This window comes from Drosophila tropicalis, unplaced genomic scaffold, assembly GCF_018151085.1.
Source record: "Drosophila tropicalis isolate 14030-0801.00 unplaced genomic scaffold, ASM1815108v1 contig_859, whole genome shotgun sequence".
Lineage (NCBI taxonomy): Eukaryota > Metazoa > Arthropoda > Insecta > Diptera > Drosophilidae > Drosophila > Drosophila tropicalis.
This window is the reverse complement of record NW_027173353.1, coordinates 12411629-12535594: the sequence shown is the minus strand read 5'-3', so window position 1 is coordinate 12535594 and position 123966 is coordinate 12411629. Positions and strand designations below refer to the sequence as shown.

The 123966-nt window shown below is 41.1% G+C and overlaps 6 protein-coding genes and 1 long non-coding RNA gene across 16 annotated transcripts; 4 read left to right on the top strand and 3 right to left on the bottom strand.

Annotated features, from left to right (window-relative positions):
- Positions 1 to 2505: 2505 nt before the first annotated feature.
- Positions 2506 to 44446, bottom strand: Sox102F (transcription factor Sox102F). Of its 3 annotated transcripts, XM_068298144.1 has the most exons (6): positions 43577 to 44446; positions 27786 to 28164; positions 27176 to 27708; positions 26344 to 26458; positions 4445 to 5398; positions 2506 to 3900 (listed from the first exon to the last, which is right to left on the bottom strand). In XM_068298144.1, exons 2-6 carry the CDS (start codon positions 28161 to 28163, stop codon positions 3037 to 3039), a joined length of 2844 nt encoding a protein of 947 aa, XP_068154245.1. In that variant the 5' UTR covers position 28164; positions 43577 to 44446; the 3' UTR covers positions 2506 to 3036. The 3 variants fall into 3 exon arrangements, with proteins under 3 accessions (XP_068154245.1, XP_068154247.1, XP_068154246.1); XM_068298146.1 differs by lacking the exons at positions 26344 to 26458; positions 27176 to 27708; positions 27786 to 28164; positions 43577 to 44446 and adding an exon at positions 7329 to 7352; XM_068298145.1 differs by lacking the exons at positions 26344 to 26458; positions 27176 to 27708; positions 27786 to 28164; positions 43577 to 44446 and adding an exon at positions 6946 to 7256.
- Positions 44447 to 51831: 7385 nt separating this feature from the next.
- On the top strand, positions 51832 to 58353 carry Cals (calsyntenin-1). 2 transcript variants are annotated; one of them, XM_068298140.1, is made up of 11 exons: positions 51832 to 52010; positions 52601 to 52805; positions 52996 to 53138; positions 53210 to 53710; positions 53800 to 53907; positions 53964 to 55107; positions 55694 to 56236; positions 56316 to 56399; positions 56474 to 56604; positions 56657 to 56780; positions 56860 to 58353. In XM_068298140.1, exons 2-11 carry the CDS (start codon positions 52649 to 52651, stop codon positions 56931 to 56933), a joined length of 3009 nt encoding a protein of 1002 aa, XP_068154241.1. In that variant the 5' UTR covers positions 51832 to 52010; positions 52601 to 52648; the 3' UTR covers positions 56934 to 58353. The 2 variants fall into 2 exon arrangements, with proteins under 2 accessions (XP_068154241.1, XP_068154240.1); XM_068298139.1 differs by lacking the exon at positions 51832 to 52010 and adding an exon at positions 52036 to 52181.
- Positions 58354 to 58408: 55 nt separating this feature from the next.
- Positions 58409 to 82039, bottom strand: sv (shaven). Of its 4 annotated transcripts, XM_068298147.1 has the most exons (13): positions 81466 to 82039; positions 76950 to 77321; positions 75930 to 76094; positions 75819 to 75857; positions 70200 to 70365; positions 66831 to 67028; positions 62928 to 63433; positions 61309 to 61394; positions 60990 to 61236; positions 60743 to 60838; positions 60025 to 60585; positions 59480 to 59587; positions 58409 to 59407 (listed from the first exon to the last, which is right to left on the bottom strand). In XM_068298147.1, the coding sequence occupies exons 2-13, from the start codon at positions 77311 to 77313 to the stop codon at positions 59247 to 59249; spliced, it is 2697 nt and encodes an 898-aa protein (XP_068154248.1). In that variant the 5' UTR covers positions 77314 to 77321; positions 81466 to 82039; the 3' UTR covers positions 58409 to 59246. The 4 variants fall into 4 exon arrangements, with proteins under 4 accessions (XP_068154248.1, XP_068154251.1, XP_068154249.1 ...); XM_068298150.1 differs by lacking the exons at positions 60025 to 60585; positions 60743 to 60838; XM_068298148.1 differs by lacking the exons at positions 75819 to 75857; positions 75930 to 76094; positions 76950 to 77321; positions 81466 to 82039 and adding an exon at positions 71925 to 72393.
- Positions 63640 to 76153, top strand: LOC137583218 (uncharacterized). 3 transcript variants are annotated; one of them, XR_011033383.1, is made up of 6 exons: positions 63640 to 64021; positions 64105 to 64355; positions 73795 to 74179; positions 74267 to 74426; positions 74481 to 75053; positions 75133 to 76153. It is a non-coding gene; the product is annotated as an uncharacterized lncRNA (long non-coding RNA). The 3 variants fall into 3 exon arrangements; XR_011033382.1 differs by having other exon boundaries at positions 73792 to 74179; XR_011033384.1 differs by having other exon boundaries at positions 73788 to 74179.
- Positions 82040 to 91418: 9379 nt separating the features above from the next.
- Positions 91419 to 100077, top strand: Actbeta (Activin-beta). Of its 2 annotated transcripts, none has more exons than XM_068298153.1 (5): positions 91419 to 91745; positions 94117 to 95169; positions 96003 to 96878; positions 98043 to 98308; positions 98378 to 100077. In XM_068298153.1, exons 2-5 carry the CDS (start codon positions 94263 to 94265, stop codon positions 99017 to 99019), a joined length of 2691 nt encoding a protein of 896 aa, XP_068154254.1. In that variant the 5' UTR covers positions 91419 to 91745; positions 94117 to 94262; the 3' UTR covers positions 99020 to 100077. The 2 variants fall into 2 exon arrangements, with proteins under 2 accessions (XP_068154254.1, XP_068154253.1); XM_068298152.1 differs by having other exon boundaries at positions 91419 to 91754.
- A 2452-nt stretch (positions 100078 to 102529) lies between these two features.
- apolpp (apolipophorin) lies at positions 102530 to 114457 on the top strand. Its single transcript, XM_068298136.1, has 9 exons — positions 102530 to 102657; positions 102872 to 102969; positions 103882 to 103911; positions 103984 to 108924; positions 109062 to 111304; positions 111372 to 111592; positions 111649 to 113767; positions 113831 to 113951; positions 114016 to 114457. Exons 2-9 carry the CDS (start codon positions 102894 to 102896, stop codon positions 114336 to 114338), a joined length of 10074 nt encoding a protein of 3357 aa, XP_068154237.1. The 5' UTR covers positions 102530 to 102657; positions 102872 to 102893; the 3' UTR covers positions 114339 to 114457.
- Positions 114458 to 115065: 608 nt separating this feature from the next.
- Positions 115066 to 116806, bottom strand: ND-49 (NADH dehydrogenase (ubiquinone) 49 kDa subunit). Its single transcript, XM_068298134.1, has 4 exons — positions 116630 to 116806; positions 116440 to 116561; positions 116064 to 116375; positions 115066 to 116005 (listed from the first exon to the last, which is right to left on the bottom strand). Exons 1-4 carry the CDS (start codon positions 116725 to 116727, stop codon positions 115128 to 115130), a joined length of 1410 nt encoding a protein of 469 aa, XP_068154235.1. The 5' UTR covers positions 116728 to 116806; the 3' UTR covers positions 115066 to 115127.
- Between the last annotated feature and the right edge of the window lie 7160 nt (positions 116807 to 123966).

Below are 123966 nucleotides of genomic sequence, written 5' to 3'. Positions count from 1 at the left end.
TAGAATCCTGCTATAACGACTCCCCTTACAACGTCCGTCCGGCTTAGAGACTAAAGCTCGTTAACTTGGTTGGTCCCCATACAAACTTATATGAAAGGGCCTTCAGTTAGTACGTCTCCGCTTATAGCGTCGCGACGCTTCGAATTATTTTTTGTTGTGATTAAAAATATACCTAATTTGTGTTATTTCGAAATCTATTCAAACATCGCAATCCTAAAAAACACAAAAAAAAAATAAAATTATTTTTACTGCTTACTACCTACGACGAAATCGTAGGTTCCTAGACCGTCTTTATGACCGGATTCTACTGTATGTATGTATGTAAGTCAAAATTGTTTCATTTCACATAACAAATATGCTAAATTATGCAACATTTATTTAGTGTTTATTTTAATTTTTCTTTCTTTTTTGTTTTTGGAAAATAACGATAAAAAAGCCAGTTGGCATCCTTTGTTGACATCATTGGCTAGAGTTGGCATCCTTTGCTCGATCTCCGATTACAGAGCACCTGGAATTCAAATTAGGGCGGTCAGCAAGGGTGTATCAAAATTGTTTATAATACATTTTGATTTGAAATCCTACTAAATTTAACGCTAAAGGGCTGCTGCCTTCTCCTGCCAGTAACTGGCTACGCCCTTGGTAGGATTCGAATCTGGTATTACCGAACAAATTGGCAGCCTCTTTCAAAATCTTTATCCCTTCAATCTGTGAAAATTTACTTTATTTTTATATTTCACATTTATGAAAATGTACTAATAAATCAGCTATTTAACATTTTCAAATGGTATCAGGACATTAAAATATTCCGATATATGAGTATTTACCAATGAGTATTATCGGCAAATTAAATCATTGATAATTAAGATTTTATAATCGAAATTTCCTTTGTTTTTCATTTGCCGAAATGTTAGGTTAAAGAATTTGGTGGCTATTTCAAGGCAATTTGCGATTTAATTTTACTAGTTTTTGATAATCCTCCAATTATTTTTCCATAACTAGATAAGCTGCATTTTGGATTCAGGTGTTTCCGGCATTTCTTTTATTTTGACTTACATACGTGTTCCAGCAATCCAGCGCCAGCAATCTTTGCTGATCTAGACATTGACTTTCAACCTTATGCACCATCCCCCAAACAGAAGGTTGATGGCCCGGTCGCCCTTAAGATCGATCCCCTTTACAAATCATTGAAACTTGGCGCCTTTTTAAATGTCTTTCGAAAGGGTCAACAAATATGATGACCAGGAATTAACATTTTTTGAATAGTCGAAAGGGTTAGATTACGGAATCATCAGAGCTAATCATCAATATTTGAAAACTTTCCAGGCTCGAGGTCGAGAAGTCAATCTCTGTACATGAGTACAGAATAGTCCAAAATCGAACAGCAAGTGAACAAAGCAAACTTCGTTTTGTTTTAGTAATAATTGTCAAAAACTTAAATATTTCTTTGTTTGATGTAGTGATTAACATCTTTGATTTTTTTTTTTCAATATCGGATGATCATACAAACTTACCATAAATTGCATGCTATGTATTTGATTGGCGAAATCTAGTCCTGTTAGTTCGGCAATCTGGCCAGAAAAGAATTTGCCCGTAACAGGACTCTTTTCTAAAATATGTTATCCGACAGAAATATGCACACTGCATCTATATAAAAATATGTACATATATTTTTGTTCAATATTTAATATATTTAATCTGTTTAGTTATGCAATTGATTCAATTTTCCAAATTTTCCGAAAAGTCTCGATGGTTTGAGAAGTTTTATTTGTTTTTATTATCCACGAATGTACATTTTGGGTACATATCAAAACTGAAATGTAAAAAGTTATTGCACTTTACGTTTACGTAAAATCTAATTCTATGCATGTGTATGGTTTGCTTGTATATACGTACATGTGTATATATTTTGTAGACCTACACCTACAAGAACATTCGCCTCTTTGCCTATTAACCAACCTATCCATTGAAAGAAAGCTAGGGGAGCTGTCCAACAAACCCATTAATAATGTACGTATGTGACCGCGAATGAGGGTATAAAATATGTGTGTATGTGTGTGTGTTTGTGTGTGTATATGTGTAAAACAACCGTGGCCGAGATTTTGCTTGTGTTCAACTTTAATTTCTGGGGTAGAGTATTTGGTCTCCTCTACTGAGGATCATGGGGTTGTCGACTCTCACAATCAGGAAGGAAAGAGGAAAAGGATCTTGAGTATAGACAGAATTTGTGATTGCCAAATTTGAAAAAATTGACTAAATGAATGCCGAGTCTTCGCTTCGATTGGTAATTCTCTAAATATAATTAAGTACATTCAAAAAAATTTCAAAGTCAACAAATACAAAAACAATTTGTGTTATCCTTTTGGATACCCTTCAAAAATTATACAAAAGACTGATCAAGTTTCGACAATTTCGGCAAGATGGATCGAAGTGACCGACAACCCCAATCACCTTCCATAACCAATCAGCTATCACCTGCAACCCCCACCCCACCCACTCCCCGCCCCCAGTAACCGACCTATCCCTATCCAATCTAGCTTATTCGACTAAAACTTAGTGTGTGCTTGTCTCTAATTCGAATATGAGTATGAGTACAGTTCGAGTATGCATACAAATGTCGGTATGTGCATATGATGTACGAAGTTACTAACTACCTACGAGTAAATTGGGATATTTGCTATTTCTATGGCTAACGCTATGGCATGAATGGCACAAAATTGCAATTATTATTTTTTTGTTTTTTGTTTTCTTTGTGGAAACTAAATGTGTATGTGTGTGTGCGTGTGTGTGTGTGTGTGTGAGTGTGTTTGTATATAATTTGTAAATGATTATGCTTGTATGTATGTATGTATGTATGTAATGGCACTTGAAACTGAAACTTATGGGACTATACACAGATATTATTTTAACTTGTTCTATTTACAAAGCCGATGAGCGTTGCATTGCTGTCCACATGCCAGTCTTCCTTGTCCTTGACAGGATTGGGAACCGAATCGGGACTGGGATGATTGCTATGGCACATTACCTATGACAGATTCTTCAGTCATCGATGTCACGCTGCGATGACATTTCCATGTCCTCCGATGAGAAGCCCGATGGCGATAAGCTCTCTGGAGGATAATAAAAGTTGCCGCCACCCACAGTAGATCCCGAACAGGCGGCACCGTCAGGTCCCTGGCCCATATCCTGCAAATGATAGGCGGCTGCAGCAGCGGCCACAACTGCCTGCACTGTGGAGCCATCTTGACCCGCAGGACATTCGCCAGAGACAGAACCGGGTCCACCCCCATTACCGCCGGCCCGACACCAAAGCTGCCTCATCTCAGCTCGCCGGTTGCGCATCAGTACTTTGTACTCCGAGATGCGCATCTTTTTTCCATCTACGATGCAGGTGCGTTTGGGGCGGGGCCTATAACGATAGTCCGGATGCTGTTCCATGTGAAGTTTCGAGAGTCGAGATTGCTCCTCGTAGTAGGGCTGCTTATCCGCATTGGACATTGCCTTCCAGCGGGCACCCAAGATTTTCGATATGTTGGAATTGTGCATATCGGGGCAGGCCTTCAATATCTTTCGGCGCTCGTCCTTCGCCCACACCATGAACGCGTTCATCGGCCGCTTGATGTGTGGCTTGCTGTGACCATGACCATGTCCATGACCATGACTGTGGCCATTGCCATGCCTCTGGGGATGCGTCGACGGCGGAGCTGGCTGAACTTGGGTATGGCATTCTGGGTCCAGAGCGGCTGCCGATCGTTCGGAGCTGGTGCCACAGCTGTTTATAGAGTCGCGACTTATGCGAGCTGCCCGTGTTCCACCCACACCAAGACTGTTCGTGGACAGAGTGGGGCAGGACTCGCTGTTTGTCGTCGCCCCTTGACCACCAGCGGAGTTCCATATTCGGCCCTGTGAATATACATCATAGATGCAGAATTAAAGCAAATTAAATTGTACAATTTATAAAATAAACCCAAAAAGGCCATTGCGATAAAAGCTCATTAAGAAAAATACGTAATCACTCGAAAGCACCGACCTCGACATACCCTGTAGCAATAAAAATATAATTGATAATTGATTAATAACAGGCAGAAGTAACCTTTCCGACCACAAAAAGTATATAAATTCCTGATCAGCATCAATAGCCGAGTGGATCTGGCCATGTCCGTCTGTCCGTCCGTATAAGCACCTATTTCTCGGAAACTATAAGAGATAGACCCATCAAATTTGTTATGTAGACTCGTGTTATATATACAGTGATCGAAAATTAACTAAATCCGATCTTCTCAAAGACTATACTAACTAGAAACACCAAATTTAATACGTGTACTGGCTTAGTCCGAACGCAGATAATGTTTGTTGGAAAATTTTTCCATTTGGTGACACTTTCTTTTATGAAAAACATATCTTTAGTAAATTGGCAGTTGGCAGTTACGGATTTATTTGGACTTACACGAGTCTTCAACAGTGTTGCCTCCATGTCGACAAACTGATGCTGGTGTTGGGCCACTGCGGACGTTGACTGCCAATTTAAGGGGGGACTAGCGACAACTGCGGGAGTCAGGCGTTCTCTCGGTCCGGAGGAGCTTATCGGAGAAGATCCGGGCGAGTTCTTCGGCTTGGTAAGATTAAGCGGGGCATCCATTTCCGTATCGTGGGGATCCGACTGACTCGCTATGCTGTGGTGTTGATCCGTCGGCGAGGAAGGAACAAACATTGATCCCTCCGACTCGGCATTGCCGATCTGACCCTGCACCTGGGCTGCAGCCGCGCTCCCCGTTCTGGGCCCGTGAGGCGAATCGGGCGGTGTATTGTGGCAATAGGCGTGGCCGTAGACTGGTGATTCCGACCTTGCATCGCCACCACCACCAGCTGCCACGGCACATATCCCACTGCCCGCTGCCGCTCCCGCTCCCGCTACAGCGTCCAACGGAGGAGCACTTTCGCCACTCAATTGCTTATTGACCATGGGCGACAACGACGACGACATCAAATTGTTGTTGTTGTTACAGCTGTTATTGTTATTGGTTGCAGCTACCGCAGCAGCCAGAGCCTGGATATGGGCGGCAGCGACCGCAGTCGGCCACATGGGTCTGTGACCATGACTATGTCCGGAGTGCTGTGACTGGTGGCCAACGTGGCCGGGAATCAGGTGCATCAGTTGCTGTGCACTGGGCACTGGTGGGCGCAGGAAGGCTGGGAGGAATGGTACCAAGTTTCCGGAGCTGGTTTGGTGCTGCTGCTGGTGATGATGATGCTGTGGTCCTGGGAAACGATTCGCCGAAAACTGAGCACTAAGCTGTTGGTGGAGCTCCTGCAGGCAGCTCTCCTGCTGCAATCGTTGGACATTGTGCAGTTGCTGCTGCTGAATGCTGGCCTCAATGTCAGTCATGCTCTCAAACTGCGTCTGCAATGAGTTAAATAATAAAATATATAATTCTGAAATATTCAATAACTTATTTCACAAATAATAACTGTCTAAAGTTGCTAAAAGATTTAAAACGTAATTAGATTCACCAAATGGTATATCCGCCCATCAAGTTTCTTTAAAATTTTAGACTATCCTAATTATATCACAGATCCACACTTTGGCTGCTCTGAAGTTCATATATCCTTGCAGAGCAAGGCATTTTAAGGCCGTTACTTCGTTCCTCAAAAATTTTTTATATTATTCAGTAGAGGGTGTTATGTAAAGCAGAGAAGGAGTCGTTTTCGACGTATTAAAGTACAGTAGAATCCGGTTATAACGACTACGCTTTTAATCTCCGTCTGGTTATAGCGACTAAATTTCGATGAGTGATTGGTTCGTCCCAATACAAACTTGCATATACATATGAAAGGGCCTCCGGTTGGTACGTCTTCCGGATATAACGACTAAAATCATCCGTCCCTTGAGCATCGTTATAACCGGATTCTACTGTATATATGTATGTGCATTTGTATGTATGTATATTCTTAATTATCGTAAGAAACCCAGTAGATATTTTTGGATTAGGAAGCAACTTTTTGACTAATTAAGATCAACTTTATCAATTCTTCTGATCGAAACCTCTTTGTTTGTCGTGTTTATTTCATGGGTACTTCTCATCAATAATATTTCCATCTATCGTTTCTGTGGTCTGACCTGACCAATTGTCACACACTCCCTTAATTATGCAATCAAAAGTGTTATTACCAAGTTTTATCCCCATCACTTTTAAATTGTAATCTTGAAGTTGATTTTCACAGACGGACATATGTAGGATATAGACTTGAGTCAAGAATAAATATACTTTGTAGGGTTGAAAAAATGTCCTTTCTTAATACACTGTTATTTCTGTTCAACAACCGCCGCGGCATTGGAAAAAAAAATATTCGTGACATAAAAGTTTTACCACTAAAGAACTAAAAGGGAGTAGTTGGCCGATAAAGGCGCCCGAGGAGTGTGTGCTCAAATTCACTAGTTAGTTTGAATCACTTCCAGATAGTTTATTAAAATGAACACAAGACACTATTATCCCTTTATCAGAAATTTTATGCTTTCCTTCATCAGTCAAAACCCAATTGAATTGAGGTGACACAATGTCATGCAAATCTTTAATCTGCATACCAAAATTATATTAAGTTCCAAGTTATCGCTAAAAACGGATATTTTTAATACTAATTACACAACGAGACGAGATCATATAGTTGATATAGCAAGTATATCTTTGGAAGTTTTTAATCACATTTTAGAAAATTTATTTCTACAAAAATTATTCAAAATTAATTTGGGATTTTTGGTAGTTCCTTTTTTTTTTTTTTTAGTCACAAATCGGCGTTTTCTTTAAATGCTCACAGGTTTTGCCAATTATTAACGGCAATTGCCAGACAATTGAACTTTCCGGTTGATATGTTGTCTATGCGTATGTGCATATGTATGTACATATATCACTGTCACTTGCTTAAATGTATTTTCGCGACACTAGCTCTCACCTCCAGCATCGTTAGCAACCGTGCCATCACAAATTCCGTCAATGCGAATTCAGTCAGGAGTAGGAACACTGGCCAGGACGTGGCCCTATATCTGAATGAGAGGCCGACACCGACACCGAGACCGAAGCCGTAACCGAATTTCCACTTGTCGTGTCACTTGGACTGGGTTTGGCACTGGGCTGCTCTGCGCGTGATTGGCCAAGCCATGCAGTACCTTCTACTATTTGTGTTGCTGTTCTGTTGGAGCTTTTGTCTTGCTCAACACAATAGCAAATCGCAATGAGAGATGGTCTGGAACCCCAAACGCCAGAACCCCAAGCCCCAACCCCCGATCTCAAGGTGCTTCCCTCCTACTCGTTGTCCGTTTCAGGCTCTTTTGTTACCGCTACTGTTTCTGCTTCTGGCAGCCGTTTCCGCGCTCACTGCTTCTGCTCCTGTTCGAGTCGAAGCATCGCGAAACACTAATACTAATGCTAACCCGTATGGTGCTGATGCTGGGGCCATTAGAGCCGAGTGCTGCGCATTGCAAGAAGAGAACAACAGACGGTGGCCCCCGCGTCGGTCTTGCGTTCTCTTAAATACAAACGCTCTCGCCCTCTCTGAAATCTCTCTCTCTCTCTCTCTGTCTCTCTGTTCTCCACCCACTCTCCTTTTCCACTCTCGGCCCGCTCTTATTCTTCGCTCTCCATCCCTCTTCGTTACAAGCATCGAGGTCATGAAATCAGCACAACGAGATGGAACTGAGCGGTTGGTTGTGAAGTGGATGTGGGCGTGCATTCAATTGTTCGTTCCAAGCACACACACACACGCACACAGATACACACATTGTTGCACGAATTACGGTTATTGTCTTTCTCGTTCTCGCTATCGTTCTCTTTCTTTCGCTGTCTCTCTTTCTCTCTCTTTCGCATGCTACCACTGGCACAAAGCTCCCCTTCTCTTTCTCTTTTCGGGCACTCGCACTCACACTGTGTAGGGGAGGGGGCGTACGTACGACGAGAAGAAGCTTTTGGCCGAGTATATAAACGCTTAAAAACAAAAACCTTTCTGTTTCAGCTCAAAAATCGATGGGCGGACAAACAAAGAGACAGACAGACAAACATTGTGCAATACAATACGAGAACGAGGGCTGAATCTCAAGTCGTGGCTCCTCCCTCTTATGCTCTAGCGGTGGTTAATGTTAATGCACGCTGCCTTGTTTCAGCCAATTGTTTCGTCAATTATTTGCCATTGTGTGCCCCATTGCGTTTCAGTTGGCGGACGGGTATCGTCATCTTCGTCTGTCCTCCCATCCTCTTATGTGTCGTGTGCACGTATATACTCACATATACATATGTACAATGTACCTACACATATGTACGTACATACATACATATATGCCACTTGGTTCTTGGTAAATACACACACAATACATTTCCTATGTGAACATATACATACATATATACAAGTACATACTACAAATACATGTACATACATATATACCTAGTAGGTACCTACACAGCAAGGAATATGGCCAAAAGGATTCAACTCTGATTATAGACAACGAAAATCGAATATAATACTACATATGTATATGCAATTGGTACGTACATTCTGTCAGTCAAAGGTTAGAAAGGCAAAAGGATACACGCATTTCACATGTAGATACATACATGTGTACATAATTATACTTGCAGACTTCTGCTGATTCTGTTTTACAACAAAAGATGTAACCATTATTAACTGTACACAAAAGTATTTACCTTTTTATTAAACAAACTTATTTCGACCAAAGAGAGAAAAATGTCGTTTATTTCTGTCTATCTATCTAAATAGTTTTTTAAGAACGTTCTAGACATGACCATAAATCCTTACATTTTTTCTTGAAGTAGACTCAAACACATTTCTGCATTGAATAAAAGACTAATAACTTTGTCAGATTTATTCATCTTGACAAAAGAGCAATCCTATTTCGAAATATGTCTAGACTCTAAAGTATTCGAACGAATACTTTTGAGAAGAGTCCTTCTGGACGATCTTAACATCCTACCCAAACTACAGTCACCATCGCTCAAGCAATTGTAAACTCATTTGAATGCAAAAAATATTGAGCAAAAGTGTTCTTAGATGTCAAACAGGATTTCGACAAAGTGTGGCATGCAGGGCTAGAAGATCAAGATCAAGAATTGGTTGCCAGCATCTTACCTCATTATCATATCGTCAACTATGTATATACAGTCTTGTAAAACTGTACTTAAACCAGTATGGACCTATGCATTGCAGCTTTGGGGAACAGCTAGAAACTTTAAAGCCGAAATTTTACAAGTGCAGCAGTCTATGACTCCAATAACCATAACAGGCACTCCTTGGTACATGACCAATTATAGATTATAGGCCATAAGACCGCAGTTGGCCAGACGGGGAAGGCGACTTACTTACTTCATATTCAAATGATCAGAGTTAAAGACTTAAATATAGTTGTACCAAATTCGAACGAGTAGATATGACGACAGCATTCAAATAAATAGAGTCTTGCTGTAATTGTCACCTACTTTGTAATTAACGACCTGACATAAATATATTTTGAGGAGCTTTAACTAATATAAGCTTTAAATTCGGTCGGGTTTTGAAGATCTGGGAACAGAAATCATATTTTTATGAGGCGAAGATATCATGCAACGTTGTCCCCGACCTAAAGAGCCGAAAAGGCTGTTAGATATCCATCCATGACTTCGGACTTGACCAAGTTTGTATACCCTTGCAACGGATACATATACGATCTAGTTCTTTGGTTTTGATTAACATTTCCTCAATTATGGATTATATGCATCAGTTAAGAGGCAGACAAGTTGTTCTATCCAAATTTATATTTTCGGCCCTTCGTTCTGATGGGATATAGTTCTATGACAGTTATGTGATATAGTCGACCGATTCGCCTCAATAAACGCAGGAGAAGTGTGCTTTAAACGAGAAGGACGAACGGAATTAAAAAAAAATTAATGTATACTTTGCATGGTCAAAGATGCTTCGTTTAAAAGGATTCTCGATCTGTTCGACAATTCGCATATTTCTATGGGAATATATTTATACCCTTGCAAAACGGGTATATTAATTTTGGTCAGAAGTGTGCAACGCATAGAACGAAGCATCTCCGGCCATACAAAGTATATATATTCTTGATCAGCACGACGAGACGAGTTCAAATAGCCATGTCCGTCCGTCCGTCCGTCTGGATTAACGCAAACTCCTACTAGACCGTAACAGCTACATAGCTGAAATTTTGCACGTAGGCTTGTATATACTGCAGGGGTTGTATATCTCGGATTCAGCCGGATCGGACCACTATATAAACCCCAAAGTCACGAAAAGTGACTTTTCTCAATAACTTAGTTAATTTCTGTGCTATTATCGTGAAAATATGAATAATATTAGAGAGTTTATTACGCCTATAAACGACTGTGCCAAATTTGATCAAGATCGGATGACTATATCATATAGCTCCCATAGGAACGATCGGTGGAAAATAGTGACTTTTGTAAATAACTTCGTTACTTTTAACGCGATTGCTTTCAAATTAAACATTTCTTAATTTAATATATATGTTAATGACTGTGCCGAATTTGATAAAGATCGGGTGACTATATCATATAGCTCGCATAGGAACGATCGGTGGAAAACAGTGACTATGATCAATATCTTCGTTATTTCCTATGATTGTAGGCCATTCTTTCGCAAACATAAGCCTTTTTTAGATAAAACGTTCTTCCACGTAGATGGCTAATAAGTAAGGAAAGAGTTACCAAAAAAGTTGCAAGGGTATACAAACTTTGACGCGGTCGAAGTTAGCCCCGGCCCTCTGGTTTTATTTACACTTATGAAAAATTTAGTACATATTTTTGCCAACTGTGTTTTATACATATTCGCTGACTAGATTACATATTTTAAATTAATCAAGTCAAAATAAGTTAAACCAGAGGGCGGGGGCCAACTTCGACCGCGTCGAAGTTTGTATACCCTTGCGAGTTTTTTATTACTCTTTCCTTACCTATGGTCCAAAGTGGAAAAACGTTTTAAAGGGTTTCTTTAAAGTCTAATATTTGCGAAACGGGTTACGTAGGAAAAAACGAAGTTATTAATCAGAGGCACTGTTTTTCACCGATTGTTCCTATGGGAGCTATATTATATAGTCACCCGATCTTGATCAAATTTGGCAGAGTCGTTTATAAGTGTAAAAGCTTACTAATATTAATATATTAATATTTCACGACAATAGCTCTGAAAATAACGAAGTTATTAAGAAAAGTCACTGTTCGTGACTTTGCCGATTGTATAGGAGCTACATATATGAGGGCCTACGAGGAGTTCGCGTTGATACAGACGGACGGACGGACATGGCTATATGAACGCGTCTCGTCTCTGGTCAAGAATATATATACTTTATATGGTCGGAAATGCTTCCTTCTATGCGTTGCACACTTCTGACCAAAATTAATATACCCTTTTTGCAAGGGTATAAAAAGTTATTTTAGCATTAACAAAAATAAATAAAAAAGAATTCGCGCTTAATGATTATAATGGGATTGTCCTGGTGACAGAAGCAAAGTTTCCGAGTAATATTAGGTGGTTTCTATACTTTTGAGACATAACAGACCAGGAAATAACAATTACATCCCAAGGACTGAGCAATTTTTTTTTGAAATGTGTCAATCTGAATACATTAGTGAAAAGATGGAAATATAGAATACAATTATATATTTCACCATTAAAAATAGACTAAAACTTGTTAGTTAATCGGACTAAAAACGGAAACCGTTTGGATATTTGCAGAACAAAATGTTTAATATCTAAAACGACAATTTTTGTTTCGATTTCCTTCAAGTTTCGTTATTATCTTTCATTGTTTCCTCATATGATTTATGCGTCAAGGATTGATAACAGTAATTTGGTCAATGTGGCAAATATATCGACCAAACGAAGAGTCTCTCCCTTCGTCAGAACAATCTGCAGATAGTGCTTTCAGCAGGTGTCCTTACATGGAAAGTTCCAACGCACCTTGAACCCCACAGTCGTATTTTTAGCCAGAAGAGACTCTTGGCCTCCTTTTGATTCGCATTATTTCTGGTGTATGCACAGATTTAATTATGCACCGCGCGGGGATATTACATGGGAAAGTGACACTTCCGGAGCAAACAGAATTCTAGAAAGACTGATTAAGAATGGAGGATATTGGAGAAGGCCCCCCCTCCCCACAAGTTTTATGATCAAGGACACCGAAGAACAATAGTTGAAACTGAATGGTCAAGGGGATTTAACACTCGAATCCTTACGATATTGATGGCTTAAGGCCACTATTTATTCCAATTATACCTATATTTATACATATACATATATGTATTTATTTTCCACTATTTGATAGAAATTTAAAAAATTTTCTTTATTTATTTATGTTTAATATTTAATGCAAATATCGTTTAACATCCTGAGATGTGTGTCCTATATTTGTAATTGTGAGTTCTTGAGCCAATTGTTAGATCCTTGTGAACTCCCAGTGTAGAAGGAATCATTATCTCATTGGCATAATTGAACTTTGCTTTTGTTTTGGGGGACTGATTAAACGCGTGTTTATCTTTCGAGAGGCCGCGCGAACCGAAATAGCAAATTACGTAGATAAATTTTATGTGATTTTATTTTGTTTTATTTACTTAACTTGTTATTTCGGTTATGGCATCAAAAGCAACAGGAGCGGGCACGGGGGCGGGGACAGCAAGTAGAAAATTACGCTGACATGGTTGGTTGGCAGTTTTCGTTTCTGGATGGGATGGGATGGAATGGGATGGGTTGGGGGAGCGAGGTTTGGGAATCATGACGAAAAAGATCAAAGGACAATTTCCTGATTGTTTTATTCCGTTATTTTATTTTGTTTGCGCTCCGTTGTTGTTGTTCTTGTTGTTGTTGTTGCAGTTTTTGTTGATTTTAGGGCGTATGTTGTCTTTGCTTATTTATTCCTTCTCGTTTACTCCCCCATAACACCCACCGCACACCCCGAGCCCGAGCCCGCCACACCACCCACCCACCCACAGCCACCACCCAAAAGTCTGGTCAGACTTATTTGTTTGTTTGTTTTCATTATTAAATTGTACTTCATTTGTTTATTCCGTTTTGTTTCATCCCGTTTCACGGTAGTATGAGATAAATGGGCGGACGAAGGCTCACCAGATCCGGTGAATCACAAGATCCCCAAGCGCCGATCTATGTAGGTATGTATATACATACATATATACCCATATGCAGATCCAATTCGGATTAAAACATGGATAGGACGGCATCAAAGAAGATTTGTTAATTGATTAAGTGCTCTCTCCAACACAAAGAGGATGACCCCGCTTCTGTTCCCGCAGGTATAAATTCAAAATTACGGCCAGATGTCACCATCCGCAATACGCAATCCATCAGCCCCGAGTCCCGGGGGTGGGTCACGGAAAAGGTGTAAGATAGGTTAAGACAAAATATGCCAAAGCAATTTTGGCTCAATTACCATACGAGTGCGAGCAAGTTGCAATTCCTTGGCTTGGCTCGTCCCGCTGATATAACTGGGTCCAAGCTAACAAGCTCGGGGGTGGCGATTGACAGGACCGAGAAGGAAGGGCAGTGCATCTCATTAACGCCACGAAATGCGACACGACACAATGACAAGATTTCAAGTGGACACTCAAAAGCCGCACATTAGGTGGGGGTGGGTGGCTCAAACTGGATGGAGGCTTTGTTGTAGCAGTGCTTTGTTCAGGTCTGACGGATAAATAAATGCCGTGAACCCATGGATACTATATTTATATTGCGCCCTGAGACACTCGTTTCATATTCATTTACGAGCGGCCCAGGACTGGATCTTGGGATGCAGTAAGTCAGCTGCAAATTGCTGCCGAAGCTGAATGATGAACCCAAGGATAGGTTGCCTCGCTCCATGCAACAACCACTCGTACAATAGCTGGCAAACTGCCACATTTATTTATGTATGTACATACATACATCCGAATACATGTCGAGATAATACGACGGATATGTATACTAAAGGAACACACTGACACACACACATATCCGTCGAGTACAGTACATCCTCGCCGACGACTACGGAACACCTTCAATAAAACTACTGAAGTTTACTTAATCAAGTATAATTTATATAGCCAGTTATTATTTCCAAAAATGTCGAATAATTGGTCATTTTCCATTTTGTTCCTGCCCGGATACTTGACTTTATACCCTTGTGAAGCCCAAAATAACATTTGTCAGTAACCGTCTGTCTGTGGGTAAACATTTCTAAGTCTCAGTTTTTAAACTCTTGAAAAATATTGAATATAGATTGGATATTGGACGTATTAGGGACCATCCATAAAATCGTTTTATAAAAGTGGATATTTGGCGTACATATATCGTGTAAACACTGTAGTTGCCTTTGCAGAAAACTGTACCTACAATTTCCCCACTCTCAGGCCCCACAGTACCCCGCCGCTCCCTTGACAAACATTCAACCACATTCATATGAACTGTATCTGTATGTATACGAGCGTATGTACTTAAAGGCCATCGTGCATCGTGAATCATGCATGGAGAGCAGGGTTGTTACTTTCCCGGCGAGAAGGAGTTATCGCTGGCGCGGACACTTTTTTAAGACCTATGTGTTAGATCTGCGTTTCGTTGCTGCAATTCTCCTTATTTTTATTATTTTTATTATTATTGACGCGTCATAAGAGAGCGACCGCCGACCCCAGGAGAGGAAGTTTTGTGTTTTTTTCGTCCTATGTTAATCTTATCTTATCTCGTGCCACAGGCATAACAAAGATGTCCTCACATCAATCCAATTCAGGTCGATCTGCTGGATTAAGGAATGCCATGTCTGGGTACTGTCTGTTCTGCGTGCGGGGTTATTGTCAGTGCTCGACTCCAGAGCATTTGAATGTAACATGTGTATCTAGGCTCGAAAAACGCTTCCGCAACTTCGCGCCAGTTGAGTGCTGTTCAGGACCTCGACTTCAAAGAAGTACCCACGAAATGGGAATGCCTCACCGACTTCATAATCGAGCGAGTAGCGATACTTACCGACAAAACCAACGCTCTCAGCCATCCAACCACCCACACAACCCATCCATCTGCTCACTGTACACTGTGGCATAGCTATGTATCTACCTACATATATGAGGACGATTATTTATTTATATGTATGTATGTATACATGTGCTTATGTGTATTTATGTAGTAACACTCATGTCCTCGTTTATTGATGCACCCGCACCCTAATAGTAATTACACAGGCCGACATTTTTGAGGTCATGAAAAAGTGTTTGAAGTTCAATAGGTCTCCTATAGTAATTGGGGGCTGCTAATCACGGCCCTGTACTTAGTTTTTCTCCATCACGTCAGGATTTCGAAAAAAATGCGTTCAAATTATTCAAAATGACCTAATTTGCAATATATTTTTCCATGATATAAGCATAATATTGTACTAAAAACATTATTATTTTATCCTATTAATATATTAGGCTTGATTAAAAAGGAATTTACAAAATATCAAAGAGTTATTTCTTTGTTATAATGGATAATATCTTACACTCCGGATATAGTTCTATAATGAGTAAAATTTCAACCAAAAAGTATGCTATAGGGATTTCAAACATTGTCTGCTTTTAAATTTTAAAGAATTGTGGGAATTTGCTGCGTCTTACAAATTGTATATTAGTTATATGTGCAAACAAGAACTAATTTTCTTACACAAAATATTCTAAAATCCGTAAAAAAAGTTGAAAATTTTTGTTTCAAACTTTCTATAGTATACTTTTGGGTGCCTTTTTTTCAACCCCAGATCTCCAGATTTCACAAAATCTAGACGTGATGGACAAAAACCAAGTATGCAGTTAGAATCAGCGTACCCGAATTAGTTAAGAACACCTCTCAAGTTAACGTCAGCAAAAATCATGTCGGCCTGTGTTATCCATCAGTCGAGTCGTGTAATGCGATAAATGCATAGTAAGTCTTCGATACACCGTGAGAAATCATAGTTCGGACGAAATGAATTCACTCAATATGGAAAGCATAAAGGATATTACAAATTAGCCGAGCTCAAAAGACCGAATCCCCCATCCCCCACCATGTACACATTTTCGTACGGAAGAGGGTGCAACTTTTGCTGTCAATATCGCGAAATCGGTCACCGCAATGAGCAATAACATTTTGGTCAGAAGGAGGGGTTCCGTCTTGTCTCTAGGATTTTGATTCTGATTTCGATTGAGATTGCGATTTGCCATTAAAATTCAGTGACACGCTCGGCCGTGCTGTCTCGCAAAGGCAGCAAACTAGGCCAAATCAGATAAGAATGTTGAGATAAGGATATAAGGAAACCGCACCAACCGCTGCCTGTCACCAACCACTGTGTGGCAAGTCAGCTTAAGGAGTAAGTAGCGACTCTACGCTGCCTGATGCGTTGACTTGTTCGATTCCCCAACGGAGCTGTAGCTGTCGCTGTCGCCGAAAGCGGTAACAAAAACCGTTAATATCGCAACAACAGCAGCAATCCCTAAGGTACAAGTAAACGTAAATCCATTGAATACTGTCTAAGGGGGCTGGCACAGCCTCGAACTTTGGGCTGAGTCTCTAACTCTCCGGCTCTGAACCTGGGGCTGTGGCTGCGGCTGCAAATTACATCGATGACACGCTGTGTCATCGCTTCATTGACTTGCTCGAGTGGCCACGCCGCCTGATGGACGAAGATGAGAAGAATGAATGAATGAATGAAGGGGGTGTGGAACCGTTGATGACTTTGCCAAAAAAAAAGTTTTACTTCTCGCATTCGTTTCGCAGCAAGTTTCTTTCAATTTCATTCAATAATTTGCCATTGTTATGCTTAGCCCTAGTCTTTGTTGTCACAACCTAAACCTGTGTTTCCGCCGAAAGTGGAAGGAGTGAGTGGAGTGAGTGGAATGAGTGGAACGAGTAGGGCGAGGGATGGGCGAAAGCTGCCCTTTTTATTTTCTCGTTACCAAAAAATCAATTACGCAAAGACTTTGCTTCACTGTTTGTGTTTGAATTTAAGTACAGCTGAGATCTGTCGCTCAGATAAGAGTGAACAAAACAAAATTTAAATAAAAATCTCAAAGATTCGTTTGAGGTACGACAGCATCGACATTGAAATATCCTTTTTTGCATGTTGTATTAAAAATCATCCTGTCCTGAAAAAATCAAAATCTTTCGAAAGTATGTATGTAAAACATATCTTTCCAAATCTCCTGTATTTGCTAAGCAACTCTCTGATTGCAGGGTATTAAAACTGATAAGTTGGAACAGAATGTATTCACAATAGGCCGTATGTCCATTGATAATTTGTTACTTCTGTCGTATATGGTAATCGTACTTAATCCAAAACAAAAATAAATCAAGTTTGCACATTTTTCATATCCTTTGTTGTATACGAATCCGGTGCGAGAAGTGTCCTCTCCCTGTGTCCATTTCCATTTTGAATCCAACCTGCAATTCCAACTCCAACGCGAAAACAGACTCCCATTCCTATGGCAATGTTGGAAAAAATGCCCTCCAACGAAATGAAATAATGAAAAATGTATGGAAAAACTGATTATTCACATTCTTATTTTCATTCAGACTCAAAGTGGCGTGAAATTCAAATGAGTTCAACTCAATTATAATAATAAACTGCTCGTTTTATGTTTCTGTTGTTGGTAATTTAATTTTGCAGCTAAATAAATATACGCGGAACTCGAAATCTAAAGGACAAAAGGGCACAATGCCCGTTCCTTTTGAGTCTCTTTAAAGGAAGGAGTCCACAGGCAAACAGTAGCCGAATCGATGCTAAATCCGATCAATTATCTTCCCTCGTGTCCTGAATCCAATCCTATCAATTTATAAATACGATCTGTATGAATTAAATATGATACTAAAGATTATTCTATTTTACATGGAGTTTAATTTAATTTTCTTTTTTTTGTTTTTCTATCAAATGCAAAAAGCGCAAACAAATACATATATAGATCTGAATCCAAGAGATTCTCTCGAAAGTCTAAAGGCTTTCGAGGAGCAACAGCCGGGTAGAAAGCCTGAGAATGAGCCTGCTCTCTGCCACTTTGGCTGGTGCTGCACGTGCAGACCATTGAGTGTCCATTGCCAGGATTAGGGTTAGGTTTGTGGGGATTATTGCAAACCGTTGTTGTTTTTGTTTTTTAAGAGCGGAATGAAACAAGCAAAACTGGATCGCGTCAGCGACTCTGCCACTCGAGTCTGCTTTTATTGTAATTACGAGGCCATGACTCCGGCCCGGCTCTGGCTCCGGCTGCGGCTCGGGCAGAAGCCCAGCCCACTCCAGGCCCACCCGCACGGCCAATGTCAAGTGCAAAGGTCTTGAGCTGAGGCAAAAAGTCGCGACATGTGACGATGGTTGAGGTCTGAGGTTCATTGCTACTGGACCGCCCAGTGTGCGCAAGGTAATTGTTTTTCTTTCTTTGCTTGGCTTTTCGTAGCTTTCCCCCAATACCTTCTGCATGCTGCATCCTGCGTCCGCTTTGGCGTCGGCGTCGGCGTCAATTCAATTACAAGTTATTTCACGTTCGCACTGACGCTGACGATGAGATGAAGTTGAGGGGGTCGGGTGAAGTAGCAAGACCAGGCCAGGACTTGGACCAACAACGGGAGACATACGACATTTCCACATGTCGTCGCTTCCGCTGCCGCCTGGGCCTCCCCCTAAAACAGTTCAGGAAATTCAGTCACAAATTGGGGAAATTGAAATTTGAATTGAAAACATGATTTGTGCAAATTATAACGGGGTACGGAGAAAAGGCAGAGCCAACACCATATCTTAAGAATAAAACAAAGAAGGAAAACATGGCCAACACATTGATCGATTCGTAAGAGTCCTTCGATCACATTCATACTAGGCCGACCCACCCTCTCGGAATCCGCCCGCAATAAAGGGAAAAGCGAAACAGAAGCTGTTCATTCATATTTGAAAACAATGGCAGCTCTAATGATGGGAAAAGTGCCATGCAGGCCAAGGAAAGCCCCAACCCACCCCAACCCACACCCAACTCGTCGTCGTAGTCCTAACAGCGGGCTCGGCAACTCGGCCTCAAACTAGAAGGAGATGATTAAATCTGCGACAACAAAGGACAAAATAGCATTCAAATTAGAAGCTCATTGTCGATGTTTTGTTGCCAAAGCAGCGCCAATGCTGCATTCAGGCAGTCGCTTTGTTCCTCTAGACAATGGGGTCACAAATGAAGAGCAGAGCCATGGCAGTGTTCGAGTGCGAGCACGAATCCGTAGCTGAATCCGTAGCGGAATCCCAATTCCAGTGTAAGCACTGGCAACGACAAGGGGCAACCGCCTGTCACTGTCAATATGTATGGCTAGCACGTCAATGATATGGATATGGATAATAACGATCATCAATCGCCATCATCCATCTTCATCCATTACCACTACGCACAACAATAAATGTCTAATAATTCCTACATGGGACAGCACTATGAGCAACTGCCTCCGGGACAGCACCAAAAACTTTGCTGGCAAAGCAAATTTAGACACCATTGAGCAAAGCAGCCCCTGTGCCTGTGCTTGCCTTTTCTCCCTCCCAGACTCCAGTTTACTCACCCTGACCCTCGTACACTGGCTGGCTTGGCCTGGTTGCCTCATTCCCTGCCTCCTGGGGGAGGAATATTTCAAAGGAGTGGACAACAGGTGCGCCCTCACAATTATTCCCACTGTTGTTCACAAAAAATAATATAATATATCGCAATTAGTGCTACTTCCGAACGTGTCATAGCACAATAGTTTCGAACTGGACAGATCGGACATGGGATGGCAACACTGTCAGCGCCGTTCCATAGTCCCCCGCGTCCCCATCAGAATGTCATAATGCATTGCCACCAAGTCGTTATTGATTTCCCTATAATCTATGAGCTCCCCTCCCGAAATAAATCCACGTTTTTAAATTGTAATCTGTCAGCTCTGCCGAATTATGGGACTGGAACATGAGGGGTATTCCTCCATTGGTTCAGGGTGGACGTAAATAAGTCAAGTGTGACACAGATTTTTGGAAATCTCGCTTTTCCATCGGTCCAAAGACTGTGTACTACCGGCTCTCGTGTCACGAAGCACACAAAGGCACGGGGACACCTTTAATGCTAATGACAATTTCGATTTTGTGTTCCATGCGCGCACTCTGCCTCAGAATGTGTCGCTATAAATTTTGTTCATGTCTAAATATAACATTTATGATTCCCCCAAGAAATAATTTATAAAAAGTCAAAATTTTTTTGACAAAACATCTCATCTGTGTGGAGCGGATCGGAGCGGAGCGGAGGAGTGAACAAAAACAGAAGAGAAGAGAAAAACAAAAGAACGAATGATGACTGAGGAAGAGCGCGCATTGAGTCGATTATGTCCCGTGCCCCATGTCCCGTTCCCCATGCCCCATGCCTCTTGCATGGAGCAGTTCTAATTTTGGTCGTCGAATTTTAGCCAGGAAAACAGGAAGCAACACAACAAAATTCGAATCACGATCTCTAATGATACACACAAAATAATGTAGCCACACTCAAAAGCCTCGATTCACCTCAATTCACCCAATTGCCGGGCCAAGAATGTGACTAGCCACCCCCCTTTAGGTAGACAGGTAGGTGCGATGGCTATCTCGTTTCCACATTGTTCAGCCTATTTGTGGTCGATGGACACTTGGGCACTTTACCACAGATTTATTTACCATTTTAGGAGTCATTAACTACGGAGAGCATGGCACATCTACAACCACTCTTGACACTCTCCCCTTCTCTACTGCGCCCAATGGCAAATTTCCGGCAGTGCCTCAGGCCGTCTGTGGTTCGGGGTAATCGCCATTGAACGGTGATGGTGGTGGAGTGGTGACTAATTAACTAGCCGCTGTCGCTGCCACTGACATGGACCGTGCGCCGTAATCCTTATTCTTGTCCTGTTTATGGCGACGGTCGGCAAAGTCATCAAAACTTTACTCATTGCATCGGCGGGTCGGTCAGCTAATCAAGTTATTATCCCAGGGCTTTAGAAACCATTTCGCTAATAATTGCTTATGTCGGCCAAGCGTCGGCGGACGTGCTTTCTCTGAGAGTTCAGTCCATTCGATTATTTGACAGCACTAAGGATTCGACACAGTGCGATGATGCCCTCAGCTCTATAGTTAGTCGAAATATTTCCATATTCTTCAATTGTTTCTGATGCAAAGACAAACTTCAATTCTGTTGGCATTTGTTCATGTGGGTGAGATTGAGCATTGATTTTTTTTTTTTTGGATGCCTTTGCCCCTTTGGCGGCTGATGGTAGGCGAATAATACGTCACTTGGGACATGGACACACTTGGTGGCTCGTGCCACTTAGTGGTACTACTCATAGTTGGAGTGGCGAAATGCACTGGTTCTAAGAATAGGCTACCACGGCGACCTCTGCGTCTCCTCCTCGCCAGTGCTTTTGTGTCGCTCTCCTTTCTCACACCTTCAGTTATTCCCTTCTTCTCTCTGCCACGCTGATAGGATCGTCATCGACATAAAAGTGGCGAACGGGTGTGAATGCATCTGAATGAGAATGGATGTGGATGTGCCTGTGACTGTGCTGGCGGCACTTATTCTCATTCTCATTCTAATACTGATTCGGGGGCACTATGAAAACATTTCTCACTTCATTAAGACGCCTTATAAATATCAAGTGCCTGCCTCTTCCACTACCCATTCCACGGAACCTCTGCTCGAATGTTTTATTGTTTTCGGCAGAAGGGTGAAGTGAGGTAGGAGGCGGTGAAGGGGAGCAGAGGACGGGAGGATGATGGCAATAGGTGTGTGGATGTTGATATGATAAGTTTGCGTCGCATGACGGCTCGTGCGCGGCTCGTGTGTGCCGCTCAACTTGATGGCCGGGAACGGATGGTGGAGTGGAGTCGAGTGGAGTGCGAAGGGTTAATGCAAAGACGCTAATGCTAATAGAGGACCGGAGTCTTCCACCCGTGCATCGTCACTCACGAAAAGATTTGTGCGCCAGCATCAATAGCCAGATGAGGAGGTGGCCTGTGTAAAATTAAAAACTCACTCGACTGATTCATAATTGTGACTGACAATCTTAGTCGGAGAAATCTTATCTATGTGTACAAATGTTCCCGATGGGAATTTTCCATGAATTCCAGCCAGGTTGAAAGCCTCTTGGAAAACCTCTTCCAAAAATCTCAACTATCACCAACGCCCTTGCCTTGTGTTGCATTTATCCGAAGCGTTCTCCTTAAAATCTTCATTGCTTAAAAATAAATCACCTCGAATTAGCCATTTTGCGTTTGTTTTCCCATTTTATTTTACTTTTTTTTTGCCACATTCAACCGCTGGCACCACCAACCGCCTTCGCCTTCGCCTTTGCCAGCATCACCACTACAACAGCAGCAACTACAACTACAACTACAGCTGCTGCTCCTAATGCATTTTGGGCTTCCCTTGCTTTGATTTTGAAAGGCTTCTGACAGTTTCTAATTTTAAAATAATATCTTCTCGACATATTCCGCCCATAATCCCACACACCATCCATCCGCATCCCAATCCCTGGTAGAAAGACATACAGTGGCTCGTGTGCTCATTTTGATAAGCATGGAGTTTGGTTATTAGATATTGAATATTTCGAATTAAATCTCGATCTCATTCCGAATTCGGAATTCGAACTTTCGAATTCTGTGACAATTACTTGAACTTCCTAGATGACTTTCTAGATGACGCCCACTAAGTTCAAGTTATATTTTATGGCTTCTAATATCCCAAGATTCAGATAGACAATGAACATTTTACAGCGATATTTATGAATTTTATGACATTTATGGATGTGTTGAGCATTCGCTGTTGTCGTGGGTATAAAATATGAACTGGGCGATCAATTTAAATGAGAGATGTTCGGCATTTCTCCGTGGTACACCCACACCATGGATACGCAAGAACCAAGTGGACGGATCATAAATTTTTTATACGCGCATATGCATGGTGTATAAAATACGAAATACGAAATATTTCGACAATATAGTGTATTGTATGTATTCTATATTTATGATATATATTTTTCTGTTATAAGCATTCCCCTCCATACATACATACGTCTATATAGAAATAGACTTTTTATAGAAATCTATCCATTTATACAAAAACACATTTGCCGACAGAATACGAATATTTATTGTTTCGATTTCAAGAAACAAAAATCGATACATAACCTCAATAGAGATCACGATCTAACTCTCTCTCTCTCTCTCTCACTCCATCTTTCAATTCCTTTCCCTCGATTTGATATGATCTTCAATTGTAAAGGATAAAAACCAAAACTTTGATGACTTTTATACCAACCTCGAGTCAATGTAGCGCCAGCATCCTAACCCAGCCTCCCGTACCCGTACTTTCCCGTACCCGTACTTTCCCGCCCGTTCCATTGCATCGAATCGCGTTGTTGTGTGCCGCTGTTTTCCGCTTTCGTATTAATTTCTGTTTTCATTCATAAATTTTGCTTTTTAAAAATAGAACATCTTCTTAGCAACGATTGCATCCTCCACTTCGCACTCCCCACAATCCCCGCCCAACCCCCTGCATTTCCCATTCACAACTTCAATTCCCATTCCCATGCCAAGAAAGTTGACGCAAGGCAAGGTTAGCACAATTTGATTAATATTAGAATATTTGTGGGCAAATTTTTAAATGCATTTCCGGTGTGATTTGCAACTGCATATGGAACGAACGGCCCAACTAAATATATCAAAAAACTTATATACCATAATCTTGACTTGACTGACAAAACTACATATGTATGTGTATGCTCTGAAAGACCTTACCAACAACTTGTAACCTTTTTGTAAGCTCAAATTAAGGCTCAGCCCCAACCTTTGGAACTACATCTCATACAGAATCGTCTATGTATACATATATTTATGTAACTTGATATGTACATCCCCACATATATACATACAAATGTATATGTATGTATCAATGGAGCAGAAGAACAAGGCGGATTTGAGTGAGATAGCGCAATTTATTTGTTTCCTATTGGCAGACATGGAGCAAAGAGAATGCTCTTCAAAAACGCCCATACAGTGGACTTTTGTGTACATATACCAGCCGATGGGTCGATGGGTTGAGAGGTCATGTGGACATACATACGTCTGCACCTGTTTACATTCATGCGCAGGTGAGTGGGAGTTGGCCAGAGTGGAAATGGTCTGCCACACATAGAAAGTATTTCCCACTCGTTCTCTATCACTACCAATTGTTACTGAAGTGCAAGAAAACATATGTAAGTATGTATAGCAAATCCGAAAGAATCTGTGGAAATTCCCTTTATAAATGATTCTTCTGATTTTCCAAATATTTCGGAAACCTTCAGTATTCCCTTACTGAAAAATTGGAAGTTTGGCCACTTTTCCATTGAGGAAAAAGAGTGACAGCTGAAACAAGTTCTGTCATCAGGTATGAATCTCTGGGACCGGAGGACATCCAGCATCTAATTAACATAAAATCCGTCCCGGTCCGTGTCCATGTGTGTTAATGCGTTTTTAATGAGGACGACCTTTGAACTACAACTACTTAGCACCGAGATATCATCTTATTGACGCTATCAATTGCGGCAGCTACGCGGTTCAGTTCTCGTTTTACCAAGACCCCGTACAACCCCCGGGCAAATGCAGATTTCGTTAGATTCTTGGGGCAATCCTCCCTCGTCCTCATCCCTTTTGTTTCGCAAATCTTGCTGATAAACATCACATTAGCGTGATTTCAAGCCGATTAGCTGAGCAGGCGAATGTTGCGCTGTCATCGCCCCGTTGTAACAGTGTCACAGGACGAAGTGCTGCCTCATCCTCATATACAAATGGGCAGACCGTGGTCGGGGCCCAAGGAACAGAAGGTCATTGATTTAAACGGAACTTTCTAACTGGAAAATCAAGCTTATTCTGAATTCAGGATCGAGACCTGGATAGAGACTCGAGGCTTGAGCAATTTCATTCGCATTTTAAGAATCCACTGAAAGAACCAGCGGTGTACCTCATTTATTTGCAGACGGAAGGCCCGAACAAAGGATCATATTTATGCATATATGTAACTAGTTAGTTTGTCCATTTATGCCCACATCATCCCTATAAATACATACAGAACTATTGAGAAAGCATGAGAGGGGCGTGGGCGTTCCTAAAAAGTTGGACGGGCATCTATGTCCACATCTATGTATATGGCCATGTGGGTGGCCATCACCAAAGAGCAAAGAGAATGGCGAAATTGTGGGGGATGGGCAATGGGTGGGTGGAGACGTGGACGGAGAGGAGAAGGTGAAAGCTGAAAGAAAAGCTTATTGTTCGAAGCTTGAATGCCAAACACAGTACAAAGGCGATTCAAAAGGAGATTTAAGCATGGCACAGAAAAGCTGAAAGAGAGTACCGAGAGTACAGGTAGAATGGAATAGAATGTTCACAGGATAGAATTTATACAATGGAGCAAAGCGGAGAATAAAGGAATAAGGAAGAATAATACAACTTTGTGGGCAGAACGAAGAGGAGCAGGGGAAGCAACAGAACCAGAAGCACAAGTACAAGTAGAAAGCAGAAAGCCGGGCAAATGCAAAATGAATGAAATGAATAGAAAACAGTAGAATGAAATATGTAATAAAAAGTACAGAGAAAAGGGATTTGCGCACTCATACGAACAAAGTATTCACATTCACATACACACGAAGACAATATCCCGAATTTAAAGCTTTAGGCCCCGGGCACGGACCCGAACCCAGACACGGACCCGGATCGAAAATTGTACATTTCCATAAGGCAGCGAATCATTAGGAAAACTATTTTCTACCATTTTCCTATAAGGCGGAGTTCCAGAATAAAGGAAGATGAATTTGTTGTACTTGGGATTTTCTTATTATATTTTGAATGTTTTCCTGTTAAATCTTTGTCAGCTTGTAATTTTTATTGTTTACGTGCTCACTGTGTACTTTGAGGATACTAATTTCTCAATTTGCAGTTGAAAGCCATGTGGGGCTCTGTCTTTGAATGTCTGCTACGTGACTCACTCTCACTTCGAGATCCGAATGCTTGGGCACGACCTTTTAAGGTGTTCAAATCCATTGCCAAAAGCCAAAATTAAGTGGAGTTCAATTCAATTTACATATTATCCTTATGCCTTGGCATTCCTGTCCATTATCGAACCAACCACTTCCTGCCCCGACTATGCGGGAGCACTTTGACAATTGTTGCGCAACGCCCAATTCACATGAATAATAAATGTCGTTTGTTTTGCCCCCAAATTTGGGTCGACCTTCCATAATTTGGCTAACAAAGCAGGGAGGAAGCCAAACTCGAGGTTGGAACACCATTTGGGCAAAGAAGCTTACCTGATTAAGAAGTCGACTGCGTATCATCTGCAGCTGCCGAATCATCTCGGTTACCGTGCGATCCTTTTCGTATGCCCGCTCCTCAGAGATGCCTCCTGACAGGATTCCAGATTCCCTGTAAATAGATATATTCGAACATGAGTACAAATACACCCACCAAAAAAGATTTGTGCAAACTATGGCCGCACCAACCAGTTCCGGTAGCCACCAGCCACCAGACACCGCTCTCGCCCTCACCCACTAGGAAAAGCTAATTTAAAATAGCCAAGAAAATTACCAAAACATTTGGACAGACACTCAAACCAGAGAGGGACCGAGCTGGTTGGAGGGGATATTGATATTGGTGCTGGTCGCTGGATGCTGGATGCTCTGTGGTCGTATTCGTAATTTGCCATTGCTAACTATATTCGCCATTTCCGTTCGTGGTATTCAATTATTCAGCAACAATCTAAAAGCGTAAACTGAAATTTGAGCAGCAAATCAAGCGGGTTGGCGTTTCGATAGACACAGGCTTCTGCCTGCAGAAGGATACCGGACGGACGTGCCGTCGCGACGACGATGCCGACGAGGACACCGCCTTTTTACCAGAAGCCGTTTGCTAGTTTTGGTGTGCATTTTTAATGGGATTAGATTCAGCAATTTTCAAAAAGGAAGCCCTTGTAATCCGACAACGGGACAGGGATGCGCATAGGTTGGGATGACTTTGCGTTTAGCTAATATCCTTCATATCGGGGGAGGTGGGCAAACGTTCTATATGCTTATCGGCAGCTGCTTTTTAATTGTCCAACTACATACATACATATGAACATATGTATATGGAAATGAGACTTACCTCAGTGAAATACTTGGCTTTAGCATGGTGGAGTATTCCGTTGTGTTGGGACTGACGTAGCTGGAAAAAAGCTGATGCGGAGGTCCTCCAGCGGATGGTGAAATTCGCTGTTCTGGACTGGGTATACACTTCTCTTCGATTTCTGCTTGCAGTGGAGAAGTGCGACAAGGTTTCCCGAATTCAATGTCCGTCCCAATTACTTCCTTGTGTTGGTGCGATCGCAGCTGAGCTTCATCTGGGCCTCCTCCTTCTATATCAGCGAGATCCTCTATGCGCATTGATGCTTTTTGACTCCCTTCCATATCAGCCAACGAGCTCTGCTTTAAATCCTGAATTTCCACTACCTCGGAGTCATCATCGCCTTCCGCCCTCGGTAGCCTCCAGTTTTCTTCAGCGTCTCGGCCATTAGAGACACTCACATGGGTCTGGTTCACCGGCGATGAAATAAAATTTGACTTGCCACCGCCATTGCTGAGGCGCGATTTCGCGCCCGTCTTCTTAATGCGTCTTTTAGCTGCAGAGTACCGCGTCGACTGCAAAGATAAAAGGGTTATCCATCCAACGAGGATGTAGGGCCAAGCAAGTTCAAAGTTTAAGACGTTAAACCTACCTGGGCAACATTGTCCGTGTCCGATTCGTTGTTAGAGCTAAGTCCGGGGCTGACACTTCGTGTATCTGTGTCCAGATCTGTATCACTAGCTGATACCATACCCAGGCCGAGGCCAAGGCCGACGCCCAACCCCAAGCCCAGGCACATATCCATATTCTCATTGGCCATAGCCGCACCTGCAGCTCCGCTACTCACAGTGCATCCCCCCTCTTCATTCTTATTATTATTGAAGAATTGTTGCTGCATCTTGTCGCTATCACCGATAACACCTGCCGCCTGAGACTCTCGGCTTTCAGTTTCCAACAGCTCTAATCTCTGTAAGCTGCTCTTTGAATCGGCGTCGACTTTACTGGGCGGTGATTTCCGTTTTCCCGACATACTGTAAATGTGAAGTAGACAAAATTTACATTTTCAAATGTTGAAATAGTCTAAAGTATATAAAATATAAATTTTTAAGCCAATTTTACGTGAATATCATATATTATCATAAATATCATCAAACCATCTGCATTTAAAGAATCAATGCAGTTTAATCGATATTACAAATTAATAACTTTTTATTGGCTTCCACAAAAAGGTTTCACAAAAAAATATCATTGTAAAGACACTTTTAACCTCATCTGTGCCTTTAGCCCTAAGAAAATCTTACTCCATCATATAGTGGGCTTTGTTTATTTTTAGTTTTGGAGATATCAGTTTATATTTCAACTTCTCAAATCTTAAATCAAACCTTGCCGGTTCGAGGCAAATCTCACATTGGTGGCGTTGGGCCTAGGAGTATACCCAAAAGGGTGGATTTTGTCATTGTAAGTTTTGTCAATCTTTTTGGTCTTACTTAGTCTCAACTCCCAACTTGTTTTACCGTTGATGACATGGTATGGACATTGCAGTTTCGGAGTTCTTTGGAAAAAACTGCTACTGATAGAATTTGTGGTTCTTAAAAGAGCTAAAAAATCCTCTTTTGAAGATTTTGGGGACTTATCCTAAATACATATCCTGCATATTGAATGTGAACATTTTTGTTTTGACTTGATTTATTCAACATTAGAGATATGCTTCTTCATTCAGATTCTTCGTTTTATGCTGAATCAAGGTAAGTAAGGTTAGAAAGATTAGCTGATATAATTATGTCCTCCTGCGTGTCCTTGCATATGACCTGGATCCTCTAGAGATTGATACTCGAGAGTACATACCAAATTTAATAGCGCTTTCTGTCGTACTCTTTGAGACAGAGTCAAAACGGAAATGAATAGTTGTTGCTGATCAAGAATATATATACATTTCACTATTTAGCCTAATCAGTATATACTGATATATATCCAACTGAATGAAATTGAAATTGACAGATTACCCAATAAATTGGTTTGATCTGATCAAAAACATATTTCCTGCCAATCCCTAACAATCGGTTAAAAATCTCCAGCATTATACATTTAACATCCAGTTAAGATCCCTCGCTATGAAATTTCATACATACATACATACATACAGATGTACATACATATATTGCGTGTGAGTCTATGCATAACTTTTATTGTGGCGCTAATCGGAAGGCATCAGCAGTGGTTTCATCTGTGTTATTTATATTTAGCGGAACAGTCGTCCTCTCGACGCACTTCCGGCTGTGCTGCACTACTTGCAATTGGCAAAAAAATAAAGAAACACGCGTACATACATACATATGTATGTATGTACATACATCCATTCATGTATTGTACATATCTATATATATTTTTTGCATTTTTATTTTGAGTGACAAATTGGTAGCAACGAAGCCACGCGGGAAAAACCGCGCTCTCTGCAATTGCGTGCACCTTTGAAAACGGAAACTGCAATTTGTTTAGATGCAATCAGTACATACACACACACACATTCACAATATTTGTACTCATATACATATATTAGACAGACATACATATACATATGTATATGTATGTATGTATGTACATATTTATATGGTAAGTGCATCCCCATGAGATAAGATAGTGTGCGCGCCACCCAAGCAATTCACGGAGTGTATAGGACCAACATACATCCGACATTGGATGTTGATCAGGAATACCCATGCCGTAGTTATGAAGTCGAAATGGCACCATTCCCTGGCCCACCGACCCCCCAATCCCCATTGCCATCGCCATCCCCATTCACATCTTGGGCACAACAACAACAACAACTGATTGTTTTTCCGATTTGCTTTGAACTGAACGTTTTATTTATAATGATGACTTCCGTTACTCGGCGGCTCGACATCGACTTCGACTCCGTCTCCGTCTCCAATCCATCCCCAAGGCACTTTTGTGCACATATGAATGTGTGTGTGTGTGTGTGTGTGTGAGTTTAAGTGTGTGTATGTGCGAACATACGAATTTAGATAAAGATTCGTATACACATGACATTCGCATACTCACACCTACGCACCCACACACACACACAAAGCAATTCAAATATTGACTTGTACACTTACAAATAGCTTCCGCAAATTCACTTGAATGGGTTTGGTTCGGTTTGGAACGAGTTCCTTTTTGTCGGGTTGTGGGCTGTGGCGTTTGTTGTTTTGTTTAAATAGCAATATTTATGAACACACACACACTTACATATGTAATTTCCGAAATGTAAATGTGAAAGGGCCGACGCCCGAAACCGAAAGTACGGAATAATAAATAAATAAATTAGTTACGGCGAATGGTTAAGCACACAAACAACACTACACACATAAATACATGGGCATAAATGAGAGCAACAATAACGGTTCAAATCGGAATCTAACATCAATGACAACCACCCTCACTCTCTGTCTCTCCTTTCTCTCTCTCTCTCTCTCTCTCTCTCTCCTCTCACTCTCTCTTTCTCTCTTTTTGCCAACAGAGATTCTTAGAGAGTGCGGCTACATCCTTAAATTTTTGGGAAGATGCCAGAACACACTGCACCCGGATTGACGGCGGACGGACAAAAGACACCCACATTTAGCTGTACACTGAGCGAAACTGATTGGACTTGTTTCAGGACTTTGACCAGCTGTTTTTTTTTTTTTGTCTTTAAGATTTATTCTAAATCATCAATTTAGCATTAAGTAGCAATTTAATTAAAGCCATCCATGAAAATCCATTTTTGAAAATAAAATAAAATGAAAAATGAAGTAAATCGTCTTCCTGATTTTGGTGTAGCATGCAGCATGTGAAACAGCAATTTGAAGGACATGCTATCTCGGTCACTGTTATCACTCATTCAATCCTCCATTATAGCCCACTTAGTGATAAACGCTTATACAGTAAGTACATCTGTAAATTTCAAGACCATTCTTATATTTTAATGACAGCAATTAGTGTGTTTGCTTTGATTTCGTTAGTTACAAGTTGAGGGAGGCGAATAACAGGTCAAAATTGGGCGTGTCTAAAATTTAAAACAAAGAATCTCCACACACAATAATTAAGACCACGTTCTAAATTTAATATATCCAATCTATCTATATCTAATATAACCTTGATCATCGTACGTACTATACGGGTCTACAAAGCGAATACGCAGCTCTTGTTCGTACAGTCTCCGGCGTATAGGACAGATGGACATGGCCAGATCGACTCGGCAATCGATCTGGATCAAGAATATTGATGACCTTTACGAAAATATGTGAATAGAATACAAGCTTAAGGATTTTCTGGTAATCTATTCTTCCCAGGTCCTTTATACCCAAGTAAATTATATTCTCTTACAAATATAGTTACGATACCTTATTTCCGTGCACATAATATTCTTTCAGAAACATCTTAAATGCATTCTAAAGTGTATTCAAAATTCTTTTGTTTTCATTGCTGTTCAATCGATCCTAACAGGACCGGATGTGGTCGCTCCTCGTAACTTCAAAATTCCCGTGTTTATGACAGTGTTTAGACTAAATTTTATACCTGACAAGTTTTTCACGTTTTTCACTTATTAATCTGTTATTGTAACATCCTGGCCTAAGTTAAGAGAGATATCGTCGCATCGATTAGATTAGTTATATTTACTTATGATAAATTAAATTGATTTTAGCAATTTTAGTGTCCCCCCCATTTCTTCGAGTGTAGCGTGAATCGAAAACACTCTGCTGTTATTTTCCTATCGAGACGATTTTTCATTATATGCAATTTCGTGTAACATTTATCATTCGCTGTCGAAGTGGCCGCAAATTGTCCAACTTTAGAGCCAAAGAAACATAACCCGCGGTGAGAGTTTTCCAACGGCACTTGCCACTGCCTCATCGACCAAATTGTTGATGGGTTCGATTCGATTCCCATCCCCATGCCCATATCCGCCTGCTCCACAGCCGCCTCGTTGACTCAAAAATGTATGACCACTAAGTAGGCACGTGGTAGATGGTCGATGGTTGATATGAGTGTGTGTGTGTGTGTGGGTAACCCAAGGTGCACACAATAAATATTATGCTTTCCTTTTTAAGCACTGCCAAAACATCATCAGCAAACAACACATAAAAATGTGAAACCGCCTGACGCAATAATGAATTTTCAATTGGAGTTCTAGCCAATCCAACCCAAGGACGAGCTGACGAGCCCTGACTCTGACTCTGACCCTGCCACAATTCTATCGACTTCTGTGGCATTGTTTACGAGCCCACGGCAAACCGCGCACGTGCTTGCATTAAAAATGAATTTGGTCTTCCCGGTCCCAGCTTCGGCCCCGGTCGATTGCCTCCTTCGGCGAGTTCTAATGGGGGTTCTTTTGGGAAGGACGGCGACCACTTTGCAAATTGCAAGAAGTCTCAATCGGACAACACGCCCACAACACGCCTAAGTCATCATTTTTAAATAGGTAATACTTATATATAAATATGTATGTCTGCCAATGTATTGTATGTTTAGATCTTAAAACAACAAGTCCAATCAAAGATTATCCTCCACCTTGCGTACTTCGGTCATCTATTGCATCGTGCTCCATCTCAAATTTCAGGGGAACAGAGAGATTTGGAGACGATGGGAGTCTAGATGACGAGCAAGAACTAGACTCAAAGGGTCTATTTTAAATTTATAGATAACAACTGTCCAGTATATGGGGATTTCCCCTTTCTTTGAAACATAAAAATTAGCTCCCTTTAAAGCTCAACAAACACTCATGAATGTTCATATTTGGCTTCTGTACTACCAATAATTAGAAATACATGTACATAGTGCACCAAATAAGGCTAACATATGTAAGTAAATTTATTGTAAATCAAGTTTACTTAGTTAAAGATTAGGTTATATTTGGTGGATTGAAAGGGGGACTTCTTGCGACTTTAAACCTACAAAAGGAGAGTTTGAAATTAATTTAAATTTGTGACCTGCAGTTGAGAATCGTTTGTTTCATGTACTTTTGTTGACAGATTATACCATTAATTGGTATATAACATTATTTATTTCTTATACCAATTTATATGTACATATTCTGTAGTCCTGTTTTTATCCGAGCAGTTTGTGACCTCTCCGCTTACTGGACTTCCATTTCTCAACAAAAGGTTATCCAAAGAATACAAAAATATGTTTACATATTCGTCACATTCCTAAAATAAGTACCGAATCAATTCACTTGACTTCAATTCCCAGTTATAAAATGTGTTTAACTTCTTGAGATAATGCTCAATTTTGACAATTCCAATAACTGGCCAAGCACTTCAGCAAAGCAGTCTTCAATCAAGACAAAACTTTAAAAATATGATGACTTTTTTAATTTTCATAAACTTTCTATTTCAATACCCTGGCAAAAATGCTGTGTTCACCTTGGTCAGATATGGCGTTGCACTAGAAGGCGGAAATTATATACCATAATATAACTATATTCTGGGTCAGCATGAAGATATGGACCCACAACTCCTTCTCTGGACCTGTATCGGACTAATTTGAGGTTCCAATGAACGAGCGGTCGAATACAGTCACTTCTGCCAGCAATTCATTTATGATAACTGTGTAATAGAACATTTCAAAAACACAAACCTCACACTCATACTTAAGACAATAGCACAACACACACACATCCAAACCCCAAATAAAACTATCCACTCTGTGAATATGTACAAGGAAGATGTCGACCAAAAGGAGATGAGAAAGATGAGTTTCAAAAAATTGGTCACTTGTAGACTCTTTGGAGTTCTCTTGCTTATGGTTAAGATGTAAGTGTTCAATGCGACTTTTAAAAATGTTGCAGGATTGATAACATATAAAATCAAGGCTCGCTAATTCCTTATGCCTCTCCTTACGGTTTTATTGAGTCAATTGGCCGTACAGTAATCTCATCATCTGAATCACTTAAATCAACTTCACTTTCACTTCTGTGGTCAAGGAGCTGTCTACATTAAACAAATATTCAAGATTGTCTTTCCCAAAATTTGAAATAAAAGTTTTGTTTAAAATTGTGGCTAGTGTTAGATCATCCCCAGCACAAAAATCTTCAGCAGCTATAGACTCTAAAAACCTTGCGATGTATAAAAATGTACAAAAAAGAGTGTCTGCGTCCTGCCAAGGGAGCGTCCGCCCAAGGGAACGGATTTGGTGTGAAAGTCGTGCTAAAAAACTTGCGACTATAAAATTCGTTTGGGGCTGTCCGCCTAAAGAAGGTGTCCGCGATTAGAACTATCACTGTACTTATGAACATAGAATATATGATAAACTATAAGTTAATCGTGATTGGATGACTACAGATACTTATACATGCATTTGAATGTATATTTGCAAATTGATAAAAATCAAAGAACCATTTTATATAGCTGTCGTACATACTAACATACTGAAAATAAATGGCAAGCTCCAGCTTATGTTGTAGGATATTATTTATCCGACTCTTCAGAAGAAAGGAGTAAAAGATTGAAGTAAATCGTCTCGCCGACTTCGGTATGCCATGCACCACTTGGACCAAATATTTTAAAGTGCAAAGACCAAATGTAAGTCTATTATATTGTTTTACATGCCTCATCCTAGCATACTCTCTCTCGCTTACTCTTACAAACACCCAAGCACTCTAGCGCCGCCACTAGTCTACGGCCACCTCCGCTCTTATGAACCGCCTAGTAAAATACGTTTATACGTATAATTTGAATATTTGTATTTCGATTTCAAGTAAATTTGTTAGGATAATAGAAATGTATAAGACTAAGAATTACGGGAACCAATCGGATTTTACTTAATTGTGGGGGTGGAGGTGGTCGTGGCAAAACTTTTAAGCAACAACTACAGATAGCCAGCGCAGACGCTGGCACTAAGCGAGTATACAAATTTTAAAATAAACTTAATTACCGTAGGTAATACACGAGGCTACACACACGATTTGGTGATCTTAGCTCTTGTAATCTCTGAAATCTAGGTGTTCATACGGATGGATAGACGTGCGGACATGGCTAGATCTACTCGGCTGTTGATACTGATCAAGAATATATATACTTTATGGGGTTGGAAAAGCTTTCTTCTGCCTGTTACATACATTTTGGCGACTTTAATATACCATTTCACCCTATGGGTGCATGGTAAAAACTTGCCAGGGCTTGCAAGCTTTGGTACGGGAGCAGTTAGTTCGGCCCACTTTTTGATTGGTAGGGCGGAGGGTTCATATATCCTGAATTGGAAAAGTTGTTCAACTTTTATCAATAATAGAATTTGGTTTAGTAATTTTATACATTTTATATAAACAATGTTTTCCGCACCACCAACAATTAGCTTCATTATGACTGTCCCAACTTTTAGCATTCCGAACTAAAACTTTAAAGCTGGAAAAAATGAAAAACAAACGATAAATCAATGGATCCCGAACCTTATTTTTGTTAACATCTATCAAAATATCGGATCACAATGTTTTTCGAATTTCTCTTCTTGGGGAGATTAATTTTCGATAAGATATTTTGGATGCTTCGAATTGGATTTGACTATAGCCTACCATAGTACGATCCCTAATCGATTTATCAATTCAAAAATATTGAAACTATTAAAGAAGTAAGTCATCACCTCGACTTTGGTTTACCACCAAGTGAAAAATCTTTTAAATTTGAAAGCATTTGCTATCTCGCTTACTCTTATAAGCGCACAGCACTCTACATATACTTTATAGGATCTGATCAACTTCCTTTTGCCTGTCTCTCAACTTTTCGCTACCTAAATATACCATTTTATCCCATTTGTGCAAGATATGAAAACTAAATTTCTAAAGGTTAATGCAGTTTAGTCTGTACCCTTTTTCAATATTGTCGTCTTTCGAAATATCTTAAACAGATCAAATCGATTTCATTAGTAGAACAAAAGTTATGATTTTTGCAACCAAAGTATGTACAATATTTTGCATACATAGTCCAGGTAGAAGCAGTCAAACATAAGAAATACGATTGATAAGTAGATAATTCATTGCATATAAAATTATTAAGTGAAAACATTAATTTCTTTTTATGCTTTTCTTTGGTAGAGTTCTTGTTGGATTTCACATTAAAATCACATTACTTGGGGCCGCCTTCTTATACTAACACACACACTCGCAGACAGAGAGAGAGAGAGAGAGAGAGAGAGAGAGAGAGAGAGGGGGAATCAGCCTCTTACACACTCACACCCACTAGTTCCGGTGGAGTTTTATTTGCATATTTGGGTGCACAATAAGTCGGATCTCGGTGTACGTTGTCTTTGTCCGCATGGGGCACTTACAAATCGCAGTTCAAAGAGAGCGAAGGCTTTTGTATTTGTGGCTGTTTTTGTTGTTGATGCGCTTTGTGCTTTGTTGCTGTTGATGGCGCACTTGTTTGGTCAAAAAGCCGCAAACAAAAGGTCGACTGGACCGCGGCCAAAGAAGCAGGACTAAGAGCAGGACCATCCGTTAGGCGGCAACTGCGCAGCGGGTCAGGTCACCCTCAATGATGCGAAGGCGAAGGACGAGGGACAAGGACGGTGGCTGATGCTTAGGACTGTCCATTATTTATGCCTATTTATGTTTGTTCGTTTCTACATTACACTTTGCGACATCCTCCCACCCCCCACACCCGTTTTCAATTTGTTTGGCGAACCGAACCAAAAGAATGGACCACAGTTGCCCTTTTATGTGCATATGTCCGGTACGTTTACATTTGATGACGGGAATGGGTTGGAGTCCGTGTGGGGCAGGGTGATGGAGGAAAAACATTATTGTCGTTGTTGTTTACTTTGCATGTGTATGTAAGGATGTATTACCAGCACCACCATTGACATGATGGCATCATCATCATCATCCGCACCCATCAATGAAATGGATAATAAATCAAACTCTTCATGGCCACTTTTCTCTTCTGAACTGATCCTTAAACAACAAATTAAAGCACAGAAAAATTGCAAGCAACAGATGTTAGATGTCAAGTTAGTCTTAGTCCTTCCAGTCCCCAAGATACATCTTGGAACTTCATCTGTACACTCAGAAGTCAAGCCGAGTCTAGCCTCACGAGTTGGAGGTAAACATTACTAAACATCTTTCACGCTGGTGATTATTACACTTGTCGCTCCTCATTGTGTTTGAGGAAACAGCCAGACAACCGCAACATCCTGTCCAACAATCCTGCATGAATTCCATTCATTCCGACTACTTATATTGCGGGGCCAAAGGTCTGCAGCAATATCCTGCCCAGGGCGATGTCTCATCAGACATATTGATTTTCGAATCAAGTATGCTGTGTATGACAGCTTTCGAAAAGTGCATATTTCGTTCATCTAATCCCTAATCCGCTTATGGACAACTAAAGGACTAACCAAACAGCCACACCGCTTTCCCGTTCTCTTAAGATACAGTGAAAGCTCGTGATGAAATACTTTGTGGAGGTTCAAGATTGTTTAACAACAACTGTATAATGTGGGTCAAAAGGTTGAATCAGAACTTTAAACATAACAAAGCATTCAGGATCACATCCAATAGGCAATGTAGAATTGCTAGGTCAAAATAACATAGAATTAGAATTTAGAATTTAAAAGGATACGAACATAAAATATTTTATAGATGATTGCATTTATTTAGATGCATATTTGAAGATTTTAGCAAATGTAATTCCTCAACAATTTGTTATAACTAATTAACTAATTTATGTTATCCATTTTGAAAGCATTCGATTTGTTCATGTTAAACAAAACAACTTTTCAGGATTCTTCGAAGGCCACACAAACCGTGGCATCAATGAAGTTTCCCCACATCCTTATTCCGACTTTTTATTATCCTTATTGTTTTATTCATGGCCATATGCGACAAACGCAGAATGGTTGGTATTTTTACGGTTCTCGAATTACTGGAAATGTGACCACTTGACCAATCAATGAATATTAAATGCTTATTTGTATATGACCACATCAATATGCTGAACACCCAAAACCCAAACCCAAACCAGACTCAGCTCAACCTCAACTCTGACCCAGAATTATATATGGGCCCAGAGCGCAGATGCTGGCATCGGGTCGCCTGCATTGACGATTTCGGTTTATGAGTGGGGTTGGAGTTGGTGATGGTGTTGGTGTTGGGGGTGTGTCCATTCGACTCCGCTTGTGTCCTCTTGGGGGCATTGCATTACTTGAACAGTTGAGATGACATTTTATTGTCATCGCCCAAGATTTCGGTTTGGAATTCAACTCCCGGCGTGCACTTTATCCAGCTTATGACCACAAGTAAGTAGGTGAGTTCACATAATCGTGGCAGTGGGAGCGCTGTCCGACATTCCCCCTTTTTTTTTTTTGGTTGCCAGCCAGGGCCATACGAAAATAAACTGCTTACTCGCAGGAGGAGTGGGAGTGCGATGCGAAGGGGGAGTGGGAGGAAAGAGGAAGCCATTCATGCCGCAAAGACAAAAGATCACAAAAACGTTTGACAATGGGAGATAATGACAACATCTGAGACACATCTGGACACCATATGCGGCTGCCTCAGTGTTTCAGTGCAGTGCGTAAAACACTGAACTGGATTATGGATTAGGAAGCGAAATGAGTGCACCTTGTGCTCCAGAAATGATTATGTTGCCCAATTCAAGTGATCCGAACTTTGTCAAGTTCAAGATGAGTATTAACGGTGAATATATTCGTTAGGGAAACTATTTTCAAGCGTATCCTGAGTTCCTGGACGGCAACTGCTAGACAGGCGTCTAAAAATTGTGCGTACACGCCGGACCAGGCCAGGCGGTGGCAGAGGTGGTTCATGTACAGTTCCAAGTCGAATCGACCCAGGTACAGGTACAGGGACATACAACAGGTATGCACATACCAACACACATACACACGCACACGGACACGCACACACACACAAACACAAAGAGGCCAGTGTAAAAGAGAGCGTGTGACGATCGGAAACTAGATTGAGACAAGGACTGACTGAGTCTGAGTTTGCAGAGATCGAGCAAGAGACTGAGATGCTACAAAGTGCTATTGCCTCCACTGGTTGGCGATGCAATGCTTCATGCCGCAGCAGCTCCAGCTCCAGCTCCAGCATCGGGTCGCCAAGTCGTTGACTTGCAGTTATTTCTTTTCGTTTGTTTTCTTCGCTTCGCTGTCATGTTAGTATATCGTTTTGTTTTTGTTTTTTGTTTTGCTTTGGGAACTTTATGCGCGGAGACACATATAGATGTGGCAAGTGTGTGTACAACAGAGTGTGTGCACCCTACAACTGACAATTCGGGGAATGCCGACTTCAAGGATCACAATGGGGAGATGGACACAGAGACATTCATTCAAATCCATCCGACATCAGCTGTGACTCAATACAATTTGCATTTGATTTTGAATAGGCTAGTGATCAGTTAGTAGGAGTAGGGTAGGGTATCCCACTGTCGTTTTAGATTTTCAGACAGAGTGGAGCGTCTGTCTCTGTCCAGCTTGTTGTTTTGCTGTTTACTTGCTCTCTAGAGGGGCCCGGCACGGGTTGGGGCGCGGAATCGGCACCGGGGACCCAAAGTGCGAAAGCGGAGGAAAAGAGTGTAGTCTAGAGGTGGAGTTGCTGTGTACACGATCGGCAGCATCTCTTTGGACTCGCTGTATCTTTTACTTGAAAGTTTCAACTATTGCGAGGCATAACGCAAGTTCGTCTCCGAAGAAATCAGTATTAGTCGAAGGCACATCTCGGGGTGTAATTGTAATCAATGGTGATCATTTCATAGCCCACATTGTCCAAATGGAAGACAAACGTTTCGTTTGTTGACCGAAAACGGCCCACATCCCAATCACAATCGGATGGCCGACAAAACAATACAGCTTTTGTTCTCGAATCTCGACCCTTGCAGCTTTTCCATGGGCAGTTTTTGATGCAATTTTTGGTAGAAAACTTTTCCGACTTCTCTGGAGATACAGAAAGAGGGAGAGAGGCCGATGGATTCACCAATTCATTTATTTCTTTGGCTGCAAATTGAATTTTACGGTGCCATTGCTCTCGATTGAGTTGACTGCGCGGTCGCTGAGAAATGGGAACAGGAACAGGTTGATATTTTAATGTGATCTGAGCCTTGCTACGTGTCGGGATGAGGATGGGGCATGGGGCTGAGTACCATGAACATGGAGATGGAGACGACTGCATGCAGTTCGCCCGCCACATTCCCCGTCCCCGCATCAAATCTAAACTCATCTGCATAACTTTGATAACAGACACAGACGAACAGAAAGATAGGCCGAGACAGAGTCTGAGGCAAAGACAGAGGCAGAGACAGAGACAGAAACAGAGGCAAGTGCGTTGGACCAGCTGGACAGACGCGACTGGACACAAATCGAACATCATCCTCATTCCCGACCGCGCACTGTCTCTCGAATGATAAACGCACATCCACCAGTCCACCACAGTCCACCTTAGCTCCAGCTTCAGTTTCTCTACGCTTCGAACTGGCTCCGGGTTTGACTTCGCGGCTGCGGCTTCGACTGCGGTCAGAAGAAACAGGAAACAACATTGTACGTTTTCTTCAGTGTACCCAGTGTGCATGATTAGAGCTGGAGAAGCTGGCCAATTCGACGTCACGAATTTAAGCTCATTTGCGGATTGGTTCAAATGCGAATCGAAGGGTATCGGACAGTCGAGCAACCCCCGGACATCTTTCTCGTTTTTCGTATTTTATTGATTTCTTGTATTCGCGTTTGCATTCGCATTCACCTGTTGTTGTTATTTTGAGTGTGTTTATTTTTGCGACGACGTAAAACAACAACACAACTAGTTTTTCCACGCCGCACACCATCGTCCACGTCCACGTCGACGAGCATATCTCTTACCTGTCCCTCCGCCAGTCCGCCACATGTCCGTCTGTCCGGCGCCGCAATTCGGATTCGACTTTATTTTATCTATGTACTCTAAAACACGTTTTTGCAGCATTTTCTCAATAGACTTGGGACTAGCACTACTGGCACACGCAAGCTCACACACACACACACACACGCACAACAAATTTACATCGTTCAATGTATGCGTAAATGCAACTGCATGCTTTATGCGTGACAAATCCAAATCCAGGCCCAAGTCCATTCTAAGATGCAATTTCATCAGCTGAAGACGCGGCAATATTGGCAAACAGTGTGGAATTGAGGTACATACATATGTACATACATAGCTATAAATCATTGTTTAGGAAGAGCAAAGACCCTCAAAAGATCGGCAACAGCCTTAGGACGGGGCCCCGCCAACCTGTCTTTGTTTGCCCGGCCACTTACATACGATTCCCCATCACAGCCATTCCAACTAACGTTTCTGCACGAGAAACGTGGCGATTATTACGAAACTGAAAAATGTATATCTAAAAACTAACAGGCGATCTGCAGAATTTCATTCAAGTTGTCCGTTTTCCATACTGGGAAATTCAGCAGATAAAATACTAGAAAAGGAAGGTTCTTCTCATACCGAAACCTTCATATATCATCCAAGATTGTTGGGTTTCTTAATGACTTTGTGTAAAGTCTACGTTTTAGTGACTATCTTTTGTTTAATCTTCTCATTCTAGGATAAGGAGTTACATGTTTGACAGACTCATATGATCTGTTATGTCCTTTAGTCGTTTGAGAGTTGAGAAGAAACAAGTGCATGCCACGTGCTCGCCCAATGCTTCGATTTTGACTACGGACGATCATCCTGAGCTGGTCGAGGCTTCACCTTATTAGAACCAATTTCAATATTCAAAGGTGGTGCACAATCAAAATCGGAATCCGAATCGGAATCGGAATCGCAATAGTGGCAAGCCACTAAAAAATGCGTGTGAGATAAGCAAGTTCAGAAAAAGCGATTTATTTTGTTGTTTTGTTTGGCTCGCTGCCTGCTTTCCGCTTGTCCAGTTTTACCAGCTTGGTTGCAAGAACTGGATAAAAACCTGTCATTCTGCCTTGGAGCATAGCATCCCCTCTCGAGTTTAGCTTAATGAGCATGCGTGCGAGTGCCCTGCCACTTGGATATATCTCTGCGCATGTGTGTGTGTGTGTGTAAAAGCTGGTAGATATGGCAGAGGGACAGTGTTTGGGTAGGTCTCAGAATTTTGGATCGCAACATGGATCAAATTCTGATCATACTCCCATGGTCTACTCTTCAAGCAAACTATAATATTAATCTAATTAGAAATCAATGAGAGATGATTAATATGAAATTTCACCCAAATTAGAAGTTATCAAAAATAAAATCTATTATGATGTCCGTGAAGTGACAAATAATGATCAGAGAGGCTTAAATTGCATTAGCTCTTCCTTTCTCAAAGTAAGTTCTGGTCCTATTTTAAGTGCAAGGGTATTGAAACGATGTCTCTCTCAATTTACGAGAATGCCTTTCAATCTACCCACCCTTCTTGGCCAAAGAGCTCTCTAAGCGGTACTCCCGGCCAGTTCCAAAGCGGCTTTGACTTTGCCGCCAGTGTCACTGTCGGACATTGAAGTCTAGCCTAAACTAACTAACCTCCCCTTTGGATGGTTTCGTAGGCAAATTCTCTAAGACGCCGCATCTTTTCTTTGTTGTTGCACTTTCCGCACAGGGGGAAGGCGACGGGGACGTCCCATTCGGGCTGAATATGTTTGCGTCATTGTTTCGCCTTGATTGTCTCTTTGATGTATCCGTATTCGTGGACCTTATTTTGAATAAGCGAAGATGCTGCAACATGTTGCCCAGTCGCAGAATTTATGGCGTTCCACGGTGACACCCTTGAACAAACAATCGACATGCAGCCGATGCTGCTGCTGCTTCCCCACCAACTAACAAAAACAAATAATTTGACAGATGGACTAACATCATTAATGATCTCCCTCCACCTTACCCCATTGTCTCTCTGTCTCTCTTTCTTTGGAGCATCTCATGTGTTGAAAATTTCAGGATGGATCTCATACATCGTAGAGTTAATTTTGGTTATACATTCGAAAAAAAGCAGACGACCGCAACTAAAAAATAAATCAAAGACAAAGGCCCAACAAAAAGGCCCGGGCCCCTCTTCTCCTGGTTCCCGCTCCTGGTTCCACTGGTTACAGTTACTCATGCGAATTGGAATCAGAGTCGAATTCAAGTTGGAATTGTAGTCGTTGATGCAAACGAACGAAAAAAAACCAGTCCTGCCACTGAATGCACGATCAACTCACGAGCCCCGCAATTCCAATTCCAGTTCCCCCCCAAAGCGCAAGCCCATCTCGCGTGGCAAGTGCACCTGTCGCATCCAATGCTTGTGCGCCCAGACTTGCCCCAGCCAGGTGTGAGAGAGAGAGGGAGAGAGAGAGAGATAGTGATCGGCAAGTGGAGAGTGAAGAGCAACGAGCAAAAAGCATTAGTTTCGGAGCCACAATTAGGCAGGGCATAAGAATTCAAGAAATTCGCGAACTGGTTAGATCGGATCAGAATCAGAATCGGATGCTACAACTCACCTCTGTTGGGCTTTGCGATGGGCTGGATGAGGATCTATTCCTATTCCATCATGACGTGTAAGAGTTATACTCCTTTGACTAGGTTAGCTTATGCAACATATGTATGTATGGCTACACATACAAACGCAATCTGTACTTTGGCAGATGCATGTACGTATGTGTGTGTATATTGAATATGTATTTTTATATGGCACTATTGCATATTCACTTTGCTAATGATCTTCGATCTGCTGCTACTCTCACATTTCACTTTTAGTTTCGATGAGAATTGTTCGTTTTCTTTTTTTTTTTTTAGGGGGGCTTAGGACTGCCCCAGGGCAAATCTAAATCTAATCTTTTGGTTTTGGGCCTCAGCCATATCCACACAGACACCACTCACGCACACAACTACATTACGACATACATCATATTATGTGTATGTGCATGTGTCGTCGGTTGGCGAACGACGCTCCACAAACCGATCATTTTCAGAATTTTTGTTTTGTTTTTGGTTTTTGGTTTTTTTTGTTTCTCGTTTTGATAAGTGTTTGACCTCCACGGCCAGTTCAGATTTAGTTTGTGTTCACTATCCCAGTGATAGGGGCATTGTGGAGTGTACAGTGTGCCAGATTTAGATTAAGATACAGATACAGATTCAGATTCGAATTCAGATTCAGATTCACTCAAATGCGAACGGGGTGACACTTGTCGGCGATGACGATGTACTAACAGCCTGCAAGGTGGGTGAGACAAAGTGGGCGTGGGGACTGGGCGTTGGGCGCTGAGCCTTTTAAATACGGAAAACGGTAAGCGGAACTACGGCGAGGAGACGCGATTCAGGCGAAATTATTGGTGAGCCGGTACCCACCACCATTGCGTGGCAATGTTCAATTCTCACTGACTCCAATTCCTCCAGCTCAAGATGTTCGGCTGCGACTGGCGCAGCATCGCTAGTTCCCCCTCCTTCGTGTTTTAGCCGACGAGAGAAGACAAGTGCCCCATGCCCCAGCCTCAGCCGCAGCGTTGAGTCCAACGAAGAGAGCACATCGCGCTCTCTTTGCACATGATTTTAAGAGCAACAGATTGAGAGAAGCAAAGTATCGACCAATGAGCGTTCGACGAGAACAAACTTCTGGATCTGGCCAATAGTAACTCACTGCAATAGTGTGCCCGCCCACATACCCCCAGAGTAGAGCAAACAGATTTGCTTCCGCTTTCACATCAACTTCCACAGAAGAGGTCATGCTTATTTTTATTGTATCGCCATCACTGTTGTTTCCAATTTCATTGGGAAACCCAATGTGGAATTCGAATAGGTAAACTCTGAGACAAAAGGGTGAAGGAGTGCCAGCCCCGTAAAAGCTACCATTATTCTTTAATTTTCAACTGGCTCTTATCTTACATACAATTTAAGGTCCTCGTAGCGCCTCCGTCAACGGAGATTACTGTCATTTATTTCAAGCCGTAACTTCAGCAAGGACCTTTGGCTAACCCAGACACAGTTGCAGAATATTGTTAACTTATAGAACCAGATATAGATTATAGACTTTACATATCTCTCTGCTGAGTTTGATTGTTCAACATGAATTCCTGGATCCCGACGGACGTTTTTCGGGATATAGTTTAAAATATACTGAAAATAGGAAAACAAACAAATTTTGAAAATGTGACTTGAGCGCCAAACTTTCTTTTTACCACAATCAGGTCAACACAAAATACTGGTAGTTGGATAAAAAGTGCCTGGATAAAAATTGGATAAAATAGTGCTAAGGGTGCGAGTAATAGTCCTAAGGGTACGAGTAATAGTGCTAAGGGTGCGAGTAATAGTGCTAAGGGTGCGAGTAATAGTGCTAAGGGTGCGAGTAAACAGTCCTAAGGGTGCGAGTAATAGTGCTAAGGGAGCGAGTAAGCGATAAGCGCCCTCCATTGGTGTAAATTATAATTAGTTCAAAACTGAATTTGTTAAGCGCCATCTATCGTTGTAAAAGCTTATTACTCGCACCCTTAGCACTATTACTCGCACCCTTAGCATTTTTTTTAAATATTTTTTAGAGATGAACTATCGAACCTCAGAGGGTATTTGGGTTAGCAAGTTTACCTCATCTCTAATTGAGGTGGTCAAGGTGAACGGTGCAGGTGCTATTACTATATTATTACCAGATCGGAACTTAAATACTTGATCTTGATCCTTTATAATAATGTATAGCAATTGGACTATTAGGATAATTCTTTGTATGTTATATTTTGTGTTTCTTTTTAGCAACTTTCTTGAACATTAAGATGAATGGAAAATGAATATAAGTACATATATATCATTACATTCTCGTTTTTCTATATCTGTCCTATGTTTCGCTGTGTTCTTGCTGATTGCTCGGTAAGCTGGCATTGCTTGTGTTCTATCTTCATATACTCGTAAATGTCTTGGGGCGTCATTCTAGAGGCTGCCACCCACGAATCCTTCACTTGGAATGAACGCTCAGGATCTAGTTTATGTTTATAGTACTCCAAATAAATTTTATCTAGAACACACTTCCGTATGTCGTTTGAATTGATTGCCCTCTTGCCAATCTTGAAGTTTTTGTGGCTTATGAATTCTCCATAATCCCACCACAATGGACATCCTAGTGCCTCCAAATCCATTATTCGCTTTTCTTCTTTTTTCTCGAAACCAAGAAGAAATGTTATGTATATCTCTTTCAGTGTATCCTCTGAATATGGAACTTTGGCCACTTTCCCGATCAACTCCCAACAAGTTGCCAGAACAAAGCCGCCCTGCTTTTCCACAGATTGAAACATTCTGAAAATAAGTAGAAAGTTATACACAATTGCAAATTCCAATTGTGGCTTGCATGTGATACTTACGTAGGCTTTTTTGCAAACCTCCTCCGACTTCCACAACAGCCCGTTGTCTCGCAAAATATGACTTTTTTTTCTTTTCCGACAGGCTGTGGAAATCAACTTCCGATCCACTGCTGTCTGAATTGTTCATCATGGACTGCTCGTCCATAGGCTCCGGCTCCGGCTCCACCTCCTCCTCCGGACTTGCCGGGGGCTGCACTACAATGGGTGGCGTCTCTGCCGGTGGGTTCATTATTGGCAAATTGGGTCTGCCTTTAGCTGGGTGCTTCATTTCAGTGTGCCGTTCGACATTATAGGGTCTTTTCGAAGAATAGTTGCAAAATTGGCAATTTGGCATTTTCTTTTTATTAATTTAATACGAGCGTCGATAGTTATTCTACAACCGATCAAATATTTGCTAAATTATTATCAAAATTCGATTAAACTACATAAAAGCCAAAATTAGCTTTTTTTGAAATGGCGTCGCACTATTCTCAACAAACGAAGGTAAAAAGAGTTTACAATATTTTCTTGATTTTATAAAACAAATATAATTCAGAATACATTCAGAGTAAAATAATTTGATGCCAGAGCAGCCAAACAACGCGCCAAACAAATATAATTCAGAATACATTCAGAGTAAAATAATTTGATGCCAGAGCAGCCAAACAACGCGCCAAATAAAATAGCTTTTAGCGATTAAATCGATTAAGTATCGATTAAGTGGGTGTCGATAAAAAAAAGCACCGTTAGGAAAAATATAACGAAATTGGCGGCAAATTGGCGAGGCGGCAAAATGGATAAGTACACAGTAACCTGCCAAAATTTGAAATATAACCTTAATTCTTTCCCAGGTGTGGGGAATATGAATTCTGCGACTGAGGAGAAGTTCCTGGAACGCCTGCAGGAACGGCTCAATATGATGAAGAAGAGGGCGTTTTTCTATCCGAAGACCCTCAATGGGATGCGGGAGGATTCTGTGTACGCCCTAAATATAGACGAGTTCTGGCATCACACGAAGCCATATGATGGGAGTAAAATCGAAATTCAAATAAAAGGGAGATAAAAGTCGGGCTTTTTGAAAGTGATAAAAGTGAATGCAACTTTGAAATTGAATGTATCTTCCAATGGAATTCCTACTTTGAAGAGGATTCCGGTATGGAAAATAGAAGCCGGAATTGCGGAATTCGATGTATATATGGAGAAATTTAAAAATAATAAGCCGAATAGAATAATTGAAAATTTCAATTCGATGGAAGTGTTAATGAATGAGCCTTTCTTCATAAGCATCGACGAACTTTTCTTGCCCCCCCGGGAGGTCTAAAAGAGGACGAAAATTTTCTTACAATATTATTTATATTATATATATACATACATATGTATGTTTTAATTACAGATTGCAATTAAACCCGGACAGGGTATTGAGGAAGCCGGAAACTCTACTAAAAATTTCAGGAGCGGGGATGTGGGCAAAATTTTTAACTATGATGACGGGCATATACAGTAAAGTGATGTGAGAATCTGGAAAATTTTTATGCAGTGAATTATTTCAAGAGGGAAGCCAAATCCTGGGTATATGCCAATGCGGGATTGGACAAGATAGAGGGGTAAGTGAATCTTTCATATCCAGGGACGGTCCAGGGGAGTTAGTCCTAATCTTATCCTCACCTTCAGGATTCTCCGTACAGGCCAACCAAATCGGCAGTCATCAGAGGTCAGGCCGCATATTTTCGGGGCCTGGCCAAGTTTTTTATTTCCCCCATGATTGTGAAGACCACCGCATATTCCACCTCGTGACCACCGCATATTCCGCCTTCAGGAGAAAATTATAAATTAAAATAGAAGAGGGAGGTCCGTCCTGAACACTAGTTTAACCTGAAATTTTCACAGAAGCCGGCGCGGGATAAATACCCTAAACTATCCTTTGGGAGTCGTAAGGTGAATCTGTTCCCCACGTGATCACCCAATACGCTCCCCGCAAGACCGATTTATTTTAAAATTGTCATCCCCCCGTCTATTTTTATCGTCCTCGTTTTTATATACATATATATTATATACTCATACAGAGCTAATTTATTGCCGAAATCATACATAACTATTTATTTATTCATATAACCTTATCCTAATTATTTATACATTTATTTATTCAATTATTCATTTACTTTACAATTACAATTTGCTCAATTAATTATTTATTTAATTTATTTGTTTTCATTTAATCGCTCGAATGAGCCTCGTTTTTTTTGTTTACCAATATCGAGTCTCAATATTATTAATATCGTTTGTTCTTTTTTTATTATAATTAATCTTATTCTTGTAAAACGTGCCGCCGCTGCATCTCTTGTCGTAACGTATTAGTCCCTCTAAAACAGAGGTAGGCACCCATAGCCCGTGCGGGCACTTTTCTTCGGCATATGATCGTTTTACCATCTGTGTGCATGCCGAAGTCAACACGAAGTGCACTTGAGAGCGTAAAAACAGAATTAGTCTGTTCCAGCATTTCAACGCGAGCGCATCTACATATGTCGCGTTGTTGAATAACTGCACATGAAAAAATTAATTTGGGGGTTATTTTCTCATTTATTTTCTTGCAGCAGATCATCGATTGTGCTAGTTTGAGCGATTGAGTCAAATTTTATCCACTTTTCATTTTTCGCAGTGTAAAATACACACATACACTGACAGTTTGCGCTGGCTCTCTTTGTGCCTACCCCTGCTCTAAAACTCCAATAGGTGAAATCTGCACGTAGTCCTTAGGTCAGAGCCAGGCACTCATATCCCCCGGGGGACGAACACGTTCGGCTCGTCGTATGCGTGTAACCGAACGGCTGCCGAAGTCCTCACACAAAAAAATCAAGATGGATTTAGTTTTGCTCAGCATTTCGACGCAGCCCTGACCTAAGGCAGGGCCCGGCACAAAGAGAGCGCTAGAAAAATGTAGTTGTATGTGTGCACTTGCTTGTCTGCGTGTGTTGCTTTACACTGCGCAAAATGAAAGTTGACAAAATTTTGTCTCAAATCAAGAAAACGAGTACAGCAGCTAAACTGATGCAAGAGAAAGATAGAAAAACAAAGTAGCGATCAATTTTTTTATGTGTCATCTCTCAACAAAGCGATCTGCTTGCGTCGAAATGCTGAGGAAAACTAAATCCACCCTCATGCTCTTGATTTTTTTGTGTGAGGACTTCGGCAGCCGTTCGGTTACACGCATACGACGAGCCGAACGTGTTCGTCCCCCGGGGGATATGAGTGCCTGGCTCTGCCTTAGGTCATCCATTTTGATAAATGCTGCAGATTTGGAGTATCGTCCGCAGATGCACATTTTACTGGCCGCCTTGGATTGTAGGAATTCGAGATGAAGAAATAACAGAGAGTCCCTGGCAGATTTGGTGGCGCAAAATGTCTCATTAATTAGCAATCTGTTTTAAATGTTGTAAATAAATGAAATCGATGCAAGTTTCATGCCTTATTTTACCTCGTTTATCTATTTTCCAGAAAGTCTCTCCAAACGAGGGCAAAGAATTATCCTCCATTGTCTCTTGTCAGCAAAAATAGGAAAGATCTGAAATTTCTTAGAATAAATACAAGAGAAAACTTATCAAAATGTAAAATCTTCTTTCTTACAAAAAATTTGACAAAATTGCTAAAATTTCAAGAAGAAGAGCTTATGGTTGTTGGTTTTGTTTTGATTCCTTTTCATTGGGTTATTGCATTTCTGCTTTGTTCTCCTTATTCAATTGAGATGCGAAAAAGTGTGGAAATTGAACTTCCAATTGAGTTGGGAGGAATTTCGATTTACTAAAATTTATTTAGGGGTAAAATCGAAATTCAAATAAAAGGGAGATAAAAGTCGGGCTTTTTGAAATTGATGAACTGTGAAATAAAAGGAAAATAAGAATAAAAACTCAATAACCAAGAAAATGGCAAGCTTAAGATTTAATGTTTCTCATTCAGAAATTGCGGTTCTGAGGAGAATTCCGTATCCAAAAATTGAGGAAATTGAGGACTTCAAGAATTTCAGCAGTATTCTGAAAAATTCAAGGAAAATGTGGAGGAAAGGATACTGGAGAATTTCAATTCGCTTGGCGAATTTATGGACAAGGCTTATTTTATAAGCCATTGGGTGCCTAATTTCATAATATTCTATCTTATTATATAAAGGCATTTCTAGCTAGAAATAAAACTGCAAATTAAAGTCTGAACATGTGTTGCGTTAATATTCTTATTATGTTTAATTAAAAAGTTAAAATCTAATTTAATGTATATAATATATATTAATGTCGTGCCGTGAGTGCTCACGTAGAAATTGTCTATGTGGCAACGTTGTTGAAATCGATAGCCTATCTGGCCAGAACTAGCGGAACATCACTAATTACCTATTGGCAGCACTGTTGACGTGTTCAAATAGAAACAAAACATTATCCAAGTCTTCCGGAATGGCAATTTCATCAGCAGTTAAGGGGGTTTCTACCTTGGTGGGCCGAAAAGGCGCTTTTTAGTAAGAATTTTTTTTTTTGAAAAAGGGCGAGAGGGGGGGAATTTTCCAATGGCATCCCCATTTCGTCCTTATGAAAGTCCTACCGTTCGCAAATGAAGTCTGAATCCAAAAATGAAAATTTTTTTCTTAATCTAGACACTTTTCCGCAGCGCTGGTAGTAGAATTGGGAAAAAAGATGAAAAATTATAAAGTTATGAGCTTTTTTAAAAAAAAAATTTAAAATTTGCCTATTTTTCGTTACTAATTAATTTTTAAAATTAACAATTTTTAATATTTTTCGCCAATTCTACTACCAGCGATGAACAATATCCTAAAGAACATGTGTAAAATTTCATAGCGATTGGTTAATTTTTGCGCCCTGTAGGACTTCCATGAGTTCCAAATAAATAGTTTTGGGAAAAATGCGTTTGAATATTTGTGCTGCGGCCCAATGCGCTTGACACCGCTTCACTTAACGGCCGATAACTAGCCGAAAATGCAAAAAAAAAAAAAAAATCGAATTTTTTTATAACACAAGGTAGAAACCCCCCTTAAGGGCGATAATGCCTTTGAATTTATCATAGGCAATGGTACTGCTCTTAGTTGTAATAGCCCAGAACTCAATCAACGATCTCACGTAATTTCTGCTTTATTTCCATAAACAGCTTTGGGATGTAGACATCGCGCAATATTCTTCGCGATGGCAGCTGTTAGCGTGGATCAAGAGTTTCAGCGAAATACCGAAACCCCTTGTTCTCAACTACACAATATGGGCGAAGATCTGATGCTATATAGAATGTAAGCGCACTGTCCAGTGGTATTACTAGCTTTATCCCATGTTTTTATTTGAAGTGATGGGAAAATAATGGTCTAGTTATGGCTATATATCGGCAACATCGATATTTTCGATGTCAATAAAAACATCGATGTATCGATATTAGATCGATGTTTTTCCCAGCACTAGTTGAAACGAGAGAGCTGGACCCGTGAACAGAAAAAGATGTATCTATAAGATAAAATCGGATAAACATTGCGTTTAAATAATTGTTAAATTGACTGCAACTGCAGTTTTAGGTGCATATGCATCGATACATGTTAAATACTCAAGTACTAAGCGCAAGCGAAGAGTGCGAGTGAAATGTTAGTATATTCTATTGATTTTTCAAAACCCGAATCAAAATCTGTGTGTGGGTGTTGAAGTGTGGATACATATGAGCGGACTGATATTGGGATTGGTTGGATTGGATTTTTTGATGCAGATGCAGATGCTGATGCAGATGCAGGTGCATGAGTGCATGTGAAGATAAAGAAGTAGGTAAAATATCCTGTCAATCCGTGTGGTTCGGGGAAACTGGTGTGTATGTATTTGTGTATGTGTATGTGTTTGTGTTGGTCGTGCATCAAAATCGAAGTAAAAATGTCACAAAGTGTGTATCTCATGGATACATATCCAAATGTACACACACACACACACACATATTATGTGTTTTTCCCAACTCGAACATGTGTGAGAAGGTTTGACGAAGATGTGCGAATGCTTTTTGAACTATTACAATTATCTTTATTTACAATATTATATCATGTAATAAAAGGATAATAAAAGAAATACCTGCAGGGTTTTTGACCCCTTGAACGATAGCGCATTTCAGTTAAAGATGATCATAAAAGATTTTCATATGTATACATGTTTTGAAATACTTTGGACATAACATCTCCAACATCCATTTCAGAAACACTATCAACCCATCTATTCTCTCTGCATACGAATCCGCAGCACCATGCCGTCGAGCAAACATTTTAATGTTTACGGTTACCTGTTTGTCTACCTGGCACTGGTCGTTTTCAGTGGGGCATTCGCATCTTCGTCGTTGAATACGGGGATGGGGATTGGATCGAACTCAAATGAAAATGAAGACGAATATCTAACGCAGCGAGGTGAGTGGGTGTCTTGCACATTGTATTCATGGATATATTTAAAGTTTTGAGGGGCGGTGGGGGATCCGAATATTTGCTCCCATTAGGAAGACATTTTTCAAAGTGATTCGATTTATTAGCCCTGGTGGAGAACAAAAATAAACCTAGTGTTACGAAAAAGCTTTATGACACATACCAAATTTAATTTTAGAAAATATATTGGAAAAATCTTATCATGGCCTGATTCGTGAAAATGAGACTCTTGTGGAGATAACGCCGCTAATAAAAGTGGACGAAGAGAAGATATGCAACTTCCGCATCCTGAAAAAGCCGTACCATGAAATACCATTCCAGGTGAGTGTCCTGATGTCTGTAGGTAGTTACCCATCACAATAACTGTATCGTAACTGCCTTTGTATTTTCAGATCGAACTAGTAAATAACTTGGGCATTTTAAGAGCACGCCGTACGCTGAATTGTGAGAAGCGAAAGAGTTATCACTTCGAGATCGTGGCCATATATTGTGACGGAACGCCATCGAACACAGCGAATGTTCACATTACCGTCATTGACATCAATGAATATGCACCCACGTTCCTAGAACCATCTTACGTCACTGAAGTCGACGAAGGTCGTCTTTATAACGAGATTATACGTGTCGAAGCCTCGGACAAGGACTGTACTCCATTGTTTGGGGACGTCTGCAAATATGAAATACTCAACAATGATGAGCCCTTCGCCATTGACAACGAAGGGTCGATCAAGAACACTGAACCACTTTCACACAAGGCATCCCATAATCACATTCTGTCCGTTGTGGCCTATGATTGTGCTATGAAAGAGTCGTCACCCATAATGGTCAGCATCAAAGTTCGCCGCGTGTGCGAGGCAAAGTTTTTGGGAATCCCTGAACGCATTGATTACACAGTAAGTGTAGTTGTAGCTTGTAATCACTGTCACCGTTTCAACTGTTTGCCCTTTCACCCTTGAATATTATTAATTTGCTTTGCATGTAGTCCGGCAGTACCGACAGTCTGCAGCTGTTCCCAAATGCTCGGCTGGATCTGTGCGATATCTCCTGTAGCAATGAAGAGTTGACCATACACGCTTCCATAGCTCTGAAGGTAAGCTGTTGATGGACTTGCCAATTGGCCAACATTTTAAAAATACGTCCCCACAGACCAAGCATATCTCCTTCGGATGCGACCGCGACATATCCAATTGCTCTCGAAGTTTGGCCATGAAAGATCTGTTGCCTCAGGGAGCAGAGTGGACCAAGGAGTTGAACTTCGATGAAGGAGCTGAGCCGATATTCCACTTTGACGGATCGGCCGGTGTCGTTGTACCAGATTCCTTTATTGGACATTACGACTTCTCTGTCCGGCCATTTGGCATCATGACAATTTTCCGCCACAGCGGTCAAAGCTCCACCAATAAGCATATAAAGGAGCATATCATGTGCAGTGCCGATGACCATAAGATGAACCGTCACCACATGGCCCTGTTCGTGCGTAACTGCCGGTTAATCCTTTTGCTGCGCAAAAACTTTAACGAGGGGGATCTGAATATATTTAGTCCTGCTGAGTGGCGCTGGAAAATACCCCAAGTTTGCGACAACGAGTGGCATCACTATGTCCTTAACGTTGACCAATCGGCCAAGGTCGAGCTTTTCATTGACGGTGTGCGCTTTGAGAATTCTGTTGAGGATCGCCACAGCAATCCAGAGGTAATTGATGATTGGCCCCTTCACGCTGCTCACGGCGTCAACACAACAATGGCTGTTGGTGCCTGCTATCAGAGCTCAGAAAATCGTTTAAAACATGGCTTCAATGGTGACATATCCGAGGTCAAGGTCTCTCTTAATGGTGTGCTTTCGTCTGAGGACATCAGGTGTGGCACCAGTTGCGCTGAACACTTGCTGGAACCTAGTCAGAGCGAGCAATCTGATTCATCTGACACTCAAATCCAGGCCAATGCTCAAATGAATGAAATCTACATTGAGGCTCAGGGAAAGCACAAAATTGAACAGCTGATGCGCAAGGTTCAATACATCAATGTCAAGCAAAGGCCAACCATTGGAAGACGCAATATTGAAGTTCGTACCACCATGTTATGCACAAACCAGAGCGCCATTCGCTTACCAACGATCGAGACTTACATTATGGTTAATGAGCCCATAGTCCCGGTCAACTTTGGGGCCGATTCGGAGGAAAAGTCGGTGGACACTTCTGCTATGTATAAGGTGGATAAGGTGGAATCGCACCAACAACCAGATAGAGCTGATCAGGATCTTCAACCTGAGACCAACAAGATTACGATAACAGGTACGTGTTGGGGACATTTCATAAACTAAAGAAAGTATTGACAATCAAGTCTGAAGTTTTATTAATTGGAGCAAAACTTACAGCCTGAATAAGGATGTAAAGACAGAGAGATACAGAGAAATGTTGTTTCAGAGGTACAAAAAGTACTTTGAAATTTTGAAATATAGCAAAAAATATTTCGTAATAAGTAATTAGAATGAAACACATCTAAGCGTTGGGCAAAAGTAAGTCATCTTGCCGACTTTGCAGTACCATGCACCGAGTAAAATAATCATCTTAAAATTCGAAATTAACTTACGACCAACTTAGGGGCCCAATATGCCAAATTTGATTTATTTAGTGAATAAAAGAAAAAAATTGCGGGTGGCAATCGGGGGAGGCAAAAACAAACAAATACGGACACCAAAGTCGGTATCTCTAGCTTGTTGTTGTACATCCTACAGGAGTCTACATACCAAATTTGATGACTCCAGCTCTTATAGTCTCCGAGATCTAGGTGTTCATACGGGTCATCAGGGTCGGAAAATCTTCCTTTTGCCTGTAGATGGTGTAAAAACTAACAAATGCTTTTGCAAATAATTTCCAGGAACATCAAACAAATTGGTCTCGTATCAAGAAATCAAGCTAGGTGTTCATATCTTGGACAAGGTCCACGTTGTAATGTCCACGAAAAACAATCAGAAAGTGGCTGCCAAGGAATATCTCGATTCGTGTAGCGTAGTTGTTTTTCCCTCGCTGAATCCGGATCATGAGGAAATTCAAATTGACGGAGATGAATCGCTCTCCTCTACAATGGACATAAAGACAAACATTAATAAGGATGGCGTCGAAATGATTGGCACAGATTCAATTCGCAACTATCTCAATGTGTTCCGTGCCCTAGTATACAGCAATAAGAAACCGGCCTATTACTTAAACCGCGTCTTCAAGCTATCTTGTGCCCAGCTCAATTCTCAATTCAAGAGTGTGGAGTACACGCTAACGTTGACAGTTCTGCATCCAAAGCAAACCTTGCCCAATACAACCAATGCGCCAGCATCGTCATCCTCACTGTTGGGCAATGGAAACGACAATGCCGCAGGCCTTTACCACGGTCGTTCATCGGCCGATGGCGGCGAACAGGCTTCAGGTAGGTATCCGTGCCCGTTTTAGTGGAACTTATGAAACACATGTTTTGAGAATGGTTTTATTCAAATATTCAATTTCAGACACTAAGGTTTTCTCCTACTCGTTATTACACACTAATGAAGTGCAGGAGCCAAAGTCGCATGTGCATTCAATTGTGCATAAAGGTTAGTCCAATTGCCCGAAAGTAACTGAAAAATGTCCGATTGGCTATTAACTGTGTGCCTCTTATCAATTTCAGCGGAGGCCGCGCATCCCACAATGCTGATAATTCTTATTTGCGTTTTCTTGGTCGTTCTGCTTTGCGGTGTTTCGATTGCACGAATAAAAAATAACCAAAAGTACACGGATCGACATCAGCCGTGTCCCAAGGTACAAGCTCGGTCAAGTAATTTTAGAAAGTTAGCTTATTCCTCTCCTATAGATTGCAGATGAAGGGTTGATATGGGATGATTCGGCATTAACCATCACCATAAATCCGATGCAGACAGACGCTGCCTCTGAAGATAGCTCCGACTCTGAGAATTCGGACTCGGAGGACGAAGAAGGTAAGAGGATAATTTGGATCTAAAGAAGAGCGTCAAAAACTCAACTCCTGTCTGTTGCTTTTTGTCCGTTCAATTGCAGTCATGAAGGATGGATTTGCCCACATCAATCAGCTCGAGTGGGACAACACCAACATGTTTTCAACGGTAAATTAAACGAGGGTGTGTTTTGAATTTATCTATCAAGTTGAAAAATTAAAGATATGTAAATGTGCTTTTAAAATATAAACTACAAGATCAACTACATACTTCGATAGTAACCCCCAAATAGCCAGCAGTTAATTCCGTGCAAACGTGCATCCATTTGGAATTGTCCATATACATATATCTATATCTACAATTAATGTGCGTGCAGTAGCATTTAATGGATGCACGCTAGTGACGAGAAGTACATATGTATGTACCATGTAATCTTATTGCAGACACAAATTTAAACTAAGGCATAGTACAATTACTTACACTTATGTATACACCACACCTATATTACTCCCTATCTCCAACATTGGCAGAGCCAGTGTGAAGGCCATAGACCTACGAGCATAGCACATAAGAACCAATGCTAAGTACACGCGTATAGCATTTCCTCCGTTTGTAGCGCATGAAAGAAGGTACTCCATTCGATTCCTCTTGAAATCTTTTGATTAGATCTATTTATTGTCCATTTGTTAAGTTGAACATCCCTTCATTGATCGTTGAGTTGAGTTTTGCATTAGTTCCGCACACATTCCATCGGGTTCGATGCCCGAAATTAATAATGTGAAAAGGATCTATTGGAAATGTTTTGACGTCTATAATAAGATACATACATAGTAGGCAACAGCAGATCACCAGAATGGGTGAAAACAGCAGGTTTCCGTTCCTTCGACTCTCATTCGAACTGTTTTGGGCCCGAGTACCTATGCAAGTGATAGCACATATCCTTTTTCAATGGTTAGACTAAACTAGCAATAAACCTGACACAAGATCAATGCTATCCAACCACTGGCGGCCTGGTCGAAACGATAGTTCAAGAGATTGTCCCCCTTTCCCCCCATAGCCGCAGCCACGAAAGCTATACTCCACTTCCCCGCCACTCTCCATATCAATTAGATATCACTAATATATATACCGTCCGTCTTCATGCACTCTTCATTTACGTTTCGCATCTCGCATCTCGATAGGATTAAATACTTGTAGGATACCCTGTGCCACCGCAGCACTATGATGCGAATCCGAAACAGAATCCGAGAATTGTATTCCTCGCAATGAAATAATCCTTGTCAAATCCTCGTGAATTCGAGCGCTTACATTTCGTCCATACATACACACACATACACACACACACACACGTACACACAAACACTTAAACAGAAAGATACATACTTACACCTACAATTAGCTATATTGTATTGTACCCCCAAAACCTGTATAGAGACAAACCCGAAAATTATTGTTTTGTCTGACCCGGGGCCGGGGCAAGTATTATTCTGAAAGTTACGAAATACGTATATACATATGTACCACACATATTCACATAAGACCGAGCATGCAATAAATGAAATCATGAAGAAATAAATGCTTCTATATATTGACAAAACGCTATTGTTATGTATAACCGATTGTTTTTTTAACCGAAAATTGGGGCTTCCACGTTGAATTAATTACTTTTTATTTAAATATTTGATAAGCCTAGATTTAATTTATGTATTACTATATGTAATTTGGTTTGTGCTTTCTTAACCTAACGGGCGACATCCAGGGCTTATACTTAAGTCTATTCAGTAACGAGTAGAGGTTTGGTGAATGGGAAGGGAACGGGTACAAGAAAAAGTTTGAATTCGATGTACACCCGAGTATTTGATGCCAGAAGCAAGGGGGGTTAATGCAAATCAAAAATAAATATAAATAAATAAGATCGTCCTCATTTAGTTCATCTCCGGATGGAGACTGCCGGTTCGCCAAAATCCTGGGCTGTCTCTGCCACTGTATGTATCACAAATGACTTGAAGGGGAGGGATGGAGGGGGCATCAGCGCTCGGTAGTGCTTAATCCTAGGCATATGTACAAATTTTACACGAAGCAGACTCCTTAAATTTAATACATTATTTGAAAGTTTTCAAAAAACTTGTATGGTTTTTGGTTAAGTTTTCCCCTTGCGGACATTTTGGTTTCTTGCGTTTAACAGTTTTCCATTTGTTCACTTAAAATAATACAAAGATTTGATATCAGTGCTCCCGATCACTTTGTCGTTTCGTTTGTTGAGCGGCCCGGGACCTCTTGGGAGTGATAACGAATCGAATTGTGTAATAAATGCAAAGTAAGCTATATTCATGTAAATGTATGAGAATTGGTCTCGTTGAGTTCGGGAGTTCCCGGGTTCAGTTCCGTTTGCGACCGATATCTAGGGCAGAAACGGAGCGAGCGTTCCATGGTAATCTAAATTCATAGCCTGCGGTGCTCGTCGATGGTCAGAGGCCTTTGGTTTAGCTGCTAGACGAGAAAAATATCCGATGTCTCGGACTTTGTGCACGCACTGCCAGTTGGCGAGGCCGCCGATGCTAATGAGTTGGCCCTTGTCGCGGCAAGTGGAGATCGTAGGTCCTGGTTTAGCGACGACTGATTCTGTCCACCTTCATAGTAGTAGGACGAATCTAAAAGCGAGAAAACCAACAAGACTCTCCGTTAAATACGGCAAGGCTACTCCACGCAGCGTGTATACTCACTTATTAGACTTCCGCTGGTGCCATAGCCATAGGATCCGTATGCACCGCCATATTGTGTGTAGGCCGGATTGTAGGCGTAGTCCGTGCTGGGCACAACGGAACTGCAGGCTGTAAGTAAGTAAGTAAAAACGTTTACAATCCCAAATTCAGAAATGCGAGAGGAAAGGCTGGAAATTCCAACGGAAAATAAAAATCTAAAAGTAATTGGTGCAAGCAACAGAAAAAGTGCATCGAAAGGAAACGAAAAATACAAAAATTTAATAGGTACATTTTGGGCAACAAGGATTAGCTACAAATAGATAAGGGAATGAACCATCAATATATTGAAAAATCACGACATTTGATGAATTTCTTTCCGATCCTAGCGCACAATGAAAGAGAAGAATTAGTTGAATCCCAAAACCAGATTTATACTTTTGCCATCACCGGCTTAGGTGCAATCAAAGGTGAATGTGCTATGTGACTACAACTGCGGTCTGCCCATCGCCATGGCGGAGGTGGAGCGGGAGTGCGCAAGATTTGATGAGATTCTGTGTGCAACTTGCCTGCGGAATAATGACTAAAACTGGGCAGCATGGTGGGTGCGGCATAAATCGTTGACCCCGCTCCGGGGTCGGTGCTTGTCCCAGAATTGGCATCGATGTCGGAGCGCTGCGCAGCAGCGTTTGAGTCACTGACTCCGCCTGCGCCACCGCCACCACTCGACTGCAAGAGTATTAGGGATGAGGATGAGGTATTCGTGTTCTGTTGCTGGTGCTCCGCTGTTAGATGATGCATGTGTGCCAAGGGTAATTGATCCATTTCGCTGCTTCCATGTGGCTTACCAGCCTCAAGGCGAACAGTCTTTCGATTGGCGTTCTCATCTCTTCCCGATTCTCCGCCAACCGACTCCTTTAGGTGCAGATTGCCTTCCGAATGAATTGGATCGCCATTTCTCAGTATCCGCACGCCACCGGACGGTTCCGATCTGCTTGTTCCTGCAATCGCAACGACTGACTGTTCTGCTGCCGAGGAGCCATTGGAGCCGTTACCAGTTCCCGTGCCAGAGCCGGTGCCACTGTCCAGGCTCGTTATTGTCGGATATCCGCCATTTTCAAAGGCGATTGCTGTGTGATTTTGGTAATGTCGTTTGATATTTAATTTTGATGGCTTTGATACGCATCCGAATATGCATTGACCCCAAATATATGAAAACCTCCCACCCCCCCAGAATAGCACAGCTATAACTAAAACCGATTCCCTTTGATGTCAAGGATTTCTTACCTGTGTAGAAAGGGGCGATGCTCTGCTCCTGTGCAGCCGCAGAGAACTTCATGTCTTGCATGCTTATGGGTACTAAGGGAGTCAGGGAACTGCTACCTATTGGTTCAGCGATCAATCGGTACAAAGTGTGTAAAACAATGCAAATGCAAAAGTAAAAACACAAACGAAAAACCAAAAAACAAAAAATGAAAATGTATAAAATCAAGGAATTAAGGAAATCAAGACAACTAGTTGGCCTCGCACTCACCAATGGACGGCCCGATGGTCGGCGTGTAGAGAGAACCTTGGCCCTGGGAAATGGTGGCTATACTGTCGTACAGCATGGACGAGTCATTGCCAGTAGGGGGACCGGCGCTTCCTGCAATCGTGCTGGTTGGGAATCCGTTGGACGCCTCATAGTAGGCCGGCGCAGTATTGCCATTTGTGGTTGTCAGGCTGCCCAGTTCGGAGAGAAGCTTATGCTCCTCCTTGATGCACCATTTGCCCGACCAAATCTGAAATGGGCGAATGGAAAGAGGGTGTAAAACATTTTCACCCATAGCTATACGAGTTCGAAATGGACTCACGTTCGGATAAATTTGGTCGCCGCTATAGCCCAGGCGCTGTCGTTTGCCATCGTCCTCGGAATGTATATTGGTGTCCCGGTTTTCATCTGAAATATTGAATGCACATGGAATTTCTTGTAAATATTATTTATTTTCTGCTGCTAATGTCATAATATGTTAATAGATATTCGTTTCCTTGGCTTTTCTTGTTTCGAAAAAGGACACGTGCCGTTTAAGTGCATTTTTAAGTATGAGTCTTGAGCCAAGAGTGAGAGTAAAACGTTCATTTTGTTACAAATGTAAATATATACACATATGTATGTCGCCACTCCCCCATCTCAAGTCATGGAATAATAATTCTGATTATTATAATGGAATTAACTTTGTGTGTGCGTCCGCGAAAGACACGTGTGGCAACTGTCAAACGATGGTCAGAACCCTTTTCGCGGGCAAACAAAACAAGTTGACCGTTGTTTGGGCCCGTTGAAATGCCATGAAAGTAATCTTTCAGTCGCACACATTTGTATGCTAACTATTAACTACTTAAACCCTGCGACTAATGCTGATTGGGGCTGAAATCTCATCATCATCATCATCATCATCCACCGCCGTCTTAACCCACCCGTCGGCAGATATGCTCAGCTACAACAGTTGTAGTCGGGTTTTCTTGGGGGTGGAGCCCAGTTCTCAGTGGTTCACGCCCACTTTCCATCCACCGACGCAACGCTAACGGCACTTCGGGTGCCCGACCCAACCATAACCGAACCGATGCGACCGTCAATCGGCCTGATTTGTACAAATTTGCCACAAATGCAAGCCTAACTGCTACATCAACATTCACTTTGGAACGGCAGCAATCCCAAAGGGATTCGACAAGCAATCTTGAGAATATGTTGTAATGCTGTGAGTTAACAAAGAAGAAGAAGGGTGGGGAGTGGGATGATTTCGTATCGGGTTTATTGCTTTTTTATTACCGCTCTGGTGACAAAAAGCACTGCAGAGATAAAGAGAGAGACCTCGAACCTCCATCTGTGCCATCTGCGGGATTGCCCGGGCCAAGGCGAGGCGGTCCATTGTCATCGAAACATGATTGTTATCTGATGAATTACCATTAAGCACTTGCTGGCATCCCTTCGCTGCCTGCTATTGCCATTAGCGGTCGATTATTGAAAAGAACAAGTGCTTATTCGAAGAGCGTACCAGCTCGTCCTCAACCTTGCTACTGAGCAATACCACCGAGCCACCACCGTCGTACGTGAAATATGGTACGACCGTATGGGCGGATGCGAAAATGGGAAAATGGGCGTATGCCCTGCAGATCGGATTCCAAATCCACAACCTGTCGCTGCTAATTAAGATTTTATCTCCTTGCACCAGCTTCTGAGCTCGATTTGTGCTGAGGAAACACATGCGACACTTTGCGATGGCTGCGGTCGGATGGAGACCATATTTTGGTCACAGAATGTTGCCTTTTGCCTTGACAAATCCCGCGATATGCGATATGCAAATCACGGCTTTTCCAGATTCGTTGCGGGGATAACTCTCTGAGAGATTGTCAATTAACCCACATGCATAAAACAGTGATGAAAGCAAGAGTGGCCACAAATAAATGGATTGACAGAACTGGGTCTGATACTCACCATGGGCTTCCACTCGTTTACGCTTGCAATTTGGATCACTTGCGTTGTTGTTGTTGTTGGCGTTGCTGTTGTTATTATTATTATTGTTGCTGTTGTTGTTGTTGTGGGAATGATGAGGATGCTGTATGCCCAAAATACCATTTATACTATAACCAGTCGTTCGCTGCTCCACACCTGCTACTCCGGGCCCAACACCATTACTGCCATTATTATTGTGATGACCAATGGTATCCTGGCCCGACTCGGAGGTGCTCCCTGTCAACGGTACGTGGGTGATAACCGAGTTGGCTCCCGATCCGGGACCAGCGCTTGTGACAGCGACTGTGGTGTTAACTGAGTTTGTGCTGTTATTGCCTCCACTTGGAGCTTGTGGATCGCTGCCCGCTCCTGTACTACTGTCCAGGCTCTCTGTTGTGTTATTTCCTACACTGAGATTCTGTTGCATATGATTGTGTTGGTGATGATGCACGTGCTTTGCCTTCTCGGCTGCCTTGTTCCGCACGATTCTGAAAAGATATGAAATGGTTGACATTAGATTGGAACAACTATTTGAAATTTCAAATTTTTGCAGTCCTCAGTTGTGTAACCTCAGTCATTTAGGCAACTGAACAACGAGGATCCGGGTCCCGGATCGAGTCGCAGGCTTGTGTATGGATTAGTTTTTGTTATACTATAATTATAATAATAATATTACATTTCTATTACACGTAACATAGCAAGCATATGCCATCTCACTCGGTCTTACGCATAATTATGAAAATTTTCTAAGGATGGGGACGAAGGCGTTGCAAACTTTTTACACACACAAAATCTGCATCTATTTTAATCTTTGAGGAAATCACTTTTGTTTTAATTGCGAGGGGCGGAAGAGGATTAACCTTGGTCAGCGGACATCCTATACGGGTCTACACACCAAATTTGGTGGCTCTAGCTCGTATAGTCTCCGAGATCTACTGTAGGTGTTCATACAGGCGGAAGGACCTATAGACATGGCTATGAGGACTCTGTTGAAGCTGATAAAAAATATTTATTTTCTATGGAAACGGATTAGCTTCCTGTTATAGAAAAAGCCTTTGTTGACTTTTGTAAAAACGGTAAAAATTAAAAATATTAATTCTGATACGCTTTCTTTTATGCATTGCACGCTTCTTTCCAAAAAAATCTTCCAATTCATCAGGACATCCTTAGTAATCTTAGTGAATTGCTGCAATATTTAATGTCAAAAGAGACGAATCTATCCAGTTCATAGGAATCATATCGAAATAATGGACAAATTCGAATTATGATCAAATAAATAAACGGACTTAAAACTCTCGACAAGAACTTTCCTCAACAATCCAAGAAATGGAAAACCAATAATCCTAAAACCGTTCATGAATTCAAGTAGAAGAAGCAAAATTTGTTCACTTTCTGGTCTCTAGAGGAAATGTAAGTTTTATGAGAAATACAACTGCTGATACCTCTTTACCAACGTCCTTCAATTTACCCACAACCTTTCATTGACACACACGTATGTACATATGTATGTATGTACATATTCATATATCACTGAGATTTTTGTATTTTTGCCAATCCGCATTTGGCTGTTTCTGTCGAATGGCTTATAGTTTTGGTAGTCGAATGGACTTTGCGACGGCCTACTAAATTAACCAGCAGCTCCGGTCCCAGGGCCAATGAAGTTTGCGATTGTCAAATCGAATTTCGATTAAAAAGCCTCTGTCTATCTACGTCAGTCTATGTATTAGAACCAGTTGACCAGAACGTAAATCAAATTCGACCAGAGGTCGAGGCCTATAAATCATTCGTCCTAGTCCTCGTTTCCAATCTCCATCTCGACCCCCTACCCACATTCATCATCATTTTTGCCTTTGTTAAAAGAGACTCGATGTCTGGATGGCAGAGAGCAGCGCACATATCAAGTTGACGACTTGGGGCCCTATTGGGGCTCGTTCATTCAACTTGTATTAGTTGTTACAACCTGTCACGGATCTGGAAATCTCGCATTTCATTCCAAATTGTCCAATTGTGCGGTGTCCTTGGCCTTAACAGCTAATTTGCATTTTGGCTGTCCCTTTATCTCATCTGAATCTCGAGTCCGCGACACCAAAAACAGCACGCAAATAAGACCGCAACTACCAAATGGCCATGGAATCATGGCATGGCAAATGGAGTCGTCCAATTAAGTTTTATTGATGTTCCCGTAATCGCATTAGGTGAGAAAATCTCAATCCAGCTTTCTTGCGGCACCCTAATGCTCTCTTTTTTGATGGGGGATTAGCGGTTCCCCTGTGATACCTGTTATCCGTCTCCCAAAATCAACCCCTACATGATGGTGGCATGTACACACATATACATGAACATACGTAGATGACAGGTTGCTGGCGCTTGAGGGTTGCATTGGCGTCGGCCAATTCAGCCGGAATTGAATCAAATTATGGAAAAAGAACACTCACAACGGATTGGAACTTTCAATTCAGTTGGACTGCTGCTGGACTGGCCTCTCAGCCTGGGGGTTGGAATCTCGGATAGTTTGTATTGGATGAGTAGTGAACACAATTGAAACATATGTTTGGGATGCGAGCAACGTACAACTCGTTGCTTTTACTTGTATACCGTGCCCACGGCAGGGTGTCTACAACATTGGCTTAGCAGGGTAAAAGTCCAATCAATAGCCCATCCGGAATATGCAAACCATCAAACTCACATTTCGTGCGGGGTATCTGTCAGTCGACGACCTGACTGACTGACTACAGAAGTATTCTTTGATTTGTTTATGTATTTGGCTTGATTCGACCATAAGCACTGAATCCTGAGCACTGAGCTCTAAGAGTGGGACTGGATTTGGGGTTGGAGGAGATTAAGTGCAATGAAAGTCACTTTATTAAGTGTGTGTCTCTTGGGACTGAAACTGGGTCTGGGATGGACACGGGTACAATTCACTTCGATTGAATCAGCACCACCCTAATCATCGCTCAAGTGCCATCGCATCACACATTGTCGCATTATGAAAAGTTTCTGATGATTACCCACCCCAGAGTCAGGGCAATATCATCGGTCAGGTCACATGTCAGACTTTCCACAAGAGCGGGAGCTTTACATATTCGCGCGGAGCGGTGCGTTGCGTCGCGTCGCGAATTGATTCTGAATGGGAGCACGTGCCGCGTGCGGTTGCGGATTCCAATTTCAAATTCTCGGCTTTTCTATTGGGCCTGTTTTTATTTTTGGCGGTGGGTTGTGGGTGGCCTGCGACAAGTGCGGCAAGTTGGGGGGGACTGACTTTGGTCACCTCTCCTCCTTGGCACAATTCCCTTTTAAAACTCTCCCAACACTAAGGGGATCTCAATTATTGCAGTTGTGCAGAGCTAATTTATGGCGGCAGCTTTCCCGAGCTACAGGACGCGCTGGCAAGCAGCTGCCTGTTGGCAGCATCCTTGGGCACCGCTAAAATGAATTATGGTCAGAAAGGAAGTGCGTACATAAAACAGCTCTGTAGGAAAGCGACGGCCGCGTGGCCGTGGCTAGACTGGAGTATACGGATGATGATGATGGTGATGGCGATGATGCTGCGGATGGCGGCAATGAAGCCGCACCGGATGCTGCAGAGGAAACTGCCTTTTGTGGTGGTCGTGTGTCAAGCATTGTGCCGCAATTATGAACGCTAAAAACTACTTAGATATTTTTATTAGCAGCCCAGTGCCTGGATAGATGGCATGGAGAGAGATGGAACTGTCCAGCACAAAGCCGCGCCCAAGGTCTTGAGGAAACGGATGCGGAAGCCAACTGCATGACAGCAAACAAACATGGCAACACTAACGTATTGCGGACGTGCGCATGTCCGTGTATCCTTGGATCCCTTACTCCCTTGACTCAGCAGCATTCCCATTTGGTGTAACTTTTGCTTACCGGTTTATTGATGACACGCTGGGTACATTATCCTGGGAGCATATACCCTCTGCCAGCAACCGATCACGGATTTCCCACGCGAACATTGTGGGGTTCTCTCGTTTGTAATTGGCTATCGCATCCACCACTGGAGGAGTGGCCACCTTGGGCTTGGAGCCGCCGATAACACCGGCCTTAAAGCTACCAGTCTCGTAATATCTGAAAACATAAAAGAACGTTTACAATTAATATCCAAACTAGTCAAAGAAGTTAATTTAAGCTAATAGTTGTCTCTAATTTAAAGTTGATTAGATCAAAATTTATAATTCTCGTAATCTTCCTATTTCCTAATCCGCTTTCACATTTGATACGTGGCCTATTTTTGCCGGAAATATATTTTCATTTCATTTAAATAAGCAAAAGCGTTTCTAGGTGATTGACGGACGAAGGGAATGACTTGGTGGTCATTCGGCCCATTATCTGATGCGTTTGCCCTGGCCTGGACCACCTTGATTAATGCATACATTTCGCAAACGGAACCAGCAATTTTACCATTTTCAATTAAAAACAATTTAAATGTCAACCATCGTTTAGGTCGAACACAATGTGGCCCATTACGAGCTTCGGCTGCAGGCAACAGCACCCAAGTTTGTTCCTTGCTCCTGCGACCGCAAAGATTTATTGTCCTATTTGCACTGCCGAGACCAGGACTCCATTTCCCCGCCGCTGCCATACGCCCATGTGTAATATGTCATTGAGATACATGTGCATACATATATTGTACATATACACAAATACTTATGTATGTGCATATATTCATATACACATTCATATGTATGCATTTATGTACATGTGTGTCCTGTGTAGTTTGTATCTCCCAGTTCACCAAATTAACAATGACCTAACAGGGACAACGACAAACAGTGAATTCTCGACAAACTACTCAAAAAATTTCAACCTTTTTCACATTTTGCATTTAAAATAAACTATTCAAAAGTATATACCTAAATTTCAAATTTTCATTGAATTAGCAGAGAAAACTAAAACTATATGAAACAGTGAAATAATTATTCAAGTCCCCAAAACAAAGAAATGTTTCACAGCAGAGAGTAAGGATTGACACAAACCAGCACGATCTCAATCTTACATAGAAGATTATTTTATAGACAGCACAGAAAGATCAGGTTGTCTTTATCGATTTTTTTAGAACTCTAAAACTAGATGAGAATCATAGCTGTTGAATAACATTATTTGAAATCTGTCCATAGTTTGACAATGATTAAATTTTGTGATCCAAGGGTGAAAGATGCGGAAAAAGGTTCACCATGCACACAACGCCAAAGGTAACATTTTGATTTTATTTAAAGTGCTACAAAGACTTAAAAAAATGTTCTATAAAAACTCAGATTATCTGGAGACCTCAGTAGAAGCAAACCATACATTTGATCTGGCACATAAATGTTTGAAGAAAATCACCAAGTTTTGTGAAATCCATTTGAAAAATAATATTGTTCCATGAATGATGTTGTTAATCTAGGGACGGATACTATTCCGAAACAGGTTTCAATTTCTTGAATTTATCACCTTTTTGTCCATCATATATGTACATATGTATTTGGTACTTTGCTTAAATACAATCCCGACTCTACCCAATCTTTGTAACTCATTTTTCAAATGGTTATTTCGGCGGTCACTCACAGGATTTTCAAAGCAAAATAACGTTTTGAATGAAATTTAGTACGAATTACCACTGATAAATTGATGTATTTTGTATTTTGAAACAACTATCAATGGTAAAAAACTGAAAGAACGGTCACTCACGCGACTTCAAAAGGATATTTTTGCTACAAATTTTAAATGAGAAACTCAATACATATGAATCTTTCACTCAAGTTGCTTGCCATGAAAAGTTCGTATTCACTTATTCTAGCCCCCCAAAGAGATTCAGTTAAATATCTTGGAATTCATCTTGATCGAAGGTTAACTTGGAAGGCCCATATCAAGGAAAAACAGAAGCAACTGAATATTTAAACCAAATATATGTACTGGCTATTAGGACTGAAGTGCAAGCTTAGCATTGAAAACAAAATAAGACTTTACAAAGCAATATTAAAGCCTGTTTGGACTTATGCGCTACGACTTTGGGGAACAGCAAGCCAATCAAACATTGAAATTATGCAACAATTGTTAACGCATCTTGGTATGTTTCCAATGTTGAAATTCATAAGGACCTTAATATACCATTTGTAAAGGATGAAATAACAGATATGTTGACAGACTGCACAACCACCCGAACTCATTATCTCTTAGTCTACTTGATAATAGAACAACAAGAAGACTAAAAAGGTTACATATATTAGACCTTCCATGTATAATTTAACTTTTGTTTTATTTATGTATATATACATAAATATAAATATATATACCAAATAAAATTAAACTTTTGTAATAATGTACATATGTACATACATAATACTTGATAATATATACATTTAATACTTCTATATAATGAAAAATAGGAAGCTCTTGCATACTTCTCTTTTGGGACAGTGGTTGACATTTTCGCAGAAATCGTATATACCCTGGTGGTCAGTAGGTTAGCCCCACTTTTTTTTAACTTTGAATTTGATTTTCTCGGCTCCCAAGAAATTTAATTAAGGAATTTTTTCACTTATTTGTTGGTTCTTGTAATTATTGTCATGTCATTATTCGGTGTTTTTTTACAGGTGCGTTTGAATAAATATTGGTAGGGGCTTTACCAATATTCGATCAATAGTTTAGCCCAGTCTCTCCGAAATCTTTAATATTATAGTTAGACATGTGAATTGTTGGAAGAAGTTGTAGATCTAGGCAATCTAAGATAAACTGCATCCAAAAAATGTTCAATTCCGCGGTCTCTTACACGACTTAGCGAAGCAAAATAAAATGTTTTCCGTTAAATAACACAAATAAAATCAATTCTAAAATAATTTATAAAAGATTGACATGGCTTAAGAGATAACAATCGGCAAACTCTGCCAATTGTGTGATAGTTAAATAATTCTTAAATAAATAAGAATTGCCAATCTTATAAAATTTCCCCTGACCTGTTTTTGAGAAGGATTCTTCTAGATCACTTCGATTTTAACTCATTACAATATTATTTAAGCTAATAACTATGAGATGCAAATAACTAATTTAAACGAGGTAAGAAAAGTGTAAAGGGGGTCAATATTCAAACGAAATAAGTACAGTTCATGATACATACTAACTTAAATTCGTTCTACTTCTATCCAAAAATATCAAACTAGTTAATATATAAAGAAAATCAGCAAGACTTTGGATCCTTTCGCGGAAATGCCCATATATGTATGTACATACATATATATTGTATAGATGTTGCATAATTACCTTGATAGAATCTTGGACACACAGCCATGGCTTACGCGCAATTGGCGCGATATGTCACATGGACGGACTCCATTGTGAGCCAACTCCACAATGCGCTGACGAACCACGTCGGGAAGTGGACGCCCGTTGACAAAAACGCCTCCAAGTTGATTGACGCCGCCGTGACCTGTATTGAAAGGAAAATGGACATATTCAATTAAGTTCTGTTTGAAACGCACATATTAAAAAGTTCTCTTAATCCAATGTTGGCCCACAATTTACATAGCGGTTTATTGGCTTAAAGCAATCAAAAAGGATCGATAGTTTGGTATCCGAGATACTAGATATGTAACTTAAAAATCTTGGTAAACAAAACACTAGCCCCTTGACGTGACGACCTTTAGTCTAGTTTTCATCAACTTGCATACCCATGCAGACACATACAGGCACACCCATGGACCGATCCCCCCATGGCGAGGCAAAAAGAGACCGCACTGGGTCTGCGGCATCTTCTCGTTCTCGTCTTCCTAATGACAAACATGCCGCCGAGGCACTTGTTTCCACGCCATTTACACTCACAATTTGGCACTTGTGTTGCCTTTTTGCGGCATTCGAGATAAATTCACTAATTGCCTTGGGCCAATGGGTGTCGGCGACGAACCGCGCGATGCTTTAATCCCTTCTGCAATTGTCGTTGATCGCACAAGATTGCGAAATTAAATGTTTTTATTTTCTTTAAATACATTTACTTAAATATACATGTTCGTCTGGCTTAGAGTTCTTCAACTAAATCACTCGATGAAGAGTTCTCAGTTCTAGAGATGTGAAATCTAATCTAAATCAATAGACAAGGGATTGATTTGCTTCATTGGTTACAAAGAATGTTCCAACTGTATTAATGCAAATTATAGATCTAAAGGCAAATATTGATAGAGAAATGATAGGGAACGTGTAGTCGTCTATGGGTATTCTAAATTTTTCATTATTTTCATTAAAGGCGATATCTTTTTGGTCGACGGGACAAACGGAACATCGGACATTAAGTTGTTTTGCAGGGACAGTAAACATTAAAGTCGATAAGTCAGATGCTCATCCAATCTGCAGTTGTGACAGCCTGCGAGGACACAGCAGGATACCGATACCGGTTGAAGTGATAGTTGGAACAATAGGCTATTGTGTGGATGGCAGAATGCCAAATGGCGAATGCAATTGTCATTTAATGAAGTATGTATTGACTTTCAATAGATGTTCGCGCAGAACACAAAACATAGCCTGGGCTCATTTTTGTCGCACTTCACTTTTGGTCCCAGCCATCGGCAGGAATAGGGACCAGGCCATATCCTTGGGATGACCACGTGTATGTATGTGTGTGTGTGCGTGTGCGTGTGAGTAAGCATATGATCGCTCAGCTAACCCAAAGCAAAATCTAACCCTCGTTGCGACATTCCATTCTTATTGCTTTTGTTTGTTTCCTCTTATTCTTTTGCCATTGTGTGATCCTGAGTGCTGCAATGTATTCGAGTCGTGTAACACCTTTTCATGTGACTGATCACAGATTTCGAGTAGGTAATTATGGAAAATAGCATCGAAACTTTGCCAAAAATATACATAGATATGTTTGTAGGCCGTAGAAACGAGGAAGGGAAAAGCTTTGACTATTCGTTGTCCTACTTTCTCAGATCACCACGTAAACTTTACACGAAGTTACAAAAAATAGTTGCAATTTTAGTGTTTTGGGATGATTACATGTATAGTATTCCATCATATTTTGATTGTAGCGATATGCCGTCGAGAGATCCATTCTGTTGGAGAAACTTGGGTTGTGGGCCGTCGGCTCGGGCGTAGGCGGGGGCGAGGGCGTGGGTGTCGCCGTTGGCTATTTCACGGTGCTGATACTTAGAGAAGGAAACTCAGATTTTAGTCGAAACTAGCATTTCAGTATCAGATTTAGATTCGGAATCGCACTGAGAGCACACTGGACACAAATATAGTTTGCACTTCACACACAATTCCATTTGTATTTAAGATTAGGGCCGCGACGGATCTGTGTTATCATTATTTGCGATGACCGAATCTGAATTCAAAGCACCGTAACCGTATTACTCAGATTCAGCTATAGAAACAGATTCACATTTGCGTTCCGTGGCACCGTGGTACACTGGCTGGTGAAGCGTTTGATTTTGGTTTGTCTACTTCTAGCACTGTGCTCGCGAATACGACCAGGAGCAATTGTGCTCCTTTTCCTCCTGTGCCGTTTCGGTCTCGGTTTCGGTCTTTGCTCCTTCTCCTGCGTCTTTACCGTTGTTGCCGCTGTTTTACTTATTAAAAAATTTGTTTTCTGTTTCGTTTTCTGTGCCGTAAAATATTGCTACCCATTTTTTCCGGACTGTTTGCTAGCAGCCGCAGAGATCCTGCGCACGGCTTGTTTCTTATCTAGCTCGACGACGCATTTTTGCTTATCTCCATCTCCATTTACGTATGGGTTGGCTTCAATGTGTGTGTGTGTGAGTGTGTGTGTGACTGCTGCGGTTCGTTTTGTGCTGTGCTGCGCGGTCCTTGGTCCTTGTTACGCCACCGCACCGCCCAACCACATCGGCTTGCGCGTACTTCTCGACTGCCGACCCACAGAACCGAGCCAATGAAGACGAACCAAAAACCGAGAGACACCAGAGCATCAACACAAACCACTACTGACTGCCGATTCTGGGCGCTGCCCGCTGTCCTCCGCTCTCCACCCTCCGTCTCCTGCTCGGCAGCTGATGATGGTGTTGGTGGTGGTGGTGGTGAAGGTGTTGCTATTGCAATAATGTGGATAGTCACAGTTGGCCTTGCCTTCCTTCTTCACAGTCTCCCGTTCCCGCAGCAAATACCAATGTCACGGAGCTGGGCAGAGATACCCACACACACGCACACACGGGCAGAAGATACATAGGTAGATAAATGTGCGCTTGTATGTGGACATCTTCATTTGATCTTTGAATTCGTCCTCCGCTTCGCACTCAGTACAAGATGGAAAAGTATCTTTAAAGCCACCGGCAAATTTTTGGTCAATTCCCCTTCATGATGCGTATACCGTACGACGCTTCGCCATCGTTTATAAAATCTTGGCGCAGGGACACGCCCCGACTCTGACTTGGAAAACTTGAACTGACGTGCCCAGGCATTTGGCAAGGGGAATGAGGTATGCTTCCAACTTCCGCCAATCCGCGCCAAGATGGCCTGGCATTGTTGTGTCTCTGCACCAATCACAGCGAACCGTTATGCCTACCACTTGAGAGCATTGCCTCGTCTTGTGCCATCTCGCTCACACTCGCGCGTTTGTTTCGGGCGTTGGCGTTTGCTTGTGTATGTGCGTGCGTATGTGCCAGCATGTATGTGTGACTGTGTGTGCGTTTGTATGTGTGGGTGCGACTCGTACTTTCGTATTTTATGATATGACTATGAAAATCATCAACAACAACAACAACATCGCGAAAGCAAAAACAACGCATTGGGATGAATGTTTAAAGACAAAGTAATTATGTTAGCGACAAAAATATTAACAAGCGTTTTTTTTTGGTTTTTGTTTTTGGTGCACATTTGCGCGTCGACTTTGACTTTGATGTGGAGACAGCAGACAGAGGAGGACAGGAGAGGAGCCCACTCCTTAAGAGACCATCCCAACCGCAACCCCAAACCCCAACCACAAACCACCCCCATCAGGCCAACTAAAAATCCAGCACTCTCTCATAAAAAATATGGCATACATAATTCGATTATGATTAACTTGTGGTCCTTGTTGCCAGGCTTCGCCATATGGGCTGCGTATCTTTAAGACCAAAAGTGAACTTTAAGGCCACGGCAAAAGAAACTAAACTAAAGAGTAAAAATTAAATTTCGATATCCTTTCATTCAACCAATCCCAAACAAAGCCTGGGCATATTTCATAACGTTTTGCTTGTTGTTTTAAGGATTAAGGATTCGAGTATTTCAGCCGAAGCTGGACTAAATATGGACATCTGGTAAGAAAACAAATTTTGACTTAATACCTGTTTTAGTTTAAATCTGAAAAAATCCTTCAATTTTGTTTACCAAAACAAATTGATTAGTAGAAAACTTAAAGAATCCTGCAGAGTTTTGAGTATCTATTTCTATCCGATGCGAAGGGAATGGATTCAACAACTTGCTGCAGGGTATTCCGAATTCGTCTAATACTCTTGGCTAATGTGGGAAAAGCGTGCGTTTGGCTTTTGTTGTTTCTATAAATCGGTAAGCGAAATTACTTGATTGAAGTGGCAAGTGAGGAAGTTGGTTTATTCCCAGGGCACATATGATGTTCATTGTATTTGTGTGTGTGTGTGTGTATCTATCTACCCGTGTACGAGTCCTGAGCATAATAAGAGTATACTTTCTGGAGTGTACTAGGGACAAGCTTATCCTGAGCGTGGCTGACGACGAATTATGCAAATTATGCTTGCGATTTAAATGCCACATCGCAGAGCCAAATAAAATAATGGCTTTTATTACAACTCCGACTCCTACACCCGCCAGAGCCACAGTAATCGCAATTGTAATGGTGAGGGCCAGAGTAACACAATGATAATTAAAAGAATCCCCAATGGATGTTGCTCGAAAAGTCAAAGCATAAGTTAAAAGCGATTTGTCAAATTAAAATTAACGCAAGAGTGCTCTGTGGTAGAAAGAGACAGTTGCATAGAGATGGAGACAGTGAGAGGGGGAGAGTAAGAGAGAGTCCTCTGTCGAGTCCTTGTAATGACAGTTGAACACACAACTGGGAATTGATGGGCCACCAGGATCTGATCCCTTGCACTTTTCACAACTGTTCTCATCAAGGAATCCAATCCAAAATACAGATGTTACCTTCCAGGCACAAGTGTGAGTATTCACTATCAATTATATGCAGGAATATGACATTTGAATGAGTAACGTAATTCTCACATTTCCGGCCGTGTAGATAGGTAGGAAGCCGGGAAACCGTTTCGAATCTGCGGCTTTTGTACATAATCTGATTTGGATTGTAATAACAAAGTGTTTTGTTTTTATGTGGTTATTGGGCCTAGCATTGGCCAGGCCAATGTAAACGTCAATGTGAATGTGAATGAGAATGTGAATGAGAACGAGAATGAGACAAGAAATTGTAATGTACACCGTGGTCCGATTGTGACTCCGACTCTGAATCGAAAACCAATGCATTGAGATTGCTATGAGAAGACAACTGGCGGATACTTTCAGTGACCACTTTATTCGCATCAAGCAAAAATAAAGAAGTAAATGAAAGAAGGAAAAACGCAAACAAAAAAAAAAAAAAAAAACGCCTGGGCCTGACCAGCAGATGAATGAATGAATGAATGGAAAGAAGGCTAAACCAGAGCAAGAGAAACTAAAAACACCTTTGCGGTTGGATTGCATTTTTTTTTCAATTAAGCACGTAGTTATTTGAGACACTTCTTGCAAAGCCACAGAAAGCTGATCGGATGGTGTTTGAATTGGGGCTGGGAGCTGCTGGTTGGGGGACTGTGACATCACGTGGGAGCCAGAGTTAGGTGGACAGGTGCGATTTATTGGCAGGGATATCCGATCGGAATTCGTTCAATGAGATCATGAGGCTACTACTAATGTGTGTGGGAAACAATTACTTACCATCACCAGAGATACTGCCCTGGGAACTATGCGAATCCTCTGAAACGAAGACAATTAAAAAAAGTTGAGTTGAGTTGTATATACATTGGAAATGGGATTTTGGATACATACCAGCGCCGTTTTGGACATCGTTCATTGCCGACATCCATCCTTCCACAGATCCCTGAGTCTGGGACATGAAGCTATTGCTAGTCGGTGGAGTGGATGGATCTTGAATGGCAACGGGTGTTGATAAGCTGCCCATAATCCTTTGCGAATAATCATCGAATTTGTGCACTGAAATCAAAATTAATACAAATATGAATGAAGTCTGTCTTATCTAAGACATTCGTAAACTTGTGTCTGATCATTTTTAAAACCATTCAATTGTAATCAGGAACAAAGCAGTGGATTCTGTTTCCTAGTTGCATTTAGATTCGGAATACTGGCGGCACGTGCAGATGAGGTAGGGAAGGGAATGGGCATAAGTTTGTCCCGGAACCAAATCTATTTAGGCCCTTTTGTTACATTTGAATGAGGATGAGGATATTCAGCGAAATCCGTGACTGAAGCGGGCAAATTCCTTTGCCTAATTCCACTGGGCTGTTGCGCATTGAAAACAAAACGACATGTTCAAACGACGATGCGGCTTCTGGAGTCGAAGTCGATGTCGATGTCGGCAGCATGCGGCAGAACAGCAACAAGTTACTTTATCGTACGATGAGGAAGTGAATTTTGCAATCCCAATCCCAATCCCCACCCAAATGTAATATTCGATGCACTTGTCTTTAGTCCAACATATGCAATACTATTGTTCTTTAGCTACACGCCAACCAATCCAACGTTTCCATGGGCGTAGTTGGACCTGGATTCGAGTTTGATTTCGTCTGATTTGAACCCTTTTGTCACCCCTTTTCTACGCCCGACAGTGAGGTCTCTCCGGCTTGGTTAACTAGCAAACCAAATGCAAATATAATGAAAATTAAATCTTTTGTTCAAGTCTGTCTCTGTCTGTTGCTGGACCCTATGAATAGATCTGGTCTGATATTGTTATACTGGTTGTCCCTCAATATATTTAGGTATCTTTTGGATCAAACATATGAGCGGGGGATTGTGGAGCTCCACTTAAACCTGATGCTGACTTTAACTTACCTTTCGACTTGTCATCCAGTTGCGTTGAGGTATAGATTAGGCCGCTCGCGTGATGGAGGTCATGATGATGATGCTGATGTTGATGCATGCTGTTATTGAGATTCTCACCTGGCGGTGCGCCGCCCTGCAAGGAGTGCAGCGTGGGCGACACGGCCACCGCCATGGTCATTTGCTGATGTTGGTGTGAGAGATGTTGGTGTTGGTGCTGCTGCTGGCTCTCGTCCTGTGGCATGGGCAAGGAGAGGGGCAAGGGCAAGGGCAGAGCTTGGGGTGGAGTTTGATGGATGATGTGGTGCTGGTGCTGCGAAAGCGTCGCAAGCCCATGGGTTAGATGTGACGTCGTCTGCATTTCCATTGTGAGCATAGCAGTACCTGTAAAGTAATGCAATGTAATGTGCAAGTTAGTTAGTTGAGTTGAAAGAAGAGATTCGATAACAGAAACTGTCAGCCTCGCAGCTACTCAAATCCAGTAGGAGCAACTAAAATTCGGCTACGGTACCGGCACTGGCAACGGTATCAATACCGGTGAGCCTCAATTGCGGCATTCGATGTACCTACCTACTTGTAATCTGGATGGACTGGGCAACTACATTTTCATAATTATAGATAACGAGCACTCGCAGGGTCCTAACCGATGCCGTCTTGAACTGGCGCTCGAAGCGCGAACACGTAACTACAAGCCACTTGACGGAAGCCGCTTGCAGAAGACAAAGGTGATCACTGGCTACTGACAAAACTGCTGCATAAGGAAAATCTCCTCCACGAAGGGTTCGCCTGTGCGATACCTTTTACGGCTCCTACTGTGGAGTGAGAAAACGTTTCAAGTAAGTCTTTGCTTCAACAAGTGAACTTAAAGATGAGTGAAGTGTGACCCAAGTGTTCATTTTGTTTTGCATTTTGAAATGAATATGATATCTATCGAGCATTCAGATACATCTAGCTTTGTCTGGCATCCTGTCCCTGGCCCAAAATACCCAAACGAGTGTCAGGTGCAGGGAAGGGAACTGGAACTAATACTGAACGGGTATTAAAAAAAACGGTCAGAGGTAGTGGCAGTGGCACGTTCCAAACTACTGCAAAAGCGAGAGGATAGAACATGAAAGGAACGAAGAACATGAAAATCATCGACATGACGCCGACGCAGATGACGTCGACGTCGACTTTGCTGTCGATGGAAACTTCGACGTCGATAAGCATAAGCAGTACCTTAAAGCCAACGAAGCATTTAACCAGAAAATCGATGACGATGGACGCAGGGCGGATGGCTCGAGTGGTGGTATTGGTGTTTTGGCTGGGACGGCGCAGAGCAACGACTGAGATCAGGCTGCAGTTGTTCCAATGCTCCAAACAGATGCAAGAATGCTTTAGTTTTGGTTAAGATTTCTGCTCTGCATGCCGGGATGGGTTCGACTGTTGTAACTGGGTCACATTGAGCACGGCCAAAATTGGCTAGATTTTCCTTTCCAAACTGAAGATGGTGACTCTTTAGACTTTTGAGCAACTGAAGGGATTGAACATGGTATGTAGAAGAAGCAACCTTAAGTACCAACTTCTGTATACCGAATTCAATGAATTGGGATAATACATGTATAATAAGCTCTTAGACGATGCTAAGAAAGGAACTTCGGAAAGGATAAAATCTTTATTTTTGCAGTTTGAAATTAATGCCTCAATCGTTTTATTATTTCTTTTTCGATTCGGTAATATTTAAAAAAATTAACAGCATCAGCAAGTGAGCTAATTTAGACCGTATGTCCTTATTGATTCAAATGGAAATATATCTATACATATGACCAATATTGGCATTTGAACCCAAGAAATTTATTCACATGAGTAAAGTATGGATTTGATTCGAGGTAGACATTAAAGACAATTTGTCAGTTTCGTCAAATCAATCATTGATTATACATATCTTCAACCTGTACGATGACAAAGTATGTTCCAAAATGTAAGCATTTCAATTTCCCATTTCTAAGAAATAGAGTTCAATTGGAAGGAAAACGAGTCCTATGGGTTTCCTTTTATTTGGCGCAGGGTATCCCAAACTTGGTCCATTGATTATACATAAATTCTGCATCAAAGATACTTAACTTTTAAAATGACCATTTACAGTTAAGGGCCTTACCGGAAATTCGTTCCGCAGGATGTTCTCAGAGTCTATTATCGAATTGTTCCAGGTCACAAAGATCTAGACAGTATTTTGTATGCGATTCTGCGATTTCAGAATCAGTTTTTGTAATTTGGTTTATTTCACTTTTTTAGGAAATTACAATTGTTGAATGAATTTAAGTTTCTTTATATAAGAATTAATATTTTGTGAAATAAATAGTTTTCGTAGCTGGTAAATATTTAAGATATCAAAAATGACATTTAAAAAAAAGAATTTGTTCATGCCGTTATGTCTATCTAAAGAGGACGACACTTCGAGATTAATATTCCCTTTAGCAACAAATAATGCATTTGTTATTGTCAATACCAATTAAGAAATGCTTTAGAGATTAGTTTGATTTGTTTTTAAACACACTCCGTGCAAGTGGCTTAGCTCAAGTTAATCGGCATTTGGAAGGGGCGAATTCGACAAATTTTATCAGCAGCATTAAATAATATAATACGTTACACATTTCATGTTTTGTCCGTTGCCTTGCGCGAATTGCATTTTCCCGCTTATTTTATCGCAATCTGCCCCTATGTCTATCGTTATCCTCGTTTTCCTTCTCGTACCCGTTTTGTCTACCTGAAACTGAAACTGCAGCGGCACCAGCACGAGCTAGGACCGCGCGCGCGGGCTCTTTTCCTGGCGCTCAGCTCATTCACCTGTTGTTAATTGACCTCATCGGAACTCACCCTCCGCTAGGGTCAACACAGTTTGAGAGTCGAGAAGTCAAGTGTACCTCATGCCTCCTGACTCACCCCCGCGCCAACTGCACATCATCTGTGTGGCTGTGTGGTGTGTGCTACCTATTGGGATGGGATAGGATGGGATGGGATGGAATGAGAATGGTGTTGCTGCTGTTGGGCTATTCAGTTGAGTCTAGTTGATGTCCTCCGATGATGTTCTGTTATGTAAAGTGCCATGCCATCTGTTTGCTATTGGGGTTGCCGATGTCCCTGTGTAACATTTTCCAGCCCGAGGGTTGTTTATTATTATCATTGATAAAAAACACACACACGGACACAGCAGTACACATGCATGAACACATTAACTCACAAGGGACCTGTTAGAAACTCAAAGAAATCAAGTGACTCAAATGCTGGTCTTTGTGTATAGCATCCAAGTTCGATTTGGATGATCGCTTTTCAGGTGGATAACACTCAAATCAGCTGATCGTGTAGCTGCCGTCGCTTTCCCAGCAGCGGAAAGGAAACGGTCACCTGCATTTCTCAGCATGTGCCACTAGGATATGCTGACGTGAGAAACTATCCGAATTGGAGAGACTACAAAAAAAACTACCACCACCGACCCCCCGGCATTGCACTTGCTGCACCTTGACACTGGCACTGGCTGTGGCAGTGGCAGTGGCACTTGTTGTGTTGACTACTCGAAATTCGAATTCCCATGCCCATGCCCAGTGCGGCAAAAGCGCGGGAAACTAACTACTAGCTGACTCAATGAGCCAGCAAAACTACTGCCAAAGGTGACAAAGTCACTGTGACCCGTAGAGGGCGTTTTACACATTTGAATTTGAATTTCCCCGATTAACGCCATACACAGTGATGTCATGCATGAATATTACGTAGAAATGCAGAGCCAAATCCATGGCCTAAGATAAGTTGTCGTAGCCTTAACTACTAAAAGTCAGGGTCGGTCACAGGCGTGTCTAGAGCCCGCAGCGTTCAGTGTCTTCGGAGTATTCTTTTCTCACTCACTTTTGGTAGCGTAATACATTCAATTCAGAAAATAAAAGTGGGAAAATGTAAGCGCATTTTCACACACTCGCGCCGAATAATGGCGATGACGACCCAGACCCAGCGCCAGCTCCACCGCCAGTTCGCTCCAGCCAAACTCTACGAAAACGGGAAAAATAAGCTCAAGGTCAGAAGCGTGGGTAAAAATGAGCGCAAGTCTACTACCCAAACCTACCTATACATAAAGAACAAAGAGAACTTCGACTCGAGTTCCATGGCAAGGCGAGCGAAGTTGTCTCGATCTTCAAAATATATATGTACGAACATCAGCAATATGTATACATATGTACGTACATAATTATCATTGTCTGGCCCGACGTCGGACGCATACAGTTGTCCCCCGCCATGCCCTTTCCACTTTAGCATAAGTTTAATGTCAGGGGTAGTACGTAGTTCCCAAAAAAATTCTGGACACCAAGTTCCTAAACACTTAAATTATACCTAACGCCCTTTTGGAGGTGAAATTAAGAAATGTCTTTTACTCAACAGGACCAAAAATTTGGGGAAAACAAACAGAAAGTTCTCATAGAAATGTTTTGTTATCTTTTTGAGTGTACCTGTACCCAGACTGGTAAATAGGTAATATGTATGTGCGGACGTGTATACTTACCAATACTTAGCACAGAAGAAGAAGTACATATGTCGGTTTGATGTTCTCGTATTCGAATCTACAAATGACTGTGATTCAGGCTCGGACTTGGGTTCGCCATTGTATTGTATAGTTAGCTTTTATTTGAATGCATTCACAGTACACAGACATACACAATTTCTCGTGAATGGACGGACACACACAGGTACACACACTCACACATACGCACTTCTTTTGGTAAATGGTTACTGGGGGAGGCGGACGGCGGATGGCGGATGACGGATTGGGGTTGGTGGGGTCGAGAGCTTGGCCAAAATTATTTATGTATGTGTCGTCGTGTTATCGTCGATTCACTTGGCATAAGTTTTGACGTAAGCTCCAACGAAACTCCAATCGTACAGAGATCGGCTTGATTGAGATCACTAGTCGCACTTTATTCTCGGGAGGCCCGGTTCAAGATGTTTCGATTTGAATTTGATGCGCGATACGTTACAGATAATACAGGTCGAAGATACTTGTATGTATATATGTATATATTACATGGTGGCTAAAGCTCGGCAGATCGGAAACTGGATGGATGGATCAAATGGATCTGTTGACCGTGCGCAAAGAGATCTCGAGCAAAACTGAATTGTCGAATGGCAATGGACGGCGGAAGCCGTTTCAAGCCAACTTGTTCACTCAACTCATCGGACAGTAGGTGCGCGCGTGTGTGTTTTTGTGTGTGTGCACACCTTTGAGCCGCGCTCAAAAACCTGGTCTGAGTTGGCTTTACGGTTGGTCGGCTCCAAAACCACTCAAACTGGCTCTCGACTAATCGGGAGCGGGAGAGTTGGCTCTTGACGGGGCTTCAGAAACGACGCGATTCTCGGTTCGGACGCCGCGCGTGGTTATATACATATTGGATCATTACCATGCATATGCTATTTGTATCTTCTGTATGCTACACGGTATATACTTCTTATATACACACATGTTGGTACACATATGTACATATGTAGACGATTATGCGCTTACGAGAGAGCGGGGCGGACTCTGGCTGTGGCTCTAGCCCTAGCCCTTGATTTCTCTACGTGGTAAACCGAAGCGGGGCTGTTTTTTGTTTTTTGGTGGCTTATGATCGTATGGGGCTTTAACGAACTAAGAACGGCAACAAGCAACAGTCATAGCCGCAATTTTAATCAGCGGCATCAACTTTAATTCGAGCTTGAGCACCACCACATACATATATTCATTTGTGTGTGTGTGTGTGTGTATATATAATAAGTGTGTATGTGGAAACTTTCCCAACAAATTTTTCGAGCGGAAGTGAAGCCTGCTCACCTCATTAACATCAGCGTCAACATCAACCCTCCTTTTGCTAGCGTACTCGCAATGTTATGGAATTCAGGTGCACTCCACAGGTTGACGAAATATTTTCCATTCGATATATGTACCGACATACATGCTAATGTACATATGTAGATATGTCCACATTTGTATACTATATACCTATAAAAGTAAGTCCATGTTCTCGAGCCCAAAGCTCCGAGAGCTTAGCCAAGAGCGGTACAGTTACGCAGTTACCATTCTTTCTTTGGATCCCCCCTTCCTCAGCAAGCCATGATTTCGTGCTGTTCTCTTCTTAGCTGCCCGATCCTGATCCGTGATGGAGTTGTGATGGAGCTATGGCGCTATATATGAACTGATGCTAGTGTGCTCATCCATACCATATATTTACCTGGTGGCCAACTATCTACACGCAAACTGGCGCAGGTGCTGGCAAAACGAAAACGGCGCGTGCCAAGCAAATCGTCGACTACCGTTGCAAACCACAGTACTACTTACTGCAGTGGGGCGGATGAAGGTGGGACGGGGGGGAAGTTAGTGTGGCGGATCACTCAACCGTCTCTTAATCTAGCTTAGAGTACCTATGTTAGCCTGGCATATATGTATGTATGTATGTACAATACACACACATACATACTACATACATACATACATACATAAACAGCGTACAGTCATTTACCACTGGCATGAACCAAATTTTGGACTAAGAAACGATCCAACTGTGAGAAGAGCCTGGAAAATTTGATTGATAGGTCTCAAATCTAATCCCCCATATTCAAATTGAAAGCGAAGGCAGTGCATCTAGCTTTGGCAGACACTATCTCATAATCAAAAAGCTAATCATAAATGTGAGTAATAACAAATAAGTAGACAAAAAGGCAATCCAAATGCAGCTGGAGGAGGGTTGCCACTTCCGATGTCCAAGTACAAGACACGGGGTTAGTTTGTAATACCCTCCTTACTTCATTCTCTTCTGTGTGAGTGTGTTTTTCCCCATCTTCTGGTCGTCTTCCTTTCTGAGTGAAAACTCTTTAAGTTCGCGCTTGATGTTCCGAACACCTGTTAGACGGAAATAACCGTGGCGGTGGCGGTGGCGACGGCGTTGGTGATCACAAAGAGAAAAACACATCACAAAAAACAAAAAAAAAAACCACCCCATTTCTCAGACATGTTCTTTCTCTGCTCCGTGCTGTTGGCCCTTTTATTGTGGTTTTCGGACAGCTTCGAATGCAACTGCATCGGGCCCAAGTTCAACGATCGTTACTAGGAACTTCGGCATTTTAGGGCTGTTTGAAAATCCAAAAAAATTCTTATTTCAAAATTGTCATACTTTTCCAACATTAACCAAAAGGCGTATTCTCGAATTCGAATCGATTTTGGAACAGTCACATATTTCGATTTGTAAGATACATATATGTATAACTTGCAGAGCAGAGGGAAAGTTTTCATATGATGATTTTGTCAAAATAGGGCTTAACACGTCGAACAAGTGGTTTGAGATTGTGAAAATGATCGAATCAAATACAAATACAAAGACTCCTTCTTAACTATTATCCTTAAAATGTTCCTAGGACGGAAAACTCTCGACTATGAATGAACCTGGGTTTCTCTGAGTGCGTGTGTGTGTGTGTATTATATGGACCGTCGTCACGCCAAAGATACAGATACAGATACAGAGATACAGTCTTGTTTTCCCTGGTTGGATCGGTCTAGGTTGTAGATCCAGACCCCCTTTTCCATTCGAGTCTAAATACATACATATACATATACATACATATGTGTACATACATAAGTGGGTATCCATACATATATATACATAAATATGTACATGTAGACACACCGGCATAGGAATCATCCATAGCGCTCGCTCTTTATTTGAACAATCAGTATTCATATGTTTCGGTATGAAATTCGGAATTTCAATCTTGGCTCGTGGCTCGTGGCTTTTTTTCCCCCTCCACCTCCCACTTTTCACGGTCTGCAAGCCAACCGCGACAGCTTTTCTGCTGTTTCTTTTCGACTGTTGCTGTTATGTACTGCGTATTACTATTACTGTTGTTGTTATTTATATTTTTTTTTATTTCTTTTTTTTTTGTACTAGGGCTGTGCTGCATCTCGCTGTTTTGGCTTTATTACCTCCTTCAGGGACGGACTTTGGTGGGAATAAGTGCAAGCACTCATACACATGGTAAACATACATATGTTTGCCTGCGCCATTTGGAAAAGATCCGAATCCTTTTGATCCCACTTGGACACGAATCACCCGTAGTTCAATTGGTAAAAATCATCTGTAGATTGTCTAGAACCTACAATTAATCAATATATATTCCATATTTATTCGATTAATTAACTTGCATTAAGTTAGGACAAGATGTCCTAGACCTTGGTACTCACATCTCACGATTTGACTGATTAAATTCGCAATGGAAACTCAGAACATGCTTCTTTAGGGACCCTCGGTCGAGACACCAAACCGACTGAACCGACCCTGGCATCGGGTTGCTTGCAGGTTTATATTCGAGAAAACAATAATTTAATAAGACAAAAAGAAAAAGGCATAATGTACAGAAAAAAAAAAAAAACAAAAAAAATAGAAGAGAAAACAAAGTAAATCAGACTTATGTATAATCAAAATAATAATTACAGACTTTTTACAACAAAATATGTAACTACACACATATCTGTATGACAACCGAACTCTACTCCAATGGCTCACTGATCGGTCTAATCCTAAGGACATATGGCAAAAGGAAAATCTGGTGGCGAGTATTAGAGAAAACTCGGTACGGGCTTGATCGTTATATTCGGTCATATTTCTGCCAACTTACTCACATGCACGTAAACACACATCAACGATTGTGGGTGTGTGAGTGTGCATACATACATATATGAACATACATACATATGTATTTATAGGAAAATAAGCAGCGAACCGTAATTCCTCAAACCACTAACACTAACACACAAAAGCCCATATTGCCTGAACACTATGGGCGACAGAAGAACCGACATTCAACAGAACCAGAACTTTTGAATGAAAGGGGAAATCTTCCGGCAGGTCATTTCACTCCATTCCAAATTGGATCGTCGTTGGTATCTATCTGTGTACCTATACATGACATCCAGAGGGCTCATTTTACACACCCAATTTCATATATGTATGTTCTGGAGTTATATTCTTAGTTCAAATATGTATACAAATAAGTATTTAACTTCCCTTTGACCAGAAAAAAGTTTGAATATCGGGGAGGAGCTAGTTTTTCGAATCAAGAAGTGCACTTAAAAATGCCAATAATAATAATAATATTCAACCGTTCAAAGTATAACTTGTAATGTCTCTATTATTAAGAAATCAGGATAATTTTCTTAGTTTGGTTAAGTTTTTTAGTTGTTAGAAGTTTATGGATTATAAGCTTGAGAAAATGATTTCAACTTTGGAATATAAATGGTTGAATTTGGTTATAACTGGCCTAATAAGCCCAAACGAGGACAGTTGTCAATTCAAAGGAAATAACATATACAATTGGATTTAAAAAGTATAAACATAATTAGGCTGATATCTGCAGTTGCAAGCCTTGCCTTCTCGACAACATTTGGTATTTGGTTGAATTCCCAACTAATTTTAGCGTTAAAGATATGGGATGGCCATTACCCCTCCGGATTCTTTAGCAAAGTCTGCTGATGATAGAACTTGGTGGATTTTGAAATAACTTTACAGACAACCTGCTCGTCTTTTGGGCCTGCGTATGACTTAAAATCTTCTGCACTAATAAGATTGATTCACATAAAGCCGTCTGAAACTCAGTACATTGGTTATAAATGGAATCCAATTTTTGCCACGCCAGTTTTTCGGCATGCCTAAACGTACATATGTACCTATATATGTACATATGTATGTACATACATAGGTGTTTATAAATTCAAGAAATTTGCGTAAGTTGGAGCTAAATGCCGGTTTAATTACTTAGTTTTTTTAAATTATTAAGTAAGTAATTAAAAACTACACAGAATATAAACGGTAAGTCTGTCAGATTGGACCGAAATGATTATATCATCTATAAAAGGGCATGCCTTATTGGCCGTTTCTTGGAAGTTCTTTTGTCCTTTTGAACTCAGCAAGTAAAATACACAAACTTTTTAAGTCAAAGAAACTTTGGACGACACATTTAAATATTTTCAAATTAAAGTTAAGCGAATAACACATTTTACAAATATTGACTTAGAAAATGTCCTTTGATTTTTAGTGCCTCACTTCGCATCGAGAAATCTTTTTTTTCAAAATCAGATTTTCTTAAACATGTTTTCATCGCATACTAGAGATATCAAGTTAACACTTAAAAATTATCTATATATATTTTTTTATATCGAACTTAGCCTGCTCGAGGTCAATCTTACAAAAGAACATTATTTCAAAGGCAACACACCAAGATGTGAGCAGGTTCTATCATCAGCAGACTTTGCTAAAGAACTCCAGAATTGCAATAGCCATACCATGTCTTCAACGCTAAAACTAGTTGGGAATTGCAACTAAATGAAGCGAAAAAAGGTGGCGAGTTTACCTGTGTACCTATACTAAACTAACTATCGATTCCTCCAAATATAAATGATATCCCAAAAACGCTATATCTAATTGTAAGCTATTTTTGTCTATTATTGAAAATAAAACAATCTAACAATAAGTTATTAAAAAAAAAGTTATTTTGGCACATCTCACAATTTTCAGAAATAACGACAACCAATCAATATATTAAAGATTCAAATGAACTATGGCTCGTCTGGGTTGACTTTTCATTTCGATGTTCCTCTTCACTTATTATATATGTACATACAATTTACAGTTTTTCTATCAGTTGTCTTATAAAGGAGTTTGTGAGCATTAATGAAATCTCTTTAAAAGTAAAATTTAAAATGTTTTTTTTAATTTGCCAGACGTTAACTTAACGGGGTCTAGATAAAATGAAGTAACTCATCTCGTCGACTTCCGTAAACCATTCACCAAGTGAAAAACTATTAAAAATTTCCAAGACCAAATGTAGGTTGGTAGGTTGGTAGAAACCAGTAAGACTAATACGATTTCGATAGTCAAAAAAAATTGCGGGAGGCAATCGCTTTTTTCCAATTAATAGAACCGTAAGTGGGAGTGGCAAACATTTTAAATAATCATAATCTGCGCACATACTACGCAAATCTACGCACCGAATTTGGTGTCTCTACCTCTTGCATTCTTCGAGATCTAGGTTATGGACGGACGGACCGGCGGACATGGCTAGACCGACTCGTCTGTGTTTGCTGATCAGGAATATGTGTTATTTATCTGGTCGGAAAAGCTATTTTGGTGACTATAATATACCATTTTACCCTATTGGTGCACGGTATAATCATTAGGTCTTTGTTAAACCAACCAGTTATGTATATCTCGATTTTTTAACAGTCATTCAACGATTTTTATTCACTGCGATGACAACTTACAACGTGGCTAAAATAATGTACATTGTACTTTGCTCTGTATACCAATGATTAAAATTCCTTACCACAAAAGGTTAGCAATTATTTCTTATCATATCTTGAGACCCGTTTGCCAAGTGGAAAATTTACTTATAATATGACTTATTTGCTTCTGACAATCCTTTGGAAACTTGAGTGAATGGAGATGAGAACACTATCGAGATAGGGAATTTCTTAACATTTTCCTAAAGATATTTTGAAGATTCTGCAATTGCCATATCCAACGAACTTGTGTGCCTTGATAAAAATTGGATGAAACTAGATGGCATTATGTTCGACTAGATTTATCTGCTCGTTGTTCTTGATACTCGAAAGCTATACCTACATATCAATTCAAAATTGTGTATAAAACAACATTACTACTTTTCATCTATTTAAAGAAACAGAGATATCGAGTAGTATATACTGCACTTCCCATTTAATCCATTACAACAAATTGCCTGCTGGGTTGAGCACTTTTCATTTAAATCAAATCCAAAATAAAACAACATTTGAATCGAGCGCTACAACCGCTCTTCACCACAAATGTTCGACGTTGCCTCTCATCGATAGGAGTGTTTGATACCAGCTCGAACATTGGTGCCAAACCGAACACTTGTGGTGAATAGCGGCTTTGGCGCTCAATTCAAATTTTGATTGATTCTTCGACGTCAATAAGGGGCCTACAAAAAAATGGGGGTCATCTTTTGAGTTCCTTTTGCTACCAATTCGATTCGTCTCGACACATCCATTACATTCCGTGTCTTATTATCATATTCTCGCATCAATCGAATTGAAAGTAAGAAGGAGATACAAATGTGTCATGCTTTACCAAAGTTTGCTTCTTTAGATTTTTTAAGACTTTGTCATTATTTAAAAAAAAATGTATTTTGGCTTTTTGTTGAGTTTTAATTAATTAAACTAATAAACTATTAAAAATGTTATTTATGGCTTAACCCATTTAATAGTTTCCAATAGCAGCTGCGTTTTCCTTTATTACAATGGCGGATTCTTACAACAGATCGTTGTCCTTCCCCTGGGCACCATGCAGCTTAAATATAGGTCCTTCGGTTTAAGAATACCGGCCACGGGATTTCGCCGCAAAGCGAATTCAGTCAGCTGTAGAAGCGAATAGTCATTAAATTGTTCTCATTCGAATGCTCGATGTTGGCACTCATCGGTTCGATGGTGGCATCAATTGTTTAACTCATCGGTTCGAAGCCCGCCAAATGCGCCAAATTTTAAAAATTTTAAATGTGTTGACCAATCAAGTCGGAATATTATTATTGTCAGGATAGGAAACTATCAAGCTAACTATATTCTTACAAGCACTAGCAACTATGACTTTTGGCTTACACGAAAGCGACATTGATACACTAGCCTGTGAATTGGATACGATTTTTAAATGATTAACAAATGTTGGACAATATTCTTATGCAAAACTTAGTCAATGTCGGTGTATATACACACAACGGGTATGAATATGAATTGATGGTTTGTTGGTTGTTTGGATGATTGCCCCTCCCACCCTTCTCGCTCTTCCCATCAGTAGCTGTCGCCTTCACTTACTTTAAGAATTGAAAAATAGGATAATGACGAGCCTTTTTTCCAAGTGAAATTTCTGTTTTAAGCAGAATCGAGGCGAACAAAATTTGCGAAGGGATTCCGGAGCATGGCGAATACACAAGGGAATTAAAAAATTCATTTCTATGTGAGCATAGATGAGCCCTTGTAGTGTAGTAAGCGTTTTGTTAGGAAGTTTTGCCACGCCTCATGAAATTTGAAAAAACGATTGCCTTCCGTAATAATAGTTAAAACTTATTTTGGGGGCCGTACCATAAGTACGGATCTAGCTATGTACATAAATATGTACATCATGTCTTATAAATCTAAAACAGTTGCTTCACTCGGATTCAACGAGACGACTTTATTCCTTTATTTAATATACCTAGATTTTTATTTTAGTTTTGTTATCTTTTTCTCGCGTCTCACGGGAGATAGGCTATGTGTCAAAGTACATTCATACATACATTTAAAAAACACTAAGGTATTGGAGGGGTATATTAGACGTTAGAGATGACTTCCCACGGCAAAAGTCCAGCGACAAAAATTATGTCATGATTGTCATTAACAGTAACATTTGTTTTGACTTTTTAAATAATAATAACCAAATTAAGTCAGAAAACTTTATTGTTTCTTAGGCGTTACTTACGTTGATTGGAATGATTACCTTTTTTGTTAACTTGTAGCAATTTTGATCAAAATCGAATCACAATATCGTATATCATTACGATGAACTATCAAGACGCATGCTCCGCACTGCAGTCAAAAAAAGAGTAAAAGATGAACTTGCAAATGTATAAAAACTTTATTGCAGTAGAATCCGGTTTTACCGACCCTCAAGGGACCGACGATTTTCGTCGTCATATCCGGAAGACGTACTGACCGAAGGCCCTTTCATATAAGTTTGTATTGGGACCAACCAATCACTCATCAAACTTTTAACCGGACGACCGCAGTCGGTTTGAACGGACTCTGCTGTATTTTCAAGGGATTCAAGGGATTGTAAACTTAAGTTCTTCTTAGTTGAATTTAACCATTTGCAGGTTTTGCATAACTTTATGACAATATAACTTAGCATAATACTTTCAGTTTTTAGGTAAGGAGGTTCTTACATTTTCTTATTGTCGGTTGATATGAAAATGGTAAGACTTGTCGGCGGATAGATAGGCATCAGTTACAGAGAATCAGGATGCTAATAATTATCTAGCGCAATCCGTCCCAAACATCATATTGCGCTTTGAGCGAAGGGTCGGGTAACGGAAACCATTTAAGCTCGAACTCACAGATTGTTAATTTATTAAAATTCAAAAATGTAGGGCCTTAAATGGTTACTTGGTTATCGGTTTGCTAGACTTGCGCAGTTTCCACGAGAGGAGAGAACCAGCGTGCTTTGCACGTGAGACCGGCAATTTCAAATTGATTCAGGAGAAGGGAGAGAGTTAAAAGGGAATCCCCCTGGGTTGAGAGCAGACAGCACTTTCAGCCTTCCCACCATGCGCATAACGTAACCGAAACTGACCCGTTTCTGTCCCTGTCCCTGTCTTGGTGCCTGCTTGGATATGGTTTCTCTTCCGACTTTACTCAGTCCGTTACCATCACGCGGAGATAACGAAACAACGCGCTTCTAACTGGACTTAAATTCTCATACAAACATACCTACATATATGTTCGCGACCAATAGGAACAAGTGTACATCCAATCCATCGAAGTGTCATCGAAATATGTAATTGCCGTTTTTATTGCAATTGCATGAATCAATGTTTTGCAACGAATTCAAATTCTGCACATAATTAACGTCGGAGGCCGTGGGTGATAGAAGTAGAAGAAGGGAAGGGAAGGTGGCAAAGAGTGGAATCCGGTTAACCGGTTACCAAATCGTACAACTGAGTCCCAATGACTGATTACCGAATGGCAAAACGAATTTGGTAATTTAAGTAAGAATCCCGGAGACATTACCACTTTAAGTTTTTCTTTTACTTCTTTGTTGGCATGTATTCTGCTTCCACATAACGATTTCTCTAACATTTACCCACCCTCATCATCATCCCCATTCCCATCTCCATGCCCATCACATCCATCCCATCCCCATTGCCCTTCTATATAGTGCTTGTATTTTGTTTGCCCTTTTCGCTGCCACTGAGCTCGTATTTGGCCGCTGCTGGCGTCGTCTCGGCGCATCCTTTTTTTCCTTTTTTTCTGAGTGTCGGCTCATATCATTTAGATTTCGCGCGCGTGTTTGTGTGTGTGTGTGTTTGTATGAGTTTGAGTGTATGGGTGTCCATACCGCATGGGAGCACAAAATTATGTACATATATGTATGTATGTACGTACCCTGCAGTTCGTGTCTGCGGAGACTCTCCGTCGAGTTTCCGGGGACATGTCCGATGTCTTGGGGGACATAGCGGCGACACGCTCATTTAAGTTGCGGCGACATTTAACATTAGATGGCCTAGCAATAAGGACAATCGGGACAACTGAGCGACATAGTCGACGGTATGTCCGCGGATGGTTTTTCGAAAATGTATTGAGGGACATTTGCAAAGAAATTTCCTCTGAACGTCGACGGTACGTCGGCAGGTCTTCTTTGCGTTCGTGTCAGAGGACGTTTCATCGACATTTGCTTTGAATGTCGACTGTTGATCGACGGATCTTCTTTGCATGCGCGTCAGAGGACGTTCCATCGACAATTGCGTTAAATGTCGACCGTTGGTCGGTGGGACTTTTTTAATGCGCTTCAGAGGACGTTCCATCGACAATTACATTAAATGTCGATAGTGTTGTCCATACAAAAATAAAATACAAAATACAAAATTTTCTTTTTATTAATTTATTCATTTATTAAATTTTTATTTAACAGCAAGGGTATAACAATAAACATAAACAATAAATTATGTATCTTCTAATGCCGCTGGCTGTACTCCTTGAGACATCTGCAACATAAAAAATTAAAATTTGTCACTTCTATTTTTAAAATTTAGAAACTTTATTTGAATTATTTTGAAATGCATGCAAACTTACCTTTATAAATTTTTAATAATTTAAATATTTTCGCTGTAATCTTTCACACTGAAATCTTTGACAACTGTCTTGTACGCAAATTTAAATCAAATGCAAAGAGAAACGAAAATTACAAAGCGACGCGTGCCGAAATGGTAAATAAAAACAACAATGCAGTGTCCCGTTTGAACTTTGTTCTTTTTGTCTTCCTTTTTGTCGCGTGCCGAAAACACAGAGTATGCTTGGCCATAACCGACGATGCATATAAAATTATGTGAAATTTACATATGTTTCACATCAAAAAAACATGCTTATTTAATTATCAATTTATGTATAAGTAACAAGTTATTGACAAATTATGTATACATATATAAAAATAATATGTATATGGTAAAAATGTTCAAATTTTTCCCTCATCCATAAGTAACAAGGGTATGGAAAAGCCGTCATGAAAATAAATATTATTTGATGCTGCATTTTTCCTATTCTTGCCTTTTTTTTTTGTGGCAATTTTTTTCAAGAAATTGTGTTTGCTCAACTCTTTTCGGTAGCCGAAGTGTTTCGATGACGACATTGGATAGTTCGGGCACCGTCGGCTGGTCTTTGCGTGTCGACGCCGGCAGAATTTAATTCTGCCGACTTCGGTATAGTCGACGATGCGGCGACATTGTCGACCGGGGACATTTGGTACTGGAGGGTACATCCATACATCCACATGTATATATATATGTATATGTATGTATTTGTGTGTGTGTTTATGGAGTCACTCTATGTGTGTATAAAAATGTGTGCCATGGCCAGAGGGCCTACCGAAATTGTCTAAAGAACAGAGTCGGAAATTAGTCATACAGTTAAATAAAAGAAGCACAATAACTCTAGCATTTTCCGATTCTATGAATGCACTTCAGGAAAGATGAAATGAATTGAAATAAAGGGGTTATCAATGCAAACCCACGAATTGCTACATCCTTGCAATGTCTAAATGTCTTTCGCATAGGAATACCCTAATTATCCCTTAGACTACAGGGTACTTCTATGTACGATCCACAATGGAACTCAAAACGCGCACTTTCTAACAACAAGAACAGAAATAACAATTTCAAATTAATAAGTAAGCACTTCCGTTTATTTAATCAGACTTTAATCTATAAAAGTAATATAATACAAGCGTCTTGAACCCCACAACCTCTCGCAAGTCAGTCTTAATATTATCACTATATAATTTTGCAAATCGATCCACGAAATTCTGTTTAACTTTGCGATTTCAATTTCCTCCGTTTACCCTTCCTCTCCCCCCAGAATCCAAACGAAAGAAGAAGTTAACAATCTGGAATATTTGTCCAAAGGAAACCAATGTAAAGGACGGCTGATGAGAATTAGGGTACTTAAGAAGTCTCCAAAGGTGTTCTGGCATTTAAGATTATGCGTAGTGGTTCACAACCAAGATGAGATTCGACTTTGAGCAACAGCAGGCACCGTCTCTGCCGAGTGCCAGCAGATGCTTCTACAACTGCCCATGCTTCTGTTGTCGCCAGGGATGCTGTGTCGTGGTCGTGGGCTGCTGCTCCTGCCTCAGCCTCAACTGCAGCACCGGCTCCAGCTCCAGCACCAGCTCCAGAGCGAGCCACTGCCCGCCCCTAATGGCACGCAAGAAAGTCCCGGTTCCTCTCCTCGGCTGGTTCATGGGGATATCAAAGCTTTTGGGCACAGCTGCTGCATTCGCCCGCTGGACCACAGCATTGGCCACTTTGCTCACAAGCTGCATAATCCTGGAACTAGACGGAGGCATCCAACAGTCGACACCAAGTGACAGCCGGTCCAACAACAAGCCGGTGTCCGTGACAGTGCCGACAACCGCGACCACCAAACTGAAGGTGCAAATGCTCTATGGACACGTCTCCTACGATATAGCCAACAACCAGCAGCTAAAGTCCAACAATCTGTGCAAAATGTTCTGCAATAGCCGCAAGCGCCAGCGCCAGTGTCCCACATTAAAAGCGTTCAAGTTCAAGGTAATCAACGACACTGACCAAGGATCAGAATTGAGTCCAGTGTGGATGCGGAGCACAGCTGACCCTGATGTAGATGTGCGCGTCTCGTCGCTGAAGGACTTGGTGTCGTCGTGGCCAGTGTCGACGAATGGAACCACCATTCGCCACTGTGCTAAGAACAAGCGCAATCGAGCCAATCTCGTCTGGCTTCTAATTGGACTTGTCTGGCTGGAGGTGAAGCTAATCAACTGCAATGCCATTGGAAGTGGTGGTGGTAGTGGTTACATCTCCAATATCGTGGCTCACAGAGGCTGTACAATGTGCCACGAGGAGGGTAAAGGCAACTTCTACAGCGACAAAGGTGAGTCCAAGCTTATTTCCACTTATTCGTGCATGTACTTGGTGCCATCTAATCTTTAGCAAAGAATCAATTATCTATTATGTCCTCGAACCCCTCGGCTCACTCACATTTTGATTTTGATCGGCGCACCCAAATCTACAAATACATGAGGAAACTAAAAGATCAGTGTATCAGTAAAAAGATCAAGGGGAGAAAATCTCAAATTTGAACTACGTCTTGATCTCTGTGTATTCAACACTTTCGCCTACATAATTCTGAATTATTGAAATTGTAAGAAGCGCACGATAAAAATGGCATCGGAAAATGAACTTCTAGGAAAACACTTTCAATCAAATACATTTACACACTAACACACATATATATATATACATATATATTTATGTATATATGTATATACATATAAGCATTGTAAATACACGCCAAAACAACTTGCAACTACAATAAACTTAGTTAAGTATACTCGAAACAAATAAATTAAGGAATTCTATAAGTAGATCTTACTGAGCCGACTTCAAAATACTCTTTATTTCTCGTATCTCGCCACATTCCAAATAATCGAAGTCTTTTAAAAAGTATTCTGAATACGGGATCCAACAGCTTCATAATCATAATCCAAATCAAAATAAGACTAATTAACTGAAAAGAAGTTTATCAGTCTTTTAAATATCTTTTTAAAGTTAGAAGAAAGGGATTCCTGTATTCGTCTTGTTTCGAGTATAACACACAACAATCCACAAATATGTAGATACACCCCAGCATACACCAGAACAAATGCAAATGCAGAACAAACTTTGTAACTCACATAACACTTTACAATTGTCACATTTACACAGATAATCCCCACACAGACTACAACAACAACAACAACAACAATAATAATAACAACAAGTACAATAACAACAATTACTACTACAAAAAAACTAACCGAAACCATTACAATATCGCACCAAGCGACCGTGTTCGCCTGGAGTCAATAAAGCGGCAAATTCTGACGAAGCTCGGCCTCACACAGAAGCCGAACGTATCGCATCCGCTGCCAAAGCAATTCATTTGGGAGACAATTAACCGAGCCGATGGCGGTCGGATGGTGGCCAACGATGGCTTCGATAAAGGAAACAACGGCTTCGAATTCGATGGTCACGATCATTTGCATGAGCAGCGCGTCCGAACTAGACATATGCATCCCGATGATAGCTACCTGGAATCGAGTGAATTAAACACTTTCGGCACATTCCAACGGAATCGAAGTGCCACCCAAGCCAGACATGCTGCTGAAGAGTTGAATCAAATAAGTCCAGAAGATTGGCCAGAGGTGCAACAGCTCCATTACAGGAGCTATCACTCGCACAACCAAGCCGATGCGACTTCACGGACTGCGAACCGGCAGAGAAGCCACGATAGCCAAAACCGTAACCGAAAGAGCAATTCGAATGCGTACAGTAAATCAACATATCTGATAGATATAAATCGTAGTAGTGATAGTAGCATCAATAGGGGCATTCATGGCAGCATCGGACCCAATGATTATGTATATTTTAACGATTACAGTGGTTCCAGTAGCAGCAGTCCCACTCCCAGCCATAGTTCAAGCCGCAGGCCGATGAATGTGCTCAACGATGGCAGCGGCATCCCCATGCCCGAACAGGATCTCTCCGATCGCGAAGACTTTTTTGGAAACACTCAGGAAATAATCACCTTTGCTGAAGAAGGTAAGCTAATCGTACATTACACCGTGTCAAGCCACTCGCTCATCCCAAATCGCAAGGCCTAAAGATTCACCTAAGCCGCCTACTGGCCCAAGTAGTCTGCCCTCTGTCTGTGTATGCCACTGACCGTCTGTAAAATATATTTCGTTCGTGTCCATGTGTGTCTGTACATTAGGGTTGTCCAAAGTACAAAACTTAAAAGTACTTAAAGTAAAAAGTGCTCCTAGAGATACAGGCCCTACGTCCCAGTGATGAGCTAAAGATCTCCTATCAATAGATAGTTTCTCCCATTCCACAGTTGAATTTTTACCACTTTTGGGTCGACAAATGAGAAAATTGTGATGTGTTTTCCTGAGCCACCCTAGCCATACGCATACACAACTTGGCAAATGTGTACAGTGCACACACACACACACATAGACACATGTGTCGCATTCATTTCTACTAGCTCCAATGGGTCTGTCTGGACAGAATAATGCCTACACATATCTCTGTATGTATTGGTGTACGCCTAAACGAGGCAAGTCAATGCTGAAGGCTACGGGCTAACGAGTGTGTGAGAGTGGGGAAGTGGATGTGGAATGATTGGGTTGCTTGGTTAGGGAGGGGGAGGGAGGGTATGTGACAAAAGACAGTGTTGGAGTGCAGTGTGTTGGCTACGTGAAGGACGTTCTGCGTTCTGCATTCGGCGAGTTGTGATGTTCATCAGAAGACTAACAAATCAAAATCCTATAAATGCTCGTAACGCAAACACTGGAGGAACACCGGGAATCGGAATCCTTACGCCCCAAGGCTGATTTTAACCCATTGTGCATGCATGCAGTGTTCTTTGAGTGACCACTTATGTATGTACATATGTATGTATGTAGGTGTAAGTATGTCTGCGTCTAGCCGAGACAACCCCCATACGCAACCCCCCCCAACCACTTACGCGTGAAAGTACTGTCGTCTGAGTCTGAGTGTAAGTATGAGTATAAGTAGTTATTGCAGACCGTGTCTGTGGATGGGCTCTGAAGTACTTTCACTATTGTTCTGAGGTGTGAAATAGGACCATCAGACAGTGTAAACAATTAAAAATGCAAAAATGCAAGGAATCCTTGGCTGTAACTCCCCTGTTCCGACCATACACCGCTGTACCCGCTGACTCTACCCGCTGACTCTTTTTAGGAACGCAATATCGAAAGTATCGCATAGTGGAATTCGCACCACAACGGACCCGTGTTCCTAATCAAAGGCTCTCCATACGCAGTGCCGAACTCCACATCCGTGTTGACAAACAACGAGCTGGAGGAGCCAGTGGAAAGTCGAGGGCCAGACTCCAAGTACAACTTAATGTCAACAGTAAGCGGAAACCGCGGGCTAATGTACCCCCCCAGCAGCGAATTAAGATCTGGGTTTTCCAGTTGTCAGCGGGCATCAATATCACTGAAAAGGTAAGTTGACACCCCACTAACCACTGACTACTTGCTAATTGGTCTGTTATCGACTTTTATCGCTGGCAGGGTACTGATCAGGCATTTCTTTTCCGCACCTCGTTCGAGGTCAACACTAAGCACATGGGGTGGCAAAAATTTGATTTGACCGAGACGATACGAGAATGGTACAGCGAGGGCAGCACGGGCAGTGATGAAAATCTGAGACTGCTGATTGACTGCACGGGATGTGGTAACCATTACTCGCTGCACTTGTCATCAACGAAGATGAAAACACGAACGGAGAGCGGTGATGCGAATCTGAACCCATATCGACCGTTTCTTGTGATTCACACTGAGTCAACGAGAACTCGCCGCGTGAGAAGGCGGGCAGTGGATTGTGGCGGTGCTTTGAGTGGCCAATGCTGCAAGGAGTCGTTTTATGTGTCCTTTAAGGCGCTCGGCTGGGATGACTGGATCATTGCACCGCGAGGATACTTTGCCAACTATTGCAGGGGCGATTGTACTGGTCCGTTTCGAACGCCCGATACATTTCAGACCTTTCATGCACACTTCATAGAAGAGTATCGTAAGATGGGCCTCTTGAATGGCATGCGACCGTGCTGTGCGCCAGTCAAGTTCTCCAGCATGTCGCTAATATATTATGGAGATGATGGTATAATCAAGCGCGACTTGCCCAAAATGGTTGTCGATGAGTGCGGCTGCCCATAACGCGAAAACGAGGGAGTGCAGTGCGGGTGGTTTTACAATAAGGAACATAAGAATAAGTATTTTTATTTCTATTGGCTCCAAGGAGGTTTCGAGTTTATCACTAATACTTATACAGAATGGGCGGAAATCAAGATCGATAGCTATTTAAGCAATTGTGCTCAAGCCCAAGCCCAAGCCAAAGCTTTTATTAACCCATAAACCTGCTTCACTGAAATCAAATGAGAAACACAAGTGCCTTGTTAGCGCAGGTAGTGGTAGGAAATAATTTGGAAATCTACATTTTGGGTGCTCGCATGAAAACAAGTAGGTTCACCTCGCCTACAAAACATCTCAGTTTTCGGTTAATTAGCAAAAGAAAACTCCAGATCCTCTGCGGAGACATTTAAATTATAAATTTGATGCGTATTTTTTCAAATTGTTGAATTCAATTAATATGTATAACCAACATGAATAATGATGAGGATGATGATCAGGATAATGATCAGGATGATGATACGGATAATGGTATTCGAGAAGAAGTCGAAAAGTTGAGCAACTGATTGGCGATTTTTCTACTTATGATTAAAACCTTTAAAGTATTCGAGTTTCCGTCCGGTAAATTTAGTTTAAAAAACTCGAAATATTAAACAAATTACTGGTATTGCCACTGGCTCGGACCAGTTTAGCAGTAATAGTAAAAATAGATTTTCATAGGTACATGCAGATTGCCGATAATCGCAATTATTCGTACTCGAAATGTTTTCGAATACTTTCACGGCGCATAGCGAAGGTGTGTGTGTATTAATATGAACCTTTCTTATTCCCATAGTTTAGTTTCAATTGCATTGTAAAACTAAATCTAGAAGTATGACGACAATATATTTACTATCTATCTCTATCTTATTCGAAATTACAAAAGTGCCTAATATAACAATGCATACAAAGTTATACATAATAAATAAAGCTATCTACGACGCAAAGAAGCTTGCATACCCTGCAATTACAGATACAGATACGGTTATCTTAAAAAACACAAATACAAAACAATAAAACTACATTGACAATTAAATCATAATAAACCCGATTGATTTTTCCCCTCGGCCACATTTACATCAAGGTAAGACAAGGCAAGGGTCGAATTTAGACTATTGTGAACCCACATGTGAAATCTTTTACGATGCATCGATCTTCATTAGGATATTGAAGGTACTGTCGTACTTATCTTTAATACAGATCGCCTTTATTGTTTAACATTAGACAATAAATTATATTTTTGGAAAGGGTCAAAGTCCTCTAGGCTCTTCAAATTATCCCGATGTATCAATTAGACTGCTTATTGGTTCACCCCTCTGTCTACACCGTAGTCTGTGTTGCTTTTAAGAGCCAGTCTAACTCAAGCCTATTGACGAGCGATCCATCGAAACAAATATCAATTTCTGCTTATCGACAGCGCATAGGTCTGTCCCCTTTCCACTCACATTTATTTGATGTGTGAGGAGTTCATTGACTTGTATGCTCGGCATGGGGGCCTACTCCTACTCCTCCCAGGTTCGATGTAAGTATCTAATCTTGGAAATTTGGAAAAATTTGTGTGAATTCATTCACCTATCGGATATTATCTGCTATCACAAAGTATTCACATTGTCAAGATTAGAGAAACTCCGACACAATAGTTAAAATTTAAACTCCGAAGCATCTTGCGCGGTCTTCATTATTCCAGCACTTGGTTTACACAAAACAGTCTATTGGGTAAAGTATTCAATATTCGTGCTGGTACTTATAGAGAAAATTATAATAAAATCATTTCTATTCAACAGAACTAGCTAGCGATAATTCAGTAAAAGCAATCCACAACATAGTATTTCAATGATTACCTCCGACCATTTCTATTCTATAAAATTCCTGAAATCTTGGAATTTTCCAGAGGTTTTAAAAACTACACTGTATTCATGCTGCTTGTGCAAATTCTTATTTATAAATAAACAAGAAATACAAATACAAATTTAATCTGTTTAGTAAGTCATAGCTTAGTATTAAAGATAGTCCCGCCATTAAATGAAATGTACAAAATTTATTCCTATCTATGAATTAGATGTGTTGGCAGTCTTCAAATTTCACTATACCGAAGATTTAATGATGACTTTGAAATACCCTGTAGGAATGAGAGCTAAGACTCTATTGAAAACATCCTTTAACATGGTATTCTTGGAAATTCAATAAAAGAGATTCATAATTATTATGACTTGTCGCCATGAGCACTACTAAAAGGACGCAATGACATTCAGTACATAAGTAATGCATATATTGTTGACAGTATTTATTTAGTATTGGTAAAAGAAAAGATTAAAGGAGAAGAACCTGATGCTAAAGTACCGTAAACCAACCGATGTCAGTGTTGGTCGGTTTCGGCCATGGATTTTGGGGGGATACGCTTGGATGGAAATATCTACCATTCTACAAATAAATTTCTTTCGAAACGAACTGTAATTTTTTCTGTCAGGTACATTCAGCTCGAGCTCGAGTCATTTTGTGCTTATCGAGCAGCGTTTTGCTTTTAATTAAAGATTAAAGTTGTTCCTTATCAGGAAATACTGCAATTCATGTATGTACATACATCTGTAGATCGCCAACACAAAACACAAATATATGCACAAACCAGAAAGCCTAATCCGAAGTATCACACCGAAGAATTGGTTAAATACAGATGACAGTATACTATACTTTACGATATTTTTCAGAATTCATTATTTTTATCACCTGGGACTAAGTGCTTCTGGGTCAATACTCTGCATTCGATGAGGGAGATATGTAGGTAATAGATCATAATTATGTTTTGATCTTATTTCAACAATTTGCAAAAATTAAATATGAATAATCTGTGAAAAAAATTGTGCCTAATTGAACTTTCGAGCAATCTGGCGCAAGAGTCCGGGCAGAAGCAACATTGTCCTCGACAGCTGCCAGCTTGGCTCATCCACACCCTCAACTGCAGGTAGCCGAGGTTTATAATCTGTACACATCGCTATATTCCACACTCACACCAACCAAATTATACAATGTACAATGCGCATGTGTGTATACAGATAAGTGTCGAACAGAGATAGTGCTGCGAGAACTGAGCCTGGTCTGGGGTCGAATGCGTCCAAGTCGGATCATCATGAGATAATAGAAAGTACTTAGCACCACAGCGGAGGCATGAACGGGGAAGGGGCCAGGCACTGGCAGTGGCAGTGGCCAACCGCGGGCACCCTTCACCGCTGATAAGTTTAGATTTCGGTTTCGGTGCATGAGACCAATCCAGCGGGACGGAAAAATAGCCAGCCCATGTGTGTACCGACAAGTGAGTTATTTAGGGAAGCCGGAGCCTCACCACCCAGTACGATCACTCTCACTCTCACACGTTGACGCTAGCGTTGACGCTGACGTTGTCGTTAACGCTGACAGAGCCATCAATTTGTTTCCCTGTCTTGAATGGGCTTCAAGTGGACGCGAGGTATTTAAAGTGGGTGTTCAACTGAAATCCGGCTTAATTCGAAAGTAGTCGTCGTCGGATCCGTAGCGAGTTCAAATCGGAGTCAGAGTCGTTGGTGCACACATACATATGCCATTTAAATCAGTGGTGTGAAAGGAATAAAGTGAAATTAATAGTGGTGCTTAAGGTACAGCAATGATATCCTGAATTTGTGCAAAACGGGGAAAAAAATAAATAAATAAACAAACAAACAAAACAATTGAAACTGAAAACTTGTGGAATAATTTCATATCCACACATACAGACTTGTTAGTCTTTCGAGAACAGTCGTTTAGACTGAATTAATGATATGAAATCTGTTTAAAAATTGGTGCTCAAATTACCTTTCATTTATTCTGTAGACGTACCAAGGGATCCAACGCGATGGCCAGGACGCTTAATCCTTGCCGTTTGAGTGGAATCCTCTTCTGTCTGCTATTCGCGGTAACTACAAGTGCCGGTAAGTGGATTATATTATTTCTAGATTGTTCTTACACACACACACACACACACACACACACACTGTACGAGAGTAGATTATTCAATGGACCGCGAGTAGTAAAAACGTTATTAATCAAAGATTGAGATACATAGCTGATTCGTATTTAATACGAATACGTGAGACTTGAGTTCATTAGTCACCTATCCTCTACAACATTTTAAGAAATACCCCTAATTCACATTACTAAATTTAGTTATTTTTAATTTATGTTGTAAACAATGTTTTCATTTTCTTGTCGCCAATTTCCGTTCTTATATGCTTTTTTTATTTATGTAAATTTGACTAGTTTGCGTAGAAATTTGTCATTAGACACACAGACTTGGGTATAAAGAAGGACTCTGGTGTCGATTCCTATCACTTTTAGCGATGGATTAAAAAAAAATTCTCATAAAAAACATCCTAAGGAAAAAGTTTATTGGTTTCATAGAGAAATCGGTTGTTTCGCACAAAAAAGAAAGTTCTAATACCGAATTCGAAACTGTGTTCGTATGATATTAATCTTCTACTAGAACTTTAAGTTGATGTGGTGAAATTTTTCCCATTTATGTCCTTTCTACTGCAGCTTGGAATATATTTGGCATCAGACCAACATAATAAATTGTTCGCTTGTTTTTACGTTTGTCAGACGAATAGATGAAGTTATAGGAATTTGATCAAAATCAATTTAGAAATCTGGATTGATTCTAAATCCTAGACTCGAGAAATATTGACATTATCATATATGATGGTTCCAAAGACAGGATAGGCATTTGTTTTATTTAAGAATTTAAAAAAAAGGATTTTAAATGAAAGATTTCTTACTATGGGGCCCACTGGTTTATTCAATTAGGAAACCAATTTAATTGTTTTATTTTGCATTCTCTTTTGCAGATGGCAGTTGCAGCAGAGGATGTCCCAAATGTAAGTCATATTGAAGAAAAATTGTGCTGAACTGTTGTAACCCAGTCAATATATTCCCATTTTTCTTAATAGCGGACAACGGTCTTCTGAAATATACCCCTGGCCACTTTTATGAATATGCGTTCGACAGTATTCTAACGGTTGGACTGAGCTCCGGTGCTGTGAGCGAAGCCGATGATACTAGCCTCAAAGTGACCGGTACTGCCAAAGTCTTTGCTGAGGGCAACTGTGGCTACACTCTGCAAGTTGGTGCCGTCAAAGTAACCAACACAAAGGAATCTGTGGAGAAGAAAATAGTGAACAACATACAAAAGCCAGTGCACTTCACTCTGTCCAACGGCCAGGTGGAGCCAGAAATCTGTACCGATGCTGGGGACTCGGCCTATTCGCTAAACATTAAGCGTGCTATTATCTCTCTGTTGCAATCGGGAACCGAATCAGGCCACGAGGTGGACGTTTTTGGGCAGTGCCCAACACACACATCTGTATCAAAGGCCGGCAATGGTGATACTATCACGAAAGTGCGTAATCTGAACAGCTGCGCCCATCGCGAGCAAATCAACAGCGGCCTAATCTCTGGAGTGGTCAACGAAAAAGCTGGAATCTCGTCCAGTCTTTTGTTCCAGGCCGACTACTCCAAAGAGGCAAAGGTTGAGCGCGGTGTTGTTGAGAACGTGCAGCTAGTAGAGACATACAAGTTCGCCGGAGTCACCAAGGGCAACTCTGACGTGAGCGCTAAGGTACTGACTACTCTGAAACTTAAGAATGCTGGAGGTACAGCCGGCTCGGCTCCAGCAACTGGATCGGACAAGGCTAGCATTATTTTCCAGAAGCCTGAAACCTACACTGCCAAGAACATCAATGCCTTAAAGGCGGCTCTTTCGGAACTTGTTGATGCCACCAGCGACTACGTTAAGAAGGACAGTGCCAAGAAGTTCGTCGAGCTCATCCGTCTTCTGCGTCAAGCAGACACCGACACTCTGCTAGAACTGGCGGCATTCCCACACCAAAACAAAGTGCAGGCTCGCAAGGTCTACCTTGATGCGCTATTCCGCACAAACACTGCCGAGTCGGCCAGAGCCATTTTGAAGCAGCTAAACAAACTTGATGAAAAGGAAAAAGTATTTGCCATTTTGTCACTTAACCTGGTTGAGTCGGTCGATAAGGAGACTTTGACCCAAGCTACAGCTCAACTGACGCCAAGCGCACCTAAGGAGATATTTTTGGCCGTCGGAACCTTGGTTGCCAAGTACTGCACTCGCCACGGCTGTGAACCAAGTGAGATTGAACCTATTTCGAAGAAGTTGGCCGATAATCTGAAGTACTGCAAGGCCAGCACCAAAAGGGATGAGGAACGCATTGTGTACATTTTGAAGGGTATTGGCAATGCTCAGAGCTTGGCCTCCAGCATTGGATCTGCTTTAACTGAGTGCGCATCCACCGGAAGATCAAATCGTATTCGTGTCGCAGCCCTGCAAGCTTTCTCCACTATCGGATGTGATAGTGGTCTCCAGACAAAAGCTATTGAATTGCTTAAGGACCATAATGAGGATTCCGAACTGCGTATTGAAGCCTACCTGGCAGCCATCGCATGCCCCACCGCCGAGATCGCCAACCAAATTGCCGAGATTGTCAACTCCGAAAAGGTGTACCAGGTCGGTGGTTTTATTGCCTCCAACCTCAAGGCTATACGAGACTCCACAGATGCTACTCGGGAGCAGCAGCGTTACCATTTGTCCAACATCCGTGTGACCAAGCAGTTCCCCCGCGACTACAGACGCTACAGTTTTAATAACGAAGTTTCCTACAAGATTGACGCTCTGGGATTCGGAGCCAGTTCGGACTACAAGTTGATATACTCGCAGCATGGCTTCCTTCCCCGATCGGCCCGTCTGAATGTTACAACCGAAGTATTTGGCACCAATTTCAATGTTTTCGAAGCAAGCGTACGCCAGGAGAACTTGGAGACTGTTTTGGAATACTATCTGGGTCCAAAGGGATTGTTGAACAAGGACTTCGAGGAAATTGTGAAGCTTATCGAAGTAAGTGGATCTGAGGCTGCTGGGCGCTCCAAGCGATCCATTGCCGACGACACATCAAAGACTGCAAAGAAATACAAGACTTACGGCAGTAAAAATGCCCAAGATTTGAATTTAGATCTATCGCTTAAACTTTTTGGTTCAGAGTTGGCTTTCCTGAGTTTGGGTGACAATGTACCAAGCACATTGACCGACATTATCCAGCACTTCTCTGCGGCTTTCGACAAGGTGAAGAAGGAGTTGTCCTCATTCGAAAAACAATTCGCCTGTCACCACCTTTTCCTGGACACGGAATTCTCGTATCCAACAGGTGTTGGTGTGCCACTTGAATTTTCCGCCCAGGGCTTCGCCGCAAACAAGATAGATTTTGCTGTCAATATTGACGTCAACGACATTCTAGAACAAAACTGGCAGAGGGCCAAATATCGTTTGAAATTCGTGCCCAGTGTCGATATCGATGTCAATGTGCAGTTGGGCTTCAATGCCCAAGTTCTGTCAACTGGCCTGCGAGTTGTCTCCACCGCACACTCAGCGACTGGAAGTGACGTGACCGTATCCATTATCAGGGACGGAGACGGTTTTAACGTGGACGTCGAGTTGCCCCGCGAAAAACTTGAGCTGATTGATGTCAACCTAAACACGGAGTTCTTCGTCGCCGAGCAAGATAAGCAGAAGACAATCGCTTTGAAGGGTGCCAAGAAACAGAAAGCAAGCCAGCCCAGTGAACTTTGCTTCAACCAATTGGAGATTGTTGGACTAAATGTATGTGTAGTCAGCTCTACAAGTATTAATGACATAACGTCGATTACCCATCAAGGAAGCGGTGCTGGAAAGGGACATGCTCTAATTGATGAACTGCATCTGTCACGACCATTCTCGTTTGCTATCTATTTGACGACAGAACGCCGATTCAACTTCAAGGGTACTCACTTGACCCTGCCAACAGGCAGTCAGCAATGGAAACTGGACTACAGCACACCCGGATCTAAGGTCTCCCATGACACTAGTATTGCCTTCGAGTTGGGCTCTAAACCACGAACCTATGGCCGCATTTCTTTCGACAATCCACAATTCCACTTTGGAGTCGAAGCTGGAGTCTCCAATGACAACAAGGAGTTGGTCCTTTACGGTCAGTACGAGCACGACAAGGAAATCAAGAAGAGCAAGATCGGATTCTCCAAGAATGGCAATGAATACAAGCCCCTCATTGAGATCCAAGACAAAAATGGTGTCACAAACAACATCAACGGCTACCACGCTGATGGCAAGATCGTTGTCCAGCAGACCGGCGAAAAGCAGGCCCGTTATAACTTCCAAAACTTCCAAATTTCCAATGCCAATAACGAACGCGTTGTGGTCAACGGATGGGCAGATGTTGGCCCAGCCTCACTTAACACCGAACTGCACGTTGCTCCTGGCCAGCAATCGTACTTGGTAAAGAGCAACTTCAAACTCGAGAACGGACAATATGCTGTTGGCTTTTTCGTGAACGATGAGCGCTCTCCGGAAACTGTTTACGGAAGCTCGGCTCAGTTAACCATTGGTAATCAACTTTACTCCTTGAAGACCACCGGCAAAGCTGTTACCTGGGCTATTGATACTGAAACCGAATTCGAGTTTGTGAAAACAGAAAATTCGAATGCCATACGGTCGGGCAAATTCTCCCACGATGTGGCTATTCAGCATAAGGGCAAACCAGTGGGCGGCCTGAAAGTCAAGTCTACTTTTGATGCAAACAAATTCCAAGTGGAGGCGGAAGCCACCCGCGACCAGAAGGTCGGATCTATCAATGTCAAGTATCAGAGCAACCAGCGATCAGTTCGGGACTATGCTTTGGAGGCTAACGTGAAGCTTAACAAACATTTCGTTGACTTTGTCTCGAAGTGTGATGTCAATGGAAACCTATTTGTCGTCGATAACGTCCTAACCACCAGCTGGGGCACTTCGTTGACTATTAAGGGTGAATTGGGCCAACGTTATACAGCACAAGATATCCACATTGATTTACAAGGTAGCGGTCAATTTAGCGGAAAGGACAAGCCTACCCAATGGACCCTTAAGGTTATTGGCGCACCAGACAAAACCAACAGCGAATTCCATCTCATCCGCGACAATGCAGATGTGATCAAATTCACCGGTGAATCTCAGCACCCTCAGGATAAAATCTCTGCAGCTAAGATTAACTTGATTGTTAAAAATCTGCTAACTGCCAAGGCTGACTTTAAGGTCGCCAAGAATGGAAAGGGAGAACTGACTGCCACCGTAGAGACTCAAAAGACGGAACCCAAGCACAAGCTTGAAGTAGAATCAAAATTCCTAGTTCTTGCCCCTAAATATGACATCGATACTACCTTAACCCTAGACGGTGAGAAGAAGCTTCATTTGAAGACTGAGAACAATCTGGATAAACTGAAGTTCTCCACCAAAAATGTCGTGGAGGCAAACAACAAAAAACTATCCTTTGACTCGGCTGGCAGCGTCAAGGGAGATTGGCGTTCGAATGGAGAAATCCAGGGCACCTTTGTTCTGACGACTCCGGAGGGCCGCGTTATTGATGGTAGCATCAATCGCAAACTGACAGCCAATCCAAAGACTGGCATTACCCAGGGCAATGTAGATGCGCAAATTGGTGAACAGCAACCCGGCGGTGGCAAGAAGCGCTCGTTGGCCATCAAGGGCAAATTAGAAAGCTTAAACGTGAAGACCAAGGAGTTCTCTGCTAATAACCAACTTGTGTACACTCCATACGAGGGCCAAAAATGGGAGATTAACAACAGTGTAAAACACCTGCTGAAGGGCAGCAGCAAGAGCTTTGAATTCGAGTCCACCTCCAATGGTAACTCTCTTTTCAAGCCCTCACAATTCTCCATTGTGGTAGATGAGTACAGCCAAGTGCATGCAGTTGGACGTGTTTCGGCCAAATATGGTGATCGTCTATCTTACAACCTTAATGGAAAGTACCATCTTGCTCAAGGTAAGTTAAGATCTCATTCAATTTCTACAAAATCCGTTTTAGTCGTTCCATTTTCCCACAGTCAAGACAAAAACAATCTCGACATTTTAAAATTTTTTGGCATCGATTTCAATTTTAATTATTTTTTTCTTTCCAAGGCAACGTGCCAGCTACCTATGAATTCCAGAGTAATCTGCAAGCCCCTGATTCCATCGTCAAGTCGTGGGAGGTGAACAGCAACGGCAAGGTACTGAAGCCATCGGTTAACGAGGACAGTAACGCTGCCCACCATATTGAGTTGTTCTTTGACACAAAGACCGGAAATGGATTGTTTGGACGCGTAAACACCGTTTGGAAGGGCACACCGCAACAGGGTACATACTCATTCGAGTCCCAAAACAATAACATGGCCGCTCCATTCAAATTCGATGGAAGCTACCAGCGCCAGCAGTCTGGCTCTATCCGGGACGGAGATGCCAATGGCAAGCAGAAGTACGCATTCAACGCTCAATACGGCGATAAATACCTGAAGACTAATGCTGATGTTACCTATGCTGCTGGAGAGACCGCTACACTGCACTTTACATTTGACTCGAGCCACGAGACGGCCAAGAACATTGAACTGGACATTCGCAGTCACAAGGAAGTCGAAGATTCCTATGTGATCTCCGTGCAAGCGAAACAGGCTGGTAAATCCTACGACTGGGAAACAAAACTATACCGCTCTGCCCACAAAAAGGGCGTCGACGTCCACGTCAAATTGCCATCGGGTCAACCAATCGTACTTACCGCCATTGTGGAAGTGCTAGGCGAGCGTAAGGCTAAGCTAACCCTGGATATTCAAAACCTGGCAGAATTGGACTTCAAGCTTAACACCGAGGCTTCGTACACAAACATTGACGACTTTTACATTGTTGGCAACTGGGACTCAAAGAAGCTGAAACTCGATGGATACGTCTTGGACGCACGCGCACAAGGCAAGAACATCAAGATTCAATTGAAGAATGCCCAAGGAAGTGTTTTCCAAGGTACTGCCACATACGCACTGAAAAAGGAGCAGAACAAGGCTATAATTGAGGGTCAAGGACAGGTTCAATACCAAGGCAAGTCCCACTCGGGCAACTTTAAGTTGACTCGCCAACTGTTTGATCTTAACACTGACAAGGAAGTCGGATTCGCATACATCTTCAATGGCAACTTTGGCCCCAAGAACGGCGTATCAACCTTGAAGATAACGAACAAGGAGTTTAACTCGAAACTGTCTGTGTGCGAGGAGAAGAAACAGTGCACCAACGTCCAAGTCCAATCGATCATCACCGTTGATGAACAGCAATTGGACTCTACTCAGCATTCAGCCCTCATTCTGGTTGATCTGCGAGAGCTCGGACATCCGTACGAGTTTGAGTTGAAATCACAGACCATCCGTCAGGGATTCAAGTACCAATATAGCCTTGATGGTCTCATCGTCTCCGGAAAGAACCTGAAATACCAAGTCCAGGCCAACGTTTTGCCGACGGGCTCAACGGTTAAACTAACACTTCCGAAACGTCAAATTCTGTTCGAGACAAAACAACAGATTCCTAGTGATGGAAAGTTCTTTGGCCACTATGAACAATCCGCTTCCTTCTACATTGACAAATTGCAGCGCCCCAACGATGTGGCCAGTGTATCAGCCATCTTGGACATCTCAGGAGTCGAACGTGTTGCCCTCAATGCCAAGGGTCTCATCAAGCTTGAACACCCAACTATTCGTCCACTAAGTATTTCTGGTCATTTGGATGCCAACCGCAATCAGCGTATTGCAAATGGTGAATTAGTATTTGATGTATTCCGAGTACCGGAACAGAAGGTGATTGTAACCAGTGAGGTGCGCAATATCAAGGATCAGAATGGCTTCAATGTGACAGCCGTTCACAAACTGCGTTCCACTGGACTGCAATTGCAGTATGAGATAAACACTCACTCAGCCATAAATACCGAGACACGGGAGGTAAGTGCTGGTGCTGAGATTCACAGCGGAAACACCGATAAGGCTGCTGCCTGGCTTTATGCAAACAAGGAGAAGTTGGAAATTTCGGTCAGCGCTTTAAATGAGCAAATTATCCAAGTGGTCGGCGATTACAACAAGCAGAAGCGTGTTGCAAAGTTGAACTACAAACTGCAGCCATTCGGTCTTAAGCCGGTGGAAGTCTCGAGCGAATTCCAGCCAACCTGGGCGAAGTTTACTCTGAAGCGTGCTGACCTTTTGGACGCCAATGCCGAAATTAAGCTTGGCAAGGAGATCAAGTTCGATGTGATTGGCAGTGGTAAACAGATTTTCAACGGACGTGTGGCTCTAGATGCGGCGAACTTCCTGCAAACCAGCTATAAATCTAACGAGGACGATGTTAAAGCTTTCCTGGTAAGAAAAGCTCAAGTCTCACTGCCATGGACATTTTTTTATAATAATATATCTCTTATTATTTTAGAACGCTGTCGAGACGGAAGTGAAGGCAGAAACCGAAGCTATTACCGAGAAGGTTAAACAGCGCTTCGAGAAATTGCGCCAAGTGTCGGATCATCAATTGAAGTTGGCTAAGGAGAGCACACCGGACTTTACCAAACTGAAGGCCAGTTACGATGAAAATGTCAAGTCAATTATCCATGAACTAGAGTCCGATCCTACCTTGGCGTCGATCATTGAGAGCATGTAAGTTGGCACACAAATTATTTTTTAGTATGTATTATAAAACAAAATGTTTGCAGTCGCACCTTGTACGAAAAACTCACAAAGATCATTGACGAAGTGACCAAGTCGACATCGGCTGCTTATGAAAAGGTACACAAGACTTTGGTCGAGATCTATGAGAAGTTGCAGGCAGTGTGGAAGGACTCTGTGCTCCAGGCCTGGGAGCAGTTTGTTGTGGCTGCAACCAAGCTGGTCGGTCAGTTGCGTGTTGAAATCGTAAACGCCTACACAAAAGCCTTCAAGGATATCCTAGCCATTCTCGAGAAATACGGACCGGCACTGAAGAACTACGGCAAGGCCATCAACGAGTCGCTCAAGCCGGTGCAGGATGCTGCTCAGGAAATTGTCAAGGTTTTGGTAACTGCCGCGGAAGAAATCATCGAGGAGGTCAAAAAGTATTTGGCCCAGCTCCCATCCTTCGAGAGCATCCAAGCTGAATTTAACAGCAAGGTCCAAAGCTTGAAGCTCGTTGAAAAGACCCTGGAATTCCTCAACAATCTGTTCGACCAGTTGCACATTTTGCCACAAACTCCGGAAACCAACGAACTGCTGCAGAAGCTGCATGAATACTTGGAAGCCAAATTGAAGCAGCAATCTATTAACGATGAGAAACTTTTGGATGAACTTGTCAAGCTGTTTGTCAAGGCTGTTCGCTCAATCTGGCATTCAATTGAAAGCAGCGCCCCATCTGGTGGCTTCCCCGTGGGAGACTTGCAAGCCTGGTTCAGTTCCCTGCCTCACTCCGTTAACGTTTTTGGCAAACTGCCGGCTCTCCTGACTTTCCGCTCCAGTGTGATCAACTTCCTCCTCAACGAGAACTGGGAGACAATCTTCAAGAAGGATCTGTTTAGTTCATGGGTGTTCTTCCAAGACTTTGAGCTGCGCGGTCACATTGTCGATGGCCAGCATGTGTTCACTTTCGATGGACAACACTACGCGTACCCAGGTAATTGCAAGTACATTCTTGCCCAGGACAGTGTGGACAATAACTTCACAGTAGTCGCCCAATTGACCAACGGCAAGCTCAAGACCATTACCCTCATCGATCGTGATGCGAATTTCCTTGAAGTATCTGACACCGTTGCTCTTAAAGTGAACGGCAAACCTGTAGAGTACCCACAGAACTTGCCTGGCATTCACGCCTGGCGCCGCTTCTACACAGTCCACCTGCATTCTGAGTACGGAGTCACTGTCGTCTGTACCACCGATTTGAAGATCTGCCACGTCAACGTGAATGGTTTCTACACTAGCAGGACCCGTGGTCTCCTGGGCAACGGCAACGCCGAACCTTATGACGACTACTTACTCATAGACGGCACCTTAGCAGCTGATTCCGCCACTTTGGGCAACGATTACGGTGTTGGCAAGTGTGCGCCTGTGGCATTCAACAAAGATCAGGTTGAAAGCCCGGCCCGTGAGGAGATTTGCAGCGAACTCTTTGGACTAGAGTCCCCTCTGGCATTCCACTATCTGACGCTCGACGCAAGGACCTATCGCACGTCTTGTGACATTGCACTACAAAAGGTGGCCGAGAAGGAGAAGGAGTCGACTGCCTGCACATTTGCCTTGGCCTACGGATCGGCCCTAAAGCAACTGCATAAGTGGGTGTTGTTACCCTCACGCTGTCTCAAGTGCGCCGGCGCTCCTGGCCAACGTGAAGTGGGTGAAGAATTCTCCGTAAAGATTCCAAACAACAAGGCTGATGTCGTCTTCGTCGTCGACATTAACGTGACCCCAGTTGTTCTGAGCAATCTTGTCGCTCCCGCAATTAACGAAATACGCGACTCACTGAAATCTCGCGGTTTCAGCGATGTACAAGTTGGTGTCATTGTCTTTGATGAATCGAAACGCTATCCAGCCTTGCTGACAAGCGACAACGGCAAAATCAACTACAAGGGTAATGTGGCTAACGTTCAACTGAATGGTCCCAAGAACTTCTGCGATAACTGTGTGGAGCAGATTATCACCGAAAAGCGACTTTTGGATATCTACAATGTCCTGGAGCGGCTCGTGAAGAGCGTTGTCCCTGGATCGGATGAGAAGGCATTCCATCTAGCCCTCGACTATCCATTCCGCGCTGGCGCTGCTAAGAGCATCGTTGGTGTTCGCAGCGATTCGCTTGAGTACAAGAACTGGGTATGTACATTGAAGCGTATACAATTCGTACGCGTCTAACCTGTGTCTCTTTCATTTCTCCAGTGGAAGTTTGTGCGGGCGCAAATAACAGGAACTGTCACCAAATTCGATGGTGCCCTGCTTCATCTGATTGCTCCAGTGAAAGGACTGTCCTTGGAGGGAGTACCAGCCGAAAAATTAGTTGGTAAGTACACATTGGCCTGATGTATGTATGCGAGGAAAAATTTAAACCATTCCACTCGTTACAGGCTTTAACTCTCGTCTTGTTGCCACCACTGAAAACAAGGATAACAAGAAGCGCACCAAACTCCAGTTCGAAAACGATATGGGCATTGACTTTGTGCTCAACAATGGCGGATGGGTATTCGATACACAGAACTTTGACAAATTGAAGGCTCCCGAGCAGAGGAAGGTACTCAACCAAATTACTTCCTCCATCGCCGACACCTTGTTCAAGACCGAAATAGTCAGTGACTGTCGCTGCTGGCCAGTCCATGGCCTGCATGGGCAGCACAAGTGCGCCATTAAGTCGTCCACCTTCGTACCAAACAAGAAACCCAAGGCCGCGTAGAAACCTACACTGGTTCTTGTTCACTCGAATCAACATTAATCTTTCCGATGGATAATCTGAATATCTAAAATGTATATAAGTTATTAAAAATATGCACACATATCCTCAAAAAATTTAAATCTTCCCTGCTTGTTTTTATTATTTTGTTTTATTGACATGGCATTTAATACAAAAATTCGAAGGGGCGGGCTATATACCATTGAATGCTGTCTAAAAATCTAAGCTATCTAATTTCGCTGAGTCGTTTATAATACGATTGGGAACTATAACCAGGAGAAGCGAGAAGCCGCAAGCAACTCCAAATGTCCAGTTGCACTTACACATCCAAAAATTGACAACAAATTGAAAATGTTTAACATTTTACTAATGTCAACTCTTTTTACTGTCCTAAATTATTTTCAAGTGGTGAGGCATTTTCATTGTCAATAATAACGCCTAAGTTTTGTTTAGCTTTCCTTATTACATTCTTCAATCGAACACTAGATCAAAGTTGTCTATTTCTTTGTACATGGCTAAACACATAAAAAACACATAAAGTCTTAAATGAAAAACAAACCAGGCAATCAAAGGGCCCTTATTTTCACGCTGAATAAGTGTTTCTAGCTTCAATAGACACTTCCAATAATGTCTAAAGTTTTCAGCAGACTAAATTTGATTCCAAATTTTAATACAGCGTTTAGTTTTGGACAGCTTCTTATATGGAAGAAATCATAAAAATTCAGCGATATATAAGTAATTACGATGTTTTAATAACTCATATTTCGTTTAAAGACAATTAATTTGATTATTCTATCGATCAATCTCGCCGAACACCACATCCAAAGTACCAATAATGGCGACGACATCGGCCAACATGTGCTGCTTACCAATCTTCTCCAATGCTGCCAAATGAGCAAATCCAGGAGCTTTGATCTTGCACCGATAGGGGCGGCTGGAGCCATCCGCTACTAGGTAGACACCAAACTCGCCCTTGGGTGCCTCAATAGCAGTGTAGGTGGCACCGGGTGGCACTTGATAGCCCTGGGTGAAGAGCTTAAAGTGATGGATTAGAGCCTCCATCGATGTTTTCATTTCTGCTCGAGACGGAGGAGTTACTTTAGCGTCATCGGTCTTAATCTCCCCAGCAGGCATTTGGTTAAGACACTGATCTATAATGCGCAATGACTGACGCATCTCCTCCACACGGCACAAATAACGATCGTAGCAATCACCCTTGGTACCGATGGGCACATCAAAGTCTACCAGATGGTAAGCATCGTATGGCTGCTGCTTGCGGAGATCCCACTTAATGCCAGAGCCTCGCAGCATTACGCCGCTGAATCCGTAGTTAAGAGCTTCTTCTGCAGTGACTATGCCAATATCTTCAGTACGTTGCACCCAGATACGATTCGTGCTAAGCACATCTTCAACTTCGTCCAAACGCTCCGCGAATTTCGAAGCAAACTCGTAGATGTCGTCCATCAGACCTAGAGGCATGTCCAATGAGACACCTCCTGGCCGAATGTAGGCAGCATGCATACGAGCGCCAGAAACGCGTTCATAAAACTCCATCATCTTTTCGCGCTCCTCGAAAAGCCAGAAGAAGGGTGTCAACGCACCTACGTCCAACGCATGTGTACCCACTGCCATTATGTGGTTCAGGATGCGTGTAATCTCCGCAAACAGAGCTGAATAAAGAAGCTGCGGTTTTAATACTATTACTGAAATACTTTGACGCCCACTTACTTCGGATATACTTTGCTCTTAGAGGCACATCGATGTTGAGCAGCTTCTCCACAGCCAACGAGTAGCACTGCTCATTGCACATCATGGACACATAGTCCAGGCGATCAAAGTACGGCAACGCCTGCGTGTAGGTCTTGTACTCGATGAGTTTTTCAGTGCCACGGTGGAGCAGACCAATGTGGGGATCGGCACGCATTACAGTTTCACCATCTAGTTCGAGTACCAACCGAAGCACCCCGTGCGCAGCGGGATGCTGCGGACCAAAGTTAAGAGTCAGATTTCGAACTGATTTCTCTACAGGAGTGACTTTACCTGTGGTGGCAAAGTAGAACATGAGTACAAAATTGTGATTTATAAATATTTTCAAATACTCAACTGTTCCATGGTGGCACTTTCCACAGCGAGGTAACCTCGTCAGGATACATCACAGCACCGCTAAATTGCTTCATAAACTCTGGATCTGGGTACCATTTTGCTGCACCGCGCTGCTGTTGCGATCTGAAAAATAAAATAGTTAAGATTATGTAAGAACGAACAATTGAAGAAGCAAAATATCTTCAAATTACCCCAACACAGTGCTTCCCGTTGTTGCCACAGCTGGTTGTCCCCTGAGCAACCCCAATCCGGTGCCAACCGAACGTCTCACGATATTGGCAAACGCCATTGCCGTTAGGAAAAACAATTAAATAACAGACCCGCTGGTTAATTTCCGAGTACAATTCGCGGAGTGTTAATTAGAGATGTGCATGCAGCATGCAGGGACGATATCGATATCGGGGCCAAAACGAACACCCAGCAAACATTTTTTCCGACGATATTGAGACTCAAAAGTATCGTATTTTGAACAGAAATATGTTGATGATGTGGTAATCTTTGCATATCTGGGGTGATAAAAGTCATGAAAGTCGGGGCTTTTTTCTAATTTATTCCACACTCTCATGGTGAAACACTGATATGATACTTTTATAACGTTGTTCTTTTGAAATATTTGTGGATATTAAAAAATATATTTTCGGATAATTCGGCAGGGCAATAGTTTGATTGGTAAATATTGTTACTTATTTTTTGCTCAATAACAGTAATAGTTTACTTATAATGTTCATAACAAAGGTCATTTACTGAAATTCGTTACTTTCCACGCAAATGTCAGAAAAATTTATATTTCTCAGTTTAACATAGCTTTTAATGGCTGTGCTAAATTGGATTAAGATCTGCTGACCATATCATAGAGCTCCCATAGAAAAGCAGTGACTTTGATCTAAACTTCATTACTTGCTATGCTAATGTAGGCCGTTCTTTCGCAAGCATTCGTCTTTTTATATAAAAACCTTCTTTTATCGTTGACGGCTGAAGGTAAGGAATGAGAAACAGAAAACTTTTAAGGGTATACAAACATTGGGGTCGGTACTCTGGTTTTTTGTATTTTTCGTATTTTAGGAAAGTATGTATTCATTATTAAATTACACTGTGATATTAAAAAAAAATGAAAAAGACCTGGCAAAACTCGATTTTTCCCACATTTCAGGTACTGCGAATCACGATGGTTTCATACAACACTTTTGCGGCAGTTTTAAATCAAAGTTCTTGTTTCTTTAAAAGGCTTTTTTCATTTTCTTCTAACTTTTAAAATATTAATTTACTTATTTTCCTTCGATAAAGTTTCTTAGAAACTTCCGTTCCGAAAACTTTGGGCCAAAATGTCAAAGAAGTCAAACCTTTACACAATTTTTATGTTTTCTTTCTCGCATTTTGCTAATATTGAATATTTTCTATTCGAATCTTGTTTTTAATATTTATATTGTTTAATCGCAGCGGAAGGACATCAGAGCTATCTAATTTACGATTTAAAATATAAACAAAGGTGGACGGTGTTCCCATCTTGCACAAGCTTTAATGTCCCTTTTCACCAAATGATACACAATGTTTTATTTTATCATACGGCTAAAAGACTGAAAGACTCTTTGGGGATGTATACCATACTTGATCGGGAGCCCAAGGAGAGTATTGGAGCGAAGTATTGGCATTAAAGCAACTTAACCCTGATTGAAATAAGTGAGAATATAAGATATAAGATTTAATATAAGAAAGAATAAATGCTCATCTTACCACCCCTTTCTTCGTCAGTGGAGGAACCCCTAGGGGATGCTTGACAAAATAGAGATTCAAATAAGATGTCATCGTTATCCAGGTTTGTAAAAATTTGTTTATTTCAAATAATTGTTTTAATCGTAACAGACATAAAATTACAAATTATTCAAATAATTTCATTACATTGTGATGTACATATGTACATATTTAAAATATCTTGGATTTTGATATTTTCTTAAATGTTACTTGATTTTAATTGAATTAATTAATCGACTCCCTGAGATTTCATTTAAAAATTTAGTGAAAAATTTGTTATAATTGTGTGAAGTTATAAAATGTATGAATGATAAAAGTTGTCTAAGTTGTCATTACAAATCCTATCAGTATAATTGTCATTGTTTAAGTATTTACAATCACCAAACAATTCAAAAGAAGTCACCTTATCTGCATAATGCTTAATTTCACCGAATGATACCCCTAGACTCTCAAATTGAATGGCCCACAATGTGTACGGACTTAAAAAGGCAATGTTTTTATGAATTTTGTCCCAAGAATCATTATACATAATGGGACTGTTATTTATCTTGTTGTTCGCAAATGAATATTTGATTAGAATGGTCTTATCCATTGAAAAGTAATAAATTTTTTGCTTACATCGATAGTAATTGTTCCCCAACATCTTAAGATTTACAGCAAATTTATTGATTATTTGATTAAATTCAATTGCATCAGTATCGTTTTCGAACTTAAAACGTATTCCAATATTTTTAAATTTTACAGCATTTTTTTGGGCACCAGTTGCAATATCAGCTTGCACTACTATTTCATTCCCATTCAACAAACTACGAATTAAATTTTTGTCTTGCCATGTATAAAACACCATATTTTCATTATTAATCATATAATTGTCTTGATCCCTATGAATTGAGTTTATATCACTTAGTCGAGTTTCCAGGTTTTGAATTTGATCAACGACATAGTTTATTGTTAGATTCGTATCGTTTAATTGCAACTCATTTGGCACATCCAGTTTATAAAACTCTTCGTACGAATGTGGAAAGTATTTTTGTTTATAAGACTTTACTGCCGTTTCGTATCTTTCTAAGATTAAATTTGATTTAATTAAACTCTTCAATCTTCGAATGCTGTTGGTATAATTTCCGGCATCTTCGAATACATTAACCTGGGCAAGGGACGACAGGTATTGAGCTAAAGTTACACTGTCGGCATACGAATCGATGCGATCGTAGACATCGATTAGAATTTCCATACACTCTTCCATCCGAGATATTGAGCGTTGTAAGTCGTTTTCGATTTGAAAACCTTTTGTCATTTTTTGAAACAAAACTTTTGCATCTCTGAAAATTTGTTGAATTCGCATTTTCTTTAAGTCAAGTTCAAAATTATGCTTCCCTTCCAAATTTCGACTCAATGAATTACTAAATTTTTGCATATTCTCAAATACCGGCATCATAATATTGTACACATTATCCTCCATCTGTTTCAATGTTTTTAAATCATTCTCACATTCTGTTAATTTTTCATTTGAAACTATTTTCCTAATATCATTAATAGCACTACCAGTAATATCCAAGGCATTTACTATTCGGATTCCCTTGTTCACTAACTGGACTTTCTTCTCAATTTTCGCCTCACTGTGTGGTTTAGCTTTTAATATTAAAGTTTTTTTTGTCATTTAAATATGTCTCGTTCTGCCCTTAACTTACTAAATCTTTCTGGATTATCAATATCCTTATTGTTGGATAATTTTAATATTTCAGCTTTCGATTTCTTAATGTTGTTGGCGATTTCCTGAATATTTTCATCATTTTTATTATGTGCTATAAATTCATCAAAAGCTTGTTCAATCTCATTTAGTTTATCTTGATTGGTTTGTTTTTTTAGCTTTATACGTTTCAGATACTTGGGCCAAAGAAGCTCTCATTGCGGTACTCGTGATTGGTAATATATTTTCTGAATTTGGTACCAAAGCGGATTCGGCCAAGGGTAAGGCGATCGAAGCTGCCGCGCCAAAGGGTGTGAAAATTGTTGCTATTCCTGATAAAATTTTGAAACTTGCAAATACAAGAGCAATCGCTTGAGTGTCTTTAATCTTTTTAATATTTTCTCGCGTTATATCTTCTTTTTCATGAATTTCCGTTAAAATGTGATAAATATCATTTTCCAATTTACGGGTATTTGATTTGGTTTCCGGTATTATATAATTTTCAATTATGTATTGTGCGGACTCAATTTTCCTATTTAATGATGAATTATATTGTGATTGATAGCTTTGAATTGTTTCGCTTTGTTTGAATTCTTTTAAACTATTTATATCTGTTTTAATTGCTCCAATATATTGCAATAGATCAAAAACTGTATTCTGATTGGCATTATTTTTAATAGCAAATATTTTACTTGATATTGTTATGTATAAATAGCGCAATAGCTTATTTTCTTCTGTCGTAACATTATTTTTGTTATTATTGATATATTCAACAGTTCGATATTTCAAAGATTCCAGAATGGATATATATAATGTTCTATCCTCTCTCAAATTGTAATAATTTGATTCTATATTTTCAAATTCCTTTAAAAAGCATTGCGCATTGTATAACTTTTTAATTTTCTCATTTTCCACAAAACTATTTGACATATCTATTATATACTCTTTCATTACAGGAGAAATCGATAATGATTCTCGCATAAAAGAAATATAATTGTTAATCACATCGCATTTATTACAAAAATGCAAAGTTTCTGGTTCCCTTATGTCTTTGTCATATTTACCATCGGTTCCGTTAGCAAACTGAATCTTATCACCTGGCTCTTGCTGAACAGACGCACAGCAATAATAATATCCTGCTCCAAAGCTATGTCTAAAATGTTGTGTGTATTCGACTGCATAAGTGTCTCCATACAAAGTATATCCACCTTGACCACCAATTCCTTTTGCTCCAACGTTACCTAAGCAAAAAAAAAAAAAAAAAATTAACAAATGCGTATAATAAAACAAAAAAATTTTAAAACCTTGTTCTCGAGTGATGCTGACAATAGGTTTTTCCAATAATCCAACAACATCTACTTCTCCAGGATAACCACCTTTTCCCCCAACTCCTCCATCTCCACCACTTGTACCATTGGTTCCTGGAGATCCTTTTACTCTTTCAATATGCGGTCTGCCATGACATTTATTATCAGGCGCACTGCATGAGTCTTTCTCGGAAGGATTTTTGCCCTTTTTCCCGGTGTATCCTACATACATATGTACATATATAATAATTATGATGACGTTTACACATTTTTTAATTTACAAAAATAGTCGCAATTACCTTCACCACCATCTTGACCGGGACCGCCAACTCCTCCAACTGATTTAATGTTTAATTGATTAGCATTCATAAAGAATTGTACACCAAAAAACGCACCACCCGATTTACCGGGTAATCCTGGCAGTCCCGGGTACCCATTCATCGATTCAGTTTGACTATTTTCAGCTGCTTTCTGACTGTCTCCCCTTAATCCCTTCAAGTCTATTGACACATTTTTTTCTACTCTCCAGATTGGAGCGATTATAGAAAATTGTACATCTTTGTCTTCTATGAAGGTATCAGTGTCAAAATATATTCGATTCAAGGCAATTATCTCAATTCGATTAGCATGTTTCCAACACGAATACGCAATAACTTGACCAATCCTTATGTTGTATCCTTTTACTCTGAATATGCCATTGTTACAATTGATGTTATTGCCATGTATTTCATAATCCAAGAAATGTTTTTTCAACAAAATAAATTTTTGGATATTACTAAGACTTATGCGTTGCATGTTTTTCAATCTGTTACATATCATTTCATTTTGAAGTGTTCCCAAAAATTGTAGGAAGCCTTTTTTTGACATTTCAGCCGCATAATCCTTATTGGCCAATATATGCCAATTATCAGCATCGGTTTTCGTTAAAACTTCGTATAAATCTATTCAAAATTTATACCATATTTCTGTTTCAAACAAATATTTTAGCAATTCTTCGATTTGATTTCTGATAGTCGTTTGCATTGAAATCATTGTGCGATTGTCATTAATTAATTTTTTTAAAAAAGTATTTAGTTTTAAATAAGTCATAATATTGTCTTTTTTATCAAAATTAAAATTCAATTTTAAAGCACTTGAAATAAACGCATCTACGCCCAAGACAATATTGTCATATTTATTCATCGATGTTGTATTAAATGTGGATAATGCCAGATTTATATCATTATAAAATTGTTGCATTGGGCAAATTCCATTCTCTTTCGTTTCATAAAACTGTTTAATTCCATTAATGAAATCCAACATTTTTTCCAATATATCATTGTCGATATTGTCAATGTCATCGCGAACAAGATTTTGGGATTTATCCGAAAGTGTGTAGAAAAAGTCCTGTTCATTTGTTTCAATTAATGGCATATTTTTAATTATTGTGGTTAATCGTTGGGCTTCAAATAGGAAAGTCGGCATATTTTTCACTTCTCCGGCGCTTTCTGGTTTCCGAAATATGGCGATTCTATCGTTGGCATTGGTTAATAAACTTTCCACTATCACAACCATTCCCGTTTCGCGCTCATCGTTTTTCTCCTGCAGCCCAATCAGAGTTTGGTTTAAAAATTTCGAAACTTCCGTAACGATTTCAGAGTCCGGAATTAACATCCCTTCTTCTCGGTTATTGTCGACCTTTGTTACAAGCAACGCGATTGCATTCCGATATTTTTCTGGATTTTTCATCAAACTGGTTATTTGCCTTAGAAAATTAAGAAACTCGTTTCGTTGCCCTCCAGTAGTTTCCACAGACCATGCATTCACAACAAATACAAAATTAATCGAATGGGATTTCTTCAGCAGCTTGTCTATAAAGTATGTCGTCCCGATATCGGACAACACACCTCTCGTGTCTTCAAAGCCAGGATTGTCAACGTATGTCAGCCCGTTGACGCGATCTTCAATTATTTCCGGCAAAGAAGTCTTTGATACGCCAGTAATTTCACCAATTCTTTTATTATTGTCGGAGAAAATAAATTTTCCGGGTCCAGTTCGTTTCGCCTTTAAATGTTTATCAGTTAAAAGTTTGATAGCTGTCGATTTACCGGCTCCACTTAAACCCAAAAATAAGGTTAAGTTGTTATTTTCTCCGACTATAAACGTTTTTTCGCACTTTTCAATATATTCAAAAACACTCATTAACGACGGGTTCTCGACTTTGTTCGATAAAACGAGAATTTTCATCCCGTTTTGGATGGTAATTAGCATCACAAGTATAATGAAAATCTTCATCTTGTCGATGAGAAGTGAAGCACACAAGAATCCAATCGACATTAGTCAAAACGGGCACTTATTGTGAGTGTTTATAAAGAAATTCGAAAAACATGGACGGATCTAGAAATACATTTTTTTTTGGGGTGGGTGGATTCCACTTTTCAATAAGTGATTAATAAAACAAAATCTAAACCATTTGTTTTTACGCTAGGATTGGCACAACTGTAAAATTTCTAAAAGTTCAAATGGTGTGTGCTAAAAGGAGTCTAAAGTGTCAAATTTCGGGGGGACCGGACCCTCTGGCTCCGTCTCTGTATAATTTATGTACATAATATATTTAACAATTTAACCTATGACACTCATTATTTTCGTGTCTTTGAAAGTTCTCTTCTGATTAAATGCGGTCTTATCTTTTATACATTTCCAACAATTCCGCTATGCAAATTTCAGTTTATTATCAGTACATTTCTTGGAAATCAAATATTTATTCAGTTCAGTTGAAAACCCAAAAAATTAATTTTATTTA

What these genes read in the sequence shown, in the direction of transcription:
- Sox102F (XM_068298144.1), bottom strand. Translation starts at nt 28,163, where the DNA reads ATGTCGGGAAAACGGAAATCACCGCCCAGTAAAGTCGACGCCGATTCA. An exon ending in ACACGGACAATGTTGCCCAG is followed by an intron (nt 27,709 to 27,785) that starts GTAGGTTTAACG and finishes TTATCTTTGCAG; the next exon opens with TCGACGCGGTACTCTGCAGC. An exon ending in GCAGTCGACTTCTTAATCAG is followed by an intron (nt 5,399 to 26,343) that starts GTAAGCTTCTTT and finishes AACTCATTGCAG; the next exon opens with ACGCAGTTTGAGAGCATGAC.
- ND-49 (XM_068298134.1), bottom strand. Translation starts at nt 116,727, where the DNA reads ATGGCGTTTGCCAATATCGTGAGACGTTCGGTTGGCACCGGATTGGGG. An exon ending in GAAAGTGCCACCATGGAACA is followed by an intron (nt 116,376 to 116,439) that starts GTTGAGTATTTG and finishes TTGCCACCACAG; the next exon opens with GTAAAGTCACTCCTGTAGAG. An exon ending in AAGAGCAAAGTATATCCGAA is followed by an intron (nt 116,006 to 116,063) that starts GTAAGTGGGCGT and finishes TTCTTTATTCAG; the next exon opens with CTCTGTTTGCGGAGATTACA.
- apolpp (XM_068298136.1), top strand. Translation starts at nt 102,894, where the DNA reads ATGGCCAGGACGCTTAATCCTTGCCGTTTGAGTGGAATCCTCTTCTGT. An exon ending in ACGATGTTAAAGCTTTCCTG is followed by an intron (nt 111,305 to 111,371) that starts GTAAGAAAAGCT and finishes TTATTATTTTAG; the next exon opens with AACGCTGTCGAGACGGAAGT. An exon ending in ACCAGCCGAAAAATTAGTTG is followed by an intron (nt 113,952 to 114,015) that starts GTAAGTACACAT and finishes CACTCGTTACAG; the next exon opens with GCTTTAACTCTCGTCTTGTT.
- sv (XM_068298147.1), bottom strand. Translation starts at nt 77,313, where the DNA reads ATGCTCACAATGGAAATGCAGACGACGTCACATCTAACCCATGGGCTT. An exon ending in CGATGTCCAAAACGGCGCTG is followed by an intron (nt 75,858 to 75,929) that starts GTATGTATCCAA and finishes TCTTCGTTTCAG; the next exon opens with AGGATTCGCATAGTTCCCAG. An exon ending in CACCAGCGGAAGTCTAATAA is followed by an intron (nt 59,408 to 59,479) that starts GTGAGTATACAC and finishes TCTCGCTTTTAG; the next exon opens with ATTCGTCCTACTACTATGAA.
- Actbeta (XM_068298153.1), top strand. Translation starts at nt 94,263, where the DNA reads ATGAGATTCGACTTTGAGCAACAGCAGGCACCGTCTCTGCCGAGTGCC. An exon ending in CAACTTCTACAGCGACAAAG is followed by an intron (nt 95,170 to 96,002) that starts GTGAGTCCAAGC and finishes ACATTTACACAG; the next exon opens with ATAATCCCCACACAGACTAC. An exon ending in GCATCAATATCACTGAAAAG is followed by an intron (nt 98,309 to 98,377) that starts GTAAGTTGACAC and finishes TATCGCTGGCAG; the next exon opens with GGTACTGATCAGGCATTTCT.
- Cals (XM_068298139.1), top strand. Translation starts at nt 52,158, where the DNA reads ATGAGTGCATGTGAAGATAAAGAA. An exon ending in ACGCTTCCATAGCTCTGAAG is followed by an intron (nt 53,908 to 53,963) that starts GTAAGCTGTTGA and finishes ACGTCCCCACAG; the next exon opens with ACCAAGCATATCTCCTTCGG. An exon ending in TGGCGGCGAACAGGCTTCAG is followed by an intron (nt 56,237 to 56,315) that starts GTAGGTATCCGT and finishes ATTCAATTTCAG; the next exon opens with ACACTAAGGTTTTCTCCTAC.